Source organism: Schistocerca americana, chromosome 2 (assembly GCF_021461395.2).
Source record: "Schistocerca americana isolate TAMUIC-IGC-003095 chromosome 2, iqSchAmer2.1, whole genome shotgun sequence".
In the NCBI taxonomy this organism is placed as follows: Eukaryota; Metazoa; Arthropoda; class Insecta; order Orthoptera; family Acrididae; genus Schistocerca; species Schistocerca americana.
The window spans coordinates 774,090,471-774,234,649 of NC_060120.1; the positions used below are offsets into that span (position 1 = coordinate 774,090,471).

At 40.7% G+C, this 144,179-nt stretch overlaps 1 protein-coding gene across 1 annotated transcript; it reads left to right on the plus strand.

Annotated features, from left to right (window-relative positions):
* The first annotated feature begins 46,935 nt into the window (after window positions 1-46,935).
* Window positions 46,936-120,257, plus strand: LOC124595170 (dolichyl-diphosphooligosaccharide--protein glycosyltransferase subunit 2). Its single transcript, XM_047133783.1, has 13 exons — window positions 46,936-47,062; window positions 47,444-47,640; window positions 47,907-48,038; window positions 99,277-99,431; window positions 99,540-99,679; window positions 108,459-108,631; window positions 110,158-110,360; window positions 110,536-110,745; window positions 111,116-111,320; window positions 117,212-117,406; window positions 117,500-117,595; window positions 119,871-119,946; window positions 120,029-120,257. The coding sequence occupies exons 1-13, from the start codon at window positions 47,038-47,040 to the stop codon at window positions 120,169-120,171; spliced, it is 1,950 nt and encodes a 649-aa protein (XP_046989739.1). The 5' UTR covers window positions 46,936-47,037; the 3' UTR covers window positions 120,172-120,257.
* The last annotated feature ends 23,922 nt before the right edge of the window (window positions 120,258-144,179 follow it).

A 144,179-nucleotide genomic window follows, 5' to 3' on the forward strand; every position in this document is an offset into this window, starting at 1 on the left:
GATTTTGAAAGTGTTTCAGCTAAGGAACGTGGTATGAAACCGCTATCTGCAACTCCCTCAGGCCGCTAGTTATTTCTCCAGTATGTGTAACATATTCTGTCTTGATACCATGTCATAGGTTCTGCGATATATCCATGTAATGACTGATTGGGAAGGATCACAAACAGCAGTAGATGGTGTGCTGATTGAGATCATAAGAAATGTATGCTAGCTTTTCAGATCTCTAGTGTTACGCTATCTGCTAGAAATGATGTCTATGATTTGGAATCATGTCCTTCCATTCAACCACATACCTGTGTTGGATAATAGCCTGGCAGTCTCATGTCTCGAAACGAGTCACCTTTCTCGAACTCATCTGCTAGAGTAAAATTGCAACGTGGTTTTAGCCAGTCCCTACGCATCGTGCAACAGCTCCCATTTCTGCTGATTTGTGCATGTGATCGTTCCAATTTAAGTCAGAACTGAGCAGAAGTGAGAGAAAGCCATATCCACCACATTGTGCAACCCGTGTAGAAACAGAGCGACCTGAGTTAGTGCGACAGGACCATGTTTTGACCATTCTGTGTAGATGGGCACATTGTGGTGCGCCCCCAAAACTACATACAGATCCTACAGTCCCAAGCAGATCCACATCCATTCGCATCTATCAGCCCGACATGCTATCATCGTTATTCTGTACCATCCAACAGAGAAAATTAACAACTATAAAAGCTCCACTAACTTCATCCAATACAGAACTCACCTAGGCGCCGTTGCTGGCGCGATGACGCTGACGCACAGCTGTGTTGCAGGCCCGGCACAGAGAGAGTTTCTGCAATGCTTCCCAGAATAGCACAGGGTGCTTTCCTCCTAGCAATCCTAATGGGACAGGCCCGTCTGTCACTGAATTCACCTGTCAAACTGCTGCTGCTGCTGGCGGTGTGGGATGATCCTATTAAATATACAGCTTCTGATCCACTGCAGAGGCCAGTTCAAGGTTTCATCACCTGTACTGTAGGAGGATGATCGTATCCCACAGACTATAGTGTAATTCGCAAGAGACGCTCCCTGTGACCCTGTCCAATTGTTCGAAACATTATTTTTTTTCTGCTGTAGCATACTTTGTACACTGCTATACATTTTGTTTTTCTGCCACGACTTCGAGGTCTGTGTCAGGTTGTAAACTGACATTAAGACATTCTGATCCATAGCCTCTTGCAGAAAACTAGAAGTCAGACAGTGTAAACCATATTGCTACTGCAGTTACCATAACATGCCACACACACTGGATGATTTTAAGTAAAAGACAGTTACAACACAAGGAAACTGGAAGAGTTTGGTCGTGTCGTGGAAAGTTTCAAACTTCAGTCCGAAGGTGGTCCACGAGCTCTACATTTAAACTCATCTGTCATAGTGACGGCATAGCTGATCACTCTATGTTCCATTTCGACTGATTCATCATATTGCAGTCATGGACGCAATCACTGTTTCGGTGCTATCCACCCCAGAAGCTGTTATCCATCCATCAAAACTCTTTCTCCAACTCAAACAAGCGATGTCAGTCAATCATTATCTGCTAACCAACAGCGTGCTAGTGGACAGATGGGATGGAAAAGACACCATCGATGTATTTCAACACTGACCAATGATGTGACAGCATGTCTCCCAATTAAAGTATCACAGCTAAATCATCCCTTCTCCACTTTGTGAGTATCATTGCCAATGTGGATAGATAACTGTACAGTACGTCCATTCAATGTTAATTCTCGAACACATACACCATCAAAGTATATCAGACAGCACTCTACAAATTTCTAACACCTCGAGCATTGTGCATAATTTACGATCTGTCTCTCTGTGTATGGGAGTCACAGAGCATTCTCGCTGTCTTAGGGTGAACTTAGGGCGTGAAAGACCCCTATCGCACTGTCATTGACCAACCCACCCTGCAGCACCATTATCGATTTAATCTGCAATTGACCAAAAGTACCGAGCGAGGTGGCGCAGTGGTTCGACACTGGACTCGCATTCGGGAGGACGACGGTTCAATCCCGCGTCCGGCCATCCTGATTTAGGTTTTCCGTGATTTCCCTAAATCGCTTCAGGCAAATGCCGGGATGGTTCCTTTCAAAGGGCACGGCCGACTTCCTTCCCCATCCTTCCCTAATCCGATGAGACCGATGACCTCGATGTCTGGTCTCCTTCCCCAAAACAACCAACCAACCAACCAAAAGTAGAACACTACTTTCCACGTCTCGTGAACGAATGGAGCTTGCCGAGTCCTCACCCATCCAAATGCACAAGATTTCTCGAGTGCGCCCATGTCGAGGGGGTTAGCACTCCTTATCGATGTGGAGTAACAGGTTTGAAAGTATCGTGATGTAATGGCAGACGGTTAACAAGAACAAGAAACGAATGATATTTATGCGCAATGGATCTCCAGATAGATGAAGTTCGAATCCTTTTTACGTAAATCAACCAAGCTATCAATTTTAAAGTATTATTCCAGAGTCTAGGATCAGTACCTGGAAGGCACTGGTAAGATGGAACATAAACACACGCACTCCTAAGGCTACTACGTTCTGCACTTTGAACTGGCTATAATGTTAGATCGCTTGCATTTCCGACCTATCAGTTGTATCGAATGCAGCGCTGTTAATATTCCAATATAAGAAATATAATTCCAGCACATGATGTACATCCTTCTTCCCGGTTTCTCTACGATAAACTATGTTATCGAACCGTAAAACCAAAAAACTACTTCTGTAAAACATTTGCTCTGCGTGATATGAGCACAATATAGCTTTCCGGAGATGTATAGCGTCCACTGTTCACATCCGATCACAGTTAAGAAATTATTCTATGCCTGCTTTAGCCCCATATAAAATGATCGTTAGTAATGGAGAATACCTCTTACAAGGAAGCAGATAAACGCATAGCAACAGCGTCCGACATGTGAAAATTACAAGTCATTCCGCCACTACCTCTGTAAACACCACATCTGTCAGGCAAATGTATACACAAGCACCTATCGCTAATTTAGTTATGAAGCTGAAGTCTCGATTTTACATCCAAGATGCGACAGGGGGGTGGAGTACATCGCATAAATCAAAGTTCGTTTAGAGGAATTTGTCACGTTTCATCACACTTGAGAGGGAAGTCCCCTGATGACTGACAGGTTTACCGTTAATGATCGCAAGCAGACAGTGCTTTAAATCACCTACAGAACATATGGCTGTATATGAGTCAAATGCAGGCTATGTCACTTGACTGATGCATCCTGACAGAACAGTGAAAAAATTGACTTGCAATAATTTCTCCCTCTGTAGAAAGCATCATCAGTCTAGCATTAAATTGTACCTCGTTACAGCTCCATCTCATTCGATCACCCCACCCACTCTCTGTTATCCTTTAACGCAGATGCAAGTAAGTTTAGAGGCGGATGGTTCTGTGTCTTCCAGAAAAGCGTCAAATACAGTAGTCAACTCGCATATATCACTGGTACCTCAATAGATATACAGTATAATGTTACCTCAGCAGAGAAAAAAAAATTGACTGCTTCCCTGATTCCCACCACTTCCATGTCGACGTTTTCTCGGATTCCTCTTGCTGCCGCGTACTTGCCCCCATGTACAAATTGTTCTGTGTGAACCAGAATATGCGCAAGTACTTCCTCAATTTCCCCACATTTTGGTGTATATTCGGTCAATTTATACCTATTCCTATTCATTCTTCGCAATTCTATATTTTTTTTATATCAGTTCTATCCATGCGAACATGAGACAACCTCTCATTCTGTGTTCTAAAACCGTTTGTAAATGTAGCACAGCTGCCAACACCTAGGCCAGATGCACTGATCAGGAGGGGTAGTATAGCACTGTACTCGATTGTATCCAGTCACCCCCACGTTTGGAGAGTGTTTGCTCTGTTTTCTGTACGTTGTAATGGTACTTTGACTTCCGCGCCTCCGCCAATACAAAGATATAATTTACGATCGCGCACGCAGAAGAGCGCTGCGCCAGCGACCGATTTTTGTAAATAATTTTGTTCGTCTTTTTACTTTTGCGTAGGTTTTTGTTTTTAACAACTAATTGATTACACTCTCTCTCTCGTCTTCATATGAAAGACGTGTATCTTTCGGCGATGTGTTGAATGTGCTTTTGGGTGGAAATTAAAATTATATTACAAAGCGAGATTGTTTCAATAGTGATTTGAGGTGGTTATCGCCAAATTTGTAAATTGATCATCACAGTGAAAACTTGAAGAAGTTTTCAACAGACGGAGAAAAGTGAAAGACGGGTCGCCCTACAAGAGAAATTAGAAGGACAGCCATGAAGACTATATTGTAATTAATACTGCGTATCTAACAAGATTATAAGGTAAATTTCAATTAGTTTCTGATGCTATGTCCGTACAGTCGCTTTTTGTAGTGTTGCCGACCCGGTCTGCCATGCACGGTCAAATTACAGCACGATCTCAATCAATAATACGAAGTCCGCCTTATCCGTAACTGAAACCACCAAAATTCAAAACCCAATCAGTTTTTCTATTTTATATTTTTCACGGCAGAACCCCGAGGAGAAGGAAACACTACAATTGGCGTTCTGGTGACAGGACTTACAATCTTCGGATTTGATACCAGTGCAATTATTATAAATTTTGGACATTTTATCTAATTTTAATCACTTAATAGCATCAGAAAATGAATTTGGACTAAGTCTCATTCATTTGAATTGTAACGTTACGTGCATGAAATTTACAACAATATTGTTTTCCCTGTTATTAATTCATGTTAATTTTCATTTTCAGGCTGAAGAAATTAATTTGTTAAAAATAAAAGGAAAAGGATAATGTTCCATAAAATAATTTGCACAGACATGAAAGAAAAATTTTGGATTCAAAACTGTATATCTGACGCTACATTTGCAACATAAGACTGAAAATAAAAATTGGTGAGTACAGAAATTTACATTTTTTCCAGTTTCAAGCAGCCATCTGTACTTCCTTTATTCCGATCCATTTATTTCGAAATTATTTTTTCAAATTGTAGTTAAAATTGATTTACTATTATTGCAAATGATAAGTGAAGAGCATATTCAGTCATTTATTTGTGAGAGGGAAATTTCAGTACCAGTTTAATAATTCAATTTCTAATTAAAAATCATATAGAAATATCCATTTCCATAAGAGAAATTTCAGATTTCGACATATCATATTTTAAAATTTTTTTTGCCATTGAAAAACTCTATTTGCAATTAATAACGAAAACCGCAAGATGGACGCTAGACGCGTAGAAATTGTTTCCGCGGACGAGCTTAGTGAAAGTGACACATTGCAAAACATGTCCGACAGTCAAATGAATATTGAGCTTAATTGTGAGGATGTTCAAGACATAATTTTACCGGATCGATTAAGACAACAACCCGTACATTTAAACAGATATACAGGCGAATGGAGAGTGAGTACTACACGACAAAACGCGACATTGACAACGTCAACTTCAGAACCAGACATCAATCAGACACGAAAAAATGACGAAACTAAGACACAGGACTCTGACATGCTCAACCAGATCCTGAAGTTACTTGGTGACCAAAACAGAAAATTTGACACAAGATTTGACACAAGATTTGACGCTTTAGACGAGAAAAATGACAATTTAAAACGTGACATTGGGAAATTTGACACTAAATTCGATGAACTGACATGGGACATAAAACAGAATTTTGAAAAACAATCGAGACAAATTGCTGATTTGACAGAAACCACCAGTAGTCTTGGAAGGAAATTTACTGACTTATCACACAAGGTTACGAGACAAGAAAAGGTATTTGTGGAATTCAGTGATGAGACAAAAACTGACTTACAACGATGTAATGAGAAATTGTTAACAGTAGTTTTTGAACAACAGAAAACCAGTACCCAAGTTGACGAATTACGACAGTCACACAATTCCGTAAAAACAAACCAAGAACACTTAGACCTCACGATTACAGACCTTTCAGACAGATTAAATGATGTAACATTGGAGCAGAAATCCTTACAGGAAAAGTAAGAAAAACTTGAAGACAGAGCAGATGTAGCATCTTTAAAGAATGACACAACTCTAACAGAGAAACTTGTACATGAATGCAAATTATGTGATGATTATTTGGATGAGAAGTTTGAGACAATGACAAGGATCATTTTAGATAAGACAAAGGAACAAGTAAAGGGAGAAACAGATAATATTCAGAAACAGGTACGTAAACTTAAAGAAAATGTAATACCACGTTTGTCAGTGATACCAAAACCCATAACAGGCAATCAAAACACAAATGAGAATCATAATAATGCTAGACCCAGCACACAGCCGAAAATAGAATTACCAATGAGTGATACAAATCCCAATGAACTATTTTCAATGCTACCACAAGATCAAAATTACTATCAGACATCAGCACATACTATGCACAGTTTGACACAAAATGCAGGACCCATAATACCATCGGGAGTAACTGGTGAAACATTAGAACGACATGGATACTTTCAGAAATTTTCATGTGATGAGAAAGACAAAGTGCATCTGACTGTTTTCATCCGCTCTTTTGATGGTATTTTCCCGAGACGTTGGTTAGAAGCCGATAAAATTCGATATGTTACAAATTTGTTACGTGGAAGAGCAGCTAAGTGGGGAGCAGCAATGAAAAGACGATGTTTAACATTTAAACAGTTTGAACAAGCATTTCTTGAGGAATTCTGGTCGATCACAGAACAGCAAAGTTTAAAACGAGAAATATACAATCCAGAAATTTACAACCTGAAGAAAGAGACTTTACGTCAATACTTTGAACGCTACCTAGACAAAACATTATATTGGACAAAACCAGCAGATTTACCAGACGTAATTAGAACACTTAAAAGCTACTTACCATTTCCCTACTGTGATAAATTAATAGGAGTGTCCGAGGACAACATAAAGAATTTTTTCAGATATGTTGATGAGATAGATGTTGTTTACAGAGATGAGATCAGGAATTTCAATCAATTGTATCCGATCCATCCAAGCAATTTGCGTACGCACAACAGCAATGACAGAGGCTATTGGAATCCGCCTCCGACACCACAACAAAACATTCAAAGAAACAATTCGCACTACACTGGGACAAATCCATTCAATATTAGGAGAAACAACTCGCAGCATTGACAAAGAAACAGTAATTATTACTATAATGGTTATCCAAACAGTAATTACAATCAGAACAATAACAGTTATATTCAAAATAACAACAACAGAAGAAGGAACCGAAATAATAGAGATCAAAGAAGAGAGGATAACAGGTACCATCCAGAATATTTTCAGAAAAACAACATCCAACAACATCCAAACATGTATTGCCGGAATAACAGTAATGACAATACTAGTTACAGTCATGGGTGAAATAATGTATGGGGAAATCACAATGGACCACCACCACGACACATGCAATACAGCAACCCTCAATTCCTACCTAACGGAACTTCCAATGCGACGCGAGTTAATGTCAACAACCAAACAGCTGATACTTGGATGACACGCGACAGAAATGTAAATATTATTGAGTTGGGCAATGAACCCAACCCGCAGCAACAACCGAATTTGCCGGAAAACGAATGACGACCGAGCTAAGCGCTCGAGTTACGGTCGATAGGGAGCAGAGCGCAACGGAACCGACGATTTGTTTTCTCCGATATGATGACGGTAAGAAAATAGAAAAAGAATTATATCAGGATGTAGATTTTAATAGTACCAGTAAAACAAAGAAGATTATTCAGGCTATAACACGAGTTATGATTGGTAGTTGTGAAGTGGAAGTAATGTTAGATACAGGAGCAGCAGCAAGTGTCATTTCAATGTCCTTATATAATGAACTCAAACAAATAATGAACATACAAACATTGCCAGTACAGAATTGTCACATTATAAGTGCCACCGGTAACTAATCAAAGAATGTGAAATTTCAAGCTCTAATTAACTTCACATTTTCAAATATACCACTCAATTACAGTTTTCTGGTAGTAGACAAATTAGTTATGCATTGCATATTAGGAATTGACTTTTTGAATGAATATCAAGCAATCATAGATTTAGGAAAAGGGAAATGTCATTTAACCGTAAATCAACAACAACTGACAATAGAGTTAACACAGGGTAAAAACTTAAACAGTAGACAAGGTAAGTTTGAACAGTTACATTTTGTGTATCCACCAGCAACAAACATATGTGATTTAACTTTTAATGAAGCTGTAGCTCAGGGAATTAAACCTAATGATTTATATGAGAAATGCACAGAATCTGAATATCTGACGAAGGAACAACAATTTGAATTACTTGAAGTTTTGCAGCAATTTGCTGAGGTATTTGTGGAGAAACCTGGATTTATTAGAGGCTATACTTATGAGATGGATGTTAAACCACACAAAACATACTGTAGAACATATTATAATATTCCTTGCTCAAAGAAACCCGCAGTTTTGAAAGAGATTGAAAAAATACAAGCTCGGGTTATTATTGAAAGGTCACATTCACCATATTGCAGTCCGATACTAGCAGTTAGTAAAGAGGATGGTAGTGTAAGGTTAGTGCTGGACGCACGAGAAATTAACAAAGTTATAATCCCAATCAACACACGACCTATAAATTTGGAAGAACAACTTTTAAAATTTCATAATGTACAGCATTTAACCAATATCGACCTCCACTCATCGTTTTGGCAGGTGAACCTCCATAAAAACAGTCGTAAATACACTGCATTTCTATGTGAGAGACGTAGTTATCAATTTTGTGTTCTACCCTTTGGTGTACGAGTGAGTGCTGGAGTATTTATTGAAGCCTGAGATGCTGTTCTTGGACCACAATTGTTATCGCAAATCACAGTTTATGTTGACGACATCGTCACTGCAACCACTACTTGGGAAGAACATGTTCATCTTTTGTTGCAACTTCTGACTAAATTTTCTGATGCAGGTGTCACTATCAATTTATCAAAGACGAAATTAGGGAGGAGAGAAATCAAATTCCTTGGTCACATCATATCAACTGAAGGCATTTATCCAGACTCAAGAAAAATTGATGCAATAAAGAATTTTACATCCCTACAGAATCGTAAACAACTCAAAGCTTTTCTTGGTCTATCTTCATTCTTCAGGAAATTTGTACCCTACCACCTTCTTAACAGTCCACATCTTCTATCTTTACTCAAAAGAAATAATATTTGGAAATGGACAGAGTTCTATCAGACAGATTTTGAAGCGATTAAGAATGCTTTAGTAAATGCACTGTTGTTATGTCATCCTGACATGACGTCAGACTTTTGCCTTGTAACAGATGCAAGTTCCTATGGGCTCGGAGCATTTTTATTCCAAATTCATGTATAAAATGAACAAACAGCCATCAAACCTATAAGTTTTGCTAGCCGCACGCTCACTGAATGCGAAAAGTCATATTCAGTGACCGAGCGTGAAACACTTGCCATAGTATGGGCATTTCGCAAGTTTCGCTACTTTCTATGGGGAAAACGTACTAAGCTTTATACTGATCATCAAGCTCTTTCTTTCCTGCTATCATGCAAGTTACTACATTCACGTCTTGCACGCTGGTGTGCATCACTACAAGAATATGATTTTGATATTATATACATAAAAGGAGAATCCAACATTATAGCCGATGCTCTATCTCGTTTGCCACAAGGCCTACAAGAATTTTCAGATGTGACAGAACAAACATCAGATTTCAAAATTTTACTCATGTATGATGGTACATTTGCACCTTACTACAAAAACATGTGCAGGAAGTTAGCCATATTGCAGGACAATGATCCCAGGTGGATCCAGATAAAGAACAAATTACGTGCAGGAACAGACCCACATCTTGAAAAATATTACACATTACACAAAGAAGTATTATTTCACCGACGAAACCCTGAATCACAGCATTGGTGTGTTTGCTTACCTGAAGCTCATGTTGTTGATTTTATTTTATTTACACACAGAACTTGGGGACACTATGGTGTAACCAAATGTACAGATAAGATTATACAATATTGCTATTTTCCAAATTTAAGGCGAAGAGTATTGAGTAATATTAGGAAATGCATCATATGTCAGAAAGCCAAATATTCTAATCGCACAAGCATGAATGAATTGCACCCAGTCATACCTAAGAGGCCATTACAGCTAATTTCTTTAGATATTGCAGGACGCTATCCACAAGCACGTGGAGGAATGAAATACATCCTTGCTGTGTTAGATGTTTTCACAAAGTATTTAATGTTATATGCTTTACATTCAGTTTCTACCACTGCTATTACCAGACGTCTATTAACAGATTATTTTGTAAGAATAGGAAAACCTGAAATTATGATCACGGATAATGCAGCATATTTTACCAGTTTAAAATGGAAGACTTTTATTGAAGAACAGAATGTTAAACACATCTTAATTTCAAGATTTCACGTGGCAGGAAACCCAGTAGAAAGAACATTTCGAGAATTTGGACAGAATTTGAACAAATAGTGAACAATTTAACTCACATTTCTACTGGATACACACCAACTGAATTTATCATGGATAAAACAGAAAGCAATGAATGGACAGACCCTCTACCTAAATTTACAGCAACAACAAATCATGTTAGTTTAGAAGAAAAGGTAAGACAAGCTTACACAACATTATGTGACAAAGCTAAGGAAAGAAAGCAGAAATATGACAGAGGTGTCAGGAAAGCACAAACATTTCAAGTTGATGAGTTAGTTTTACTAAGAACACATCCTAAACCCACAAAACTGAAACATTTAAACATGAAATGGCAGATCTTATACTCTGGACCATACCAAATTGCAAATATTCCACACCCTGGCTGTTTTTCATTAGAATATCCATTAACACATAAACCCAGAGGTCTACATCCACACAGACATTTGAAAAAATACGTACAGTAAAATGTTAGCTAATGAAAAGAAGATAATTAATATGATATACAGTTATGATGAGCATACATTTAAGTTATACAGATACTTACAATCTAATGAATGCAGGTAAGTCTAGAAAGCAATGTGAACCATCCAATAGCTAATAATATTTTTGGTTATAAGAGGAGTTGCTATTGAGGCATATACACATTAGAGGAGGCATATACACATTAGAGGAGGCAGAGAACTGAACAGAATTATTTTCTTTAGGAGGCATGTGATAATAGTAATGTTGATATGAGTGATGTGAGTGACTGAATGAGATGAGTGAATGTAATTTTAGTTTAATAAGAGGATAAATAGTAATATGGAGAGAGCTAAATGGAATATAAGATGAGAAAAGGGTATTGTTATTATTATTATTATTTTGTTTTTTTCTCAGACGTTAAGTCCGGTTAAAAATGGAGTGACGCGGACCGTGATCAAGCGTCACTTCCTTTTAACTGTACGGTATATGTTATATTGCATTTAGGAACTTTCGGGTAATTGAACATGTATCAATAATTACGGATTTCTGTAGTTGTATATATATGTTTGGATGTAGCTGTATTGCATTGATGTACTGGTGGATAATGTGTGGTATGACTCCTGTAGTTGATAGTATAATTGGTATGATGTCAACCTTATCCTGATGCCACATGTCTTTGACTTCCTCAGCCAGTTGGATGTATTTTTCAATTTTTTCTCCTGTTTTCTTTTGTATATTTGTTGTATTGGGTATGGATATTTCGATTAGTTGTGTTAATTTCCTCTTTTTACTGGTGAGTATGATGTCAGGTTTGTTATGTGGCGTTGTTTTATCTGTTATAATGGTTCTGTTCCAGTATAATTTGTATTCATCATTCTCCAGTACATTTTGTGGTGTATACTTGTATGTAGGAACGTGTTGTTTTAAAAGTTTATGTTGTAAGGCAAGCTGTTGATGTATTATTTTTGCGACATTGTCATGTCTTCTGGGGTATTCTGTATTTGCTATTATTATTATTATTATTGTTGAAGTAAAAAAGTAAATGATGATGAATAAGAGAAATATATATATATATATATATATATATATATATATATATATATATATATATATATATATATATATATATATGCTGAGGAATAAGTATATGATATTTTGTGAAGAATGAATAATGGATAGGTGAGAATGTTATGAGTAACTGAGAATATGTTGAGAGGAGAGAAACTATATTTGAACGCTGTATCACATGTACTCATGGAATACAGAATGAAAGTAGTGGAAAGAATATTATTTATTGAATGATTGGTATGCCTGAGATAATAACTTATGTGATGTCTTATATATTCTTATAACTAAAGGTGAAAATATAGATTTATGTGGAAAGAATTATTTACAGCAGCCACCGTTGGAAATATACCAGAAGATTTAAATCTATAACACCTTAAATCTAATCTAATGGGAACTTGTAATGAAATTTTTGAAGTTATGTAGGCTTGACACTTCAGATCGGTAGAATTATTTAAGAGAACATATTTAGCAGTCATCTGATGACATAATTAAAGCTCATCTACTGTACTGAACTAATGCACCATTAAATAGAAAGGAGAATAAGGAGAAAACAAAACGTCAGTCCTCTGTTGCGGCTCATACTCTCATCCATCCCTTAGAAAAATTTATACATGTTGATGAAATATTTGACATTATATAATTCGTGATTATCTGACAGTATGGAGAGACATACACACATATTTATTTATGGATAGAATTTTACTGGTACCACAAGGTAAATACAGAATGGATATACAGCATGGAATGCAGCAGCAATTATCTAAGAAGATTTATTTATTTATTAAGTAAAACATTTATTTATATTGCTTGATACTCATATATATATATATATATATATATATATATATATATATATATATATATATAGTTGCCACACTGATGTACATACTTGTAGGATCCTAAGATATTTAGAGGGGCACCGCTCTTAGAAACGGTAATAGAGGGGTACCACTCTTAGAAACAGCAATAGTGGGGACACCACACTTAGAAACAGTATTAGGTACAGGAACTTTTACATTATATTAAGTTAACATGTATTTTATTTATCATATTTTATTTTGTGTAGTCCACTGTATTATGTGAACTGAATTCAAACGCTGTGCTAAGCAACGATAATACGCTGCAATTCAAAGACATTAATGTTATGACTCCTAAAGAAGATACACACCGAAAAGACTGTATACAAAGACTGATATGCAAAGAGCATTGTGCTCAGAAATATTTTTTGTAATATGTAAATTTCTTAATTTCCCATATATATGTATCTATGTAAATTTTCTATACTGCCACGCTCGCTTGCGGAGCGTGTCAATAGAGGAGGCATTGTAATGGTACTTTGACTTCCGCGCCTCCGCCAATACAGAGATATAATTTACGATCGCGCACGCAGAAGACGCTGCGCCAGCGACCGATTTTTATAAATAATTTTGTTCGTCTTTTTACTTTTGCGTAGGTTTTTGTTTTTAACAACTAATTGATTACACTCTCTCTCTCGTCTTCATACGAAAGACGTGTATTTTTCGGCGATGTGTTGAATGTGCTTTTGGGTGGAGATTAAAATTATATTACAAAGCGAGGTTGTTTCAATAGCGATTCGAGGTGGTTATCGCCAAATTTGTAAATTGATGATCACAGTGAAAACTTGAAGAAGTTTCAACAATGGAGAAAAGTGAAAGACGGGTCGTCCTACAAGAGAAATTAGGAGGACAGCCATGAAGACTATATTGTAATTAATACTGCGTATCTAACAAGATTATAAGGTAAATTTCAATTAGTTTCTGATGCTATGTCCGTACAGTCGCTTTTTGTAGTGTTGCCGACCCGGTCTGCCATGCACGGTCAAATTACAGCACGATCTCAATCAATAATACGAAGTTCGCCTTATCCGTAACTGAACCCACCAAAATTCAAAACCCAATCAGTTTTTCTATTCTATATTTTTCACGGCAGAACCCCGAGGAGAAGGAAATACTACAATGTCTGTGTATATGCATGTGTTGCGGAAGGCTCCCAGGACCCAGTCCCCCTCTGGTGGACCTAACTTCGATTATAGAATACGTGTTCAGACGTAGCGCATGGTTGGTCCACCTGCAAACCTTATCCCAGATGTGACATGTGGTGGATTCACCTCCGAACATCGGTCCGGATATATAGTCCGTGGAAGATCCACACTCGAATGCTGACTCAGATCTGGTATATTGTGGATCTCATCCCAACACCGTTTTGTACATTGTGCATGGCGGATCCACCTTCAAACCCTATCCCATGCGCAGCATATTGTGGATCCGCATCCCAATATCACTCCGGATATAACACGAGGCAGATCCAAACTCTCGGTCTACTGCGGGTCCTGGGAGCCTTCCGCAACCCATGCATATACACAGACATACAGAAAACAGAGCAAACGCTCTCCAAATGTGAAGGTGACTGGATACAATAGAGTACAGTGCTATACTACACCTCCCAATCAGTGCATTTGGACTGAGCTATATTGGCTATACATACTATTACTGTCCCTTCAAGTGTCTGGTGTAGTTAGTATCATGGCAGGGTGGGTGAAACATCCTTATCACAAGGACTTTGTTGTCGGTGACTGGTCCTGTGAAGAAGGAAAAGAAGACCTGAAGAAGAAGAAGAAAGGAATTCTACTTCCTGATAATATATGAGCAATTATTGTAGGTCCATCCAATTGCAGGAAGACTAATGTCCTAAAGACGCTGCAAATGCATGTAGATGGAGTCTAATTTGAACATGTTTGTGTATTCTCAGAAACACTGTTTCAACCCAAGTATCAGCTATTACAGGAGATATTGCGAGGTGTAGATGGTGTCACATACATGACATTTGGTGAAAGGTGTGATATCCCTCCACCTGAAAAAGCAAAGCCAAACACTGTCTTCATATTTGATGATTTTGCTGTGGAAAACCAAGACCAAATTCGAAAATATTTCTGTTTTGTTCTTCATATGGGTGCTAATGTATTTTATCTAAGCCAAACATATTCCAGAATCCCTAAACAGTTGGTTAGGGATAATGCAAACCTCATTATAGCCTTCAAACAAGACAATCTGAATTTAAAACACATTTGCTAGGCACGTGTTGGAACTAACAAGTAGTTCAATGATTTTGTAAAAATATGTGTTGATTGCTGGAATCATTCACAGTATGGGTTTCTCGTTACTGATAAAACAAGGAAACTGATTGATGGTAGGTACAGGCGAAACTTTCAAGAGTTACTGCATATTGCTGGTGACAGGCCCAAATATCTCACGAAATAAGCGTCAAACGAAAAAAACTACAAAGAACGATACTCGTCTAGCTTGAAGGGAGAAACCAGATGGCGCTATGGTTGGCTCGCTAGATGGCGCTGCCTTAGGTCAAACGGATATCAACTGCGTTTTTTTAAAATTAGGAACCCCCATTTTTATTACATATTCGTGTAGTACGTACAGAAATATGAATGTTTTAGTTGGACCACTTTTTTCGCTTTGTAATAGTCGATAGGCACTTGGTGCAGGGAGTGGCAACTGACCCTTAACATAGACAAATGTAATGTATTGCGAATCCATAGAAAGAAGGATTCTTTATTGTATGATTATATGATAGTAGAACAAACACTGGTAGCAGTTACTTCTGTAAAACATCTGGGAGTATGCATACGGAACGATTTGAAGTGGAATGATCATATAAAATTAATTGTTGGTAAGGTGGGTGCCAGGTTGAGATTCATTGGGAGAGTCCTTAGAAAATTTAGTCCATCAACAAAGGAGGTGGATTACAAAACACTCATTCGACCTATACTTGAGTATTGCTCATCAGTGTGGGATCCGTACCAGATCGGGTTGATGGAGGAGATAGAGAAGATCCAAAGAAGAGCGGCGCGTTTCGTTACAGGGTTATGTGGTAACCGTGATAGCGTTACGGAGATGTTTAGTAAACTCAAGTGGCAGACTCTGCAAGTGAGGTGCTGTGCATCGCGGCGTAGCTTGCTCGCCAGGTTTCGAGAGGGTGCGTTTCTGGATGAGGTATCGAATATATTGTTTCCCCCTACTTATACCTCCCAAGGAGATCACGACTATAGAATTAGAGAGATTCAAGTGCGCATGGAGGCTTTCCGGTAGTCATTCTTCCCGCGAACCATACACGACTGGAACAGGAAAGGGGGGGTAATGACAGTGGCACATAAAGTGCCCTCCAGCACACACCGTTGGGTGGCTTGCGGAGTATAAATGTAGATGTAGATGTAGAATGGGTGTACACAGACAGAACAGTCACCTGTACATGGATGCGAAAATTCAGGCTATTGTGCATAAAGTTGGAGGTATGTGCAGGGAACTAGAGGTTTTACCAGACTCTTCTGAGAATGGTGAATGCGTTAAATGAGTTAGTTAATGAAGTCGGTAAGAAAGTAGTCGACTTAACTGAAAAGGTTGAGGCTAGTTAGGGGGATAATAGATGTAGAGTTCCTTGTTGTTGAGAAGCGGGAGCAGGTTCATAGTAAGAAGAAGAAGAAGAAAATGAGCAGATATATAAAGCCTAATGCTGCGGACATATCTGATTAGTAAACACCATTAACGGTGGTGTTGCCATTGACGAATTCATTATTCGTCACGCCCCTGGTCAGATAGATAGAACATTCGGCGTTAGCAGGGGAAGACCGTACATGTTGGGTATGCATCCTATAACCGTAACTGATGACACAATACAAATTGGTGATAGGCGGTTTGAGAGAACACGTGGCTTAAAGAAGCTTATTTCCCTAAGACCTACCAAAAAACCTATAAATTATTCAGTTAATGATAGAGAAACATACCGTGAAATACTGCACATGACTGATGTACATAAGATCGCGAAAAGCCTGAGCAACAAGAAATATAAAACCATTATAAAGCCAATACTTGAAGGCGAAAACGGCAACAACAACAGCAACACCAGCAGCAGCGGTGATGGCATTGACATTGAGCATAAAGCAGTGAACAATTGAATCCCGCAGTATATATATAATGACGACCCCAATGAGCTGATAGATCGACTACGGCTGCTCATGGCATCACCTGCTACAGGTAATACCTCATTGGAATGAGGTTGTTTCAGTAGTCTCAGAGCTTAGAGAGAGAGGTATCATCGAATAAGTATGGAGACGGTAGTTCGAGAACTGCACAAACCCGCACGCAAAACATACCCTCATAGGCATGTTATGATTAAAAGTTTGGATGACTTATGGCAAGCTGATCTTGTAGATATGAGGGAATGTTTACATGAGAATAATGAGTTCAAATATATTTTAATGGTTATTGAAACATACTCCAAATCTGCTTGGGCATTACCTGTTAAAACAAAAATCGGTAGAAATGTCACGTTTGTTTTTGAGCATTTGCTGCAGGCAGGGACGAATCGAATCTCAGATAACCTCCAAACCGATCACGGCGGAGAGTTTCATAACAGATATTTCAAGACTGTGGTGCAGCGGTATGGAATACATCACTACTCAACATTCACTCACCTTAAGGCAAGTATCGTGGAGCGTCTTAACAACACAACAAAAGGTCGAATGTTAATGCGTTTTAACCTTCATGGCTCATACAAATGGACAGACATCCTTCCATAAATAATTGCTCAGTATAATCGAACCAAACAAACCACAATAAAAATGAGACCAATCGATGCTTGTGATAATGGACTCAAGGAAACGGTGTAGTATCGCATTAAAACGCTGGATCCACGCAGACAGAAATTTAATGTAGGTCATTTGGTACATATCTCAAAACAGAAAACGGCATTTGAGTAATCATACCTACCGAACTGGTCAACTGAGATATTTACAGTTTCAAAGGTGCAAATAACGCTAATCCTAGAACTTATATGTTCACAGATAGTAATTGTGAAGAAATTGCAAGCTGCTTCTACACCGAGGAGTTACAGCAAAGCTCATAACCGGATGCTTTTCTCATGGAGAGAGTCATAAGACGTCGTGAAAATAAAGCACTAGTCAAATGGCTTGATTTTCCTGCTACAAAAAACAGTTGAATTTATGCCGATGATCTGCTATATAATGGGGTCGCATAGTTCACAACCACCGTAGCATAACATGTGTGCTAGGAGACGCATTAGGGTAGGTGGTGGTATTCTAGACAGACTGCCGGTGGAATTACACATCCCTGAGTAAAACTACTGTGGACCTGGGACAAAGCTGCAGAAACGCTTGGCACGAGATGATAAGGGAGTTAATCTGCTCAACGAAGCGTGTACGGAACATGACACTGCATACGCTGCAAATAAAGATCTATCAAATCGTCACATTGCAGATAGGATTTTAGCTGATAAGGCTAAGGCGATGCAGAGAAGAAAGGATATTGATATAGGTCAACGCATCGCAGCATCTGCAGTTGACAAAACCATGAGAGGAAAATTAAGTTGGTTTTAGGAGTGATGAATTTCAAGCGATTTATGAATGCTGCACGTTGTGCACTAAACAAGAGAAAGGACGAGGGCGGGAAGCAGAGCAGTTTGAAGGACTGTACCCTGACAGCGATGTATGCAGCTAAAAACGTACTGAAAAAGAAGGATGCGGGAAGAAGAAGGAGAAGAGGATCGGTTAAAGCACCTCCAGTTCTACCAATACCCAAGACATCTGGCGGTTTTCTTCCATTTCTCATCCCAGCCCTCTCCACACCCTCGGTGGTAGGGTCACTTGCTGGTGGTGCTACAGCTATCGCTCGAACGGTCAAGAACGCACAAAACTCGCAAGTGCAGTTAGAAAAGGCAAGAAGACATAACAGTATGATGGAAGCCACAGCCATCGAAAATGGACTATACTTGATCTATTCATAAATTAAAAAATAGCCCATTAGCGGTCCTACCAGATCGACCACTCACGAACACTGATCTTCTTAAGTTTGTTGGAAACAAATTCAACATACCAAGACTCTGTGGTGTGTTTATGTGAGATACATTACTGATGACTTTGTGGAAAACTGGTGAATGTAGCTTTGTTAATTTAGATGTTGCTGGAGGCCCCAGCACCCACTGGGTATCATATGTTATGAAAAATGGGGATACCGTCTACTATTTCGATTCATTTGGTGACCTGCAACAGTCAGAAGAATTACAATGACACTTCACTCACAGAAGACGTGTGTTCTACAATTATTGGCGCTATCAGGATTTTAATACACGACGTCCTCACTCAGTATAACCAGGCCGGTAGTGTATGATGGGAGAATTATACATCAGGAATACTTATCTCATAAACCTTACACTTCAACCACTTTTAACAAGAAAGATGAAATTAGGATTGTCATCCAGCACCAAGATGCACTCAAGCTTCCATGCAGGAGTTTCATATATCAAGAGGGGTCATTCAAGAAAACCGACGGCAGCAATACGGTGGGATCCAAGCTTACATGTAACGCTTTAGCATTCCTGTACCAAGAGATACACAATGAACTCAGTGGATCTGAGATCGACTATACATGCAATGTCGGCATAACTTCGACCCTTAAAACATACGTCTTTGCATCACCTGCAGACTTGCATAGTTTAGAAAATGCGGGATGGATCACAGACGATCAAGAGGATAGAACAGTTGCAGAGTACAAGCGATTTACAGCATGCATACCTCTAGAAATGCTTATGGTGTACTTTTAGGACATGAGACAGACTATTATGAACACTAAACAGCTCATTCTGGTGTGGAGTGCGATGGACAATAACTCGTACATTCACGGAAGCTCAAGAGGAGAATATGATCACAATCAGCAAGGTAATATGGAAAATGCCTCACATCAGTGTATCCGACGAGGAATATTTGAAGCTTTTAAAAGTCCTGAATTCAGGTGCATTTCTGTCACTGACATTTCACTCGTGGGAGGTTTTCGAGTTCCCAGTGTTACCGACTGCGAGCAGACAAACATAGGCTATTAAAACCTCTTCGCACCTAGAGACACCTAGATTCATCATACATGTGTTTCAGACTGATAGAAGAGGTAATATAGCAAATGATTCCACCATGTTCGAGAACTGCAAGTTAACTAATGCCAGAGTTTACCTCAATTCAGAATTCTACCCATATGACAATTTACATCTGCAGTGGAATCAAAATGTATATAGTCTAGCTTATGACATATATGCAAGATTTCGTGCTTCTTACTATGAAATTGCCGAAGGAGAGGGGAGAGGGTGTCTACTCAGTCCACATAAGTTCAAGGAGCTTTCACTGATCATCATAACAGACTGCTCGAAACATTACAAGATAATTAATTCTGGACCTATAGATATGCGAATTGAATTGTGTGTGTGTGTGTGTGTGTGAAATCTTATGGGACTTAACTGCTAAGGTCATCAGTCCCTAAGCTTACACACTAGCTAACTTAAATTATCCTAAGGACAAACACACACACCCATGCCCGAGGGAGGACTCGAACCTCCGCCAGGACCAGCCGCACTGTCCATGACTGCAGCGCCTGAGACCGCTCGGCTAATTCCGCGCGGCGCGAATTGAATTTGAATCTTTGAAAAATTTCCCAGACCACGCTGCCGTGTATGCTCTAGTTCTACTGTCCACTCACTGGTGGTGTGGAAAGAGCTGTATCAATGAATAGGTGCTGCACCATACCTAGAGCATTTCATAATGGCGTCTCAAGTTCGGAACATCATGGCGACACTCAGGGTTTCTATAATGATGAGCGTAGACACTTCATATTTAAAGATGTTGCGTTTGTAGCGTACACACAAGATGCTGGAATAATAGAGACATTCTCAGCAAACATTGCATCACTGAGGTCTTTCAAGCACGTGAAGCGTGCTAAGACACAGAAGAGTGCAAAGTGGTTAACACATTTCTACCATGGAATTCATTAGGATGATCCTGGCATACCCTATGAAGATATGGTGATGGAGCTTAAATTATTCGATCACATGGATACCATCGTCTACTTGAAGGGGAAGGAGAAAATCTCATGGATGCATCAAATCTTTACGTTTGCTGCTATTCAAGACCTGGAATTCTACGGGTGTCCTTCTCTCCATTGACTCAAGAACATGTATGAAAAAAGTGTTGCTGTGTCTGCTTATGAAAATGTAAAATTACTTTTAAGTTGGATCAGAAATTAATGAATTTTTACCTCCCAACCTCTGAGTTCTTTTTTCTCAGTCCTGCTCCAGCTGTGACAGTATACAGTTTTTTAACCACATGCTAAGTCTGTGGTTTTCTTCAAGTACAGGAGATATAATTTTAGATATGTCTGCTATATATCTTTGGAAGCAGACATGGTCACATGCCTTTTGCGCCCATAACCCAATTCATGCTGCATGATAGGCGTAATTCCATGCAACCATTATATATATTTTGTTATTTTCCATCTTAAACTTCACCTCCTTAATAGCACTCATCTTCAGCAAAAACTAATGTCATTTGTGATGGTGCTCCCACACTGGCAGTAGCAGCAGCAGTTCGATGGGTAAATTCAGTGACAATCGCTAGGAAGAATTTAACCCTGTGCTATTCTGGGAAGCATTGGGGCATCTGTCTTGGCGCTAGACCCACACCTCAGCTATGCATTATCGCGCCAGCAGCGGTACCTAGGTGAACATGTGTTTTGACAGGAATTTCTCGGGTCTCATGTATGAAAGAGATGTCGACGCCTTATGCTTGTGGGACCTGAACTGACACCTACACGTCACTTGGCAGCTGACAGCAGTGGCGGCGTTAGGCGTCAAGTGGGGGGATGTGCTATTATTAGCAGTCTATTGTTTACACTCAATTCCATCGATTTCACTGATCAACAGGATGCTGCAAATTAAAAAAAACTACCCCATAAACGTGAAAAATATCTATTTAATTAATTTGTTACATTTTTTATATGAGTGTGGTGTTAACTGCACAATAGTAAAGGGGGGGCGTGAGTGGGTGACATAGAGCAGAACAGCAGGTTATGCGCATAACACTAGGTTAATTTGCATAATTTTTATGTAAAATGCAGTACAATAGTTTAAGGGGATGGGTGAGAAAGAAGATTGCGCCAGAAATGGCGATCAGAAGCATGTGAAATTCGAAAAGTGTACCAGAAAATGGTGGGAGGATATAACTAATTACTTAATTTGGTGTCAAAGGCGGTACAATAGTTAAAGGAAATGGGGGTGACATGGAAAACCACTTAACAGAACAACAGGTTAAGTAAGACTTATGTCTGTCCTATCTAGCATAGGCTGAGTCCTATTCCAGCCAATTCCAAGGAAGAGGTGGTGCACAGATGACTTAGATTAGTGGAGGTAGCCCAAGTGCCCTTTCTCCAGCCATTTTCTTAGGTTAGTGGAGGGAGCCATGGTATGTTGCATTGTCCTGATGGAACTTGAACTTTCCACCATTTCCTGGGGGATGAGAGGGGAAGGGGTAACACTAGGTTAATTTGCATAATTTTTATGTAAAATGCAGTACAATAGTTTAAGGGGATGGGTGACAAAGAAGATTGCGCCAGAAATGGCGATCAAAAGCATGTGAAATTCGAAAAGTGTACCAGAAAATGGTGGGAGGATATAACTAATTACTTAATTTGGTGTCAAAGGTGGTACAATAGTTAAAGGAAATGGGGGTGACATGGAAAACCACTTAACAGAACAACAGGTTAAGTAAGACTTATGTCTGTCCTATCTAGCATAGGCTGAGTCCTATTCCAGCCAATTCCAAGGAAGAGGTGGTGCACAGATGACTTAGATTAGTGGAGGTAGCCCAAGTGCCCTTTCTCCAGCCATTTCCTTAGGTTAGTGGAGGGAGCCATGGTATGTTGCATTGTCCTGATGGAACTTGAACTTTCCGCCATTTCCTGGGGGATGAGAGGGGAAGGGGAAGGGGAAGGGAAGGGATTTACCAATGGGTGATAGGTTAATTAATTGATAAATTTAATTAAGAAGTCAATCAAATTGATAAGAGTGAGAGGGGCCCTATTCCAATAACTCAGACCTGAAAGTGTACCTGTAGCAGGGAGGGAGGGAGGGGGGTTTGAGAAGGGGGTGGGGGGGCAATAGGAAAACAATAGGTTAAGTACCTGTCAATCAAAAGAGAACAATAGGTTAAGTACCTGTCAATCAAAGGAGAACAATAGGTTTGCCCCTGAGTGCATACCTGCCCCTGATGTATACAACCCACACTAACAAAATGTGCTCGTATGAAAGGTAGTCCCACTACTTCCATTGACCCCAAAGGACCGCCATTTGCGACTTCAGTGGTGTCAAGTTAGAGTCTGTTGGAGGGCAGGGCTTAGGTCTATTGCGTTTTATGATGAAAGTTGGTTCTGCCTCGATGCCAGTGATGGTTGTGCATTAGTTAGAAAGAGGCCAGTTGAGGGCCTGCAACCAACCTGTCTGCTTGTTACACACAATTGACCTACAGCTGGAGTTATGGTATGGGGTGTGATTTCATATGACAGCAGGAGCGGTATTGTGGTTATCCTACACACCCTGACTGCAAATTTGGTTCTCAGTCTAGTGATTCAACATGTAGTGCTGCCATTTATGAACAGCATTCCAGGGGGTGTTTTCCAACGTAATAACACTCACCCACATGCCGCTAATGTAGCCCAATATGCTCTACAGAGAGTCGACATGTTGCCTTGACCTGCTCAATTACCAGATCTGTCTCTACTCGAGCACATTTGGGACATCATCGGATACCGAGCCCATGATTATCCACAAACACCATTAACTGTCCCTGTATTGACCGATGAAGTGCAACAGTCATGGAACTCCAGCCCACAAACTGACATCCAGCAGCTGTACAACACAATACATATACATTTACACGCTTGCACTCAACTTTATGGTGGTTACACAAGTTATGAATGTACCAGCATTTAACACAAACAATGGTTTATCTCGCACTCACATTAACATGTGGTTTTGCAGTGTTAATAATTTAAATGCCTAGAGAAACGTATACCTGAAATTTCGTTGCTCTACATTGATTATTTCTTGGTGTTCGGTTTTTTTTCGTCCAATCTAGGTTCCCACTAGAAACTTCCACATACAGGTATTCTTCGAATAAATCGAGTCATAGCATTTCCCCATAATTCAGATGCTATTAATTCAGTGATTCAGTGGTACTTGATTGAACTGTTTTTTTGCGTTAACGAAAATGCAACTTGACTAGCATAAGTAAACACAGAACTCAAATAAAAGCCACACCCCACTCCTCACAGTAGAGCAGAGCTCCAAGTCGAGGGTGTCACAAGGGTTTCATGCCAAGTCCAACTTCTGCTTTGACTGGAAGCCCCTGACGTGGAACAGAGCCATACATTCCGCCACATTTATCTGCCTGAGTTCATCTGCCAGTCCTATGTATACACTGCAGTGTAAGATACTGAAGTGATCAGATCGTAAGCAACATGCAAGTTTTTAATTTTCTTGTTAGAGCTTTTGAGTTATCGCGCATTAAAATCTTGAATTCACAGTAAGTGTTCCACAACAATATTGATTTAATAGTTCTTTATGAAGCTGCTTTCAACTTCTTAGTCCATCGTAACTTAATGCTAAGTAGATAGTCCACACAACTTCAACGAGAGTTCATAGCTGTACAAAGATATATGACATTTTATGACTATATCGATATGAAACATAAACATAATGCAATATAGAAAGAGACTCTGAACAAAAAAAATGTGTATTATAATATATTCAAATATTAAAATTATATAAATGTATACACCACTATATTGGTATGTAGGAAAAGCCAAGGATAACCGCTGTAAGCACCTGCAAAAGATGTATTTTTCTACGCCAGAAGGCGAGAACAAATGATAAAGACCTCATTCAATTTTTTGTCACCTTATGTCTTGAGTTCTCATGGAGAGAGGATGTGTACAGACATGGGATGCGTGTAGTAGCTTTCACGGTATCTGAATAATAATTTCTCTCAGTGCAAAAATATGAGGCCTTTTTATTTTCTTCCACACCCCACGAAGAGGTCATGTCACACCTGCTGCCTGTATATGAGGAAGAAGTTCGATAAATCAGAATTACATTACCTACACGCCCAAGAATGAAACGTTTTGCGGTGTCGGAAGAAGAAGCACCTAAGAGAAGTGTATAAATCTCGACAACATGTAAGTAAGTTCAATTTAATACAGACTCAAAGGAGAGAAGATATAAAGTTACAGAATTTGGCCATTAATTGTAAAACAAAATAATTGACTTCTGGTTACAAAAAACAATTACCTTCTTTATTTAGGTATTTTTATTATTACCAAAACATTTACACAACTGGCGACCTGGTGACATGACATTGAAAAGCCCATGAAACCAGTTGCGTAAATTATGCAACATTATTTACGACTTTGTATGAAAAATTTTTGCATGTACTATTTATTTTTTTTAATTTTCATGTGCAACATCACGACTGGCAGCAAAATAACCAGAATCAAAATTTCTTGTGAAGAAACCCAATCCAAAAAGGAATCAAAAGGAACCAGAATTTACAGAAAATTTTGGAAAATATGCTGTTTATTTCATCAGGTAGGACCACTACACAACCGCTTGCTTAGCTATGCTTGGTAGTGCCTCCTGCATAATAATTAGATATACCTTACCTTACTTTCCCTTCCTAAATGCATTGTAGTGAATTTTTTCAGAAATTTTTCATGATGTGTAAAGAGAGAAAAGTTTGAATTTTTTTGTGTTACAAGATTTCGTGTGTCATAAGAGCAGATAAATAACGCTTGACGACACGTAAATCGTATGTTTAAATTCACAAAATAATATATTTCACTTTTCTGTTTTCCAAAAATTTTAATTTTAATTTTCAATCAAGTATGGCACAAAAATTAGTTTCCATTAGTGTTAACAATGGCGAAAACTCAATGAGCCAAGATGGCGTACAATTCTAGAAAAGATCATCTGGAGTATCAGCGCCATGTTTTCCAAAATTAGGCGTATTAAATAGTTCAGAGATGAACATGACCGAAATGACAGGTGCTAGAGAGCTTTCACAGAATTCTAACTTTAAGGAAACGTTGATGACAATAGATGAGACTACATCACATATCTCCCCGAGCAACATTCTGTTCGCACAGGAAAACATAGAAAGTGCAGATAACATGATTTTTGGCGACACTTTACCATCACCTATCACACGAAGTTCAAATATTGATTTGCAGAGTACAGTTGTGAACAACCAAAGTACATTAAATAGCAACCAAAATGACGCACTTGCCGTAGTACTTCAAAAACTGGGTAGTATGAAAACCAATTACACCAATTTGCATGCAGACATACAAAATACAAACACCAATTTGCGTGCAGAAATAAAAAAAATATATAAACACCAATTTGTGAACGGACGTCAATACAAAATTTGACAGTTTGTCGCAAAACCTTGCCTTAGTAACACAAGACATGAACAAAATAAAGCAAGAGCAGAAACAAGTTTTAAAAGATTTTCAGGATACAGTCACACAGCACATCAGTGATTTGACTAAGAATTTTCACGAGGAAATGAATGTAAAATTTAAAGACATGGAAAAACAGCTAAAGCAAGATGTACTTTCCGAAGTAAACAATGACGTTACGGAAATAAAACAGAAATTGCTCACTCTTAACAAACATAACGATACAGTAGAGCAGCAAATAAAAGCGATAAAAGAGACACACACAAACTTGGAAACTACGCAAATACAATTAACTTACACAGTAAAGAACATCTCTGCCGTAGTAAACAAACTGCATAAGGAGTACGAAAATATACCAGCAGCAATAGATGAACTCACTTTAAAAGTAACATCACTTGAAATCCAATCAGGCTGTGCCAAAAAAAGAAAGAGACAAAATTAATGAAAATTTATCTGACGTAATTTCACAAGCTGAAGCATTATCTGACGTAATTTCACAAGCTGAAGCAGGTACTTTAGACAAAACCAGTACTGCAGCGGAAAAGGTAGTGAAGGAATGTAAATTAATCAATGATGTAATTGAGAGGGTTATTCAACAAAAGGAAAATGATATTATCGACAAAGTGAACACCAATTTGAGGGCTACAGAGCACAGGACACGCAACTACTTGGGTGAAACTGATACAGTTGTACACATGAACAAAGTGCCAGTCACAGCAAACCAAAGTAATGTATGCACACAGATCATTGCAAACCCTACAAACAATGCTAATAGTAACGACCCCAAAGTGTAAGTTTACATGCCATGACACCAGAACCAGTAACTACGAGAAATGTAAAAAATTATGACAGCCATGTAAACACAGCACAAAGTGCAAACAGTTTGTCCACTATATTTGCTAACGAAGGTCTATTAAGACACTGTCAATTTAGAACATTTACGAGTGAAGGTAAGAAGATGAATCCTGTTGTATTTATTAGTGCTTTTCGACATGTGTATCCTAGAAATTGGACAGAAGTGCAAAAGATAAGGTTTGTTGTTGGGTACACACAAGGCGATGTACTTTTGTGGGCGACCGAGGTAACTGAGCGTTGTGCCACGTATTTACAATTCGAAAGGGCATTTCTTGACAATTACTGGTCAGAAGCCATACAGGTGAGACTTAGGCGAGAGGTTTTTAACCCTGCCCCTTCTAATAGCAAATACGGTAGCTTGTGAGGGTATTTTGAGAAGTATCTCTATAAAACAAATTATTGGAAGAATCCTATTTCTCACGTTGATGTTTTAAAAATTTTAAAAAGTCGTTTGCCATCACACATTCGTGAAAAATTAATTACTGCACCTGAGCACCACACAGAATATTTTCTATCCATTTTAGATTCAATTGACTCACTATATGAAGAGAAAGTAGTAACAAATAGGGCGTCAGACAGCCAAACACCACAACAACATATCTTAAATAGTTAATACAAAAAGCCAGATACGAACACACAGCAAAGCTGGTTCGCACAACCGCAAGGATATTTTAACCATGGTAATGGGTATGGGAATGGAAATGGTAGGAACAAGAGATTTAAACAAAACTTTCCATGCAACAGGAATGATTACCATTCACAAGCTAATTTACATCCTTGGTCTCACAATTATGCACCGTGTGTAAATAAAATGAGTCAGCCATACCAGTGGCTTGTGCGGGGCAACAACAATAATCTACATCACGCTGTACCGCAGCCAACCTTTGCTCAGCAAAATCGCAATATTGCAACATTTAACAACAGCCATATGAACACATGAGAAAGAATATCGCGAACTGGAAATGATACACACTGGAGAAACAATCACACAGTACAACTAACAGAAGTTGTCCCGTGTACCGAAGTAGATCAGACTGCACCGCAGGAAAACCTGAATCAGCTGTAGTTGACCCCCATACTATAGACCTTTTAAGCGATGGGGGCAAATCAAATTTTCAAACATGTTTCGTACGATTCGATGAACAAGGAGACATGAAGGACGATCTACAAAAACATGAACTAAAATCGGCCAAAAATACACTGGAAGAACGAGTGCAACCAGTAATCAGAGTGAAAATTTGTGGTATAGACACGCAGTTAATGCTTCATACTGGGTCCACGACTAATTTAATGTCTGAAGCATTTTTCACAGCACAAAACTGCAAAGTGCAAACCGCTACTGGCGGCAAAACCAAGTTAGTAAAACGCAAAGCTCTTATCACCTTGCACACTGAACAACTTTCTGTGCAGTGTAATTTTTTAATAGTAGACAAACTTACAGTCAACTGCTTGATAGGTACGGATACATTTAGAACTTATAAAACTAAAATAGACATAGGTAATGGTAAGTGCCATTTTTTTGTGAAGGTCCAAAGATTTTCTATCAGCCTGTTTACCACATCAGAGAGGCATGACAAAGTAAACCCAGAAGCCCATGTCACTGTACAGTATTCATATCCCACAATGTGTTTGTTGAACAAGTGTGATAACGAACATGAGGCCGACACTGAAGTTAACCAGCAATTAGCAGAAAAAAAATTGAATGAATCAAATATTCTAGATGCTACACAACGACAAGAGCTTTCTGACTTACTTTTTAAATATGGAAATGTTTATAATAAGAATCCAGGAGTAATCAAAGATTATGAACATAGACTTAATGTCTATCCTCAAGAAACATTTTGTGTTATGTCTTACCCTATACCGTGGAAAAAATGTGAAGCAGTTAAGCAGGAAATCAATAGAATGTTCAAATGGGGGATCATACATCCATCATTTTCACCATATTGCAGCCTAATACTACCAGTTAGCAAATGGTTCAAATGGCTCTGAGCACTATGGGACTTGACATCTATGGTCATCAGTCCCCTAGAACTTAGAACTACTTAAACTTAACTAACCTAAGGACATCACACAACACCCAGTACCAGTTAGCAAACCTGATGGATCAGGGCGACTAGTTTTAGATGCTAGAGGCATAAACAAAATCCTAGTACCAGTAAGAACAAAACAAGATAATTTAGATGAACAATTGTTAGAATTCCATATCACCAAATATTTCAGCACCCTCGACCTTAAAAAATCATACTGGCAAATAAAGTTACATGAAGCGAGTAGAAAATACACAGCATTCGTCTGTAATGGCAGGAGGTATGAATTTCAAGTTCTACCCTTTGGCTTAAACATTAGTGCAGGTGTATTTATATCAGTTTTGGATAGGGTGTTAGGACCAGAATTGCGCAGTAAAGTTACCATTTAAGTTGACAATATGTTAATAGCCACATCAACTTGGGCAGAACAGATCAGTATAATGGAAAAGGTATTTCAGGGATTTACAGAGTACAAAGTAACAGCAAATCTAAAGACATCTAACTTTGGCAAAAAGCAAGTAAAATTTTTAGTACTTATCATATCTGAACAGGGTTTATTACCAGACCCAAAGAAACTAGATGCCATACGTAATTGTCCACCAAGGCACAGAAAACAATTGAAAGCATATCTAGGACTAACTTCTTTTTTCCGAAAATTTATACCACAGCAGCTTATGAATAGCGATGCCCTACTTAACCTGTTTAGAAAGAATAAACCTTGGTTATGGGATGAGAGATGCCAGGAGGACTTTACCAAAATTAAAAATGCATTAATATCAGCAAACATTCTGAGTCATCCTGACATGTCTAAGGACTTCTGTTTAAGCACAGACGTCTGAGGAACTGGGGGCATGTTTGTTCCAGATGCAAGAGGAAGATGGAAAAACAGTACCCAAAGTCATCAGCCTTCCCAGCAGAACTTTATCAGAGGCAGAAAGATCATATTCCGCATCAGAACTGGAAAGTTTAGCCATAATTTGGGCGTTTAAGAAATTCAAGTATTTTCTTTGGAGAAAAACACTAAAGTTTGTGATCACCAATCATTATCTTTTCTGTTAACATGTAACCTGCTACACTGAAGACTAGCGAGATGGTGTTTTTACTTGCAGGAGATTAATTTTGAAATCATATACATAAAGGCCAGTCAGAATATTATTGCAGATGCATTATCCAGGTTGCTGAAGGGACTAGACGAGTTCAGTGAACTGTCTGAACATGATTCAGAAATCTGAACAAAATTGATGCAAAATAATACACAAAAATCAGACAACAAAAAATTTTGTGAACAGATGGGAATGATACAACACCGAGACGATAGGTGGAAAAAGGTAATACAAAATATTACAACGGAAATGCAAACCACAAGATAAATAAATAGTATGAGCCGTTTTGTTTCACAGGGATCACGAACGTTCTAACCATTAGCGTGTATGCCTTCCAGAGGAATATATCGACGAAATTATTAAACATACACACGAAGTTTGGGGACACTACAGATTAACAAAATGTGCAGACAAGATTTCCAAACTTTGTTATTTTCCTAATTTATGACGAAGTGCTGCACTAATATTAAGAAAGTGTGCTGTTTGCCAAAGAACAAAATCATCCAATATGTCAAAGTTTACAAAACTACACCCCATACTAAGCAAAGCCCCACTGGAAATGGTTTCTCTAGAGATCGCAGGAACATATCCCAGAGCAAAAGGTGGTGTCAAATCCATAATAGCTCTTTATGATATTTTCACAAAATACATCAAACTTTATGCTATCAAAACCACTACAGCCAGTAGCATCATAAGAAGGCGAGAACAAATGATAAAGACCTCATTCAATTTTTTGTCACCTTATGTCTTGAGTTCTCATAGAGAGGTTGTGTTTAGACATGAGATGCAGGTAGTAGCTTTCATGGTATCTGAATAATAATTTCTCTCAGTGCCTTTTTATTTTCTTCCACACCCCACAATGAGGTCATGTCACACCTGCCGCCTGTATACGAGGAAGAAGTCCGATAAATGAGAATTACATTACCTACAAGCTCAAGAATGAAAAGTTTTGCGGTGTTGGAAGAAGAAGCACCTAAGAGAAGTGTGTAGATCTTGACAACATGTAAGTAAGTTCAACTTAATACGGACTCAAACGAGAGAGAAAATATAAATTTACAGAATTTGGCCATTAATTGTAAAACAAAATAATTGACTTCTGGTTATAAAAAAATTAACTTATTTAGGTATTTTTGTTATTACTACTAAAAATTTTCACACCACCCTATTTTCGCCCTGTTCGTCACATTCTCCAGTTTTTCCATATGGTGTAGGAGCCTGTGCCATTACTGTATTGTTCAACATATTTGGCTTATATGTTCATACAGTTTTAATATTTGAATATACTGTAATATAAGATTTATTTGTCAGAGTCTCTTGGATATTACATTGTGCTTGTATTTTGTATTGATGTAATGATAAAATTCACATATCTTTGCATAATAATCTTTGTTCAGCTATGAAATCCCGATGAAGTTGTCTGGACTATCTGTTTGGTATTAAGTTATCTCATGAAAAAGAAACCGAAAGCCAGGTCATTATGAACTATTAAACAAATATTATTGTGGGAAATTAATGTTAAATTTGCTTGTTTTGGGTTGAAAGATTTACCTACTGCAATGAACATTTCATTTATTTCACATTGCACAAGGACACACTTCTATAAACTCATTAGTTAAATTTCTTGTCTCTGTAGCAGAAGTTTTGCCAGTGTTGTTTGATACTTATTAAATACAGACATATATAACGGTAACACTTTCTCTAGTTTAATTGAGAGAAAAAGGAGGAAATGAGAAACACACCAACATGAAAGACCCAGTTTATGACACAGAACTAACAGTCTTGGTTTTGCCACAGGCTTCATCAATGTATCTGCTAACTGATCCTCAGTTGAAACATACTGAATTTCTAAGTCCACTTTCGATACTTTGTCTTTGTATGTTTTATGTGATGATGGAACTCACGATTTTGTGCAAGTTTCGCCGTTGCATGATTGTCAACCTTAATTACTGGAACTGCCATCAGCTTTCTCATTCCTCTAGAAAGTCTACACAGATAAATTATCTCTTTAACAGCTTCGGTTGCAACTACCAGCTTTGCTTGTGTTGTAAATGTGGCAGTCATTGCCTATCTTTGGCTGAGCCATGAGACAGCTCCACCTGCACGTGTAATAACTACACCACATGTCAACTGTCCAATTTAGTTGTATCCTCCAACGTCCACATCGTTTCAGCAATCAAATATGCCATTCTGTAAATTTGGATGATAGATTATGCCTAAGTCACATGTACCTGCTACATACTGGAGTACTTGCTCTAGTCTTACTACATCTTCTGTTGATGCGAGTTGAGAGCTCGAGAGACTTAAATCACACTGTAAGTGAAGTCAGGTCTCATTCCAAGCACCAGCTACGTTAGTTTTCCAGCTGGTTGTCGGTAGTGAAAGTTGCACATATCTGCATCCTTGCTTTCTACTTGTAATGTATCTTGCTCCTTTATAATTGGTGTCGAGACAGGTTCGCATTATTGAAAATTGAATCGCTCCAGAATCTTCTTTGCATAGGCTTGCTGACTTGATTGCACCAACATCAAAGTGTTTTATCTCAGGTCAAAGAAAATACGATGCTAGTTTCACAGTGTTCTTGAATTCATCAACAAACTTGCTGGCATCTTGCTGATCATTCGCCATAACTAACACATCATCTACATAAGGAGCCACTAAAGTTTTTTGTCACCTTCTCCTCTGATATGTAAACAAGCATCTGCATCACTTGGCTCAAAACCTGCTGACATATGAAATGCTCCAAAACGTCTACTCCAACATCTTCAGGCTTACGTAAGTCCATACAAACTTCGCCTTAATTTGCAAACTCTATCTGTGCCGTCATTGTACCCTTCTGATTACTGCATATGTATTATGTCTTATATTTCTCCATACACGAATGCTGTAGACACATCAAACTGTTATCAGAGGCATCTTTTCAGCTGCAGCAACACCTAACATTAAAAAAAGTTGTGCTCAGTATAGCTACTGGACTGAAAGTTTCAGTGTAGTCTACACCATTGAGTTGATTAAACCCTCTGACGACAATTCTTACCTTGTATTTCTCGGTACTCCCGTTGGGATTAGTCTTTACACGAAAAACTCTTGCTCCTTTTGGTATAGTAGTCAATTTCCATGTGTGATTCTCTTGTAGTGCCTTCATTTCATTTTTATAGCCTGCTTCCAGTGAACACTTTGTGTACTGTTTACAGCTTCTTCATATGACTTTGGTACTTCATTTGTTCGTCATCTCTTCAGATAGCATTACAAAGTCTTTTAGCCATGCGGGTTTGAGCGATTTTGCAGCTGTCGGTGAGTGAGGATAGTATGTTCCTATTCTCTGGTATCAGCAGTGTCTTCTTCAGTCTCTCACGGACGATTACATTTCTGCTAAGAATGACTTTATTTTTCTTCTTTCACCAAAATTCTGTAACACTCATTTCCATCGTACCCCATGAGAGAACCATTAAGAGCTGTCTCATACATTTTCTGTCTTCTTCGAACACAGATGTGGGCATACCATGTGTAACCTATTACACTTAAATGTTTTATTCTCGACCTCTTACCTAACCACAACTCGAAGGAACTGATTCCTTCAAAAGATGATTTTGCAGTTAGATTTAGAATGTCCACTGACGCACCAACCAATTCTGCACACATGTTGTTCGTGTCGGTCGTTCATCACCCCATTGCTGATGCAATCACCATTGATAAACTCAGTGATAAACGCAGCAATGGACACCTTGGTGGATAGTCCACTCTGCTGCAAACGACCCGAATGGTATGTGCAGACACTGCTTGTTGCGCAACAGACCGAATTTGTTGTGATAAAGTTCCTAATGTGGCACAGCGATCCATGACTGCCATGAATGCAATATGCCTGTCATCGCATGTAGTGGTGCAACGAGGTGAATGCAATCGGTGCCGTCGGTCCGTCATTCCCTCCTGCATCCAGCGATTACATCTGCATCACAATTGCTTGGTTCCGTCCGACACAAACACCGATTTCTCTGAAGGATAATCCGCAATCCCTATAAGCAACTATTCTTCCTCCATCGAACTCCGAAACGTGCTTGAAAGACGCCTGCTGTCTTCTACAAGACATACTGAAACTGCTTATGCAGAACAACCATACGAAAGAACAATTTCAGTATCTTCACACAGTCGTCTGTTCCGCCTTTATATAACACTTGCAGGTGGCGTTACTGGCACCCGTGCTGTGCGCCTGTGCTGAAATGCTAATCATGTGCACCTCTCGTCGCCACAAATGCTTGCTGCAAATGGCACCTGATTTGAATACTGCCTTCAGGGTGTTGCGTCTTCAGTGGCGAGCAGTGTATTTTTATTCTGAAATAATTTCTTTTAGTTCTTATTTTCTAATCCTAGTGTTGAGCTTTATGCTCTTTTTTTATCCGACACAGTTCTTCCTTCTTTCTCTGGTTCTTGCTACTTTTGAAGCAGCACAATCTGCAACTCTGTTAATTATTTCACTTTTGAGAATAGATATTTTTATTCTGAAAACAAAATGGAGAGTTTTAAGCTCAGATGTTTGTAGAAAAGAAGAAAGAATGCAGCAAAGATGTCACATCTCCAGTTACTTCCCCTCCTCTCCCAAATTACATGTAACTGCTAGAGGTGATTGCACAAGGTATATATGAAATACTTATCGTTCCTCGAACATTTTGGGTGAGATACAATAACAAGAGCCAACAGTTTCAATATGTGCCTTGGGTTCAACCCTCCTCCAGCAATATAAAAAAGATTATGGCTGTTCATTGTAAATGTTGGCATCTTGTTCTTCATATACACTGCAGACATAATTGTTAATAATCATCGTGTTATAGAAATAGGATTTGTGTATTACCAAAAACTGCAAAAGTGGATGCACAAATAGCGTTTAATGATTCAGCAAATGTACTTTTTGTAGAGTATCCATTGCTGCTGTAACGAACTAAACATTCAAAGATGTAAGTAAAACAGCCAGTTAGCCAGTAACACCTCTTAGATGTGTCTACTGGATCAATCTCAGTGATATCTGTGTTGTCACAGTTTGTTGGAGATTTTGAAAAGACCAGCTGTTTTACAGTTGCATTTTACAGTTCCTACTAGATTATGCACTTTTTTACAATTCATCTATAGCTGCATTTGATGGAATATTATCTTTTCTAGAGAGATGTACCCACTACCATGCATCTCACGGTGGTTTGCAGAGTATAGATGTAGATGCAGAAATGTTGCATCTGAGTAGAACTGACTTCTGTTGACAACTTTATCAAATTGTGTGTTTAGAGCTTACATCACCATTCTGTAGCCTCTGCTACCTTCTTTGGGCATAATATTTTCGCTTCCTTCTTAAACAAAAAATTCGTACATTGGTTGTAGCTGCTCTGCCGATCTATGTGAAGTTGTTTGTGAGCTGATAATTGCATATTTTTATCTCTTACTTTAATCAGAAACAGAGAAAGATGTCTTACTGACCAAACAACAAATACCTGATCCTTTAAATAATTTCAAGACAAATCGTTATGTTACACATACAAGTACCTTACAATTATAGTTACAAATTTTGCACTAATCTTTTCATTGTATAAGACAGCATTAGTTTTCATGTTTTTTACTACACTCTTGTACTCAATTATAGTATCAACCATCCTCAAATTATCCTCAAGCGAATAGTTTTGCGGCCATGAAAGCTTATAGCTCATATTAAACACGTTATTACTACAGCCAACAATTATATGAATAATAAGTGATACACCCGAAAATACCCAGATTGCTCTCCAGTTATTGCCAGCTCAACTGGATGGCAACGCTGTTCCAGGAATAACTAACCAGAGATTAAAGTGGCTTCACATAACAAGAATTCCAAGGTAAACTATGGTTACACAATTCGTCAGCTACCTATCCCTCAATTTACCCAGAGATTGTACAGCCACTCATCAAAAGAAAAAAAAAATACAAGTCGTCATGCAATATTTGCTATTAAAACAAGACCCAATAATAAAACAAACATAACAAAACACAAAAGCACAAAATCAATTACGATAACAAGAGTGAGCACAGCAAACGCAAGTTAATTTCGGATGTTAACAGACGACACCATTGCCTTAACGTTCTCCCCGAGAAACCTTGACGTAACTAGACGTGAACTGACGCGATGCGATTTTCCGTTGACGATCTGTGTGAATGCCGCCATTCGAAATACATTGTGGAATGTTTTGACGTGACGTGACCGAACAGCCAGTGTGAATTACTACTAAGAAGACGCAAAAGTATAAAATCCGTATTGTTTTGTACTGTGAGTGAGTGGAGAAAATTGGTTAAGCTCGGATGACAATGACAATGTTCGCCCCACTAAAGTCAAAGACGAAACTTGCTTGTGGGGAAAGACAAATTCACACTGGCTGTCACGTCACCTCGCGTCAAAACAACCCATCTGGTTCTGCAAGTGATGCAGTATGTTTGTCCACAGAATTCTATTGATTTAATGGTTACTGAAGTTATCAGTAACTTTATAAACAAGACTATTTCTGCATCAACGGTCACTTGATGATCACTTGGTATTTCAATCTAGTATGGCTCATGAAATGAGAATACTGAAAGCCTTTTTCTCACATTTTCTCCAGAAAAAAGTGAATGGAAGTACAGTAATCTAATTGTCTTTTAAGGACAATGAACTAGATTTGCGATAAAGTACACTAGTTAATCGACAGAAAGTTTCTTTTGTTTCTGAAAGTGAAATAAAGATCTGAACTCAGAAAGCACTGGAGTATATTTTCTTGAATAGAAACTAATTGTTGAAGTGTATAACCCACTAAATTTGTTTTAGAAATCCGTTTTTGCAGACACCATAACTGAATAGAAGTCTACTAAAGATTTTAATGGTAAGTTAAAATCTTGACTGAAATATATATTGCTGATTACGCAAAACTGTCAAACAAAACTGATAATGTGTAGAATGACTTAAGTCCTTAGAAGAGGGAAAATATGTGAAGAAACACAGACAGGCCTTACTTGACATTGTACACTCAAATATGAAAAATTACAGTTTAGTTAGTGGCGAGTGTGACAAGAAATTCTGCGAAACATTACTAAATGCCTTCCCTGAAAACTTCATAGAACAGATAGTTCAGAACCTCACTCATGACGGAAATGTATTAGATCTAATGCCAATGTACAGACCAGGCCTCTTTGAGGATGTCCACATCAAAATAGGGATCAGTGACCATGATGTGGTTGTGGCAACAATGATTGCCAAAGTACTAAGCACAACTAAAAAAATATGTATTTATATATATGTATATTTAGTAAATTAGATAAAAAATCAATATTGTAATATCTCAACAAGGAACTCGAAACGTATAAGACAGGAACACAGAGTAACTATGGATCAAGTTTAGAAGAACATTTGATCATGCACTGGATTGATATCTACCCAGTACAACAGTTCATAAATGAGGAGGACTCACTATGGTATACAGTCGCTGTAAAGAAACTTCTAAAGAAATACAGACAACTGCGTAATAGGCATTAAACAAAATATAGGACATTGGCTGTCAAGAGAGAAATGCATGGATCCTTCAATGACTACCATAACAGAATACTATCAAATGATCTTTCACAAAACCCTAAGAAGTTCTGGTCATATGTAAAGGATGTTGGTAGCACGGAAGTTAGAGTCCAGTCACTCATGAATGACACGAGAACCGAAATTGAGGGTAGTAAAGCAAAAGCTGAAGTGATTAAATCCGTTTTCAGATGTACCTTTACAAAGGAAAAACCAAGAGAATTGCCCCAATTTAATCAGTGTACCACTGAAAAAATGACTGAAGAAAGTGTTTATGCCTGTGGTGTTGAGGAACATCGCAAACTGTCAAAACTGAACGAAGCTTTGAAGCTTGATGAAATTCCTGTCAGGTTCTATATTGAATTTGTGGTTGTGTTAGCCCATCTTCTAACTACAATCCATCGCAGATCCCACGAATAGTGGGAAAGCTAAAGTCACACCCATTTACAGGAAGGGTAGTAGAAGTGACGCACCAAACTACACTTTTAATAACCATGACATCGATTAGTTGTAGAATCTTAGAACACACTCTGAGCTCAAATGCGATCAGGTATCTCAAACATAAACATGCCAACCAGCATGGATTCCGAGAACATCGACCATACGAAACCCAACTCACACTTTTTTCTCACATGACACATGAAAAGCTTAAGGACAAAGCAGTGAAGTAGAAGCAGTATTTCCTGAGTTCCAAACAGTGTTTGACTCATTATCACATCTATGCTTATTGTCAAAAATATGGTTACAGAGTGTAATATGTGAAATTTGTAACTGCATTAAAAATCTTTTGGTATGGAAGATGCAGTGTATTGTCTTTGATGTAAAGTCATTATCAGATGTAGAAATAACTTCATGTGTGCCCAAGGGAAGTGTGTTGGAACCCTTGCTGTTCATGTTGTATATTAATTATCTTGCAGACAATACTAATAGCAACCTCAGGCTTTTTGCAATTAACACAGTTATTTAAGAGACACATTGCCTTAAAAAAGCTGCACAAGTGTTCAGTCAGATCTTGATAAGATTTCAAAGGTGGTCTCATGATTGGCAAGTTTCTTTGTATGTTCAGAAATGTAAAACTGTGCACTTCGCAACACGAGGAAAACTTAGTATCCTGTGACTATAATTTCAGTTATAGTTCAGAAAGACCACAGTTCATAGTAACAGTCAGAAAGACATCGAGTGAAACGGAAGTAATGTCCGGTGTCCCCCAAGGAAGTAATATAGGCCTTATGCTGATCCTGATCTACTTAAACGACATAGAATACGATCTGAGCAGCCCTCTCAGATTGTTTGCGGATGCTGCTGCCATTTACTGTCTTGTTAACTCATCAGATGATCAAACCCAATTGCCATATGTATTAGACAAGATATCAGTACGGTGGAAAATGTGACTGTTGACTCTAAACAATGAAAAGTGTGAAATCACCCACATGAGTACTAAAAGAAATCCACTACATTTCGGTTACACAATAAATCACACAAATATAGAGGCTGTAAATTCAACTAAAAACTTAGGGATCACCATTATAAATAACTTAAACTGGAAAGGTCACATAGATAATGTTGTGGATAAAGCAAACCAAAGACTGCTATATATTGGTAGAAGAATTAAAGTACAACAGTACTATTAAAGAGAGTGCTTATACCACAGTTGTCTGCCGTCTTCTTGAGTATTACTGTGTGGTGTGGGATCTGTATCAGATGGGACTGATGGAGGACATCGAAAAAATTCATGGAAGAGTAGCTGGCTTCGTATTATCACGAACACCTCTGATTTGAAACTATTCTGTTGGCACCCACCTACATTTCTGATCAAGAGTGGAGTGGTAGAGATACCTTGATGGTCATTCAGTGATCTCTCTGCTAGGTGTTATAGCGTAAAGTCAGGGCCGGCACGCCAGTCGGGAACGACAGAGAAGAGAAGGCTATGAGAAGAGGTCAGCCAATTGCATGCTGACTGACCTCCCTCCAACACGGCAACACAGCAGCAGTGGCCCCTATATGAAGAGGACATAAGCGCCGCGCCCAACTAGTGGAGCCCACTTCGAGAGCAGCTTCAACATTAGCCACTTTGTTAGGACTTCCTTCGTAGCACAGACTTGTGTTTGCCTATTCTGAAGAAGACATTATTTTGCATGTCGCCCTTTGCTTGCGACACATATCAAAGTTGAGAAATAGTAATTGTCTTTTGTAATAAAACTCATTAATACGAGTTGTTTGATTGTTTGTCTAGCAGACCAAGTATGCAGGATTCCTAGATTCACCAACATTGGCGACAAGGTGAAAGAATAACATAGCAACAACCAGTTAATGCTGCGAACCAAGAGCAACCAGCTGCCACAGATTTTGTTTTCGTGTTTTGCTGCCGCCTTAATTCTACCTTGTCTTTTCTTTGCAGGCGTGTGCTTACATGTTTTAACAGTGCCTCTTACAGTGTTTTTCCCATTCAGTGTTTTCAGGTGGGCGTTGCAGAAATTTTCTTTGCTTGTGTGCTTATTTTACTGCTTGTATTGTCTGGTTATTGCATTTGCCGACTCCAAAATGAGCAACCCACCTCTCTCACCCCCTGCTCAGGCGCCTCAACTGCAGGTGATAGAATCAACGCAGCTGACACATATGTTCCAGTTTCAGACACAGCATTTCGCAATCCTTCTAAACATGGTGCAGCAGTTACTCGCCAACCAAGCAAAAAACGCAGTGCAAACGGCATCAACTGTAGCATCGAGTGGCATACCGCCTTTTCGCCAGTCAAATCCATCGTTTCATCATGCAGTGCAAATTCTAGATCAGTATGATTCAGGTACCATAGCGACCAATAAATTTGAGCAGCCACCAATTTGTTGGGTTGAGCCGTCCCTTGCTCACGACTGGCCCAGCAGGCAGCAACAGCACATGCGTGCCAAGTCGAGTAAACAGTTCTCTAAACAGGCGACTACATCAGTAAATAGAATTAAGTCATGCCCTCAGTACTATTCACAGTACAAACGCCAAGAGTGCCTGCGCAGACAAGCACAGTATTGCGCTTGTGGAAAGAAAGGTCGTGTACATTCTATATATATTTGCAGCAGAACATACGTACGAATCTGCCCATTCACAAAAATGTAGTCAGAAGGCCCATGTAATAAATGCAGTGTATTCAAAACCTGCAACAGGTGCTGGCAAAACGCAAGCGATCAGTTTCTCCAGTGCTACGCCACTCCAACAAAGTGTTTGTTCATTGGCATCTTAGTGGGAAACGTGTGTAATTTCAGTTGGACACAGAAGCCTCTGTTACATTGCTGAATCGAAACACGTATGAACCGTTAGATTCCCCACGCCTGTCTAACACTACCACGCACCTGACAGCTTATAATGGACAAGACATTCCCATTCTTGGAAGATGTACTTCGCCTGCCATGTGTCGCTCGCGTACATGAACAATGACTTTCATTGTGCTACAATCACGCGATTATGAGAACATAATTGGCCTTACTTCTTTTGGCTTTAAAAATCAGGACAATGTGTTGTCAGTGACTGCATTCAGTGCCAAAGACATCCGCAGCTCGTGGTCTAGTGGCTAGCATCGCTGCCTCTGGAGCTTGGGGGTGCCGGGTTCAATTCCCGGCTGGGTTGGAGATTTTTCTCTGCCTGGGAACTGGGTGTTTGTGTTGTTCTCATCATTTAATCATCATCATTCTTGACAGTGACTAGATTGGATTGTATACAAATTTGACGTGTAAAAATTGGTACTTTGTGTGGGTGCTAATGACAGCATGTTGAGTGTCCCACAAACCAAACATCATCTCAGTGCCAAAGACAGTGTAACTAACTTGCTGAAAGAATTCCCTCCACGCTTTTCTGCAGGTGTAGGCAAGGGTAAACAATTTTGTTGCACATATTACTATAAAAGACAATGCTCAGCCGAAATTTTACCTGGCCTTAATATTATGAGACAATGTGGGTGCTGAAACTTAAAGACTTGAAAGATAGCGGAGCTATTGTGATCATATAAACTAGTCGATGGGCAAGTCCATTGGTTTTGCTCCTCAAACCTTCAGGTCGCATTCGCCTCTGTCTTGACTTTAAGTCTACAGTCAACCCACAAACTGTGATTGATACTTATCCATTGTCACGCCCAGAGGATATCATGGACAGATTAGGTGCTGGTCGCTACTTTTCAAAACTTGATTTGCACGACGCATATCTTCAAATACCACTAGATGAAGAATCTCAAACTGTGTGTGTTGTGAACATCCATTTGGGCTTGTTTAAAGATTTGCATTTGCCTTTTAGCAATGCTTCTGCACCCACCATTTTCCAGTGGTATTTGGAACAGCTGACTGCTCAAGTACCAAACTGTTCAAACTATTTGGACGATATTGCCATAGCAGATCGCTCATCTGAATAACATGTTGATCAAACAAAGGAAAATCTAAAATGGAATGTACAATATTTTGTAGTTTCAATTGCCTGAGACTGCAGTTGTGTGTGTGTATGTGTGCGTATGTCCATCTATTGTTGACGAAGGCCTTAATGGCCGAAAGCTGTAATTGTGAGAGTCTTTTGTTGTGCCTATCTGTGACTCATTATCTCCGCTATATGGTGAATAACACATTGCAAATTTGCGTGCTTTGTCTCATGTGTTATCCGATGCAGGACTAAAGTGTAGACTGAACAAGTGTGATTTTTTAAACCTGAGTTGCAGTATCTTGGTTGTGTCATAAACAGTCAAGGTGTACATCCTCTTCAGTGACATTTGTTAGCCATACGGGACCTGCCAGTTCCTCACAATGTCACAGAATAGCAGTCAGTCTTAGGGTAAATGAACTATTACATTCGGTTCATACCAAATGCTGCACAAATCGCAGCTCCATTGTATCGTTTGCGTCGCAAGAACGTACCCTTTGTTTGGACAGATGAGAGCCAAGACGCTTTTCAAAAGCTTAAAGATCCATTGCTCAGTGATAGACGCTTGGTTCACTTTGATCCTGAAAAACCAGTTGTGTTGTAAGTTGACACTTCTTCTTATGGAATTGTTGCAGTGCTTCCACACAGATATGGTGATAAAGACAGGCCTATTGCTTTCTCATCAAAAGTGTTGTCCAAAGCTCAGTGCAACTATTCGCATATAGAGGAAGAGGCACTGGCTATTGTGTATGGTGTCACCAAATTCCACCACGATTTGTATGGCAGAAAATTCTACTTGGTAACGGATCACAGGCCATTACAGTCCTTGTTTCATCCAATGAGTCTGGTTCCTGTAAGAACTGACCACATATTGCAAAGATGGGCTCTGTTGTTGTCTCAATACTAGTACGAGATTGTGTATCGTCCGACAGCCCAACATGGTAATGTGAACGCACTTTCACGTGCCGGCCGGGGTGGCCGAGCGGTTCTAGGCGCTTCAGTCTGGAACCGCGCGACCGCTACGGTCGCAGGTTGGAATCCTGCCTCGGGCATGGATGTGTGTGATGTCCTTAGGTTAGTCAGGTTTAAGTAGTTCTAAGTTCTAGGGGACTGATGACCTTAGAAGTTAAGTCCCATAGTGCACAGAGCCGTTTGAACCACTTTCACGTCTTCCAATTGGCCCTGATACAGATTTCAACACTTCTACTGCATCTTGTTGTCACATCGATGTTTAGGATTCTGAATTGCCTCAGTCTTTTCAGCTGAACCAGAAGAAAATTGCACAGGCCACGGACGCTGACCCAGATCTGAACATTTTCTAAAATACATTCCCACATCTTGGCTTCGTTCCTTGCATAGCATAAAGAACTCTGTAGTGTGCCGATACTTTGCCCGTCAGCATAGCCTCGCTGTACAGCAAGGTGTGATTCTTGTTCAAAATGACAGTGAACAGTCACGTGTGTTGATCCCCAAACCTTTGCAAAAATAAGTGTTGCAGTTACTGCACCAAGGACACTGGGGGCCTGTTTGTACAAAAAAGTTAGCATGTTGACACTGTACTTGGCAGAGTATGGACACCCAAATAGAACAGATGACGTCAGACTGACGCGCATGCGCGGTAAATCAGTCTGCTCCACCACAAAAATTCTCTGCTTGGGCTAAGTCGCAATCACCGTGGCATTGTGAGCACATAGACTTTGTGGGAACTTTTTCGAACATTCATTGTTGATTGTGGTAAACTCTTACAGCAAGTTTCCTTTTGCTGTGCCAATGAACTCGACAATGTCACATATCACAGTTCAGTCATTGCCCTCTATTCTTTCCCTGGAAGGTTTGACTGAAGTCATAGTGTCGGACAATGGTCCTTAGTTCATGTCAAATGAATTTGAAACATTCTGTGAACGCAATGGCATACAGCATCTAGCTAGTGCACCGTTCCATCCACAGTCAAATGGCGAAGCGGCACGTTTTGTCAGAACCTTCAAGCAGTAGATGGCAATACTTTGCATCGCATACACCTTGGATCCAGCATTGCAACTGTTTCTCGTCTCATATCGTTCGCATCCACGAAATGGGCCATCACCAGCCGGATTGCTTCACGGCCACCGCTATCGGACGCTGCCACCTGCTCCCCCCTCTGCCCCCCCCCCCCGGCATATGGCGCCAAAGGAAGGTCGCAAGTATCGCTTCGCGCTGCATGATATTGTGTTTTTCAGGGTTTTTAGCGAGAGCACACGGTGGGCACGAGGCTAGATCTTTTGTCGACTTGACACATGCATGTATCTCATTTCAGGGCCTGACGGACTGCAGCGCCGATATCACAATCAAATTCGCCACTGTCATGTGCACTGTGATCCTCCTGTAACTCTTCTCACAGATTGACAGATCCCGAGGACAGTGTGGCCATAGCAGCTGGCAGAGGGTGTCCTCACGACGCTGCGCGACCACCCTATGGAGACGGAGCCTTCGACTTCTCCGCCTCCTACCGATGGAGCTGGAACCTCCCACATTGCAGCGGCCGACGCCTTCGACGGCGTGGTATGGACCTCAGGATGTGGATGCGTTCACTTCTGGGCATTTTCTGGGGGACGATTCCACCAGAGTGAAGTCAGAATGGTGGGGTACGACCGGAAGTCTGACATCCCCTGCAGCTGCAGCTTCCGGTCCATCAGAGTGTCCACGCTCCTACTGCCTCCCCCCCTCCCCCCCGTTGTCGTGCTCCATATACGATGATGATCCATCGCTTTGGGGAGGAGGAATGTTACAGTGCAAAGTCAGCACCAGCAGCCAGTTGGGAATGACAGGGAAGAGAAGGCTATGAGAAGAGATCAGCCATTAGCACGCTGACCGACCTCCCTCCAGGATGACAACGCGACAGCAGTGACCCCTACATGAAGAGGACATAAGCGCTGCGCCTGACTGGTGGAGCCCACTTCAATAGCAGCTTCAACGTTAGCCACTTCGTTAGGACTTTCTTCATAGTACAGACTTGTGTTTGCCTATTCTGGAGAAGACTGATTATTTTGCACGTTGCCCTTTGCTTGCGACACATATCAAAGTTGAGAAATTGTAATTGTCTTTTGCAATAAAACTCATTAATACGAGTTGTTTGATTGTTTGTCTGCCGAACTGAGTATGCAGGATTCCTAGACACAACACCAGGAACTTAATTGTGACTTACAGTGTAGTCATGTAGATGTAGTTGAATGATCACAACTGGAATCAGTCAACTCCTACAAATACCTATGTTATCACTTTGTAGGGGTATGAAATAGAATGATCAGACAGACTCATTTATGGGTACAGCAGGTGGCAGCCTACGTTTTATTTGTAGAATACTGGGAAAATGAAATCAGTCTACAAAGGAGATTGCCTTAAAATTACTTGTGTGACCCATTCTGGAATATTGTTAAAGTGTGTGGGACCCATACAAATAGGACTAACAGGGGATATTCAATGTATACAGGTAAGAGCAGCATGAGTGGTCACAGGTTTTTTGACCCATGGGAGATGTCACAGAGGTACTAAAGAAACTGAATTGGCAGTCTCTTGAAGACAAGACATCAACTATTCTGAGAAAGCCGGCCTACAAAATTTCAAGAACTGGCTTTAAATGAAGATTCTAGGAATATACTACAACCCTCTACATTCCGGTCACATAGGGATCGTGAGGGCAAGATTAAAATAATTATAGCGCACAAAGAGGCATTTAGATCATCATTCTTGCCACGCTCAGTATATGAACGGAATAGGAAGAAACCTAATAATTCGTGCAATGGGACGTACCCTCTACCAAGTACTTTACAGTGGTTTGCAGAGTATAAATGTCGACGTAGGCTTAGATAAAGTGGGAGCTTTTGATTTTAGCGGTAAAGCTTAATTGCACTTGAGTGCAATAAATTTTGATACATTATTGTTGTGTGCCTCTTGATCAAAAAGTGTCATTTCAGTCTATGTGTTTTGAAAGTTGTACATTTAAGTAACAAAATGATCAGAAGGATCTTGTGCCGCTTGTACTGATAATCTGTAGAGCTAATAGTTCGACTTAAAGGTTCGGCTGTTTTGCAATGATGTAGTCAATGCTTAACGAAGGAAATTTCACATCAATGAATTTCACATCAATGAATTAAGTTGTCAATTATCTGATTATGAGTATGCCCCCAAGAAAGTACCTCACTCCTAAATACATACTAAGATGCGACTGTCAATTCTGTGACTTTAAGTAGAGAGGGGAGGCTACACACAGTATTTCAAGGGAGAAACTTCTGTGTTTGTTTCAGCTAGATGGCAGTCTGCCCCACCTCTTGGCTTCAGCCAATACCTGCTCTCAGCATTGGTAACACCATTTCCCTTTTACTCGCCTCTATGAATATGAGACTAAGCGAATTGACTTGATGTGATTGACAATGTGAATACATCCTGACATGGCGGTGTCGTGAAGTGAGGGCAGTGTGAATTGACTTGAAACCTTGATCTTGACGCCAAATTCTGTGCCGTTCAGTTAACGGGTAGTATGAATCCTACCATTTGAAATGCATTGTGGAAGTTTTGATTTTCAGTTCTGTCAAGTGTGTGTGTGTGTGAGAGAGAGAGAGAGAGTTAGAGAGGCTCGCACAAGATCTTTGATCGTTTGATATCAAAGATTTTCCTTCAAGAGCTTTGAAGTCGGCGTGTAATCTGTTGGATGTTTGTAAAACGGGTAGTGATTGACGTGGCCGGTAGAGACGTATAGGACGAGTATGCATACTTATAGGATAAGATTGTGTATGTGCTCATTACCAACAGATGTAGTATCAATATTTCTTTGTCTTCTGTATATGGTTCACTTTTCAAGGGAAGATATTGTTCCTTACTTGACTACTTCAGAGGTTATGCATGCAGCACGCTTGTTGACGTAGAGTTCACGCAACCGGTTTGTGACATACCGGTAACGACACAGTTCATTAACAAACACAAAATGTTTCCAGTATTTGTCATATATGCCTTCTGCTTTTTAGTGACAAAGTTTGAAATTTGTTTTGTCGTATGCGAAATGAGCGTGTGTTTTTAAGACACACTGCGTTTCAACACGGCTATTCGTTTGTGACGCATTTTCAGTGCTCTGCAGTGATCGTTAATGTACACTATCCTATTTTTCTTCCTTAGATCTCCTTGCTCTCGTTTTCGTTGTGACGGTGAACGTAAACAATGCAGCTACAACAACAGGTTCATATTTATCAGAAGCGGATAGAGCTCGTCTGAAGCAAGTGTTTCTAAATTCTTTGGAACTATCTGATGTGGCTGGTGTAAACTACGCCGTTCAGGGATTGAAACTTCTCGGTGAATCGGTGTCAAAGTTACAGGTGGGTATGTACACTGCTTTACGTCTCATCAGGAACTGGTCAAAATTATGGAAATATTGTTGTGCTTACAGATGTGTTTAAAAATACCGTAGTACTTAGCGAGGTTATGCTCGTGAGATAAAAAAATAGATATTAAATAAAACATTTTGGCTTTGAAGAAAAAACTAAGTCTCACATGCATAGTTGTACTGTAACTGCACAGCAAAAAGATGTTCACTGTTATTCCACTTGTAACCTAATTTTACAGTATCTGAAAATTGTTACAGGATGTGTGCAAGTTTCTTGCCACAAAATCTTCAGCACCTGATGCTACACCAGAAGCATTGTACCATATTACCAGTGCATGGCGTTCATTGGGATCATGTAGTGGCTCAGTACCGAGTGCTACAATTACCAAGGTACGTCTAGTGTATTAAAAGTGATATTGGGATTGTAAGCTTAATATTGTCCGCATGCTGTCTTTAAATAAAAGATGTTATTGTTGTAGTCTTTAGTCTGAAACTGGTCTGACACAGCTCTGCATACTGATCCAGCCTGTGCAAGTCTCTTCATATCTGAACAAGTACTGCAACCTACATTCACATGAACCTGCTTGCTGTATTCATTTTTAGGTCTCCCTGTACAACTTTTACCACTCACTTTCCTCCATTGCCAGATTGACTATTGTGGTGCCTCTGGATGTATCCCATCACCCAATCCCTTTCCTTAGTAGCATTGTGGTGCAAATTCTTTTTCACCCCCAGTTATGGTTTGTGCCTCATCAGATACACTATCTACCCTCCTAATCTTCAGCATTCATTTCTCTTTAGTACCACATTGCAAAAGCCTATGTTCTCTCTTCATCAGAACTTCTTACCGTCCACATTTCACGTCCATACAAGGCTAATCTACAAATTCCTTCAGAGGAGACTTGCAAACACTTGAATTGATAATGGGTGCTGACAGATACATTGTTTACAGAAATATTTTCGTTCTGCTGCCAGTCTGAATTTAATGTACTGTCTATTTCATCCATCATCAGTTATTTTGTCACATTTCCTGATCTGATTCCATCTGTGTCACCGGATTTAAGTTATTTTATTGAAGATCATCTTATAACCTCTTTTCAATACATTACCCATTCCATTAAACTGCTCTTTGCTATGCCTGGCAGAATTACAGAGTAGTCTGTAAGCTAGAATTTCCCTTTATTCTCCAGATTGTTCTTTGATTTTCTTTATTACTTGCTTAATGTACAGATTGAATAACACCAGGCATAGTCTACAAACCTGTCTAATTCCTTTCTCAACTACTGCTTCCTATTCATGGCCTTGGACTCCTCTAACTGCAGTCTGGATCTGTAAAAATTGTAAATAATCCTTCACCCATTGTTTATCCTCACTACCTTCAAAAATTCAAAGAATGTAGTTTTCTCAACATTGTTGAAAGTGTGCTTGCTATGCCCTCAAATGCTATATATGTAGGTTTGCCTTTCTTCAACCTTTTTTGTAAGGTAGAATGCAGGTGCAGTATTGCCTCACACATTCCTATGTATCTCCAGCATCCAAACCAACCTTCCCCAAATTGGCTTCTACCAGTTGCTCCATTCTTCTGTAAATAATGTCAATATTTTTCAATAATTACTGTTTAAACTGGTGGTTGGATAGTATTTGCATTGTATGTCAGCACCTGCCTGCTTTGGAATTAGAATTATTACAAATCATCTTGAAGTCTGAAGGCATTTCCACTGTATCATACATCTTGCACACCAGGTGGAATAATTGTCATGGCTGACTCTCCCAAGGATCTCAGTAATTGTGAAGGAATGTTATCTACTCAAACTGCTTTCTTTCAGCTTAGGTCTTTCAGTCCTCTGTTGAATTATTCTTGCAGTATCATATCTCTCACATCTTCACTACTTCCTCTTCTCTTTCTATAAAACTGAATGTCCACCAGTTTGTTCACCCTGTATAGATCCTGTACGTTTTTCCTCCACCTTTCAGGTTTCCATTCTTTGTGTAGCACTGACATACCATCTGTGTTCTTGATACTTTTGCAGCTGCTCCTTGTATCTTCAAACGTGTCTTTCAGCTTCTATCTTTCCCTTAGACATGTACATTTCTACTGCTTTGCATTTGACCTCTAGCTATTCCTGCTTACCCATTTTGTGCTTCCTATTTTTTTTAGCCTTCTGTATTCCCTTTCACCTGTTTCAATTACCACATTTTATGTTTTCTTGTATCATCAATTAAATTCAGTACTTCCTTTGTTATTCAAGAATTTTTACTTGGTCTTGCGTTTTTACCTATGTGGTCCTCTGCTGGCTTCACTATTTCGTCTGTCAAAGCTACAAATTAGTCTGCTATTGTATTTCTTTCCCCCATTTTAGTCCAACATCGCCTAATGCTCTCTCTGAAGCTATCAACAATCTCTCCCCCTTTTTTCAGGTTCTTGCTCCTATTTTCCCACTGTTTTGCATTTTTTTTTTTTTTTTTTTTTTTTTTTTTTTTTTTTTTTTTTTTTCCCCCCGTTTTAAGCAACACTTCATGATCAGTAAATTACATTGACTGTCTATATCTGCCCCTGGAAACAGTTTAAAATGTGGATTTGAAGTGTAACTTCCTGACAGATTTAAACTGTGTGCTGTACTGGGACTCTAACTGGGTATCGTTGCCTTTCGCAGGCAAGTGCTTTACCATCTGAGCTACCCAAGCACGACTCATGACCAGTCCTCAGAGCTTCAGTTCTGCTAGTACCTAGTCTCCTACCTTCCAAACTGGCTTACCATTACATTGTCATGTCATAACAACAATAAAGTTCAAATCCAAAAGTAGGGTTGTTAGTGTAATATAGCACACTGCACTGAATGCACACCAGAATCGAATTGAACTCGTGCTGCTACTTATACAAACAGTGACTATAGCAGGATATGCCGACCTTACAAACATAAAGAATTTTGAGAATCTTGTAGAAAAGATGATGTGACTTACCAAATGAAAGTGCTGGCAGGTCGACAGACACACAAACATACACACAAAATTCAAGCTTTCGCAACAAACTGTTGCCTGATCAGGAAAGAGGGAAAGACGAAAGGATGTGGGTTTTAAGGGAGAGGGTAAGGAGTCATTCCAATCCCGGGAGCGGAAAGACTTACCTTAGGGGGAAAAAAGGACGGGTATACACTCGCGTGCGCGCCCACACACACACACACACACACACACACACACACACACACACACAGACACAAGCAGACATATTTTTCCCCCTAAGGTAAGTCTTTCCGCTCCCGGGATTGGAATGACTCCTTACCCTCTCCCTTAAAACCCACATCCTTTCGTCGTTCCCTCTCCTTCCCTCTTTCCTGATGAGGCAACAGTTTGTTGCGAAAGCTTGAATTTTGTGTGTATGTTTGTGTTTGTTTGTGTGTCTGTCGACCTGCCAGCACTTTCATTTGGTAAGTCACATCATCTTTGTTTTTAGATATATATTTCCTACGTGGAATGTTTCCCTCTATTATAACTATATATATATATATATAGGAGGGAAACATTGCACGCGGGAAAAATACATTTAAAAACAAAGATGATGTGACTTACCATACGAAAGCGCTGGCAGGTCGATAGAAACACAAACAAACACATACATACACACAAAATTCTAGCTTTCGCAACCAATGGTTGCTTCGTCAGGAAAGAGGGAAGGAGAGGGAAAGACGAAAGGATGTGGGATGTTGCTTCGTCAGGAAAGAGCGAAGGAGAGGGAAAGACGAAAGGACAAGATTCAGTGACACTAACTGCTGTGCCACACTGCATGCAGCACAACCATGATCTTGCCCCCCCCTCTCCTTAAGAAACTGCAATCTACTGTTTCAGGCCTTCTCATTGGAATCGACTACAGCTCCCTGGATCTAGATGTTGTCAATGTCCTATGTATGGCAGTGCTGGCAGATCCTCATGTTCTGGTCATGTCGTCACACCCTCTTCACTATAATTTAATCGTAGGACTGTACTAGGGCGTCATATGGAGGATATACATAACGTCTCTAGGCTTTTGTCTTTTTGATGAAGGGTAACAACCCTCGACGTGTGTAACATCTGACAAACAATGAAGGCATACAGTGCTGCTTAGAGTAACGCTTCAATAACTTTCCTGGTAGTCCCACTTTTCACACAGGCATATAAAGTCTCGTGGGTGTATCTCACTGTCTGGAACTTATTGTTAAAGTGCTCTTGGTCTGTCTCTAGGGTGTCCAGGGTCCATGTCTGGTTTCTTTGGTCCTGGTGGTGGTATGTTTCACATAGTCATCCTAAGTATCATCGTGTTGAAATGGGAATGATGTATCCATTGTTGTTTCAGCCATGTGACCAAGGATCAGAAAGAATGTCACAGTGGGTTGTATTGAACCCCAAGGCTCTGGTAGGTATCAGCATACATAGAGAGCGTTTCGGCCAACACATTAGTTAAGCGTTATGTGAGGCTATTTATCTTTGGCTTGTAGGCAGTTACCATCCCGTGGGTTATGTTGAGTGAATTTGCCTGCGATACTAGTCTTGAATGGAAAATTTTCCACAATCAGGTATCATTACATAGTGTGTCCCATGCTTCGAAATATCATCATCTTATCCACTTCCTCCCAGATCAGCCATCATTCAGGCATTTTGGAGAGTGATGTCATCAAGAGTATGGCAATGGGCTGTGTCCAACAGGTCCACTATAATGCTCTGCAGTTGATTGATGTGAATAGAACTGTTGATCATGGTGCATTTGACTGGTGGTGGAAATTGGTGCTAGAGATCTATAGACCTCTTCTTCAATCTTCTCTATTACCTTTTGACATGGGATGGACATTCATGGCTGCCATATCTTGCGTACTATGTCTGACAGTTCTAGTTGCTGCAAAATGCTGTATCTCCTGTCTTATTGCCTGACATATGAGAGGTGAAGTCATGGTGGTTCTCCACAGCACCCATTGGGAATAGGGACCACATCAGGCAGTCATACCTGTTTGATCCAGCTCTTTCCTGTTGCATTTCCTTGAGATGCCGGTGCCACTTGAATTCCTCGATTGTTGTGCTTCTTTCACTGGAAGAACTAGGTACATGTCTTCTATGACTCCATTTCATAAAGTGTGAGATTTTGCTAACATGTCATATTCAGGTTCACATTGTGACATAGTGCCAAAACATTTTGCTTGTAAGACTGTGCCATTTCTGCATGATTGAGACATGTTCTTCATTTGTCTTTCACCAAGTGGACTTGCAGCTGATTGGTGCCAAATATTTTCTTCAGTTCGGCCTGAAATTTACCCTATCTATTGAGCTTCCCTGTGTAGTTCTTGAACCACTACTGCTCTGTGGTGCCCAAGTAAAATTATGCAAAAAAAAAGGCATCTCAGCTATTGTATTTGGCAAGAAGTAGCTGAATACTTTCAACCATTTCATAGCATCCTAACCAGTAGCTTTGGTGAACACAGGTTGATGCCTAATACACAGCTGATTAGCTGTTACTTTGGAATCCATTGTTTTCTGTAATATACGGATCGTGGAATGATGTACTGCTCATATTCAGGTTCCTGCCTGTGAAGGTGATGGATCATATGCTGCCTAATTTGAGCTGCAATGATTTAGGTACTTTTGAAGTATTTGGCTTTTCCACCAAACAGTGTCATGTCGTATCCGTAATAAAGTGCAAACTCAAAAGCTGGATCATCAGTGAAGTAAAACACTTGGCACTAGAAGCACATTTATTATGAACACCAATGTACACCCAGAACAGAACTGAACACTTGGGTAGTGCTTGTTGCTGGTTATACAAACATAAAATTTTCCAGAATATACAAACATAAGACATTCCAAGAATTTTCCAGAATATACAAACATAAGACATTGCAAGAATCTTCCAGAAATGACGAATACTAAATAATTGCTGGTGATCAGGTTTGAGCTGATGACCCACAGCATGACAGCCAACAATGCTAACTGATGTGATACACAGCTTGCAGCACAACTTGTGAGAATATAATTAATCTGAAAGCTTTCTAGGGTCCCTAGGACTTTCAAAGTTTACAGCCTTTGTTCATGAATCTGAAACCAAGTGTTAGTGATGATTAAATTATGCTTTGTGCAGGAATCTACTAAGCAGCTTCTTCTTGCAAATACACTTCTTGGGTATTCCTCCAGATCATATCGTGTAAATCCCATAATATTTCTTGTAAGCAAATGCTTGGCATCTTCAGGTGGTGGTAGTTGCTGCTCTCACTGCTGCGAAACTCTACTGATGATAATCACGTGGCAGCATTGAAATTTATCAGGCCAGGAGCAGGCAATACACATGAGTGGAAAGACACTTGCAGTTGGAGGAAAGCAGCACTCGTAGTGCCCCCTGCTGCAAGTCACAGAAAGACCTCGGTGCATGCACTGTGGACAATGACTATGCTGCCAGACACCCCTGTGGTTAAAAGCAGAATTAAAAGGCATTACCTGTGTTCTCTTAGTATTTATTCCTTCTCTTCCAGTTTGAATAATTTATCTCATTATACATTTTTATTTAAATCTTGTCCTCATCCATAGAGCTAGTTGACACACAAACTTGTAGTGTAGTGATGGGTGTTGGCTTTGTGACTGTCCTAGCTGTGATGATGTGTTTACTGTTGATAGCTTACCTGCACCCTATTTTCTCAATTGTTATTAGGCCTACTACTGTATACTGCTATTTCATTTGATGTTGTATTGTGAACCCTGTATTGACATGACCAGATGGCCTGTTCTTGCCATTGCACTTGATTGCCTCTCCTATGTCTTAAGTGTGTCCATTTTTCTTTTTAAATGCTCTAGCCTATCCACTCAGTTAAAGGTCTAACATTCCACATTCCGACCCATAGAATGTCAGTTTTGTTTTTCCTGATCACTGCCTGAAGATTCACGTAAGGTACCATTTTACCCTTAGAATATTTTCCCCATGTACATCTGCATACATATCCTGCAAACCACTGTAGGCCTATGTTACACAGTGGAGGGTTCCCTCTCTGTATCACTACTAGTCATTTCCTTTCCTGTTCCACTATCAAAAAGAGCAAGTGAAAAATGACTGTCTATGATGCCTCCATACAGTCTCTAATTTCTTATCTTTATGGCCCCTGCGTGAAATGTATGTTGCTGGCAGGAGAATAGTTGTGCTGTCAGCTCCAAATGCTGGCTCTCTAAATTTTTGTCTGCAGTGTCCCTCAAACATAATATTGCTTCCCTCCAGGAATTGCTATTTGAGTTTCCGAAGCTTCTCCATAGTACTTGCATGTTGTTCAAACCTACCTGTAATGAATCTAGTAGCCCGCCTCTGAATTGCTTCAGTGTCTTCATTCAATCCATCCTGTATGGATCCCAAACACTCGAGCAGTACTCATGAATATAAGAGATTGGGCTGAAATTTTGTGGGTCCATTCTTTTACCCTTCTTTTTATACCGGAGTCACCTATGCTCTTTTTTGCTAGTCTTTTGGGACTTTGTGCTGATTGAGAGACTTGCAATGCCAAAGACTATTCTTTGTAAAACTGTATTGGTACTCCATCTGCACCTGGTGACTTATTTGCTTTCAACACTTTCTGTTGTCTCTCTATGTGGGAATGCTTATTGCTATGTCCTCCATAAGGAAGTCAGTTAATGATCAAACAGTGATGAATGATTTGTTAAATGCTGAAATTTAAAACTTCAGCTTTCCTTTTCTTATCTTCCACTGCTACACCAGGGAGGTTAATGCGTGATTGGATAGAAGTCCGAAATCCACTTAGTGATTTTACGAAGGCACAGTGATCTTTTTACAGGCATATGAATTTGTACTAACTTTTGTCTGTCATCACAAGCATTTTGTCTTTTGAACCAAGATTTCTACAGCCTTTACTTTCTCGGCAATTTCCGAATTTCATTATTAAACCGCAATGGGTCTTTTCCGTACTTAATCTCTTTACTCGACAAATACTTCTCCGTGGTACGATTTACTGTCTGTTTAAGCTCTACTCAGTTCCTCTATGTCCATCGTACTGAAACTAAATTATATCAATTGCTTGTGTAACAGGGATGTTAAAACTGCTTATCACTGTGTGTAGCAGAAATACTCTCCTAGCCTTTCTGGTCAGTTTGTTAACTGTAGTAACCAGTCACTAGTACCTGTTTATATTGATGCTGTCAGTAAGGTTGAGCCTTTTTGCAACTACAAGGTCCAGAATATTTCCATTTCCTGTGGACTGTCTAGCTAGCTGATAAAGACAGTCTTTTGGAAAATGTGTTCAAAATTACTTAGCAAGATTGTCTGTACCTCCCTGCATTGTATCCATAGATGTCCCATACCACACTAGATAGGTTGAAGTTTCCTCCAACTAATATCGCATGATCTTAGTAACCACGCTACCAACCCTGGACTTCCTGTGAATGATTATAAAACTGTCAAAGCAGAATCAGGTGGCTGGTAAAAACATCCAATAATTAACTTTATTTCACCCAGACCTGTTATACATGAATAAGTAACTTCATAATCATGCCCAAATTTGATCCCAATAGAGACAATATTTTTGTCAACCACAATGAATGTGCCTTCTCCCATGGTGTCTAACATGTCTTTCTCCCCTTGCGGGTCCGGGGTAAGAATAGGCCCGAGGTATTCCTGCCTGTCGTAAGAGGCGACTAAAAGGAGTTTCAACCATTTCGGCCTTCCACGTGATGGTCCCCCTTGGGGTTTGACCTCCATTTTTCAAAATTCTACAGAAGTACGAGCCTTTTGGGGAAGGACACCTTACGTGGTGTACCACTGGTCCTAAGTGCACTAAGACCTTGGCACTCAGCATTGTACCGGCGTTGTAACCATACCCACTATTCCTCAAATTGGGCCTAAACGCCTGAGGGGTTGTCCAAGTTACGTCCATAGTGCGTCCCCATCTGCACCAGCGATCATGATGGACTTTCCATGGCACCAGAAATCCAGCACGGTAGCCAGCCCGTTGTGGTGGGGTCGTCATGTACCCTCTAGGTTGTAGCCCCCTGACAACACAGGGATCGTACTGCCGATACCTGAGCTGCACCCTCCCCACGTCGGCCAAGGAGTAGATGCCCGTCTCCTTGGGGCATCAGGACTCCCGGCAACCCCCCCAGGGGGTCCACAACTCTTTCGTGGATACGTGCGTGGCGAGCACGGGGCCCCGAGCCATTGCAGCCTTCTTTCTCTCCCGGGCTGCATTTCCTTTCCCTTCCCCTCCTTTCCCCTCCATACCCCTTTTCCCTCACCCTCTCCTGTCCATCTATTGGTGTCCTTGCTTATGTTGGCCCCCGCTATCCTCCTGGTTCTGTTGGTTTTACACTCCGGCTTTGTTGCATAATCATCTCCTCCTTTTGGCATTCCTTGGTCCCCCTCTGGGGTTTGACCTCCATTCCAAAATTTCTCTTCCGTAGTGTGAGCCATTTGGGGAAGAGCACCTTACCTAGTGTCTCCGACGTGTGCCCTCCTAGTACATTCCACCTTTTCTTTTACGTCGTTGTCTGATGCTAGGGTGCCTTGGAGTGGTTGCTCGTCATCCTGGAGCATCGGAACTCCCGGCAATGGCCGCCGTGCCAGACGGCCCTTGCTGTGGCTGGGTGGCGCCCGTGAGGAGAGCCCCTGATCGGAGTGGGTGGTATCAGGGCGGACGCTATGCAGATGAAACGCATACGGGTCCAAAACTCTGGCCGCTCTTCTGCGGCCGTCTCTCTGCGTGGTACTGATTCCTCAAGTGCTGCTTCTCTTGCCCCTTCGGCCTTCCCTTCCGTGGCTACCCCCTGGGAGGAGGGTCAGGCCCGTCGTCTAGGGGCAAAACCTTTCCCCGTTATCTAGTTTGCACCAGGACTGATGGAGATACTTTCACCAGTGTCAAACCTTTATTCTTTGTGGAACACATTGAAGACAAGTTCGGCGAGTGGACTCCCTGAGCAAGATGCGGTCGGGTTCGTTACTGATAAAAACTGCTTCGGCTGCCCAATCTGCGGCCCTTCGTGCCTGTACCCATCTTGGCATAATTCCCGTGTCCATTACCCCTCACCAGTCTCTAAATATGGTACAAGGTGTGATTTTTCACAGAGACCTCATCCTTCAAACTGATGAGGAACTTCGGGACAATCTCGGACGGCGGGGTGTTCACTTTGTTCGGCGTGTTCAGAAGGGTCCTAAAGATAATCGTATTGATACTGGTGCCTTTATCCTGGCCTTTGAAGGGGATACCCTTCCTGAGAAAGTTAAGATTATGGTCTATCGCTGTGATGTGAAGCCGTACATCCCACCTCCTATGCGGTGTTTTAAGTGCTTGCGTTTTGGCCACATGTCTTCTCGCTGTACCCAGGACCCTCTCTGTGGTGACTGTGGACGTCCACTCCATGAGGGGAGTCCCTGTGTTCCCCCTCCTGTATGTGTAAATTGTCATGGTAGTCATTCTCCACGTTCAGCAGATTGCCCAGTCTATAAGAAAGAAAAAAAGATACAGGAGTATAAGTCTCTTGATCGTTTAAGCTACACAGAGGCCCGTAAGAAATATGCACAATTGCACCCTGTGTCCATGACATCTAGTTACGCCTTGGTTACATCTTCATCCCTTCCTCCCCCTTCCTTACCCCCATCCCGGACCCCTCTCCTTCCCCCCTCCCCTGCGGCTCCCACACCTTCTCCTCTGGGCGCTGCTCCCCCTCCCCAGCCGGAGAAGTGTCCCACTCCTTCGGCGTCTGCCGGTCAAGGGCGCCTCTCCCGGGATGCCCCTTACCGGCACCTTCCAGGTCAAAGGTCTGCTGCAGCGCGGCGACCGCGAGAGCCGCGGTCTATCGGCCCCAAGGTCGCCCGGTCTCTTTCTGTTCCTGATCTTGCTGCAGCTGGCCCCATTATGCCACACAGCCCTCCTCGATCTCAGCCTGAAAAGAAGAAGAAACATAAGTCCCGGGACAAAGAGCCTCTGGTGTCACCGGAGGTCCCTTCCCCGGCTTCACAACCGGATTCTGACCTGTCGTTTATGGATGTCGCCCCCTCCTTGTCGGTGACGGGTGGGGACCCGGTGGTATGACTGGATTTAGCGTGTTCAGCCCTCATTTAAACCATCGTTCTGTGGTTCTCCAATGGAATTGTAATGGCTACTATCGTCACCTTCCGGAATTGAAATCCCTTCTTTCGTCCTACTCAGCAGCTTGTGTGGTTCTCCAGGAATCTCATTTTACTGATGCTCACTCACCGACCCTCCGTGGGTTCCGTGTTTTCTGTCGAAATCGGGTCGGACCCTTGCGGGCTTCTGGTGGCGTTTGTACGTTGGTCCATACAGACATTGCTAGCACGTGGATTCCTCTCCAAACTACATTGGAAGCGGTTGCTGTTAGGGTCCACTTAGACTCTGCAGTCACAGTATGCAATCTTTATCTCCCTCCTGACAGGACTCTTACACCTGCTGCCTTAACCACCCTTCTTCAGCAACTTCCTCCTCCCTTCCTCCTCCTTGGGGATTTTAATGCTCATCATCCTTTGTGGGGCAGTGCCTTTCCATCTAGACGAGGTCTTCTTATCGACCAATTTATTGCAGACCACGACCTGTGCCTTCTTAATGATGGCTCCCCTACTCATTTCAGTGCTGGTCATGGTACCTTTTCTGCCATTGATCTTTCTCTTTCTTCTCCCTCTCTCCTCCCTTCATTACACTGGTCGCCACACGACGACCTTTGTGATAGTGACCATTTCCCGTTGATTATCACGCTCCCTTCCCGCTCCCCGATGGACAGGTTACCTCGTTGGTCTTTCCACCGCGCCGATTGGCCTCTATATACTGCACAGGTCGAGTTTTCTCCCTCTTTGTCGGGTTGTATTGATGACGTCCTACGTGACGTGTCTGACGCGATTGTTCGCGCTGCTAACCTTGCTGTCCCGCGCTCATCTGGACAATTTCGTCGTCGGCAAGTCCCGTGGTGGACTATGGCCATTGCCATCCGTGATCGCCGTCGAGCTTTGCAACACTTTAAGAGGCACCCATCTGTAGCCAGCCTTTCTACCTTTAAGCGCCTTCGCGCTAAAGCCCGTTATTTAATCAAACAGAGCAAGCGGATATGTTGGGAACGATTCGTTTCTTCCCTTGGTTCCACTGTCCCTCTGTCACGGGTATGGGCTACACTTCGCTCTCTCCAAGGTTGCCATCGGCAGTCCACCCTCCCAGGCCTTCACCTCCCAGATGGCATTTGTGCGGACCCATTAGTTCTCGCAGAACATCTTGCGACCCATTTTGCGGTGGCATCAGCGTCGGCCTCCTACCCAGCTGCTTTCCTTCATCAAAAACAGCAGGCTGAAGCTGTCACCTTATGTTTCACCACTTGTGAGTCAGAATCTTACAACGAACCTTTCACTGAATGGGAATTTCTTTCTGCTCTATCTTCTTCTCATGATACGGCCCCTGGCCCAGATTCCATTCATAACCAGCTGCTTCAACATCTCAGTGCTCCACAACGGCACCATCTTCTTCGGGTGTTTAACCGTATCTGGCTCCAGGGTGACTTCCCTTCTCAGTGGAGAGATAGCATTGTGGTTCCTGTCCTTAAGCCTGGTCAGAACCCCCTATCTGTTGACAGCTATCGGCCAATTAGTTTGACCAATGTTGTTTGTAAGTTACTTGAACAGATGGTAGCCCGTCGGCTCACTTGGGTCCTCGAATCTCGGGATCTATTGTCCCCTTACCAGTGTGGCTTTCGAGAGGGACGATCTCCAATCGATCATTTGCTTCGCTTGGAATCCGCAGTTCGGCAGGCTTTTTCCCAGCGCCGCCATTTGGTTGCAGTGTTTTTTGACCTTCGCAAGGCCTATGACACGGCCTGGCGCCATCACATCTTACTAACCCTTCATCAGTGGGGTCTTCGGGGCCCACTCCCGATTTTTATCCGCCAGTTCCTGATCCATCGGTCATTCAGAGTTCGAGTTGGTACTGCTTTTAGTTCTCCACGGACCCAGGAGACGGGCATCCCACAGGGTTCTGTCTTGAGTGTCCTTCTTTTCCTCATTGCTATCGATGGACTTGTGGCCTCTGTCGGTCCCTTGGTCGCCCCTGCCCTGTATGTGGATGATTTCTGCATTTGGGTTAGTTCCTCCTCGATGCCATCTGCAGAACGGCAGCTCCAGGTGGCTATACGGCGTGCCTCTGCATGGACCCTCTCACACGGGTTTCAATTCTCTCCTTTAAAATCGCGGGTGGTCCACTTCTGTCGCCGTACTACGGTCCACCGTGATCCAGAGCTCTATCTCGCTGCACAAAGATTGCCTGTGGTTCCACAGTTTCATTTCCTAGGTCTTCTTTTCGACAACAAGCTCACTTGGCTGCCCCATATCAGACTCCTGAAGGTAGGATGTTTCCGTAAACTCAATGTCCTTCGCTTCCTTGCCCACTCCTCTTGGGGTGCGGACCGTTCCCTCCTCCTCCATCTTTATCGTGCTCTAGTTCTGTCACGTTTGGACTATGGTTGTCAAGTTTATGGTTCAGCTGCTCCTTCCACGCTGCACGTGCTGGATCCAGTCCACCATCGTGGTATCCGTTTGGCCACCGGTGCCTTCCCTACTAGACCTGTTGATAGTCTCCTGGTTGAAGCTGGGATCCCCCCCCCTTTCTGTTCGGCGGTCCCAGCTTCTGGTGTCTTATGCCCTTACTATCCGTTCTTCTCCCGCTCATCCTTCCTATTCTATCCTATTCCCAGACCATGGACATCGCCCGCCTGACTCCCGCCCTCGGGCGGGTTTACCGGTTGGGCTGCGCCTTGCGTCTCTTAACCGTGATTTTCGGCTTCCTTCTTTGTCCTGTCTTCCTCGCTCCCTCCCCTCCACCCCTCCTTGGTTAGTTCCTCGGCCTCGAATTCGGATGGATCTCCGCCGCGGTCCGAAAGATTCCATCCCCCCTGGTGGTGTTCCGTTCCTTTTTCCGCCAAATTTTATGGGAGTTTCGGGATGCTGTTGTTTTTTACACTGATGGCTCTAAATCTGCTGATCATGTTGGGTATGCCTTCACGTCCTTTGTTGGAACGGAAAATCATCTACTGCCACCCTCATGTGGGGTGTTTACTGCGGAATTGATGGCAATTTCCCGGGCCCTTACCTTTATTAAACAATCCCAACACAACCGCGTTTTGTTATGTACGGACTCGATGAGTGGCCTTCTTGCTATTGACCGGTGTTTTTCGCGCCATCCCTTGGTCTCTGCCATCCATGACCATCTCGCTGATCTTCACCGTGCTGCTTGTTCCATTGACTTCCTATGGGTCCCGGGCCATGTGGGTATCCCGGGTAATGAGCTCGCTGATCGTTTGGCTGGGGGAGCAGTTACTTACCCCCCGTTTTCTGTAACCCCTCCTGCAGCGGATTTACGGCTTCACATCAAATCCCACTTTGCACAGTCATGGGCCAATTCTTGGGAGGCTACTCCACTGTCTAATAAACTTCGTTCCATTAAGGTGAATCCAGGCCCATGGCGTTCTTCCTTTAGCCTCTCCCGCAAGGACTCGACCACACTGTGTCGTCTCCGCATTGGCCATACCAGGCTGACCCATGGTTTCCTTTTGCGTGATGAGCCACCCCCGCTATGTGGCTGTGGAGCCTTCCAGTCAGTGGCCCACATTTTGGTTGAATGCCCCCTTCTTTTGGCTCTGCGTGCTAAGTACAGACTCCCCCACACTTTACCTTTGATGTTGGCTGACGATTCCCGGATGGTCTCTCTGGTTCTAGGTTTCCTCCGGGAGAGTGGTTTTTATTCTCAGTTTTAAAGTTTTTAATCTCCCTCTGGTGTTGGGGCAGGGCGGTGAGTGTTTGGGTGTCTCCCACTGTAGGCAGTGTTCAGATTCCCGATTCACCTCCCTGACCGGAATCCTCTTTTCTTTCCCTTTTACTCTGTTTTTACCCCTTCTTTTTAAGGCTTGGTTAGTTTTTCTATTCCCATACGTACTTTCTGCATTATAGCAGTTGTACCTTTTAAGTCACAGGTGGTCTTGCCTATGCTGCTTCAGCATAGTGTTGGGTTCGTTCTCTTGCCAACTTCCCTCATTTGTTTTTTACTATTGACAACGTGACTGCCCTTTTACGTTTCCCCTTTTTCTGTTTTATTTTTCTGACTATACTGAGATGTCCCGTTAGCAGAATGGAGTCTATTTGAAACAAGGGATTGATGACCTTGCTGTTTGGTCCCTTTAACCTCAAACAACCAACCAACCAACTCCCGGCAACGGTCATCCTGCCAGGTGGCCCTTGCTGAGGCTGGGTGGCGCCCGTGGGGAGAGCCCCTGGTCGGAGTGAGTGGTATCGGGGCAGACGTTTCGCAGATGAAACGTCAACACGTATCAGGTCGCTCTGTGGCCGAGTCTTTCAAAAGAAAAGGTACCGTTTCTAGTTCTGGTTCTCCTGCCCTTTCCCCCTTGGCCACTCCCTGGGAGGAGGGACAGGCCCGCCGGCTTGGGGCGAAGTACTTCCCCCGGTATTTGGTCTGTTCTCGAACCGATGGGGGGACGTTCGCCACCTCCAAGCCCATGTTCTTTGTTCAGCACATTGAGGACATCTTCGGGGAAATCGAGGCTCTCAGCAAGATGCATTCAGGGTCCGTTCTTATCAAGACCACCTCCGCCACACAGTCGGTGGCGCTCCAGGCGTGCGACCGCCTAGGGGACATCCCAGTGTCCATTGTCCTGCATCTGGCACTGGACGCAGGGGGTTATTTTTCATCGTGACCTCCTGCTACAATCTGATGAGGAGCTCAGGGCCAACCTGGAGCACCGAGGCGTGCATTTCGTCCGGCGAGTCCAGCGCGGCCCCAAAGACCGTCGCATCGACACCGGGGCCTTTATCCTCGCCTTCGAGGGGGACGTTCTCTCGGGAAGGTAAAGGTGATGTGCTACCGGTGCGACGCGTGACCTTACGTCCCGCCTCCTATGCGCTGTTTTCGGTGTTTGCGCTTTGGGCACATGTCGTCACGGTGTGAGGCTGAGCCCCTTTGTGGCGATTGTGGACGTCCTCTTCGTGAGGAACATACATGCACCCCACCACCTCGGTGCATTAATTGTCCTGGCATCCACTCGCCTAGATCCTCAGACTGCCCCGCATATCAGAAGGAGAAGAAGATACAAGAACTCAAAACTTTGGATCGGGTCTCTTATTCTGAGGCCAGGAAGAAGTATGACCGCCTCCATCCCGTGCCGCTGACCACTTCGTTTGCCTCAGTTGTGTCCACTCCTTCCGCGGTATCCTCACCCCTATCCTGTCCCCCCTCCGCCTCCTCCGCCCATCAGGGGGCTCTGCCTCCGCCTCCCAAATCCCTCCCTTCCAAATCCTCCTCCCCCCGTGGCCCCCACCCCCTCTGCCCCAGGGGCCACCCTTCCTCCTCCTCCTCCTCCTCTCCCCCCACCACCTGAGAAGCGATCCTCTTCTCAGGCGTCCATCGGGGAAACGTTCCGGACCCCAGCTTCCGAGGTCCGGCGTTCCAAAACGGACCCCGCGCGTGAGGACCTTCTTCCAAGAAGGCCTCCAAGAAGAAGTCTCTATCCCCCTCTCCACCCCGGCGCGTTTTGTCTGATGCTCCATCCCTGAGTCGCTGCTCCCGGCCCTACTCAGTTTCGCCGGGATGCTCTGCTGCCAGGCGCTCAGCTGGCCTCTCGTCGGCAAATGATGATGCCCCTCCTACACAACCAGGGACAGCGGCTGCAGCTGGCGACGACTCGATGGAACCGGATCCGCCTCCTGCCGGTTGTAGCGTTGTTCCCTCGCAACCTGGCCCTCCGCAGCCGTCGAGGTGACCAGCTCTTCCCCCATCTCGTTCCCCCAACTTTTTGACTAGCGATGGCCTTGTTACATTGGAACATAAGAGGTACTCGATCTAATCGGGAGGAATTACGACTGCTCCTCCGCCTGCACTATCCGCTCGTCCTTGGTGTCCAGAAAACCAAGTTGCGGCCGACTGACCGGACTGTATTGCCTTTACCCACTATACCTCGGAGCGGTATGACCTCACCCCTGTGGACGGTATCCAAGCTCATGGTGGGGTCATGTTGCTCGTTCAGGACGATGTCTATTACCATCCCATCCCATTGACCACCCCACTCCAAGCAATAGCTGTCCGTATTACTCTTTCTGCTTTTACTTTTTCAGTTTGTACCATCTACACTCCACCGTCATCTGCTGTTAGTCGGGCTGACATGATGCACCTGATCGTTCAGGTTCCCCCACCGTTTTTATTGTTTGGCGACTTCAATGCCCATCATCCCCTTTGGGGCTCTCCTGCATCCTGTCAAAGAGGCACACTCTTGGCGGATGTCTTCAACCATCTCAATCTTGTCTGCCTCAATACCGGCGCCCCGACTTTCCTCTCGTACTCTACTCATACCTACTCCCACTTGGACCTCTCGATCTGTTCTACCACTCTTGCCCGTCGGTTCGAGTGGTATGTCCTTTCTGACACCTATTCGAGCGACCATGTCCCCTGTGTCGTTCATCTCCTGCACCACACCCCATCCCCACGTCCTTCGCACTGGAACATACTGAAGGCTGACTGGGGACTTTACTCCTCCCTGGCGACCTTTCCGGACCACGATTTTCTCAGTTGCGACAGTCAGGTCGAATACCTCACAGCTGTTATCATCAATGCTGCCGAACGTTCCATTCCTCGTACTACCTCTTCTTCACGTCGCGTTTCCGTCCCCTGGTGGAACGAGGCTTGTAGGGATGCTATCCGTGCTCGACGACGTGCTTTACGCACCTTTCGCCGCCATCCTACGTTGCCGAATTGTATTGAATACAAACGACTCAGAGCGCAATGCCGTAGAGTCATCAGAGACAGCAAAAAAGCTTGTTGGGCCTCTTTCACCAGCTCCTTTAATAGTTTTACTCCCTCTTCCGTCGTTTGGGGTGGCCTGCACCGGCTGTCGGGCATTAAGGCCCACTCCTCGGTACCTGGCCTGACCTCAGGTAATGAGGTCCTTGTTGATCCTGTGGCTGTCTCCAACGCCTTTGGCCGCTTTTTCGCAGAGGTTTCAAGCTCCGCCCATTACCACCCTGCCTTCCTTCCCAGGAAAGAGGCAGAAGAGGCTCGGCGACCTTCCTTCCACTCGCTGAATCTGGAAACTTATAATGCCCCCTTTACTATGCGGGAACTCGAACGTGCGCTTGCACTGTCCCGGTCCTCTGCTCCGGGGCCATATGCCATTCACGTTCAGATGCTGGCACACCTTTCTCCGGCGGGCAAAAGCTTCCTTCTTCGTACCTACAATCGCGTCTGGACCGAAGGTCAGGTCCCCATGCGTTGGCGTGACGCCGTCGTTGTTCCTATACCCAAACCCGGGAAGGATAGATACCTTCCTTCTAGTTACCGCCCCATTTCTCTTACAAGCTGTGTCTGTAAGGTGATGGAGCGCATGGTTAATGCTCGGTTAGTCTGGATTCTTGAATCTCGACGACTACTTACTAATGTCCAATGCGGCTTTCGTCGCCGCCGCTCCGCTGTTGACCACCTTGTGATCTTGTCGACATTCATCATGAACAACTTTTTGCGAAGGCGCCAAACGGTAGCCGTGTTCTTGGACTTGGAGAAGGCTTACGATACCTGTTGGCGAGGAGGTATCCTCCGCACTATGCACAGGTGGGGCCTACGCGGTCGCCTGCCCCTTTTTATTGATTCCTTTTTAACGGATCGAAAGTTTAGGGTATGTGTGGGTTCCGTATTGTCCTACGTCTTCCTCCAGGAGAACGGAGTGCCTCAGGGCTCCGTCTTGAGCATAGCCCTTTTTGCCATCGCGATCAATCCAATTATGGATTGTATTCCACCTAATGTCTCAGGCTCTCTCTTTGTCGACGACTTCGCGATCTACTGCAGTGCCCAGAGAACATGCCTCCTGGAGCGCTGCCTTCAGCGTTGTCTAGACAGCCTCTACTCATGGAGCGTGGCAAATGGCTTCCGGTTCTCTGAAGAGAAGACGGTTTGTATCAACTTTTGGCGATATAAAGCGTTCCTTCCGCCATCCTTACATCTCGGTCCCGTTGTTCTCCCATTCGTGGAAACAACTAAGTTTCTAGGGCTCACGTTGGACAGGAAACTGTGTTGGTCTCCACATGTCTCTTATTTGGCGGCCCGTTGTACATGTTCCCTTAATGTCCTCAGAGTTCTTAGCGGTTCATCTTGGGGAGCGGATCGCACTGTCCTGCTTCGCTTGTATCGGTCCATTGTCCGATCAAAGCTGGATTATGGGAGCTTCGTCTACTCGTCCGCTCGGCCATCCCTCTTACGCCAGCTCAACTCCATCCACCATCGGGGGATACATCTTGCGACCGGAGCCTTCTACACTAGTCCTGTCGAGAGTCTTTATGCTGAAGCTGCCGAATTACCATTGACCTACCGGCGCGACGTACTGCTGTGTCGGTATGCCTGCTGGCTGTTGTCTATGCCCGACCACCCCTCTTACCAGTCCTTCTTCGCCGATTCTCTCGACCATCAGTACGGGTCGTATGTGTCTGCCCTGCTGCCCCCTGGAGTCCGCTTCTGTCACCTGCTTCGACAATTGGATTTTGCCCTCCCTACCACCTTCAGAGAGGGTAAGAGCCCGACACCACCTTGGCTCCAGGCTCCGGTTCATATTTATCTCGACCTCAGCTCACTCCTGAAGGAGGGTACTCTGGCTGCAGTGTATTGCTCACAGTTTGTCGAACTTCGTGCTCGACTTGCCGGTCACACCTTTATTTACACCGATGGCTCCAAAACTGATGATGGTGTCGCCTGTGCCTTTGTCGTCGGGGCCGCCACCTTTAAATACCGGCTCCTCGACCAATGTTCGAGCTTTACGGCCGAGCTTATTGCTCTCCATCAGGCCGTTCAGTATGCCCGCCGCCACCACCATTCATCGTATGTACTCTGCTCTGACTCACTCAGTGCTCTTCAGAGCCTTGGAGCTCCCTATCTGGTCCATCCCTTGATTCAACGGATACAGCAGTCCCTCCATTCTTTCGCTGGTGATGGTTCTCCTGTCAGCTTTCTGTGGGTTCCCGGACATGTAGGAGTGCCTGGGAATGAGGCTGCGGATGCTGCAGCCAAGGCTGCAGTCCTCCTGCCTCTGCCAGCCTCCCATTGTGTCCCGTCATCTGACGTTCGTGGGGATGTATGTAAGAGGCTTGTGTCGTTGTGGTGGGATGCTTGGTCATCCCTCCAAGGAAACAAGCTCCGGGCAGTAAAACCGCTCCCAACTGCTTGGACAACCTCCTCCCGACCATCTCGGCGAGAGGAGGTCCTTCTGACCAGGTTGCGGATTGGGCATTGCCGGTTTAGCCACCGCTACCTGCTCTCCGGTGACCCAGCCCTGCAGTGCCCTTGTGGTCAGGCATTAACAGTGCGCCATGTTTTATTGTCGTGTCCCCGTTTTAGTCAATTTCGTGTTGTCCTGTCCCTGCCATCTACTTTACCAGATGTTCTAGCTGATGATGCTCGAGCAGCTGCTCGTATTCTGCGTTTTATAACTTTGACTGGCTTGTCCAAAGACATCTAACCTTTTTACTTATTTTATCTGCATCTTTGTCAGGTCCTTATGGTGTCCCCCCCCCCCCCCCCCCCCAATCCCCTTGAGTTTTACTAGATTCCATGTGCTCTAACAACAGTGACTGGGCGCTAATGACCTCAGCAGTTGAGCGCCCTTAAACCCCACCAAAAAAAAAAAAAAAAAAAGTTTGGGTTTCAGCCAACTCTTGGCCCCGACAATAATTTGAGAGCAAGAAATATCATGGAGTTTAGTAAATTTGGGACCTTTGTTGTGAATACTTAGACAGTTTATTGATAAAATTTTGACAGTTGAAGTGTGTGTATTCTTGACACTGTCTGGTGTCACTTTCTGCATATTGTCTGGTGAGTGTTCGTTAGAGTACCTAAACTACTGCCCAACCTGAAAAACCTCCATGTGCACTCCACAAGTACTCGATTACCCAAGTAGCTGTTTCCTTTGTCTTGTGCTGCCCTGATCTATCAAGGGAAGTCCTCAAATTCCCCACCCGACAATGCAGGTCCAGAGTTCTACAGGAAAGACCATCACAGTTTCGATGAAGTGTTTGGTTGAGACCTTCCACTTGGTTCCAAACCAAAGGACCCAAATCAACTCTGGCAACAATGCTGCAATTTGCAAGCTCTGCTTGCACCTTGTGCACAAGGCCAGCAGCTTTCACCACTTCCACCAGCACCCTGTATGGACTGAGGATGGCCTCAAATCCCAAGTGAAGTTGTTGGTAGTGATGCGAGCCACAACTTGCAAACGGCTGCATGCTATATGGTCACAGGCAAGGCCTCCTCCACATCTCGGATGAGGCCCAAACCCATCTCCCAGCAGACATACTGAGCATACATTGGCTTTCTTTCTGTTCCTGAACACTATTTCCCTAAGGGGCTCTATGATGCACTGATAACTAGCAAACCACTGCCCCCATGTGGCTGCTTGGACCCTGCTGAAGAAACAGCCAGCTGTCCGTTCACAGGGCAAATAGGTGAAGCCAGATAGCCATTCTCCATATTGGGCACCTGCCGCAGTCAACTCGAACATGTTACCACTCACCGCTCATCCTGCTGTGGGGGCAGATCCGCCACATGGGATACACAAGAAGGTGCCTTAGCAGCAGAGCCTGTGAGTGAAACAAGTGACACCTGAGGTGCCCTATGCTCCGTGCCCCATGCCCCATGTGATGCATGCCACTGCTACACCGAGGGGCAGCAGCCGGAGGATGACTGACAACAAGATAGAAACCTAGAGAAGCAACTTGCTACCCTCCTGGCAAGTCATCAGTGGAGGCTGATGCCTTATGAGCTGTGTCGCTAGCTGTGCAGAAGAAATTACAACCATGCTACACTTTACATTTTAGTTACGAAAATGCGAGATTGCAGCTCTTAAATAGAAAAACCCGCACGGAATTTAAGAAGTAAACTAGTTATAAAACACTTTTACTCTTACACAAGATTGTGCTATGCTCATTTAACCAGACAGTTGTGCTGCAGGCCCTCAGGACAAAAAATGCCTATAGTTTCTCCTTGCTTTCATCTGTCTGCCATACCAGCACAGAAAGGCCATGTTTGCTAATGTTACTAGGCCAAATCAGTCAGTCACTTCAATTGCCCTTGCAACTACTGAAAAGACTGCTGCCCCTCTTCAGAAATCATTGTTTAGTCTGGCCTCTCCACTGATAGCCCTCCATTGTGTTTGCACCTACGGCACTGCTATCTGTATTTTTGAGATGCATAAGCCACCATCCTGAGGTCTGTGGTATGTGGGTAGTTGTCGGATCTAAAATGTTAAGTTTTCTTTTCCATCTCTTCTACCCAATATGGCTGGATAAATATGACGCTAAGTGGACGTTTATCAAATTGATTGATCTATTGAACACCTGTTTTGACTCTTATTGAACACAATTAAAATTTTTTATGTGGTCTTAATGTATATAAGGTGTTTGCTTGAGGATGCAACAGTTATCATCCAAAGTAGTATCACTTTGACAATGCTATAAATTAGTTTCAGTAAGTAACTGCAAGAAAAGTGTTTGCTTAAATTAGATAGATACATGTCACTTTCATGATATGATTGTCTAGTTGAGAGGGCTGAAATAAAACTGCAAACCAAGCATTGTTTTGTACGTTACTGAATGGCTGCTCAATATAGTGTTGATTTTCTGATGCATAATGATGTATGTTCTGAGATTTCACATATCCAAACAGGCTGAACCAGTCCCCCAGGTTAGTCTTCCGGTATTGCCTGCTGAACTGAAAACTTACAGGTTTGTCTGGAAGCTTTATTTCGTGCAAATAGAAGATTTGTAAAGTTGAAACTACAGGTATTTTAGAACTGTGGGATGGCGATTTGATAATTCTCTTTGCCACAGCTAAAGTGCATTGCAGTTTTGCTGCCCCTTCTTCAGGCTTTCTTTCCCACGAGTAGTTTTACTGGTTCTCCACACATTTAAGATATTTTGTTAATGATCTCTTTGTTATGTTGTCATGAAAAGCTGAAAACAATTGTTGGACGAGTTTTGATTTTACTTAGTGAATTTACATTATTGATATGTTCATTGTCATAAATAGCACCCATAATTGTCCTGCAGTTGTGTAAATTGATCTTAGGGGTCCAGCATTTGTTTGCTGGGTACAGGCTTGGCGACCCTGTGGCCTGTGGTTCCTGAGCTGGAGCTGGTAAGTGCCACCCGTCCCAGCGTGATGGGCATACCGCCTGGGAGTATTCGCATCCATTCATCCAAATGAATGTGGGAGGCTAACCCACCTAATAATAAGGATCAGTTGGACTTTAGTAACAGGGCTCAAGGAGGTGTAAAACAAAATGTTTCTAGTGATCAAGAGGAAGGAGAGGCCGTTTGAAAAAGTGCCCCCGTTTATCCATAGAGGTTTGGAAGGACTTGCTGGCACCTTAGTGTCTATTAAACACTTGCATAATGGTTCGTTGTGGGTTGGAACTAATCAGTTGAAGCAATTTGAACTTCCTAAGAAATCACAAAAATTGGGTGAATATGATAATGTTGAAATGCAAACACCTTTCAGCTCAAGCAAGGCCACTACAAGCACCGGTCCTTGCACATGTACATGCCAAAGCAAACTGAGCAGTTACAACAAAAGAGACCAGCAACAGTTCTGCAATGAGCATCCAGAAGGCACAAAAAGCATTGTGTCTCAACACCCCCTTTCCCCATCATCCTCGAATGGACAGGGCTCAGGGAAAGGATCAGGACGTTTGGGTCAAAAGCTATCCTGGGCCCCGTCAGACAACATTCTGGCATGTCTCGCTAATGAAGAGGACATCATGCTGTTGGATGCCTGATCATTGCACCCAGGCAGGTCCTCCACTCCTACTTGCTCTTTAAGTGCCTCACCTTCCTGATGCAAAGGCGGTGGTAAATTAAAACAACGCCATTGAAATGACTCCCATACTACAATGGAACATGAATGGATTCAGGACTCATGTGGAGGAAATGAAACTACTAGCACAGGCACACACCCCTTGTACTTGTGTTTACAAGAAACACATTTTAAAGATCTTGACAGCCCTGTTCTACAGGGCTATATCCTACACTAAAAGGATGACCTGACTGGGAAAAGAGCCAAGGGAGGGGTCACTGTGCCTGTCAATAACACACTCCACTCCGTTGCTCTCTCCCTGGCAAGTAGCTGCATTTGAAATTCATGTGTACCAGAGGATCACTGCTTGCTCACAGCATTTATGTTTGCAAGATGCAGCCTCATGACATCTCCTGAGCTGTGGATCCTCAACACAGGTACTCCCACTCATTTCTGTGCTACTAGTGGGTCATTCTCAGCCATCGACCTCTCTTTCTGCTCTCCAGCCCTTGTGAACTCTGTTTAGAGGAATTTATTGACCTTCACTCCAGTGACCAGTTCCCACTACGCGTTCGTCTACCGAATGGAGTGTTACCTGATCAGAAGCCACTAAAATGAATGGTAAGCGGGGCTAATTGGACACTGTTCAGCCAGCTGACAGTGTTTGAACACCACAACAGTGTCTAGAAATAGGTGAATCACAACGCACAAGTGATCCATCGTGCAGCTGACTTATCCAACTCAAAGTCGTCAGGTCATCTTAGGAGGCAGCCTGTATCTTGGTGAACTGGTGATTGCTGTTCAGCAATCTTTGACAGGTATGTGGATCTTCGACGATTTAAATGCCGCCCAACAGCAGCCAACCTCACAGTCCAATCATTCCACTTGTTCTACAGAAGTACGGGAAGCCATCCGAAGGATTTCCGGCAAACACATTTGTTTACCAATAGCAGCAGTGCTGAAATGGGTGTCTCCAGACAATGCCTGGAGACATCGCTCAGGCATTTTGCTATGACTACTGCCAATGCCAGCCAGGATCTGGCATTTCGCTGCTACTGTGTGACTGTAGAGAAGGGGAGATTGGAATAAAAACTACCCTTTCTTCATGTGGGAACTGGAATCGTCACAGAGTCTCGTGATACTGCACCCTGTTATGACCAAATCCAGTACTGCATGCTTAGACATTTGCCAGCAGTGTCAAAGGAAATCATCCTTGAATATTTTAATTTGATATGGCTACAGGTCACTTCCCCAAATTGTAGAGAGGCAATTTTGATACTGCTCCTCAGACAAGGAAGGGACTGCATGTGTCCCAGTAGTTCCTGGTGTACCACCATAATGAGCTGTGTAAGAAAGTCCCTGGAGTAAATAGTTAAGCATCTTTCTGGTCTGGTTGTTAGAGATCAGGCAACTCCTTAGCTACTCTCAGCGTGGATTCCGGAGATTTCTGTTCACTGTCGACAACCTGACACAGCTAGAGGCGGCTGTTCAGCGAGCTTTCCTATGTAAACATCACTGTATTAGCATATTCTTTGATATCAATAAGGCATATGATACTACCTGGAGACAGTTTTCTTGTGCAGCTGCATCAATGGGGCTTGCGTGGTCACCTCGCCATCTTCGTAAAGTCTTTCCTGTTTTATCAGCCTTTTAGGTCCCGAATTGGTGACATGCTGTCAGTTGTTTTTTAACAGTAGAATGGTGTGTCTCAGGGATGTTTCTTTACCCTCTTCACCATAGCAATAAACAGTATCAAATCTTCGGTAAGCAGTCCTAAACAGTTCTTCTTATTTTGGATGATTTTGCTGTTTTCTATTCCTCCTCCATTGTTGCAGCAGTGACCTGTCAGTTGCATCTTACAGTGCGAAGGTTAGAGGAGTATGGTGCAAAAAAGTTTTCATTCTTCTGCAGAAAAGGCTGTCAGTGTGTGTTCGTTTTAATTGTCATATTTTTAATTTGCCTGACTTGCATATGAGGGACACCAGTCTACATTTTAAAGACTCAATGATATTTCTGGGTCTCATTTTTTTACTCCAAACTGTTGCGGTTACATCATCTGAGGGACCTGAAAGCCAGAACTTAAAAGGCACTGAATATCATAAAGGGCCTTAGCCACAGGTCGCGAGCGAGCTGACGGGGCTTTTGTGCATTCATGGCTAGACTATGGTTGCACAGTATATGGATCAGCAAGGTCTTCTTACCGGAAGATTAACGCTATCCACTATGAGGGAATTAGGCTGACCATGGGTGCTTACAGGATCAGTCCCATACCCAGTCCACATGCTGAGGCTGGGGAACTGCCCTCGCCATCTGGCAACAGCTCCCTATGGTGCGTCACTTGCTTGTAAGTTTTTTGCAGCTCCAGATTCACTTTCATACCATACAATTGCTCGTTCCCAGCTGGAATGCCTTTCCTCCAGTCGTTCACAAGCAACAATGCCATTTTGGATCCGTGTGCAGCCTGTGCTGGAGTCATCTGATGTGGAAAACTTACAACCCCAAGCCAAGGGTTTTAACTGCCTGCCACCATGATTTTTGCATGGACCCAGAGTAATTTAGAATTAGTGCAGTACAGTAGAGATTGCACTCTTGCATATGTTTTAATATCCTTTTTTCTGCCATTTCAACTGAGCATCACAACTGTGCAGCTGTGTTTTGCAGATGAGTTGGTTGCTCTGTTGTTTTCCCTAATTGTGTCATTAAGGTCCGATTGCCCTGAGATTTAACTGTCTTCAATGCAGAATTATATGCAATGTTGCAGGCACTGGAGCAGATGAGGCATGCTTAAAGTGCTAAATTCCTTATTTATTCTGATTCTCTGAGCACTCTTCACTCTCTAAGACGCCTGTACCCAGCAGATAAAGTAGTCCAGAATATCTGGAATGCCCTCCTTCAATTAAAATGGCTGGGGAAGATGGTACCTTCTGCAGGGTACCAGGACACATGGATATTGCCACATAAACTTGCTGTTGGGGTACAGTCATGCATCAATGGGAAGGTGAGTGGCTGGAAGTGGCTGATAATAAGCTGCATGTAGTAAATCCCACTGCACGGCCGTGGCGTACCTCTTTTCGATCACAAAGACGAGATGAGGTCCTGCTTACTCTTCTTCACACATGCCACAGTCCCCTGATGCATGGCTTCTTGCTGTGGCGAGAGAATCCTCCAGTGTGTGGTGCTTGTAACACGCAGTTAACTGTAAGCCACATTTTATTGGACTGTGTTTTAGTTTTGGACCAGAGATCAGTGGCAGATTTGCCCTATAGAATAAGTGATATTGAAATGAATGTGGTTAGAGTTTTAAGATCTTGTGATGTGTGCAACTTGTTTCCAAAAAATTTAGGGTGATGTGCTTAATGTGTTAACAAGGAGACTGGCTCATCCATGTTTTTTGTAAGTGGTCAGCCACTCACATTTCCCTGTGCCTTTCTTTTAGCTCCTCTGTAGTCGTACTTCAGTTTTAAACCCCAGGACAGTTATCTTTCACCCTACTCTGTTATATGAAGGCCTGTGAGATGGAGTGATTGAGGGGGTCAACACGAGTGGGGTGAAAGTGAGTGAATGAGTGTCATTTCATAGGTTTCCTCCTCACTGTGTGACACTGATTTTAGATGTTTTATCATTTGTTTCTTCTAATGTGTGTAAGGGTGCTGATAACCTGTGTTGAGCACTTGTAAACTCCACGCACGCCCCCCCCCCCCCCCCCCCCCCCCCACACACACACACATATTATGTAATGGCTACTAAAGTGGTATACATAGTGGTGGTCGATAATCTGTAAGGTTTGTAGTGTCCAGGCAGAAAGCTCTAGTGACCCAAAGCCCTCTGACTTTTACCTGTTCAGAAATCTGAAGTCCAACAGTTAAGTTCATTACATTGTAGATTCTAAAACACTGGACTTACATTTGAGAAAAGCAAAGGTTTTGAATCTCATCTGGTTAATTTTTTCTTCTTATTTTTTTGTGTTTTGTTTAAAGCCAATGTGTCAATACAGGTGTTTTCACACAATCAAGAAGTCAAACAATGAAAAATCCAGGATCCTTCCCCCCACCCCCACAGTGGTGTTCCACTGCCCACTGGACCCACACAATATACTTGTCCATTCCTACACCCCCCCTGCTCCCAACCCTTTGCTTCATGCCTCATATCCATGTAATAGATGCAAGACCTGTCCCATACATCCTCCCACCACCACCTACTCGAGTCCAGTCACAAACATCACCTATCCCATCAGAGGGAGGGCCACCTATGAAACCAATCAAATAACCTGCAAGCTAAGCTGCAATCACTGTGCTACATTCTGTGACAGGCTGTCTGTCCACATGAATAGCCACCATCAAGCTGTGGCCCAAATACAACTGGACCGCCCTATTGCTGAGAACACCACCCAAGACATAAGTCTTCATTTCAATGACTACTTCACAGTCTGTACCATCTGGATCCTTCCCACCAACACACCAGCTTTTCTGAACTATGCAGTATAGCCTACGTTCCCATAACCCTCCTGACTTCAGCCTTTGTTAGTAATTGTCCTTACCCATCTAGCCCCTTCCCTGTTCCCATTCCAGCACTACACAACCATCTGTCCTGCCAACCCACCCAGTCTTTTCACTTCTCTCATTTTCTGCAACCCCCCCCCCCCCCTCTGCCGTCGCCCTCTGTCTAATTAATCTTCAGACTGCACCTAGCTGCCCCCCCCCCCCCCATTTTCCACCTTTTCCCTGCACACTTCCCCAGCAGTGCTTTAAGCTCCACTCCCTCCCCCACCCCACCCCTCCATAACCTGCTATCCCTCCTGTCCCCTCCCTCCCCACCCCACCTGGTTGCCTCTCCCATCATCTGCTGCTGTTTGTGGTCTGGCTTCAGCTGCCTGTGTGTGTGTGTGTGTGTGTGTGTGTGTGTGTGTTTGTGTGTGTGTGTGTTTGTGTGTGTGTGTGTTTGTGCGTGTGTGCGTGCGTGCGTGCGCGCGCGGGTGTGTGTGTGTGACAGACAAAAACCTTGTTGGCTGAAAGCTTATTTTGTGACAGTCTTTTTGTTGTGCCTATTCTGCGACTCAGCATCTCCTCTGGATGGTGAAAATCAAGAAGTCAATAATTTAACAAAAATAATATAAATTTTATTGTTTTCTTCAATGTAAGGTCTGACACCAGACATATATGTGGTTATAAAAATGCTTCCGAACCACCTGTTTTTATGTGGATCAGAGAGGGATGAGGGTTGTGCATAAAGCAGCAACTGGTCACTTGGTTGCTGCCATTGAAGAGTGTATGGAGGTAAGAGGTGCAATGTGAAAATTTCTGCAGGTCAACAGGTTGGTGAACTTGCATTGAGAAGTAGGATTGACGGTGGATCCCCCTCCCCCTCACACACACACACACACACACACTGTAAAATCACTGCTGACTGTCAAATGTTTGTAACTCTGAAATTCTCTGTCAAAATAAGATAAGAAATAAAAAGAAATGGGAGTAGATAATATATAGAGACAATGAATTGAAGGAAAATTCTCTGCAAGCCATGTGTAATGTAATTATTGGAAACTAGTAAACGACTAATACCCAAGATTGATTCCAGAGTGCCTTCTTTAGTCAGTTGTCTTGTCTACATAAGCAAACTGCACAGAGAAAGACAAGGATATTCAAAGGGATAGGCAAACTAATCTGAACAGTGGTAGTAATGGGATGGTTGTGTTTGACGGTCAACAATGCTAGTAAGGCATGTGTTGCACTGGTCTGTGGGAGTTCAGTATGGACTAGGTATCAGTGCAGGTTGCCTACAAGTAGTGCACACTTCATATTTGCATTCAGAGCCCAAGGTCAACATGCAGTGAAAGACCTAGCAGAAGAGGGCAGTTTATGGGGACCCGATTAGCTGGAGCATTAGTAACCAAGACCAATTGTTTCAACAGTCTTGACAGTCTACAAAAAAGTGGAAAGACATCATCATGTAAACATAATAGTGGGTGAAAATCAAAACTAAATGACAGATGGTTATACGCTAACATGAATTGTGTCAAAAAAACCCAAAACTATGGCAGCTAAATGACTGCAGAGCTCAGTAGCCATCTTTGAGATGGTATCTATCGACACTGTCCGCTGAGAACTCCATAAAGCAAATATTCATGGACAAGCTGCTCTACCAAAGCTATTAGTGACAACAACCAATGCAAAGAACTGTAAAACATGTTGTCAGAATAATAAATCCTGGATATCCGATCACTGGAGACAGGCCGTATGGTCCAATGAGCCAACGTTTTCATTATTTCCAACATCGCACAAAGTTTACGTCTGGAGAACGCCAAAAGAAGTCTACAATCCTGATTGCTTGAGTCCAATGGTTTAGCATGGAGGTGGAAGTTTGATGGTGTGGACAGCCATATCGTGGTATTCTGCTGGTCCCGTCATTACTCTCAAAGGCCATTTTACAGCCAACAATTATGTGAACATTTTAGGTGATCAGGTGCACCCACGATTCAAATGATGCTCCCCAACAATGATGGCTTATTTGAGGACGATAATGCACCCTTTCACACAGCCAGGATAGTACAGTCATGATATGAGCAGCATGCAACTGAACTACAACATCTTCCCTGGTCAGCACAGTCCCCGGACTTGAACGTTATCGAACCCTTGTGGGCGGTATTGGAGCGCAGACTCCGGAGCAGATTTCTGCCTCCCTCGTCATTGTAGGATTTAGAAGATGTTCTGATCGAAGAGTGGCGTAACATTCCACTGGAGACTATACAATCATTATATGCCAGTATTCAAAGTAGAATCACAGCTGTGTTATGGGCAAACGGGAGTCCAGCCCCTTATTAACTCACCGTCCCCAAGTAAGTACCGGTACAGGTGTTCACATTATTTTGCCTATCCCCTGCAACTACAGCATTGCTAGTTTCTACCAGACACTACTGGGGTTCCTGAGACATGACATCATATATGGTGTATTGTGTATTTAATAAGATGGGTGGTGGGGTGACAGGCAATGGCAAGGAGCAGTCTACGTCATGACACTTCACCCAGCAGCATCATTCTGTGACATACGCTTGTGCCACACACATCAGGATGCATGTAAAACATTTAGCATTGATTTTCATGTTAGTTTAGTTACGATGGGGTTACTTGACCACTACATACTCATTATGTGTGGCATAAAGCAAACATGACAAGTATAACATTAAGAACTAGCAGCATTAGTTTTCTCAGCATTTAAATTCTACTAGGGACAGTCAAAAGCAAGACTAGTAGCCCGGTGGGTGCTCACCCTGGTTTTGCCAGTTAGCAGGGGAGGCGAGACAATGGCTGGAGCATGATTTTGTGTGTGTGTGTGTGTGTGTGTGTGTGTGTGTGTGTGTGTGTGTGGGGGGGGGGGGGGGGGGGAGGAGAGAGAGAGAGACTGGCACCACCACAAAGTGTTCTGTCTGTCACTGTGCAGCAAGTATCATACAGCCGCCTTCTTGAAAGTGCACCACTAAAGATGGACTGTTTTCCTACTTTGCGCCTCAACTAAGTGTGTGGTCCCCAGATTTTATCTTTTGCTTATTTACGAGGTGGAGTCCAAAATTTTCGGGACAGGTGCTGCCATCTGGATAGTAGGAGTAGTAGATATTAGCATGGCCAGGTGGTGAGATCTGCATATCTGATGAATCAGTGTGTGGAGTGGCATTCAGCTGGGAGGATGTGTTGCGTGTCCACAGTGATTTCCATAATACTCTGTGTTTGGTGTTTGGCAATTTTACGATGGATCTGTGAACAGAACAGTGTGTGTGTGTATCAAATTCTGTACAAATCACGGGAAAAGTGCTATGGAGGCCCTTGCAATGATTCAACTGGATTTATGGTTATGACCCAGAGACAAAGCAACAATCGTCCCAGTGGAAGAGCCTGGGCTCTCTAAGACCCAAAAAAGTGAGACAGGTGAAGAGCAAAGTGAAGAGCATGATCATCATTTTATTTGATACCAAGGGAATTGTGCATAAAGAATTTGTCCCGCCCAACCAAACAGTGAATTCCGCATGCTGCTGTGACGTTTTGTGACGGCTCCGTGAAAACGTGCAGTGACAACAGCTCGAACTTTGGTGTCGAGGGAACTGGCTGCTGCTTCACAACACGCCCTGTCACGCATCCTGGCTCAGCAGGACCTTTTTGGCAAAAAACAACATGGTGGTTGTACACCACCCACCGTTCTTGGCAGATTTGGCACCTTGCGACGTCACGCTATTCCCAAAACTGAAACTCAAGTTGAAAGGTCATCGGTTCAACACTCTATAGAGGATTCAAGAAGCATCGCTGGCAGTGATAAACATCCTCAAAGAACAGGACTTCCAGAAAACGTTAGACCAGTGGCAGGAGCCTTGGGGCCGGTGTGTACGTGCGGATTGGAACTACCTCGAGGGTAATGGTGACCATTAGTCCAAAGATAAGGTTTTCAACAGATGGCAGCACCAGTCCCAAAAATTTTGGCTAGCACCTTGTATGGTTTGTGTTGTACAGCTCCCAAATTTATGAGTATTGGTTACAATGTAACAGTTTTAAAGATAATAGTTCAGAACAAACTTAACGTAATTACATTTAAAATTCAAATTGATTATCTTAATTGCAGTACTCGGGAAACAACTGATTGCTCATTGAAAGTTACAGACTACGAATCGTGCAAGAAGTGCAGAATGATCTTGAATCTTGTCCACCTTCTTTAAACAATAGTTACTAGTTAAAATCTGAACAAGAAGGAAATGGCAACATGTAAAATTAAACCTAAAAGCAATGAAAATAATTGGTGAAACATGCAAAACTTAGACAAATTTTATACAAAATAATTATTTGGGTTTTAAATAGACCAATTGTCGAACAGCAGAAGCATTGTCATTGACTGACACACAAAAAAGAATGAAAACTTGCTAGCTTTGAGCTAGCAAATATGCTCTCTCATACACCCTACCTCATGTGCACATGTACAGCCAAGTGTGCCACCTGAACACATGTCAGGATTGCAGTTTTTCTTGTAGAATGGGATGAGTGGTTGTATCAGTTGGGTGAGTAGGAGAGGCAGGAAGGGGATTGCGAAAGAGTAGCTGGTGGCTTGTAGTGAGGCAGCAGATGTGCTTTGTAAGAATGCGGGAGTGAGAGACAGCAGGTGAATAAGATAGGAAAATTACACATGGGACTGAAGCCATGAGTTTGTACGGCACGCGATGATGTGAAGGCATAGGTTAGGATTGGGTGACAGGACATAGGAAGGAGAGACTGTTGGGTAGAGGGTGTGGGTGCATTGGCTTAGTGGAGATTGAGCTCAGGAGTGAAGGCTGTGTGCAGGGATAACTCCCATTTGCGTAGTTGAGAAAACCTTGTGCTAGAGGGAAATATCCAGATGATATCGGTTGCTAACCAGTCATTGTGCTCAGCAGTGTGTTCCTCCAGTTCATTCTTGGAGACTGCTAGTTGTCATGCCCACGTAAAATTTTGTGCAGAAATGGTAGCAATGCTGGTATATGATACAGCCTACCTCAGATGGGATAAGACAAGCTGGTGAAAAGGTTAAGTAGGGTGTGCTGGGTGGGTGGATTGAGCAGGTCTTTCACAGTGATTTGACCCCTGAGACAAGGATGTGGAGTGAGGGATAGACGAGGTAACTGTGTTGACTGGATAGGAGGTGGCAGAATATCACTTTAGGAGGTGTGAGAAGGGTCTTGGATAGGATGTCCCAGATTTCCGTGCATGGTGATAGTCGAAGTCCTGGCAAAGGATATGGTTCATTTGCTGCAGTCTCTGGTGTTATTGGGCGATGGGGGGGGGGGGGGGGGGAAGGGGGGGGATGCTCCATTGCAGCTAGTTCTAGGAGGTGGTGGGAGGATTTTAGGTGTGTGGGGAAATGATGTAGGAAATCTGTGTGTGGACTTGGTTTTGGGGGTATTGTCTGTTTGTGAAGATCTTTGTGAGACCTTCAGCATATTGAGCTAGGAACTTCTGGTCACATCCACAGGTAGCCGGGCTAAATGTGAGCAGTTTTTTGGTGTGGATGGGGTGACACTTGGTGGGGAACAGGCTTTGTGATGGTCAGAGCTGTGGATGAAACCATCAGAGGTGAAGAAAACGTCCAGGAAGGAGGCATTTTTTGCTGAGGAGGACCAGGTGAAGCAGATGGGGAGAGGTGTTTGGGAAAAGGGTTTTGGCCATAAACAGTTTGGCATAAGGGGGTGCCCTGCATGTCCCACAGATATGCAAGGGATTTGTTTGTTTATTTTCCTGTCAAAGGAGTAGTAGTTGTATGCGAGGATATGATTGGTAAAGTGCATAGGAAATTAAGTAGTATGTGTGGACTCTAAAGGACACTGGGGAGGTACTGTTCAATAGCAATAATGTAAGCAACATGAGGGGTGTTGGTATACGATAGGCAGCATCCACAGTGACAATTTGTAGTATAGGTGGTAGGAGGTTAGTGATGGTTAAAAGTATTTAAAAATTTGACACAAGAGGCTAGTACCGAATGGTCATTTGGAGATGTTGATTGACAAGAGTAGAGAGTGTTTCTATGGGAGCAGAGTAACCAGGTACAATGGGGTGTCCAGGATTGTTCAGTTCATGGATTTGGGAAAGCATATAGAAGATGCTTGTGTGTGACAGTCATTGGGGTAAGGGGAAAATGGATTCAGAGGAGCTATTTGAGTGGGGATTGGAGGTTATGTTGGACTTCTGGGATGGGATCACAATGGCAGAGCTTCTAGGTGGAGTAGTCGGGCAGTTAGTGGAAGCCTTCTATTCAGTAGTTGTTGTGATTCATCACAACTGCGGTGAGCTTTCATCTGCAGGGGAATGTTGTAAATGGCTGTTCTTTCCTGTGTTAAGAGGTTTGTGTTCTTGAGACTGCCTTGTGGGGCTGTTTAACAACCCTTGCCACCTGGATCCTTCCTCTAACCCCATTGTGTCTGATCTGTGCAGGTGAGTTATTCTTGCAATACATTCTGTGCCCTTGTGATCCTCCTGACCTTCGCTCTAACTCACTGGCTCAGGTGCATATGTGTCACATTCCTATCCTGAGCACCCGCTGTCTCTCTCCCTCCCGTATTTCTAACTCGCACACCTGCTGCCTCCTTCAGATCTGCCAGCTATACTCCTCCTTCCAGTTCCTGCCCCCTTACTCCATCTCCACCTCATCTGACACAGCACACAGCCCATTCCATCTGCGAAATTTCAATCCCAGCATTGTGTGTTCATCTGGCACAAGGCACCTAGACAGGTGCGTGCATGTGAACTTAGGGGTGGTGTGTGTGTGTGTGTGTGTGTGTGTGTGTGTGTGTGTGTGTGTGTCCTCCAGCTCATTAAAGGATTTGTTCAAAAGCAACCAAGTTTCCATTCTTTTTTGTATGTCCATAGCCTTTGCTATTTAGTAAGTGGTCTCCTTTACTCCTAAATTATTTTTCTACCAAAACTTTCCTTACTGTGGTTATGATAGTAAATATGATATGTAACAATAAGAACATATTTTTAAAAAAGAACCCATACAGTGAAGGTCTGATATCGCAGGAAGGAAATACAAAAAACCTAAGGAGAAAGACTGCGAAGAGAATGATAGTAAGTTAAGACCAGATTGATGATATGGCCACAGTACGTGTTGGAGAGCTGGTTGCAGCACTTAAAGTTAGGTCATGCAAGTAAGTTTCCACAGACAATAATGGAGACCATAAATTTGCGGAGGTCCTCAATGTGAGGGGACTTCCAAGGACTTGGCTGACACGTCATCTCCTTCATCACGAGGATCTGCTGTACTGCGATTGTGATGCCCATTTGACGGTGGTTCCCATTTTGCTGGACTTTCATAACCCAGCCACCCTGCGGTGGACTTTTATTAATCTTCCTGACTCGTTATCTCGTGTTAATTGACAATGGCTCAGTGGCTGACCTGGTTTAATGGTTTATTTATGAAGGGGTTTTTTAAACACCCTCTCTAAGGGAGGGCGCCTCAGCCTTGTCGGACCATTGAGTGTTTGGCAGGATGCACTGTTGCCTCCTCTGCCCCAAATGGCCTGCGACTTTTGGGATTGGTGGTCCACCTCGGCCCTCACCCTACCCTCTCTTTTTGTTCTTCTTCCTTCTCAGGTGTTCTGTTTGACTTTGTGTTCTGCCTTTGTTTTCCTCTGATTCTCTCTCCCTGTCCAAGTTGCTAGACTTTTGTGGGTATTGAGTAGGGTGCTTTCTGCATTTGGGGCCTCCAGCTGCTCACTGGATGAGGCACCTTGCCCACCTTTCTTCCTTTTTGCCCCTGTTTCTTCTTCCTTGTCCCTTTCTCTAGGCCTTGTTGATGTTTGGTAGACCTTGGAGTCTTTTCTTGGGTTTTGCACTCTAGAGCCTTCTTCGATGTGTAGTTATGTTGACTTGCCTGCTCCATGCAGGAGGGTCTAATGATGTCCCAGTTTTTGGTCCCTTTAATCATTAAACCAACCAGATTTTCCCTGTATTGCCAAATTAATGATCAAATAATGTTAATAATCAGTATGGCACTTTAAAAACTTCAGTACATGAAAGATTGAAGCAGTTGTTTCAAAGCATAAATACACATGTAGTTGCTGCACTGGACATGAGAGGCTGAGGCATATCTCTCACTTGCCAGTCAAAAACGTTTACAGTTAGTGATTCTGATAAAAGTTTGTGACACCAGTGTAACTGGGTAAGGTTCAGAAGTCTGGTTGATACCAGAGGGAACAAAAGTGAATGAGCACCGGCAAACAAGGATTCTCTCTGGTATAAATGGTAGCAGTGTGTGAGCAGATGTCATTCATTCCTGTTGAGCTCATATTCACTGATGGTTGCTTGTGTTCCACTGGTTGTTGGGCTTTCAGTGAACCATCAAATTAACTTCATGTCTTTTCTGCTTCTGTGCTAGCAGCACAGAGAGCATTTGTCTGCTGTTTTGAGAGTGAACTTTTGTCGGTGACTTGAGTTGCATGAGCAGTGGAATGGTTTGAAGAGAATGTAATGTTTCTTATAGAAGAATATGCATACTTGTGAGAACCATAGTGCAAATGCTGAACCAAATGACTATGATGCCAAGAAAATTTCCAAAGCACTCGGAGGTCCATCTGGATATATGAAAGACACAAAAAATTAATGTTTCAACCAGATGGGAACAGAGTGAATAAGCACAAGCTTTGTGTTTATTTTTATTAAAAAGTAACAGCACTGTAAATTTCCTTGAAAGTTAAAAAGAACAGCTATGTATCTATTATGCTGTTTAAAATTAAAAATATGCAAAATCCCTAATCATTCTTGTTGCTTTACTTCACTAGCTGTAGTTACATGGCCTGTATATCACTGTTACTTTAGTGATGTAATAACAGAATAAATAGAAATAATTTTCCTGTTACCACACTAGTTGCCCTCTAGCAAAATGTGTAGGAGATTTTATCAAGTAGCTTATGTGACAGGTTGTTCGTATAGTCACATTTCATTAATCATACTTTGACATTACCTTCTTTAGATACACTTCAGTAAAATCCTAGATGTGCTTACAATATGTATTTGTAGACACTGGGAACTATCTGGGATATACGAGCTACATACAATTTTAACCAAAATGTCTTCAGTTCCTAATAGTTAGAATGTAAATGGTAGCTTTTCTTCATTATGTTGTTCACATGCTTTTAAATCTCATCCTCTTTTGTAATACAGAACCAGTGGAAAGTGTCAACCGAGATATGAAAAAAGTTTTGGAATTAATAGTGTTTTTGAGTTCATAGCCTGGCTGAAGTTACCTACTGTGGCTAATGACACAGCCACATGCTTCAAACATATGACCATGTAGCACTTGGTCTCTTGTGTCCACTTTGGATGTAGGTTTGAAAAAAGGGTATGAGGTGCTTCCTTAATTTATCGCTACACCTCAAGCTTTTATTCTTATTCCATACATTACAGTTATAATCTTTGATTGTAACAAGTATCATTATTTTATTTTATTAAGACTTAGATGTGACATTCTGATGAAATGATCTATCTGCAGGAAGTCAGTAAGGGCCATCATTCTGTGGGGGATTCACTCACCTACCACATTCATTTATTGTATCATACTCCTGGAATTCTGAGGAGGAGGAAGATAATACAATGTACTAACATGCCTTTGTATAGCAATGGCCTAGGTAACCTTATATTACAGTTTGCTTACCACACTACATGACTTAGTTCAATGTTCATGTCTCAGTTTTTATACCTAATGTGGTAACGTGTATAAAATAACTTTCAAAATGGATAGTCACTTGAAAGAAGTGTAAAATTACTAAGAGACAGAATGACTGGCCAGTATTTTTATTAGCGGTTGGAATTCTCATACAATCAATAGGCTCATTTAAAATAACAGTAATCCTAACTTTTGGAACTATTGGTTCCTTCCTCAAGGTGGAAATAGGAATAGGTTGGGGGGAGGTTAGAAAGGAGAGGCAAATTACTCAGATCCCAGAATGCGAAAAAGTAGACCCACTAGTTATGAGAAAGAGGATAGAGGGGAAGGCTTCAAAGATAGTATATTGGCAAGCACTCTTCAATCCATAAGTTAGAGGGAGAATGATAGTTGAAATTTCAAAGGAATGATGCAATTAAAAACTAAAAAGGAGGTGGGGATATAGAGTGAGAGGAGGAAAGGGAAGGGGTAATGTTGATAGAAAAGGAACAAAGAAAATAGAGCAGGGCTATTGAAAATGGAAATTACATCCAGAAGGATGGCAGCAAGCAACAATATTTGAAAGCAGTTTCTGATTTTGCAGTTCAGAGAAACTAGTATCTGATATGAGGATCCCAATTGCATGTGTGGTGTAGCAGGTATTCAGGTAGTCTTTGCGTCAAGCTGCAAGGCATGCTGATCTACTGGCTGCTATATGTCCCCAAAATGGGCTGTTTTTCAATGACCATATGTGAACTTGGCTAGTCTTGTGAATCATTACTATACAAAGCACCGTGAGTTGCTTTTCCTTTTATATTGTAGGATTCACCAGTGATGAGACTAGAGTAAATTTTAGTGGGTGGGCACATGGAGTAGGTTTTGCAGGGGAATTATTATTGCAAAGATAGGAATCTCGCAGTAGCGATAATGGTCAGGAAAGTCCACATATTTTTCCTCTAGTGCTGCTTAATCTACACTATTGCTCTTAAATACATCACATGACACATTCCTATAGTTGGAGTCACAGTGGTGGTAGAGTTAAGACTTGTCCTGCGCATCTGTCACTTATTGTCCATCACCCAATGAGTATGCAGCAGTGTAATCACTGCTCTACTGTAATTGTCGTAGCGAATGCGAGAATGAATTGTGATCGTTGAGTTATTTAGTGAATTTGTATTCTATTTGTTGCGAGTCACCACGGCTGATAGTGGTGAGCGACAAGTTCTGCACAAGCGAGTGAAAGATATAATTTGCAGTATACATGATTTCTTAAAGTGCAAAGCACTTGTGTGCACTTACCAGAACCATCGCTTGGAGCCGGCAACGGTGCAGTCCTGTGTCTGTGTCTCGATCTGCATGGACCACGATCATTCATAGATCAGACTGTACCTCTGACTGTAACCTATATTTCTCCATTAAATTCAATTGATCAGTCCAAGCCCTTATCCACATTGGCCTTGAACAATACATTTCTCCCTCCAACCGCCACTCCCAACAGGTACTGTTTATTTAAAATAGTCCGCTTGCACCTGGACATGTTGCCATATTGTGCATATTGTCCTTGAATCCACACTTCTTGCCACTTGAAGAAAATCTCTGGCTGGTTGGTCAGATAACTCTGAAATGGTGTCCCTCTCTCACACCACGACCACGATGACCACCAACACCACCACCACCATGACCACGATGACCACCACCACAACAACAACAACAACAACAACAACCTCCTATCCAACAGTTCTAGCCTTGTCTCCTTATTTATCCTCCCAATTTCAGATATCACTAACACAAACCTGGCCATAACTGAAATCACTCTCCAGCATCTCCCAATTGTGGCACCTGTTCAGTCCTATACCTCTCATCTGGACCCTCTTAAATGCTGTGAGGCATTCAGCCTTCTCAAATGCCTAACCATATGTGTCTCAGCCACATTCATTCACACAGGCCTAGTCAAAGATCTCTTGTCATTCAGACTTAAGCTTAATTGAAAATATCACTTCATCTTTGAATCTCAATCCACAACCAAAAGATTAAGCATCAAACCCTCCCAACACAAACCCTGAAGTGGCCCTCATCCTGTTGCATCCAGTGTTGTCTTCAAGTCTTACCTGAAAAGGTCACCAAAATTCTAACCTCACCCAAGCTTAACTCGGAGTTGTCTGCACTGAAGGCAGACAAAGTTCCACTACTGTGGTAGAGCAGCTCACTTGTTCTGAGGCCAGGAGCAGCATGATGACTGGTGGGATATATTTCTTTATGAATTAATTTCAAGTTAACTTTGCTGATTCTTTTCTAATTTCAGTGTTTGTTAATCTACTACAATTAAAAATTTGCTCTAAGAAATGAAACTAAAGCACCCATGACTTGTTTTTTCAGTAACGAGAGAAATCTGGGTAAAAATTAATGACTTCGGTAAGCTGTTTGGAAGTAGCGGGTGCACTGAGTTAGGGAACACTTATCTGTCTTGGGTAAAATTTTAAAGAACCTTTTATCTTTGAACAGCCAGAATATTGCAATTTTCATCAAAGAGAGAATAAAGGAAATGGTGGCAACAATAATAAAAGCATACACTATGAGAAGTTTAAGGTTTTTGTAAAAAAACAAACAAATAAAAAAAGTTAAATAACAGCATTTTAGCTCCAAAATTCAAGAAGGAACCATTTCTGTCTCGTTATTTGCATGATGAATATACTCCCGTTAAAGAAAAGTTCCAATACAAATTACACTTACCAAGTAATGAGCCTAGCTCCTACTGAAGTAATCCCCTTGGCTATCTATACACAATTGCCAATGTTTCTGAAGGTCTAGGAAGCAAGCAGGAAATTTTAAGCTGTGATGCTTGTAAGTTCATTTGTCACAGCCTGTTGGATGTCTGTGATATCTCGATGACACTTTCCTTTCAGTCACTTTCTTCTCGCAGAAACTAGGAAAAATCGCAGGAGAGAGGTCGGGTGAACATGGCAATAGCAGAATGTCTAGCCAGATATGCAGTAACAGATTAAGCAGAATGGGGTCTTGCATTATCATGTTGTAAGAACAACTCGTGAGAATGCTACTAATCAGGGCAGTGACGTCGAATTGCTTGTCGCAATCAAGACTTCAGTGTAAAGAGTTTGGTTCACTGTTTGAGCTGGAGGAACAAACTCACAGTGTACTAATCCTTTACTGTCAAAGAATGTGGTCAACATTGTCTTTGTTCTCAAATTGGAGAGAAAAGTTCAACCCAAATGTTTACAAAGAACCTAGAGATGTTCAGAAGGGATAGATTAAGTACATTTGGTGGCAGCGTATTTTTTGCTGTATGTAGTAGTTTGATTGGCAAAACTGAAGTATAAGGAGCAATCAAATGAAGACTGAACACCTGCCACAACAGGACATTCAAAAGTAATCCCCCACACATGTTAAGACATTCAAGACTGTGAGTCCTGTTTCGTAGAATGTGGTCGGCCACTGATGGATCTACAACCACACTCACTCTTGCACGTCCTGTCTGATGTGAGTCACACGGTTAAGAATCTGGACTGCATGGATGGTGTTGCAGTGTATCCCAAACAAATCGCTGATGTGTAGCCTTCATCCGATTGGCAGCATGATAGTGGATGTCACATGTCAACAGGATGCTTCAGTCTGACAGCATTCCTGGTTGTTTGAATTTAATGGTGTGTAACAGTTTCTGCAAAGTGTCTTCATAGTGTTGCGCGTTGATTGTGGTTCTATGCTCAAGGAACTCCGTGAGCAGAGGCACACCGCACTCGAAACAGGTGGTTGTCGTGACTTTACTGGAACCTCTGTGAACAGCTTTAGATTTCTTTGGTGGGGAGATGTGGTTTGTTTCTGCTGTTGGCTTTGCCATTTACCCTCAGGTTGTCGAATCATCCTATTGCATGTTTATGCCCACCCCCACACTGCCAATCATACGTAGGCTATGCTTCAGCAGTTTGGTTGGGAAACACTGCAACATCCTCCATGCAGCTTGGGTCCTTCAATATGTGATGTTTCACATCTTTAGCAACCTGAAGAAAGACTTGTGGACATCAGCTTCAGTTGGACAAGGAAGTGCAGGTGTTGGTGCAGTTGTGGATCTGTCAGCAGCTGATCGCATTATGTGAAATATTAACTGGTCATCTCATCTCGCCGTGGGATACATGTCTTAATGCATATGGTTATTACCTGTGAATGAAGCCATTCCATGGTCTTGTTGGGGCAGGTGTTCGGTTTTCATTTGACTGCTCCTCATACATTGTTCCTGTGAATTAGAATGGGTAAAGGTTATAGTTGACAATTGGAATAAATTAATAATTGGTTCCTTTTACGAACCCTCAACTCAGACAATGCAGTTGCTGAATAGTTCTAAGAAAACTTGTCTCATATCCAATGGGTAACCCACTCATACAGTTGACTTCAATCTGTCCTTGATATGTTGGCAAAAATACATGTTCATAGCCAGCAGTAGCTATATAACATTGTCAGAAATTGTACTAATGCTTTTTCTGGTGATTATTTGAGCAATTCGTTCAGTAGACTACTCAAATTGTAAATGGTTGCGAAAACATACTTGACCTCTTAACAACAAATAATTCTGAGCGAACAGGGAGTATAATGATTAGTGGCCACAAGGTCTTTGTAACGAAACTGACCACTGCAACATGCAAATAAAAAAAAATAGATAAAAATTCTCTTGATGCCTTCCTAAGAGACGGTCTCCACTCCTTCCCAACTATCTGTGTAAATGTTAACCAGTTGTAGCTTGAGCTCAAAGAAATAGTATTGACTGTTATTGCGAAATTTGTATCGAATAAATCAGTGAAAGGTAGTACTGAGGCTCCCTTGGTACACAAAGCAGGTAGTTACCGAAGCAACGAAAAATCATTCCAGATTTGAAACAACACAAAATGTATAAGATAGTTTTACTGAGACTCGAAACTTAGCATGGACTTAAATGCGAGATGCTTTCAGCAGCTTCCACCACAAATCTTTGTCAAGAAATGTGGCAGAAAATCCAAAGAGGCTCTGCTCATGTGTAAAGTAAACCAGTGGCTAGACACAATCACAATCAACTTCGTGATACAAATGATATTACCGATGACATCGGCACCAAAGTGAAGTCTTGAAAAACATTTTCCGAAATTCCTTCACCAAAGACGAAGTAAATATTCAAGAATTTGAATCGAGAACAGCTGCCAGCATGAGTAACTTGGAAGTAAATATCCTCAGTGTAGCAAAGCAGCTTAAATCATTTAATAAGGGAGAGTTTTCCAGTCCAGATAGTATTCCAGGTTGGTTCTTTTCAGAGTATTCTCATGCAGTAGTCCCCATACTTTGAATCACAAACAACCGCTCGCTCAATGAAAGATCCGTACCAAAAGACTGGAGAGTTGCACAGGTCACGCTGGCACTCACGAAAGGAAATGGAAGGAACCTAATGAATTACAGACACATATCACTGACATCGATTTGCAGTAGGCTTTTGAAACCCACGCTGCGTTCAAACAAATTTATTACCTCGAACGTAACTGTCTATTGATACAGTCAGCGCGGATTTAGAAAATATCGTACTTACTAACCCTTTATTCGCACGAGGTAATGTTATTAACAGGTGATATCAAACTGATTCCTTATTTCTAGGTGACCTGAAGGCTTTCGAGCTGCTACTCACAAGAAGGAACTTCTAATCAATTGCTTGCCTATGGAGTATAGCTTTAGTTGTGCGAGTGGATTCATGATTTCCCCTCAGAAGGATTACAGGACTTGGTAATCTGCGGAAAATCAAATGAAACAGAAGAGATACATGATGTGCCCGAAGGGAGTGTTCTAGCCATATTCTGTCCTTATCTGTATTAACGATTTAGTAGACTAGACAATCTGAGCAGCCCTCTGGTGCTACTGTCATTTACTGTTAGCAAATTCATCAGAAGAACAAAACCAATTACAGAATGACTTAAGACAAGATATCTATATGGTGTGAAAAGAGGCAGATGTCCCTGAATAAAGAAAAATGTGATGTCATAAACTTGAGTACTAAAAGAAATCCGTTAATTTCAGTTACTACACGGTAAATCACAAAAATCTGGAGGCTGCCAATTCAACTGAATGCATAGGAATTACTGCTATGAACACCCTAAACTGGAACGAACACTCAGGTAATGTAGTGGGGAAGAAAAACCAGACTGCTTTCAATTGGCAGAATACTTAGAAAATGCAACAGGTCTACTAAAGAGACTGCCTACAGCCGTACACTGTGCTTGCCCGTCCTTTACTAAGAATAATGCCATGCGATATGGGAATGTTACCAGATATTTCTGACGGAGGACATAAAGTCCAAAGAAGGGCAACTTATATTATCGCGAAGTAGGTGGGAGTGCCACGAATATGATAAGCAAGTGGGGGTAGCAGTCATAAAAACAGGCATTTTTTGTTGTGGTAAGACCTTGTCATGAAATTTCAGTCACCAACTTCTCCTTCTGAACGCGAAATATTTTCTCACCAGCCTACTTAAGGAGATATGCTCATCATAATAAAATTAGATAAGTGAGAGCTCGTACGGAAAGATTTAAGTACAATCACCGATTGGGAAACCACGAAGCTCAGGTTGGTTTACGGAACTAAATTTTAATCTGCCCGAAGATAGGACACAATTGAATACCTTTCTCGCCCCAAATCGTTTTGATGCCAACCCGAGTTGTCCCTCCACTAGTTAACCATATACAACCCATACCTGATATTACGCGTAGATTAGAAATATCTTGGCCGAGCGGTTCTGGCGGTAGTCTGGAATCGCGCGACCGCTACGGTCGCAGGTTCGAATCCTGCCTCGGGCATGGATGTGTGTGATGTCCTTAGGTTAGTTAGGTTTAAGGGGAGCCGGAGGTGCCTATGCTGCCCATGTTAAAATCACTAAGTTTGAGGAACATTTGTGAATAAACTACCAAATAGCAAAATTTGTTTTTTTACATATGGAGTGGTTTAGTATTGCAGTTATGACAGAGGGATTTTGGAGTATCTTTTCTAGTTTCCTTCCAATTATATTTATAATCAAACTGAAATGAAACTACTGAACATATTGCCAAGTGGCTGTGTTACAAAGTAAATTTGACCGCTAGGAGTGCTGTATAAAAATTTCATCTCTCTAGCTTGAGTGGATTTTGAGAAAATGTTCCTTATATTTGAAAAATTCTAATTTACGGGAAATGGCTATCAAAGTTTCTCAATACATTCCTGCACTATAGGATGGAGTATCAGGGTCTTCTTCTTCATCCTCCAAAAGCTTCCTCTTCTGTCTTCTTTTCTGGTCTGTTGTTCCATCATACTTCATATGCCTTTCTCTTCTTTCTACTCCTCTTATCCTTTCTCTGTCAATATTTCTTAGTGCTCGTACAGTGTTCACCCCAGCTGTAAATCCTAATGCCTTCAGAACTTCACACTGTTCCCTTGGTTGTAGGTTGCTATTGAATCATAAATGCCAAAGTGCAGTGTTTTTATGCTTACAAACACTCTTTTAGGAATCACTTTCCAAATCAAATTGTTTACGCTCTCATTAGGATTCTGCATCTTTCAGTGCAGACATTTGTGTAACAATTCTGGCTGTGCTAAGTCATGAAAAATTGGTTTTATTGTATTTATCACAGCTGCTGGCAAACCATGTTTGTGATCATAGTCCTTTTTTGCATTATATTTGCACCAGGAATCTTTTGGGCACAGGCTGTGTTGAGGGTATTCATTGGAAGAGGCAGTATGAAGGAACAATGCCCACACTGCTTTTCGCATGTCACTAACATTACTAGTATTTTGCCTTATAGCATGCCCATAGTATCTCTGTAGACGTTCAATCACCTCATCAGTAAGCCTGCCTCTCCCTCCTATTGTCTTTCCATCACTGAGTTTGTTTGAGCCTTCGAAGCTGTACACCCATACGCTTTTGCACATGCCCAATGCATTCCAACTTTTCAACTACAAATTCATTTCCATATGGTTTCAGATTCTCTATAGTCTTGAAACCTTTGGCGTCACCATCCCCAAGGTAGTATTTGTACCTAACGTTGTATCTGGGAACTGAACGTTCAAAAATTTGTTTCACTCCATCCACTTCCATTGATCCACTAAAATTTGCCTCACAGGTTCCACTGTGCTCTCCTTTGATTTTATTTTTGCAGCTACAATGTTTTGATAATATTGCAACATCTGTCACTTTTGCACTATCACCACAAGTAGCAGTTACAACCCCATTCAGGGATTTATGACCCCTCTTTTGCCAGGAACCATCTAATGCCACTACCAAATCCCTAGAACCACCATTCATTTCTACAGATTCCTCCACTGCTTCCTTCATGGTTTTCAAAGCCACATCTTCAACAGAGGATCCTACCAGTTCACAGTAGTACCCAAATTTGCTTGGAGGCGATGGCAAGTTCATAATACCACAAAACAGTTTACCAGCAGCAGACCCTTTTCCAATGGATCGAAGACCATACACAAGTCGAACATTCACATCGAACACTCTAGATCGTCCATTTTCACCAAAGAGACTGGCATGTGGATTGTAGAAAGTCACTTGATACTTGCAACATGCACAGATTACCTTCATCTCACAAGGTAAACCAAAGTGCTTTGTTATCTCTAGTCCCACTCCTACACTTGAACACATTTTCACAGAACACTTTCTTTCAGCTCAGAAGATAATAATCCAATATTCAGTACTTCGTTAATATCATCACTGTCACTAACATATTCACGAAATCTGTCACTTCCACCAGTCGGCGTCTTGCTAGAAGATGTCACAGGGCTATGGCCGGCCATGTGTTGCCTAGCAGAAGAACGCACTGTTTCAGCAATTGTAGTATCGCAACTTGGTATTAGTGTTATACTACCAACAACAGGCGCAACAGTGAACTAATTCGAAACGGTAAACAGCAAAGAGACGATGTTCTGCGCTCTTAGCGCTTCATTTGTCACAGAAAACAATGTAGCCAACCCTTGCACACTCGCTGTATGCTTAGGCCGGTATTACACTATCAAATTTCTTTGTCCAATATCTTTGTCAAAGATATTTGATAGTGTAATAGGGATCTTTGACAAATGTCGTCCAATATTTGATCAAATCTAGGCCGAGGCCGTATATTTGATCAAAGAAATCGCTTGTCTCCTGTTCACTGCAATGCGACATGTTACCACGCGGAGCGCTAGCATCGCTGCAGCGTTCTGTCGTCTGTAGTGTTTTATAACCATTGCCGGTAAATACAATTGGTGTGTGCCGACAACTACAGAATTAATAGAGATGTCTGAAGCTTATGAGGCGCTTTACAACGTGAGGCACCCTGAATAAAAAATAGATTAAGAAGATTGGAGACCTAACCTGACCTGACCTAACCTAACATAACATAACCCTCTCCTGTAGCAAGGAATGGGAGTGTTATAGTGAGCCTGTCTTCTGAAGATGTAGCAGTTCTTAAGTGAAAATTGTGCTTTGTGATATGAGGATACACTTCATTGAGCACATACAGAAATGTATGCTCATCCATTCTTAAGTAATTGATGTACGACTTGACATCTTCCACTGTAAGCTCACGTAACAAGTTTTGTTGAATGCTTTTATCGTGTCGTCGTAAAACCCACGGCTTCACCCAGATTAGATTAGTTTTTCGTTCCATAGATCCGTGCTGAGGAGATCCTCGTGGATGTGGAACATGTCGATTTTTTTTAAGCTGAAATAAAAACACTAATAGTATGAATAAATACATCATTTGTTTCTATTAAAAATTTCGCCAATGGAGTAGAAGGAGTTGGCCAGTAGTAAGTCTTTCAGGCTCCTTTAAAACTGATCTTTATTTCTAACTAAATTTTTTATGTTTCCTGGCAAATTATTGAAGATGAGTGTTCCTGAGTAGTGGACCCCTTTTAGAACTAAAGTAAGTGTTTTTAAGTCCTTGTGCAGATCATTTTTGTTCCTGGTATTGTATGTATGAACTGAGTTGTTTGTTGGAAAAAGAGATATATTATTTACGACAAATTTTCTTAAGAAGTAAATATACTGAGAGGCAGTAGTTAACCTGCGAGCCGGAAGTATAGTGAGACTCTGTCATTTGGGCCTACGAGAGTTATAGTTTTTTTTTTGTTTGTTTCTCATGCCTAGATAACTGTACAAACATATCGTTGCATGTATTGTAATAATCATTACATATAATGATCCACATGCAACAATATCTCTACGGAAGTATCTAGGCATGAAATACAAAACAAAAAAAGCTAACCTGCAAATCTCGTACGTCCAAACGACAGTCTCACTGTACTTCTGGCCCGCCAACAGTTTCATTTTCTTTCTTATTTTCCCCCAGTACCAATGCAAGAATCTGAAGTACCCAGTTCTTTGAAGAGGTTTCTGCAGGAGGTCCGTGAATTTACTCCACAAATAATACGTATTACACGCTTTTGGACCTTGTTTGACTTCAAGATTTACCCCAAAATATTATCCCATATGACATTATGGAATGAAAGTATGCAAGCTTTCTCATTTATATGTTGCCTATGTCTGCTAACACTCGAATTGCAAATACAGATTGTTAAGGCGTTTCTGCAGTTCTGTGGTGTGCTCCTCCCAACTGAATTTATTAGCAAGTTGTAATCCCAGGACTTTTAAGACTGTCAACCTCGTATGTATGGTTCCATTTTCTCCCCCCACTTCTTTTCCGCATGTGCACACAATGTAATTGGAGTACGTAGAACTGCTGCGGTTAATAACAAGTTGTTGTCAGCCATCTTGAACTTTGACGAAAAATTTGATGACAGTGTAATACCCCTTGTAGCGCTACGTCAAAGATCTTTGTCAAATATATTGGACGGAATATTGGATCACATCTTTGATCAAATCTTTGACAAAGAAATTTGATAGTGTAATACCGGCCTTAACATAAGGCGCTGTATGCGTAACAGGCCGAGAAAATCCCAAGCAGTTCGCCAGGAAGTCACGAGAGGGTGTTAGATGCATTCAGCGGCCGCCCATTTCCTCTGCAGGCGTGGGGGAAAATGGTAATAACTCCACTTCTAGGGCGAGTAGAACAATAATTCAAAGTTTACATTAAAGAGGAATGTTCCAATTAATTTTCGGTAGCAAAAAAAAAAAAATCGTAATTTTTTGGATTTGACCACCTCCGGCTCCCCTTAAGTAGTTCTAAGTTCTAGGGGACTGATGACCTCAGAAGTTAAGTCCCATAGTGCTCAGTCATTTGAACAATTTTTTAATTTTTTTTAGAAATATCTCGGGAGTGAGCACTGAGTTCTGCGCCATGATGTCAACAGTAAACTGCGAGTGTCACGGTATCTCGGGACGACACTGTCTGTGCTTGCTAGTGTGTTCATTCGAAGCTTCTGATATTTCACGTATTTCTTGCGTTTTCAACACCTGTTTATTCGTAACAGCAGTGGAGAATAATCTTAGTTGCTACAGGTGCAAAGAGAAACACATGAAAGTAAAAAAAGTTGGAGTTGTATGAATACTTTGACGTACCAGTACCATTCTGTACTGTTTTGGTTTTTTTAATGTATGTTTTAAATCTATTATTATGTGTGCAGTATGTGTAGGATTGTTGAGCAAAGTCGTTGGCCATCTGCAGCAATCATTTCTTGGTATTTGTACACACAATAAACCCAAAGCTCGAAAACTCGCGATTTCTTTTGACAGTGTTGAATCTCAAAAAAGACTGGTAGAAATTAGGCATTTTTACTTTTTATACATTTCTGATAGCACAGGTCTGCGTAATTAATGGTCAGTTCGTTTTAAACTGAAATATACTTTCCGTAGGGTATTATATATCATGAAGAAACAGTTTCGTGTTTTATTCTAAATAAAAATAATGAAATATTCTACATGTGGTTGGATAGGATGATTGGAGGAATAGAGAAGTAAAACATACATCTGAAGTGTATAAAGACTGTAAAGTATGGTATGCTGTGCCGAGGGAAATTTCAGCATCTGCTTCAGAACACTTCAGTCATTTATTTTTATCACAAAATTGGCATCCTCACTCCTCGATTGTGTGTTCTGCTTTGCAACTAAGTCAATATGAAATCAACAGACTGAACGTGAACCAGAGTAATGAGGAACAAAAATCACACTCCCTCCAAGTCGCGGTGACTGTGGGACTCCACTGCTGTAATATCCTCGTCTGAACAGCCCCACCTAATTACACATGCGGCTCAGTCGCTTGGAGGCCTAAGTATACCTATTGGAATAGGGCCATAGAATCGCACGTCCCATATATACTACTAGGGCCCCTCGCGTTCGATAGGCAGTCATTCTGTAGAGATATCGTTGGTCATCCCTCTACCACTGCACCTCTCTGATTCCAGAGATATTTAAATATTTGGCAACACTGCCTGGAGGCTGGAACTTCCGTTGGAGTGAGCACATGGGTGGTAGATCACCGAAGTTTAGCTGTCTTCCGGCTTGTGTGCGACATATATGTTTAGTACTACACAGTGTTTGAAGACATCCATGAGGTAGACTACTTCAACTAGCCACATCATTTTTGAATGAATAATTTATTTCTCCGCATATACTTCTGGGTGTATGTTCTGCATCAGAGTGTAGCCACTGTTACTCCAAAAAAAATTAACGTTTGTTCTATATCACACAATATAAAACGTGAAACCATTGATTCATATAATATGTGGCTAGTTGCAATACCCTTGATAAATGATGTGGAAATATGTTTCTTTGCTGGCGGATGCATATGATTATATAGTTCCACGGTAAAATGGCAGTTTATGACTATTGTTCGAAGACTGAAGAAGATTGGCCTCCTGCTGTGAATAGGGGACAAACCATCCACGTCTCTGCGAAAGTGTTCACCGAGAAAACTTACATACGTATTAATCAGAAAAGATCCCACCTGGAAGAAGGTATCTATTCCACGTTGGACATGCAGAGCATATCGAAAATTACAAGAATTAAAAAACATTGCAGACCATTATTTGGGTTAATTTTGCGTGATGTGTATCATATAGAAGAAAGATTGCATGAATTTTTTTGTGGGGATGGATATATTTGACCCACCTGAAGGAAATGCTACGGAATGGCGCATCTGTGTAACGATGATGCAAGTCCTACCTTCATAATTCTGTCCGTGCGTCAGCGAATTGTTAGCTCGTTACATTAACGTTTACCAGGTATGTGACATGAGATGTAGTCGTAGTTTGCTGTTTTTATGCAGATTTTGTTATTAACATTTCAGTAGTTTCCTTATTAAGACAGTACTAAGCCGAGCCGCTTACCACAAATGGCACTAACAGTGATGCGTTTATTAATAGATAGCTTATGTAATGTGTCAGTAGTTTTCGATGAAAGCACGTTAAAACATATTTAATTAAGGCTCGAAAAACTATGAAATTGAACCTCTACAGAACTCTGAAATACTTCAGCAAAATTCACAAAGTAGACATCTGAAAACATTTTTTGTAGTTCATGTACGGTATACGTAAATAATATGGACGAAAATACTCATCTAAGCTATGCCCATTATTGAAATATATTTTCTGAGTTTACCTGAAGTTTTAGCAAATGTAATAGGGCAGTCACAGAAAGTGTTTGTAATGGCTAAATTTTATTAAAGGTTAGATGATATTTCAATTAGATGTGTTAAAATGTCTGAATATGAAAGTTGCCTGGTTCTTAGTCTCTTACAGATGTACTGAACAATGATGCTTCTACAGTTCCTGACCTGTTCTATGCTGTGCATGCTCTGAACAGTGTAGGTCAGCGCAAATGGGATACACAGAAGCTAATAAAAGGTCTGCAGTCGGCCTTGAAGAAAGATGACAGCCTTCTTAAGTATGTTATATCTTGTGGTGTTATTGTTGTTGCTCTGTTGACATTTTGATTGAAATCCAAATCTTTTGTTACTTGTATTATATTTCTAATTTAAATATTTTCATGCAGCTTGGGGTATTCATTCCATATTGCTGTTTTGCTGGGAGCTGATGGGACATTTGCATTTGATCGAATTGAAGATGCTATAGTGCAAGCCGATGAAGTAGATAGCCGTTTCCTGCAGTTTGAAGGTGGCCTAAGCATCACAGGTATGTTCAGGAAAACTGGGCCTAAGTCCTTTGAGTCACTCAGTGTTAATTCAGCCACGAGCTCCAGCTCATATTCTCAGATTTGGCTGAAAATTAATACACCAATGTTACCTTGTGTGGATCATTCATGTAAAAAAGTACTAGATTCCCCTGCTTAGTTCCAGCATTATAGCTTGCGAAAGAAGGTGTGTGACCCAGAAAATATAACACACAGTTAAACTTCAGTGCTTAAAAACTTGACTTTTCCTTACTGTTCAGTGAAATTTTACCATCTAGTAAGATCCACTTAGGGAACATACTCAATGTATCAAAACACCAACATGTTTGATGGGAATACGAATTTCAAATTGTGCTAAAAAGGTAACTTGTTAAAAGATACGTATTGTAGGTGCTTGCTAAATATAATTCACCCAGGTGTGTGGGTGTGTGTGTGTGTGATGTAGGCTAGAACACACACACCACATCCACATCTTTGACTCATACTGAGATACATTCATAGGAAAGAAGAAAAATTTGAAAAAATCATTGGAAAAACTTGAATTCTCAAATAGTGGTAGCAAAAAAGGGACAAGTGATGAAGCCAAATTTCAAACACTGCCTAAGGATACCATAATGTAATGTCTCAGTTTCAACATGTTGTTGCAAGGCATTTGTGTACTATAAAAGTTGACTTGTATTTGGTGATATGACCATTGTTGCAGAACAAAAAATAATCTTTAGCTCTTATCATCCCCATGCCTCTTGATCACTTAGCAGCAACATATGAGTAGATTAACACAATCTACCTTAACTTCAACAAAACAGGGTGTTTAGAGCAGAAGTTTTCCTATCCTCTACCTACTGTACACTGTACATCAAATGGCAAATTGTAATGTCATCCTGACTCAGTATAGGAACTATAATGGTCATTAGAATATGTTGAAAAGGAATCAAACTCGTGTCTGTCAAACATGCCCATTGAAATGACTTGCTGGTGCCATCACCTTCTGCTTCACAGCATGCTGGCACATCCTTAGTACCATTTGCCATAAATAGCAGCAACATAGTAACCTGGTAGTACATTGCCACTTTTGATTCTGAATCCAGGGTCAGGTGCACTGTGAAGACACATGCCATGTGTGAACCAATAATTATAACCCAAAGGTCTGCTAATTTACACATTATCAGAGTAAACCAGAGAAAAGTAATGATGGCTCGTTGTGCCTGCAAGAGTTTTAACATGTTCAAACTCTTCAACAGATTTCGCTTCATCTTTTGAAACATCAAATGAATTTATGCTGGGGACATTTTTTTGTACAAAGTTAAATAATTTAAGGTGTTAGAATGTAGCCTTCCACAAGGTGCTGAAGATTAGGTAATGATCCCATGTGCTTAATGGTAGCACCAATACAGTCACATAGCCTACTTATATACCAGCAGATGTTGCTGCCAAAAAATTCCAGTCTGTATGATTCTGAAGATCATGGTAATTCATGCACAAGTTTTGAAGATTTTTATGATTTTTGTACTGGGTAGCTGTCCCATTACGGAAGTATTTTGCAGAATGTGAGAGAGGCTGCTTGTAAATAACATATGCCATGACAGTGTGTATGTGGGCATGAACTGCAATGGCATCAAGAATTGCGCAGTTCACACAAAAGTTCATGGTAGGCACACCACCTGGTTCATCTCTTTAGTAAATTGTAAATGGTTGGACAATTTCTTGGCTGTTGTCCCAGTGATATCCTAGAATAACATGTTGCACCATAAATGCATAATTTTTAGAAAAGTCCAGTATTACTATAATTTCATCATGTTTCAATTGATCCTCACTGCTGGAGATCTGCAGATTTTGCTATTGTAAAGCTGTGTGCAGTTAGGTTTTTCCCACACAACACAGTTCACAAATCTCCCACTGTACTTTGCTTTCTTTCAAGAGTTGTCCAGTCTGTGTGTGTCCATTGCTTGGAAGAAATAAGTTAATCATCGATAAGGAACTCACCATACAGTTTATTATTCATATGTTCTGCAAGTTTTACGTTGCCCATACACTTCACCTGTGTGTGGACTTGTAGGCACTGATATCCACACACTAGCATTTTCATTGCATTCTTATAATCCAGACTAGGATCTTTTATAGCAGCAAACATTGACTTAGCATTCCGACAAGTCTCACATATACATGGTGTGTGCCGCTTACACTTGCAGGCACAACACGTATTGGCTGAAGACTGAAAAGGCAGTAAACCCACTTTGTCATTGGGAAACATTTCCTTGAGTTCTACAGATAGTTCAGAAATATAATTTTTTTTTGTCTACACATGTACATTTTCCATTTTTACCATAACCTATTCTTTCTTGCCAGGCATTATTCAGCTGTAGTCATCATTTTCATTAAACTCCGACACTAGCACCTTTTTCTGAACTCAGTTGTTTACTTTGAGTGTACCCTAAGTTCTGTAAGCAGTCCTTAGGTTGCTTCATTTCACCTGGTTTGCTTTACCATGTCTATAGAAACATTTAATTTCTTGCAGTATGCTCAATAGACCAAATGGAAGATGCAATGTTAAGAACAGTACTTTTTCTGGCATGTGGTTACGATACATTTTTCTTTCAAATTGTGCAAATTTCTGATTTTTGTTCCCTTGGAGTGTACAGTTCTTACTCAACCACCATTAGTGTCTGCCATTTGGTGTTTCATTTCCATTTCAGCTTCTTATAGTTATCTTCCACCATAACTGGGTCTGTCTGTTTTCCCAAAATTCTGTATCTTCATGGGAGACAAACCAAGAGGAGTCACTGAAATGTGCAGCTGCTGTGTCTAGTGGCTGGCACCCTTTTGTCACCATCATGTACTTCATCAGAATATTCTTCACATTTAAGTTGTGTGACACCTGGATCATAATTTTTGTTCATTTTAAGTCCTGTATACTGATTCACCTTCAACACTGATTTTATACCAACTTTTCTAAGGCTGCATCTTACTCTCTCCTTATGTATCCGAAATGCGTCAAAACAACATATTCGTAGGAAAGAGTACTTAACCAGCAACACTTCATGTGGTAATAACACACATGTTTCCTGGAACTGTACTTCTCGTATGCTTGTGGTACGTCCCAGATCTGTATAGCAACAAATCTTGGTGTGATTAATCCAGATCGTGTACAAAGCGAATGCCACATTTAATTACATGTGTTTTATGACATTCAGATTCTTGTGCTCTACCAACACTGCAACTTGTTTGAACAAAAACACCAGTAACACACACTTCTGCCTCCATACTGCTTCACCACAACAGCATGGACCAATTTGATCTAGAACCTTGAAAGCATGAGTAACCTGTGATGCTTGATTGTTTCCTTTTTCCTTACTGCCCCACAATGACTTATGTTTTGAACGCTTCCATTGTTTAACTTTCAATTGCTAAGTGGTTCCCAACACTTGCTGCAGCTTTATGTGAAACAAGAAATGAATCTCAAACAATGGAAACTTCAGTAGAAATATCAACCATTTAGGAAAAGTCAGATAGCTACTTATCGTAAAGAAGGTACATGAATTTACATACGAGCACAATTAAGGCACTATGTAAAGCTTCCGGCCACTGCCTTCATCAGTAAAAGAGAGACACACAAGCAAGCACACCTCATGCATACAGCAGTATGAAATGAATCTCGTCAAGACTACAGCTGTCGACATCACCACTATAAATTGCTAATCTATTAACTTCTGTTCCACACAAATGCCTTGCAGTAATACGTTGAAACTTTTGAGACATATTACATCATGGGTTACTTATGCAGTGTATTAAATTTGGCTTATATGTCACTGGTCCCTTTTGTGCTTAAACACTTTGAAAATCCACATTTTCCTGGTGCTTTCTAAATCTTTTTGTTTACCTGTGCACGTAACTCAGTCTGTATGAAAGATGTGGACACGCATGTTGTTTAGCTCACGAAAGGCCTACTACAAAAAATATTCCTGTCCTCATGGTAGCATTCGTATGCTAAATTTCAGCCAAATCTGAGACTGAGCGGGAATGCTTTCTCAAACTGTTTGAACTGATGTGGAATGACTCTTCTTTCTTTATCTGCCCAATCCCCATTCTTACTCCATCTTCCTATTATCCCATCCACATTTTTTACTTTCCAATTGTCATATTTGTATTGAGTGTTTCCATTAGTAGTCAGTCATTTCCTTCACATACAACTCTTCTTATTGTTTACCAGTCCTACCTTTATCAAGGCTTTATATGATTGTAGCAGTAGCATCCTCATTTAAAAAAATCATCTCATTTGTGTGTATCTTAGTGAATAACCAAGTTTTTGAGAATTTGTGGAAGTTAGAAGTGTCATGTGTAACATTCACCATAAGTCGTCATAACTTCAACCATGCCCTAGAGAACATTGTTATGATCCTTGCTCTTGTTGTACATTAATGACATTGCAGACAATACTAATAGTAAAGTTTCGCAAATGATGCAGTAGGACCATTTCATGTCAGGTAGTCTTATTTCAGGAAAGTTCCCGCATGACCATCATGATTTTGATGAAATTTTGTGTGAAAATTTCCACATGTTCTCAGTAAACATTGGTAAATGACACACTTAAAGTAGTAAAGGAGTTTTGCTATTTGGGAAGCAAAATAACTGATGATGGTCAAAGTAGAGAAGATGTAAAATGTAGACTGGCAATGGCAAGGAAAGTGTTTCTGAAGAAGAGAAAATTGCTAACATTGAGTATAGATTTAAGTGTCAGGAAGTCGCTTCTGAAAGTATTTGTATGGAGTGTAGCCATGTATGGAAGTGAAACATGGACGATAAATAGTTTAGACAAGAAGAGAATAGAAGCTTTCGAAATGTGGTGCTACAGAATGCTGAAGATTCGATGGGTAGATCACATAACTAATGAAGAGGTATTGAATAGAGTTGGGGAGAAGAAGAGTTTGTGGCACAATTTGACTAGAAGAAGGGATCGGTTGGTAAGACATGTTCTGAGGCCTCAAGGGATCACCAATTTAGTACTGGAGGGCAGCGTGGAGGGTAAAAATTGTGGAGGGAGACCAAGAGATGAATACACTAAGCAGATTCAGAAGGATGTAGGCTGCAGTAGGTACTGGGAGATGATGAAGCTTGCACAGGATAGAGTAGCATGGAGAGCTGCATCAAACCAATCTCAGGACTGAAGACAACAACAACAACAATGCTTGAGTATCCGTGGTACAAGCTTCTATGACAGTTGTTTGTGCAGCAGCTGCAGTTCAGTAGTGGATTTTTAATCATGGTTTTGTTGGTGTGTCAGTTCTGTGTCAAATGGTATCAGTGAACATTGAATTCTGCAAGTTTTGATGTTTGATCCATTTGTCAATGAGTTTGTAATACTGTAGTTTATAGGTAAGTTCTGCACGAGCAACTGACCATAAATTGATTTGTTAAAAAAATTGATTTAGCATCAAAATTCCTTGGTTAAGTATGTTGTTGCAAATTTTCAGAATGATTTGAACTAGTCTATATTTTATTCCTGTGTTCAAGTTTGGCGTGCTTACAGTATTTGTGATATTGAATTAACCCTTTGACTGCTGAAGGTACACCACCAGCTTGGCGCGCTGAGGCGCCGCAGCCTGCGGCATAGTCTGTCTACCTGTGCTGCGTGCCCCTCTCTCTCTCTCTCTCTCTCTCTCTCTCTCTCTGCCGCCGGGACCGGATCGGCCCGCACTGCTCAACCAGCCCTGTCCTGAATATTTCTCGACTGAATATGACTCGCGCAGAGCCAGCGTGAATTTTTGGGAACTTTGAGCTGCAATATCTAGGGCAATAGTTTTTGTTAAGAAATAAAATTTGGCCATCTTGTACAACTTTATGCGTTCTCTTAAGAATAATAATGAAAAGAATTTTACGAGCCATATTGAGCCAGAACATTGTGGGTAAATTGGCCAAAAAAATAGGCGCCCAAAAAAATTTCGGGCTTCTTGCATCTCCTGAACTAATGCTGTGATGAATGTGAAACTTGGCATGTAGTAACCTAACAACAAAAGGTTCTGAAATACACAGTTTCATTTCCATAGCACTTTTCAGTACTGAATGAATTAAGCACAAAATTGAAGATTTTGCAAAAACGTCAATGTGGTATTTTCGTTCCGATTTTGCTAAAAAACTATGCTCTGTAAAACATATCAAGCTGTGCAACTGGAATGAAAGTTGGGTGCGAAAATCGGGTCCAAAAACAATGTAAACTTGGGGTCACCATGTCTAGTAGTGTGAACGCATGATGAAAATGAAATTTAGAGTGCAATAGATGGACTGCACAATGATGAGGAATAAAAATTTTTATTCCCTTACTATTTTCCAGTAATCTACAAATTAGTTGAAAAGATTTTGATTTTTATGAAAAGATGAAAGCAGGGTGTATTCGATACTTCTTTTTCAAATGCCGTTTTCTATTAATGCTTCAAAGCCAGTCTCATTTGAACAACAAATTTTAAGCCCCCCACCCTCTCCAGAGCAATGAGTTTAATTTTCAACATTGGCTAACAACAGAGGCAAAGTAGCAAGAAAAATCACACTGAGAAAAGAGTTTTAACTTTGGCATGTTGTTTCTTGTTGATCAAAGGCATTTGAATGAGTTCTGGGAAACATGTTTCGTACAAGTAGACAGTGCGTGATCTACATTTGTACTAGTAAGGATAGAAGAATATAACTGTCCATGTTATGTGTTAATAATTTAAATGTATCTTATGCACATTAATGCATGGGTTTTATTATAATGGTGCAATGTACTCGGCGTAATTACATTTGCCACGGTACAGATATTGCGCCATTTCAATCACCAGGTTCGTTCATTTGAAGAAGATCTTTTCGATCTGGTCTTTGGACTGGCACTGGCGAAGTTAAAAATAGATTTATATTTTCTTTACATTTTTGCCTTTTTTTAGTAATTCATTCAGAAGCATCGATTAATTTTCTTGGATTTAGTTCCCAATGATTAGTAATGCTTCTTTGTATGATAAGTCTCAAAGCAGGGTGCAATGCATAATGTAACGTTGCAAGTTTTGCATTGGTATCTAGTTTCCCGGTGCACTTTCTGTTTTGTTCAAACCACACATCTGTGCATTAGCGTACTTTTCTGCGAATGTTCACTCGCCTTCCCCTACCAGCTTTTCTCCATTCTGTAGCATATTTTTCTGCAATCTCCCTTATGAGAGAAAGGTGAAACTCCGCGAGTGCCATGATTTGCCCTGTTTCCGGCCAGTGGAGAGCATGAGCATTTAGAATGCACAAATGCAGAATGTGAAAAGATTATTTCTTATACCATTTCACAGTTTTAAGCACTAATCCCACTGAGCTGAGTAACAAGTCACAACGGTCAGCTGCACCCGTACTTGAATTGTAATCTACAATACATTGCGGTTTCTTTATTTTTTTTGCCAGTAGTTCTGTCAGTCTTCTCTGTTTCAACCATTTGTGTTTACAATAAAATCTAAAATATACCCACTCTGACTGTGTCTTTATTACGAATCTACTTCGCTTGGTTCGAACAAATTGCGTAAAAGATAATCGTCGTTTGAACAGTAAGACACTTTCATCTATACAAAGATTGTGATGTGGGCGAAATGAATCACAAAACTTCTTATAAACTTTGTCAACAATCGACCTAATTTTAAATAGACTGTCACCTCCGGTACTCGCAGAGTTATCACTGAAGTGTAACATTCTCAGAAGTAGTAAAAAATGGTCTCGGGACATAATTTCGCTGAAAACAGGTGTGTTCAAAAGTGTGTCTCTGGACCAATAATCACTTAGTTTTAACTTTTTAACTTGCGCCATTAGAAGGCAAACAGCAAGGAAACAATACATTTCCTCAGATCAAGTCTCTTTCCACTTTGACAGTCGAGAATTCGCAGATTCTGTAGTATTTTCTCTGGTGTAAACGTAAAAACGATTTGTTTCGTCAGCAATAAGTTGCAACAGTTCTTCAGACATAAATATCACAAAAAATGAAAGAATGCTTGAGTCAGTATCTAACTGACATTTGTGTTCTGAACTTGAGTCATCGAAGTAGTGGTTTAACGGCTGGAAATTGGTTTCTTTCCAGTCAAATGTGTCACTTAAGCACGCTCTTTTCTGATCCGTCTTGCTGTCGCTTTCAGATTCCTCGGATTCAGAGAAACTGCTGACAGTGATTCTTGCTCTCCCCTCTGATGTAAAGTGCTGAGGACTACAGCTTCGAGATTCTGTTGAAGACTCATCACTGTTAGCAACGTTAGCTAATTCACACTCACTGTCACTCTTAGTGAGCATAACCAGGATTTCTTTATCTGAGCAACCACAGTGACGTGACATTTCTCACGTAGAAAACAAGAAAACTGACGAAAATACAGGAATCTAAGTCGAATTCTGCAAAGAGTGAACATAGCAACAAAGATATATGCACTCTCGAACTACACAATCAGACCACTGAACTGCTACTAGAAGAGTGGGGCGGAAAGACAGCTGTGTGTGTATACACGTCCGTAGCGCTCAGGTAGCTGTGACTCGAGCTCCTAAACTTGTACCTAGTGGTGGGAAGGCCGGTGGCGCGGGACACGTAAACACGTCCTTAGTGCTGTAGGGAAGACCCAAGGCTGTATACATGTCAGGCGCGCCAGGGGAATGGCGAGGCATGACGAGTTAATATGTCCGCAGCAATCAAAGGGTTAAATCTGTAACTAAACAGTATTTTCTTTTCTGCTTGCGTGTATTTATTTACCTGCATTACATTGTAAATCATACATGTAGCTTTGGTTATTCATTACAACTTTGTTTCAGCTTTGCTGGTTAATGGAGCTTACAAACTTGCTGGTACCATCAATAAGCCACCACCAATTACAGGAGATCAAGCTGTGAAGTTTGCCAATTATTTCCTAAGTCGACGCTCAGTCCAAACTCCAAAAGGGGCATACAGCTTATTAGAAGTTCTTAATACTCTTACAAATAACAAGGTGTGTTTGTCAGAGTTAGTCTTAGAACTGATTTTTAAGTATAAAGCTAAGATAAGGTATGAGGGGCAAGAAGTAACACAGTGTATGTGAAGGGTTAATATGAAAAATCTGTTGTTCATGAGGATACATAATCTTATTTAACTATGGCTTAGTTGTTTGAATCAACAAAATTTATCTAATTGGTTTCCATGATTGAAGATGTAAGATAAATACTGTTTGAAGTGAACTCATGGCTGTTCTCCAGATTTCTTCCATAGAAAGGGTGCTCAGGCTTAAAATGGTCATAATTGAATTTTGTAGGTCTGAAAGTAGTGGACCAATGGAAGTAACTGTGTTGTACTTTTTGTTTCTCCTTGTTTACAAATGTTCAAAGAAGTTACAGGAATGTGGCAGGGTGATTTATTCAACGATTCAGAATGATATTTTGACATGTGAACACCCTGTCATTTCCAAGCTGAAAATGTAATGAGTTAGTGCTGTGAAAGGAAATTTTAAAACTTCAGTTTGGAGGTTGTATGCTGAAAGAAAACACATGCACACACAGTGTAAACAGTAATGCCACCATGCAACCAAAGATGACCCATGCAGAAGTTATCAGTAGTAAATATTAATTACCAGTGAGTGAGGTCCCTTTATTATTTGACGAGATAGAGAATAGCTTGAAGTGCACATCAGAACCTCCTTATTGTCGTTGGTCCTTTGTGGTCGCAATAGCCTGACCAATGTATGGTAAGACACAACTGCAAGGTATTCGGTAGACACCCATCATATGCACACAAAGATCATCCTTTTGCAGACCCCTAAGGGCCCTGATCTTAGATGGCATAAAGAAATACATTTTACATTGTGTTTCTGCAGAATTTGACTAATTATTTTGGAAATGCTTCCTACATAAGACAAAAATGCCGTAGAGTTTGGTGCCACCTTATCACTCACCCAGTGCACGGTTGGCACGTTGGCTTCCTATAAACTGCAGGGCCCAACATTGTCTTTTGTTCCTCCCACCCTGCAAGCTCCAGGACACTTTTTGAAATCATCAATAAACAGATTGGCAATAATAGGTGACAAGGGCACCCCTTCACATGTCCATATGTCTGTTTATAGAGCTGGTCATGTGCCTATAAATTGTGCAATGATTTTGCTGTACAGGCAGTGGTTGTATTTAATGATGTCTCTGTATGTGGGCTGCATATGTAGGATCCTTTCCAGAAAGAAAACTTGAACAGCATGTTTCAGGTCCCCCCCTTCTCCAGAATACATGATTTAATAACCTATATTGATGACTGCATCTGAGGAATGTATTGTTGTTGATTTAATTGCTTTGTTCAGTTTTATTGACTTTTAATTCCTATGAACTACAGTAATTGTGTTATTCATTTGTTGTTACATTTCAATATGATGTACTTTGAAAACTTTCGTTCTTCTGAATATCGTTGACAGAAATGAACGTGGACTGATAAAATTTTATTTCTATAAATAGTACTTCATAATCACTTACAAAAACTAACTTCCAATTTTATTTGTAGTTCCATTTACCAGTGGCAATTACTTTGGCAAGCCCACCAGCTGTTTCTTCGGATCAGCCAAAGGTTTCTGTTAAAGTGAGCAATCTTCTGGGGAAGCCTTTAAGTTCAGATCCACTTTCAGTGACTGCCGAGAGTGCCACAAGAGTTGGTGATGAAGTAGTTGTACTCTCCAAAAAAAAATTTGAACAATCAGCAAGTGACAGGTAGTTTTTACATTTTTGTTCATAGTTTCACCTCATGATATTAAATTTCACATACACACCATTGACTTTGACATTTTGTTTAAGTAATCTAATTCTGTTTCTAAGATGCTTAATGTATGTTGGACAATAATCAATATAAATTAATAAGGAAAGTTCATTTTAATTTTTTGTACAGGACTATGTATTCATTAAATTTGATGGAAGTTAAACCAGAGCGAGGACTGTACAAACTTACAGTTAGTGCAGCATTAGCAAAACCTGATCCACGTCTGGTTGGAAATGTTGGAGCCTCTCTCACAATAAAAGTCATGTGTGCAGTAGCTGTTGAAAATGTTGAAATAGGCACTGCTGATGCAGATCAAACCACACAACCAAAGTTAACAAAGTGAGTACCATTCATAGTGTTCCGTATTGTCCCAATAATTTTACTGCCTTGTTTGGTAACACTGCAGCTATACGGTTGGGACAGAGAAACTTGATAAGCAGTGCACATTCTTTGCAAAGAAGGTTGTTGCACAGCATGATCAGACAGAACTTAAATGCTATTTTAGATGGGCCTAGAATATTTTTGCTGTCTATATTTGATTTCTTTATCTTAAAATTTTTCTTCTTGGTGTGCTAAAACAACAGTATTTACGTGCCATTTGTTGTATTCGCTTAATAAATTGTGCTGCAGATCACAGGTTCTTTATTTTCCTGTTCTTAAGTACTGATAATTTATTATGGTGAACTGAATGTAAATTTTATACTTTCAGAGTATTGTTCCCAAACCAGTTAGCAACAACAATTGAAGCAGATTCTCTTCAGAAGCTTATTATGAAATTTACTCTGAAGGACAAAACTACTAATAAACTAATGACAGTACACCAAGCATTTGTCAGATTATATAAAAAGGATACCAACCAAGAAATAATATTTGTAGCTGAACCTGATACTTCAAAAACCTATAAATTTGATATGGTGAGTTATTGTTTCACTTTAAAAATCCAGAGTGTGAATAGAAATAAAAAAATTAAAAAAAAAACGTGTTTAATAGATGAGATGTAGGTAATAGAGATGTAAGTCGGAGCTTCCAGGTAAAAATTTTTATTTGGATAACAGGAAAAAAATTGGTTGTAAAAGTTGCAGTGTTTGGGGTTGGAGTTTGTAGGCTCAGATTGATTTTATTCAGTTAAAAACACCTGTCTGTACATAAGGAATATATTTTTTTTTTTTTTAGAGTTGTCTTCTCCCTTAAAATAAGAGATTCTTTCTTAATAAAATCTGAAGAAATACAGTTATTTTTTTGTCCTCGAGGGTGCTTGTAATGAACATGGTACTCGTTTGGAATGATAATAGCACATTCCCAGTGTATCATTGTATTTCCTTTGTGGTTCATCTCCCTTTCATAAAGATGCTGCAACCTTCCCATAGCATTAGCAGGGTAGTTCTGAAGCTGATAACTTTTAAGGTGGTGTAGCATGTTCACATGGCAGCCAAAAGTGTATCTTACATCTTGGGACAGAGTAAATGACGTATTTATAACCTCAAAATATCTAATATTAGTCTCACCAGATTTCCTCAATAAGTGCTCTTTTATGAAGTTAAGGTTGTGCATACTATATGCTAAATAATACTTGTACTACTTCTAGTTTTTTTCATGTAACTCATTGCGTGTTAAAACTGTTGATGTCACCGCAGAAAAATCTAATCACGATTGATGGATGAGATATAGATCACCATAGATAACAGCATTCACGAGGATGGTGTTAGTAATTTTCGAAAGTTTATTAATAGTCTGCATCATCAAATCGACAAAGAATTGATAGGTTCAACAATCTGTGCATTTGTGTAATGGAACACAGTTGAGTTCTAATAGCTAGATAGAATGTTAATTTGTGGTAGCTAATGTCTTTTACTTAAAGGCAAATATCTAAAGCTGAGGGGCAGAGGCCACCAGATAATCCCAAAAATCTATTGGCTGAATTGAATTTGTCCCAAGACATGGATGTACATGGTTCTTTCTAGGACCCTCCAGCTGTAATATTGGATCTGATATCAAGATATCCTCATCCTAGAATATTTCTAAAGTGTGTGGGACTCACGACAAATAGCATGGACAGGGGGTATTGAATGTACAAAGGGGTACCGAAAAGAAACTGGAGTAACATTGCCAAAGGCAGAGCCTGTGTTCTAAGTATTTCTCCCACTAGGCTTCTATAGCATAACTCGTTGGCATTTGTGCTGCTAGGTGTTCGTTGTGCAACTCGTTGCCAGTTCAGTGCCACCTGTGTTGTTGTTGACCTGGCTTGTTCTTTTCCTCTGCTGCGATTGTTTTTGCCAGTTCTGTTTTGTTTTTGTTTCGTTCTTTATGATAGCAAGTTTTAGTGAACAGTGTGCAGCTGTGAAATTTTGTTTTCTACTTGGTAAAAAATTCTTCTGAACCTGTTTGAATGTTGAAAACAGCTTACCAAGATGACACCAAGGGAAAACTCAAGTGTAGGAGTGGTTTGTTCAGTTTTGAAAATGGTGGCATGTTGATTGATGACGCGACTCATTCTGGACATCCATCAACTGCCCGAATTGATAAAAATATTGAAAAATTTCAAGAGCTTGTGCTCCCAGACTGTTGACGTACAATTGATCAACTGTCAGTGAATAGGGATTGCAATATTCTTCAAGAAAGATCCGATTTATAGCAGACAAGAGACTGGTTCTTCCACAACAACACATCTGCACTCACAGCCATCACCTTACTCCCCTGACCTTGCTCTGTGCAACTTCTTATTCCACGCATGAAAAGGGGTATGAAAGGACACCGATTTGACAATATTGAAAAGTCGAGGAAAGAATGAGGGAGGAACTAGCAGTCATTTCTAAAGATGACGGAAAACTAGTTGTAATAGAGAGTATTTTGAAGGGGCTGAGGTTTTTTCGTAAACAATTAAGAAATATATAGCTTTTAAAAAATAATTCCATTTTTTTGGCACCTCCTCTTGTATAAAGAAGGGCAGCCTAAATGGTCACAGGTTTGACTTCTAGGAAATTCCTTGAAATTATGGAAAACGTAAACTATCAGACTCTTCAAGAAAGACTAATTATCCTGCAAAAGCCTAATTACAAAGTTTTAAGAATCAGTATTCACCAAGGAATCTAGAAGTATATTTAAGTTCCCATACATATCACTTCCGTTCGGACCACAAGACAACTCGAATAAATTACAGCGTCCATAGAAGTGTTGGGCTGTCATTCTTCCAGCACTCAATTATTATGGGAAGAAATCATAACATGGTAAAGTGCTAAATCAAACACTGAAAACTCCAGATGGGAATATCAACAATGTAAGGAAGAGAGAGATTGCTACACTTAAAAAATGACACCCTGAATTGCAGGCAGCACCATTAAAAGAAACAGCTTTTGGCCAAAGCCGCCTTCTGTAAAGGAAATACTCTCTCTCTCTCTCTCTCTCTCTCTCTCTCTCTCTCTCTCTGTGTGTGTGTGTGTGTGTGTGTGTGTGTGTGTGTGTGTGTGTGTTTTCTTTACCGAAGCAGGCTTTGGCCAATAATCTATGTGTAAGTGTCTCCATTGGGGCTGTTTGCACTCAACTTCTCATCTTTACAGTGATTAGCAGTGTGTTTTCCTTGTATTGAGGGTAAAATTCTAGAAATACTCTGTCATGCACTCTATTGCAGTATGTCCAGTTCTTAAGATACATTATCCATTTATGTCAGCATAGATTCCAGACAACGGTTGGGTCACCAGAAAACGAATGTGGAAACTTATTTTCAATTTGTGTTATTTATACTGCAAATAACCAAAATAATGCTAAAGACATAGTATTTGTTACAGGGTGTATGTGAGCTCGGAAATCCTGGGAAAATGCGGGAATTTTTTCATCCGTTAAAAACTTGGGATTTTTTATGACTGGAAATTTTTCATTGTTTTAGTTTTCAGTTACATTTTTTGCAACTTTGACTGGTAAGACCTGATATTCTAACAAAGAATTTTACTTTAACCTGCTCCTGCTGAAAACTGCAGCAGTAAAACATAAATGAGAGAAAAACACTAAGATAAAATTCTACTTGCAAAGAAAAAATGCCATTTACAATAACAAAACACAGTGCACACACACACACACACACACACACACACACACACACACACAGGTGTCTACCAACAGAAAAATGCGTCAAAGGCTTTAGGACGAAGACTAGGCAATACTTCGTAACAATAGACTACTTTGATGAGCATGTCATCACAGCTGTGCACATTTCTGATAAGTTGCAGGAAAATATTGCAAATGGTGGTTTTATAAGTGTTACTTCCAAAGCAAATTTACTTTCACACAAAGTGAATTATGCTACGTGTGAGGGCGTGCAATGAATTTCTTAAATCCAGAGCATTCGACCTTTTTAAAACTTAATACTTGGAGGACCAATCACTTTTTTGGGCCCATAAGACCAGCCAGTTAGGCCATTATGAAAATTTTACTGTCACATTTCTGTGTGATATATCTTGTAAAGTGTAACACACACTAAAAATTTCCAAGCTTCAAGGTTAGTTGTTCATCTTTATTTTAGTTCTTTCACAATACAAATTACGTGGTAGCAATGGAAAAAATGGAGTTCCCGAGCAGTTTCACATGTAACATTCCTGTGGAAAAGTCAAAAGTGCTGGAAGAAACATGTATTCATCCAGGTAATCTACAAAATGTTTAGTGCACAGCAGTGAAATTTATAATATTGCTTGTCAGACTTATTCAGCTGGTGCCTAACCACACCCTCTGGGAAAACAGCAAATACATTTTGACAACCAATGTTCTGTGTGGAAGCTTAGCTTTTCTTGTAGCTGTACTGTAGGTATACTAATTCAAACCATTAACTTTTCCTGTTTGTGAATTCACACTCGCTTACTACTTAATGGTGATGTTGCTTTTGGCTGACTGCATCACATATACTAAGCTACGAATATCTACTGCCATTGATGGGTGAGATTGCTTGACATGAGCTGTAATTGGCTGACACAAAACACATTGCAAACTCGATTCCAGTGCTTCAGGAGCTACCGTGCTATATTTGGTGAAATTTGTATTTGTTAATCACTGGGTTTTGTTTCCTAAAGTGCTGGGAAGTTCTGTGCTGATGTATAAAACCTCACCATTCAAAGGATTGACAAGTTTTAACCTGAGGAAAAGAATGTAGTCACGTAACATGGAAAAACTTACTTTCACATGGGATAGTGTGTTTTCACGCAGGAAAGTGTATTTGTAACCGGAAACTGTGGGAAAAATGCAGGTTCCCCTCCCTCGTGTATATACTCTATACTAACATGTTTATTAAAGGCATGAAAGGCAAAGGAAAATTTGGGATTGCGAATAAATTTCCAGGAAGGGTCTGTAACACATACGTAAGAAATTAGTTTATGACAGTACTTCTGTTGTTTTACAGTTGGTGATGTACACATGCTGGGTAATATTTATTGTAAAAACAGGGAAACATACGAGGGTTGGAACTTACATAGTTGCAACTATTTATTCACAACTGATACAAAAGTTACATGTTTGCGCCTGTTACTGGCCTTCAAAGTAGTCACCAACATTGTGTACAATCCATTGCCAGCGATGTGGATGGTGTAGTATACCGTTAGCAGGGCCTGTTCCGTTGATGGTGCGAATGGAGTGGTCTACTGCCTGTCGAATCTCTGGAACAGTTCTGAAGCGAATGCCACAAAGTGGTTCCTTCATCTTCGGAATCAAATCAGTCACAAGGACTAAAGTCTGGGGAGTATGGTGGGTGGTATAGTACTTCCCAGTCCCACCGACTCAACAGAGCAGCCACAGCTTATACTGTATGCGTCCACGCATTGTCGTGCAAAATGATGGGTGGGTTGCACAGAAAGTGTCATGGCTTTCGCAAAGCTGGTCGCAGATGATGCTCCAAAAGCGAACAGTAATATGTCTTAAGTCCTTGTGACTGATTTGATTCCGAAGATGAAGGAACCACTTCGTGGCACTCGCTTCAGAACTGTTCCAGAGATTCGACAGATATTAGACTGCTCCATTCGCACCATCAACAGAACAGGCTCTGCTGACTGTATACTACACCTTCCACAACGCTGGTGACTACTTTGAAGGGTAGTAACAGGTGCAAACAAGTAACTCTTTTGCATTGGTTGTGAATAACTAGTTGCTACTATTTAAGTTCCAACCCTCGTATTATTCGCGTGCAGCTACTTATAGCTGCTTGAAGGTCAAAATGAAAGTAACTGAATGTGAAGTTTTGTATGCATTAATAATATACCTTCTTGGATAGGTATTTGCAGTTATTGTAGATGCTGAAAGTACAATCATTGCTTGGGAAATTTTTGCCTTCCCTTTTCATGCCTCTTGTGGAGATATACATTCAGCATTATTACAGTTTATTTGCAGTATAAAGAAAGTAAGAGTTGAAAACTAATATAAAAAAGTACCCTCATATGGTTGCATTCCTGGGATTACTCGTCTAAAGTCTTTATACCGTTCCAACCATTATCTGGAAACTACACTGAGATAAATGGCTGGTGACTCTATCGACCCATGCCAAAAATCCTAATTTCTCTAAATGCTTGGGAATCTGGAGCTGCCATTTCTGTTGGTTTCATTTTTTACCCAAGCCCTGCATATAACATAAATTTGAACAAAAGCAGTGTGATGAGTAGGTGTGGTCCCCTTGTGTGGTGTTGGAAGTGAAATTTAGTTCAGTTTGTTTATTCTGAGACTTTGAAATAGCCATCAAAAAATTCAATAGTATCATTCAGTGCAGGCCTAGTAAATAGTCTTCCGAGTAATAGTGTTTTGTCATATGAGGAATTGTAATGTTACCTCTTATTTACAGGATGTTGGAGGTAAAGCTGCAGAATTTGGGCACAAGTCTGGAGTATACAGTATTGAACTTATAATTGGTGATGCAGTTTTATCAAATTCATTTGCATGGACCCTTGGTTCTGTGAATTTGAAGTTTGCTGAACAAAGTGCAGCTTTTGCGGGTGCTAAAGACCCATATTTGTATGCCATTAAACCAGAAATCAAGGTATTACTTCAAATGTATTTTATGTTTTGTTTATGAAATTTACATTCAGAACTGTTGTAAGTAACAAACTTTTTTCTTTGTTCCATCATTTAGCATCTATTCAGAGAACCTGAGCGGAGACCACCTGTTCTTGTTTCCAATCTATTCACAGGACTACTTTGTATACCAATATTGATATTATTAGGACTGGTGAGTAATAAATTTCCTTTATTTGAAAACTGAAGAATACTCTTCATTCTAGAGCGGTGTGCACATCTGGAGGCAGCTGTAAGATTTATTTATTTATTTATTTATATATTTTTTTTTGGGGGGGGGGGGGGGTTGGAGGACTTGGTGTTGTTGCAAAGTGTGCTCTGTCCCATACAACTCTCTCTCTCTCTCTCTCTCTCTCTCTCTCTCTCTCTCTCTCTCTCTCTCGTGTGCGTGCGTGCATGCGCCTAGTACAAAGATAGCTCTCATAATGTGTGTAGTAACACTGATCCAGCAAGTGCTACTGACAGGTGCAGCATATTGGCCCTGTTATGTGCCAAATAATGCAGTACACTGCGTTTGGTTGCCATGTACTGCCTTATCACCTCCCTACTTATGTGTGCACTATATTATAAGGTATATAAATTTATAAGTCGCATAATAGGTCATCTATTCTGGTTAGTCAGCTCAGGTGGTTTCCTAAGTGTTAACGGATACTTACCCATTGAAATTTATATAGTGGCAATTGTTTTGAACTTACTTATCATGCTGCAATTTTGCAAGTGATGTTTTTGTTAGGTCTTCAGGTTTTTGCAGGCACACATCCAAATTGAGAATTAGATTGCTGGGGCAAAGTAGAACTACAGTATAACCCCCATTTCTATGTTCCCAGAATTAACGTTTTCCTGTCATTTACGCCATTTTTTTGTCATTACTGTCAAACTTCGCCACAGTGGATACACCGGTTCCCATGAGATCACCGAAGTTAAGTGCTTCGGGCGTGGTTGGCACTTTGATGGGTGACCATCCTGGCTACCATGCGCAGTTGCCATTTTTCGGGGTGCACTCAGCCTCGTGATGCCAATTGAGGAGCTACTCGACCTTTTAGTAGCAGCTTCGGTCAAGAATGCCATCATAATGACTGGGAGAGCGATGTGCTGACCCCACGCCCCTCCTATCCGCATCCTCCATGAGGATGACACGACAGTCGGATGGTACCGGTAGGCCACTCGTGGCCTGAAGGAGGAGTGTTTTTTTTTTATGATTTACGCTTTGTGAAAAAATGTTAATGGGGAAACCGACTGACATAACTGATGTTACACTAGGCTGGCTTGGCACTGGCCATCAAGTAGACATTGTTAAGGTTTTTGACACCAAGGGGCTCTACTAAGCAGATCTGAACCGGGAACTAGGTAAAAGTTGGAACAGTTTGTGCCTTACCTCCTGCTGCTACCAAACACTACCTGGCATGTTGGCTGATAGGAGTGACAAGGTTTTGTTTGAATAAAGGTATTGTGACCAATTCCAAACCATCTCTACTGTGCATGAACAGCTTCACGATTGTTGTGATAGTCTTTGTGTTATTCGAACTATATTTAGTATGTTTTGTTGTTCGGCCACTTGTAGCTCTAGTTGACATATTTTCTGACTTTGCAGCTAGTGCAAATATGTACAAGTATTTTTTGCGATGTTTCACAAACAACGTGAGTGATTGTTTGTGTGTGGTTTTTATGTAATTGAGGAGGCACAATACCTGATAATCTGAAAAAGATGATTACAGTGAAAGAGACGCTGAACACCATATATGCAGACACCACACAATATACTTACCTAAATATTCGCATTTGACAGAAAGAATAAATTCTCAAAACAGAATGTAACTGGTGCAGTGTTTCATTATTTACGTTATAAATGACAGTTGCAGTCTTTCAAAAAACATCGATTATGATGTATGAAATTAAGTCAAACATTTCTACATCCCCGTAGTTACCAGTTACATCGGCAGTTTTTATTAGATAATAAATAAGTCCCTGACAAGTAATTTGATGCCTGTTATGAAAAATGCAAGGTGGGATTCTGTATGTAACTTTTAATGCTTAAAACATTTCCCACATTTTATATTTTCCCTGCATTTTACAGTTTTTTTTATTCCCTAGTCCCTTTAAAAGTGTAAAAGTGAGGTTTCATTGTATTTTTGCCTGTTTCTTCTCCCATTTTACTTATTCAGAAACATGAGTTTTGGAAAAGGGAAAGTGTTGTTATTTAAGAAAGTCATAATTAACTAACGAATTTTTTATGTGAAGAATTGTTTTAAAGCCCCAGAACAATAGTGTCATATCCCGATTGGATCATTTTATTGTGATGTTACAAAAAAAAAACTTTCGTTCTTCTGATGAGAGTGATGTGAATACATATACACTGAATAAACAGATTATATTTTTACATGTCTTTGATTTTTCTTATGTGCCAGCATTGATTGATTTACTTGTTTCAGTGGGTGAAAATAGGTGTCAACATATCAAACTTTCCGTTTTCTCTTAGTGCAATTGGTTTCCACTTGGGATTAGGTGGTAGGTATTTTCATTTCTGTGGCGCAATATACAGTTTTTAACAGTGTAAAGAAAGAATTAATTGCCATTGTGTTTATTCCAGGAATTTTTGCATTATTTGGAATATTCTGGCTCCAGCTCAACATGTTCCAGACTGTTAAATACCTTCTTGGAATTGGTGTTGTGACATTTTTGTGTGGCAATAAATTATTATCAAAGATTGCAAGTGAACGTAAACATCGGTAGAATAGTTATTGAGCTTTCTGTGCAATTGCATTTTGTTGTGACAGTGTATGAGAAGACTTTTGTGTTAAATAAATTTGTTTTCTAAACATTGGACTTAAATTTATTATTTACACTTTCTCTCTCTCTCTCTCTCTCTCTCTCTCTCTCTCTCTCTCTCTCTCTCTTGCAAAATACTGTCCATCCATTCTATATGGCACAAAATACATTGAAGATAAAAAGCAGTGAATCATCATAAAATAGATAAAATGCATCTATTGAAAAAAATGCACAATTTTCATGCTACATGTTATGTGATTTTATTTTTTTCCAATTTATTGAGAGTTTTAATAGCTAGAAACCTAGTATGTAGCAGGACTTTTTTGTGAAATCTTAATTGGGGTACAAAATTGAGGTTGCATCCCTATTGTTCATAATTCAGCTTGTAAAGTTCTTCTAACTTTATGTATTAATCTATCCATGTTGTTCACTGTATTAATCTATCCATGTTGTTCACTTTATTTCCCATATTGATTACATAATTTACTTTAAATGAATTATTTTATTGTTAGAGCTTTATCTTTTGGCACACATTGTCTTGGAATAGAGCTAAAGTGTAGATACAAGGTGGGTGAATCAACTTCTGAGTCACTAACATGGAACAGGTACTACGTATTACGGATCCTTCTTATACTAAACTTCAGTGTATTTTGCAAAACATGACCGGAAAGTTTAGTTGTAGCAAACTTTCATTACATGAGCATGAAACTAGTTTTTATTTATATTATTTAGCTACACTCACTACTTTAAAATGCGGGGGGACCAGGGGCCCCAAAAGATTGTTCATGTCGAAAATGAACATGTAGAATTTTACCAATGCAGTGCTTCAGATTGATCCTTGCTGAGTGTTTTCTATTTTCTTTTGTCCAGATGATTTCAAAGTGTATAGTACATGTCGTCAGAGATGTTTCAATGGTCCGTAACAGGCAACATTCAGTGGGTGCAGAAAGTGAGTTATTTTTGCTGGCAGAAATATGAATGTAATAATATTTTCTTGTGCTTTTACCCTCTCTCAAAACACTTTTATTGAAATGGCTTTTGAGATTGTCACCTATTAATACTGTCCTTCCTGTAATATTTCTGACATGAGAAACAAAAATTTTTGAACCAGTTTCTGAACGTAATTGCGTTTAGCCAGCCACTCTTAACTCGGATTATATTGTGTATGAGGTAACCACCTTCTGTCCATGTAGACCAGATGTAAGCTGGTGACATAACACCAGAGGCTGACTCATATAACATGATTGAAATGGAGCTATTGACACTGTTCTGGATTGTGTGTGGGGTATTTGACTCCCCTGTTAAATATGCAATGTCTCTGGTCAGGGTCATCTGACATATTGGTCTTGTCATAATTAAATATATTATCAGTTGGGACATCAGAGCCATCGCCATTTTTTCAGAGTTAAACTAGAGTTGTTAAAGTAACCTTTAACATTTCCTGCAGATAATGAAGCTATGTTTGTTGTAATGTGGTGTCTCAAGCACTGTGAAATTCTGTCCCTGTATCTTTTCAGAAAAACCAGAGCCCAATCTGCAATCTGGCACATTATTTTTAACTGCAGGAAATTACGTCCTTATGCTCTCAAATAGGCATTTGCCATTATTCGCAAGTCTAGCAGGTCAAATGGAAATCCCCAGTCAGATACAATTAAGGGATGGTCAAAGGTACTTTCTCCTCATCAGAAAATGCTAATGGCTATCCTATATTGGTGTGTGTGTGTGTGTGTGTGTGTGTGTGTGTGTGTGTGTGTGTGTGTGTGTGTGTGTGTTTCACAATTGATTGACGAGAGTTCCTATGAGAATGGAAAGATGCCTGCTAGCTGTTCTCATAGTCATTCTACCATTCTCTACTGCATTCACACCTTCCTCAAAGATCCACAAGAGTAGCTCTTGTAAAGATGGGAATCAGCTTTATTTATGTATATCCTTGGCATTTTAAAACTGAAACATAAAAAATCCACCATATAACACCTACAAATGCTAATTTTAGTATAAAGTAATGATTAATTTCATACAAAATTGGAGGAATTATGAGTGGTAGATAATTTAAATTGTGGAGTAGCTCTGAACAATGTTCTGGCATAACCTTAAGAGAGGTTCAATGCAGAACTCATATATGTGACATTTATTGAACTTATTAAAGACTACTATACAAATATTTTCAGAAGGTTAGTCAAATACTAACCTATATGAATATAAAAATGGTCACATGTGAAGAATTAGACAATTGGTGGTGCCATTTCAAATTTCAACCAAAGAATGTACAAATGCTATCAGACACAAACATTGGTACCAATATGTTTGACATAAATATCCCAAACAGAAATTTACCTTTCAATATTGTTTCAGTTGTATTTATAATAGTGTATGTAACTTTCTGGAAAACTATTCAGTGTTACACTGTTGTTTAAAGTAACTTCATTTTACAGTAATCATTTTAGTGGGGTTACCTGAACTAAACATAACAAAAATGTTATTAAATAATTTAGAGAATGTCTTAATTCTTTTGTGGGTGTTGTGAAAGTATGTGGAGAAAGTCTCAAGTCTTGTAGTAGTACGCAGCCATAAGATATCACTTGTCCCAAGGGGAAATGGAGTACTTAAATTTAGTTCATTTTGCTTTTCAGCATGGTATGTCACTCATATTTTATTTTACCTTACAGTTGAAAAGGTTAAAATTTCAACCATGTTTTGGAACATGAGCGAAGTTGCTGATAGAATCAGGTTGCATTTCCTGAATTGTTTTCTTTTGAAGACTTTTTATATGTTTGAGAGTCAATATTGTTCGTCAGATTGAGATTTCATAATTCCTTTGTGGAAGACATTAGAGAGAAAGTGTAAAATACTGAAAGCGACCAATCTGTGTAACATTAAGAAGCAAAATATGGTTAGAGCGTACGTGAAAGACATTACTTCCTTTTCCATCAAAATTGTAACATTGTCTAAGAAAAGTTTTATAGTTGGCAGTATATATACTGCATTGTGTTATTCTGATGTTAACAGCTTCCTTCCATGACATCTTTGGTGTATTATTTATGGCCAATGGTCCTCTTTCACACTTCAGTTGAGTTGATGTTTGAAATCAATTACAGATTCACAACTTTTCTATTACATTTCAGATAAAAACTTCTCCAATGTTTTTATTGATGTAAAAATAACATTTGCAATAGATTCCGAGCTAATACAGGTCATCTGGTACCTTTACCAGGTTATATCAAGACTTATACTCGAGGGTCAATCCATACAAAGTGGTCCAGCTCTGTTTGCAGTACCATCGCAGAAAAATTGATATTCGCTAGGTGAAGCCCCTCAAGGTGGGCTCAAAAATACATTATCAGTTATCATTTAGAAACAGTGGCCATTTTGTTTCAGGTCACAAGCATTCTTTCACATTTAGCATCTGTGGTTTTTAAAATTATTCAGTAATGGGTTGCCGTAGACCTTGCAAATGAGAAGCATTTAGTTCAGCACACACAAGACTATAAATTAAAACCATGGTTAACTATCTGAATGTATTCTTTATTTAATTAGACAGACAAAATCTACCCACCAAGTGGTGGCAGAACACATACCTAAAAGACTGTTGTGATTGGTAAGCTTTTGGAACCAGTGGCTTCTTCTTCAGGCAGAAAGGGAAGAAAGAAAGGTGAAGGAAAAGGACTGGAGAGGCCTAGGGAAAGGGGTAGATTTTGGGAGTTGCCCAGAACTGTGATTCAGGGGAGACTTACTGTACAGGATGAGAAGGTACCATACGGTAAGACTCACCTGACTTGCAGTTCTGGGCGACTCCCAAAATCTGTACATCTAGAGTCCTTTTCTTTCACCCTTTTTCCTTCCCATTCAACCATTCTGCCGGAAGGAGCCACTGACTCCGAAAGCTTGCCAATCACAAAAGTCTTTTATGTATGTGTTCTGCCTATGCTTAGTGAGTAGATTTGAGCTATCTAATTAAATAATTTTATCAATATTTTTTGTGCCATTACACCACACAGTATAGTTACTTTCTATAGAGTATCTATAGTGAAAATCTTACACTTAAAAAATACACTATTTTAAAAAAACAGATTTTTTTTGAATTTTTCATTCTTTGGCCTGCAATATCTTTATTAGGGGACCAGATAAATTCTGAAAATTACACACTTAATAAGACCTTCAAATTTAAGTATAAATCTGCAATATCTGGACTAATAGATAAAGTGTATCAGTTACATGTTTAAACATACCAGTGATCACTTTTTTTAAAAAGAGCCCGTTAGCTACATTATCTTGCTCACCCCCCCCCCCCCCCCTTTTTCACATTTCCATTGACCAACAGAAACTTCCTCACCCAGTTTGGGTGTTAGGTTAAAAGTTCCCCTAGTTGCAGTTGTAAATTCCATGGTTGACAGCTTCTCCAGTACATTTTTAACAGGCATCCAGACTTGACCCTTTTAAACGTTTTTAAAATGAGGTCCAAGTTGATGGTAAAAAAATATCATAAACTTCTTGGTTTTGACAATCAGTATTACCAACTTTGGCAGTCCACGACTGTTAACCGTAAACACAAGCCAATAACTCCTTATTTTGAAGTGTCAGTGGTACAAGTTTTCCACATTGATAAAGTTCACTACCAGAGGATGTTGATGTGAACTTTACGCTTGAGCAAGTTGTGTGACCGAGGTATAAAACAATGCAAAGATTAGATGCCTTTAATCTTCTGACAAGTGCTGAATTTCCCTTCCTACAAACCACTGGAGTAGAGGTCTTGTATTTCTTCACATTTTACAAAAACTTAGGTAATCCGTTTTACTTGTTCTTCACAGAATTTAAACATTTCTTGAGGTGTCAAGATCTAGTACTCAATAGTCCACTGCAGACTAGCTTTAGTGACAGCTCACTTTGTTGTACCCATGGTGGCATCACATGTATTCTTCCCATGGCATGATGCAAAAAAGTGCCATTCTGCATCAAGTTCAGTCTCCTTTGTGAAAGGAGATGGTAATAACATTCTTTTAAATATTGGCTTGCAGCACCATCAGAGAAGTAGATCAGTTTGTTTATGGAAGGGTGCTGCTGTTTTATGTAATTGAATTGAAGTTGAGAAGCATGCATTGCTGTAGCATTGTGTTCAAGGTAGTCACTTACGATACAAAAATTGTGAAACTTCAGTTTATCTTGATCTTAATAATAGAACACAAGATATTAATAATAGAATGCAAATGGCATCAACTGTCAAGGTTTGCTTTATGTCTTTCACAAATTAACCCTGAGCTCTGGCAATAAAATGCATGTTAAGGTTTTACCTACCAGCACTTCATGAAACTCCTTGTGGCTTTGTAATTTTCACCGTTTCCATTTTGTCTTGCCCATTGTTTGTATTTTGTATGGTCAGGTATCAAATCGTCATCTTCAGATTCTTCAAACATGCCAAGTAAAGCTTGTTTACCTGGACAGCCTTGACATTTTGCCATGATCATATAATTGCAAAAAAAAAAAAAGAAAAAGAAAAAAAGGTCTCTATAGTCAACTCTTAAAATTGGCCCTATACATCAAAAACTACACATTCTGATGATACAAATGCAAATATTGAGAGTCCTAGATGCCCCTGCAACACTTGTCTCAACTCTCAAAATTTCTATGTTTCAATAATAAAAAGTTGGGATTTTCTTTTTTGAATTTAGTGAATAGTTCATTTAAATTACATAATTTTAACCTTTTTTGTCTCTGAACCTTAGTACCATTTTCTTTCACAGGAACACAATCTTTTGTACCAGGCATTGAATGGCTGTTATTGTCATCTTCATAAAACCTAATAACTTTTTCAATCATGTTTTCATCTATGAAATTGTTGACATTTTTATTATGTAATGCAGGTAAAATTCCCTGCTCTTTTTTGAAATGCCTAGATAATTTAACCAAGTGTTGTAACACATTAAATTCATCACTGACTTTTACTCGACTCTACGAATTGGAAGGAAACTGATAAGATTAACTTTATCCTCTTTGTTGGAAATATGACATTTAGTTTTTAGCTTTTCTATCGAATCATATTCGGCCGAAGAAGTTTTAGAACTTCCATCTGGTTTGGTGCAACATTTATTTTGAAATGAAACTTCCAAATTCTTTTTGACAGTAGGTGTCACTTTTCAATTTTTGCATCAATGCAAAAGTCTCTCTTTCTTCATTTAGTTTTCTAATTTTACTAGCAGGCAATACACCTACTATTTCACAATCTAAATAAACTTTTTATAGTTTCTGAAGAGTCAGAAAAACTTCATCTGAATTATCATGATCCCTTTCGTTGTTAATGACGAAGATCTTAGAATAACAATGATCAAACGTTATTTCTCTCAGACCTTTTGTTTTAGGCTTCATATGTTTCTTAAGATTCTAAGCAAGACTAGCCAAAAGGGGGATGAAATTTCTTTAAGTATTTAATTTCATACTACGTGTAAGTTGAGTTAACCTCTGAGAAAACTCGCAAGTAAAATGACACTTCACTGTAATCCTCAATTAACATCTTTAGGAAACACTCCATACACAATTTTACTGCAAGCTTCATTAATAAGAACACCAATAGAACTCTGAGACTCCATTGTAAAACTGCACACTGAAAGAGCTCATTGGTAACTGAATGTAAGAGAACAAATAATGATGGAAGGGGGAAGACAACATGCAGGCTTGTGTATGAGCCTGTACAGGCTTGCAGATGCTGTCTGCTAGCCTGCTGAAGCTTTCAGCAGAGGATTGTTTCAGCAAATAATGATGCTTTACTTTAATTTCATGTGTTGTTTTGTGTGTTAAATAATATAATTGATCTACTTTACTCCATTAGTTTTGATATTAAGAAATGTGTTGTTGACTTGTATATTTGTAATTTTTTTAACTTCCCATTGAACCCCAAAGTTGAAATTTATACTGAAGTTTGATGATATAAAGGTTTATTAAGTGTGTAATTTTCAAATTTTTATTTATTTTCCCAATAAAGATTTGCAGGCCAAAGAATGGAAAAAAATCTGTGTCTTAAAATAATGTAATTTTTAAGTGTAAGCTTCTCACCATTTTCTCTGTAATACTACAAAAGATGTTACGGCTGAGAAATTACTTCGTCTTTGGAAAAATGATGTTCAGAATTTGAGTTTCTTAATTTTCAACCAGTAACTTTGAGCCATTAGAAATATATTAAGGAATAATTCATCTAAGTGATCATGGTTTTAGTTTGTAGTCCAGTGTGTTGAACTAAATGCTTCTTGTTTGAAAAGTCTCGGCAACCCGTTACTGAATAATTTAGGGCAAAATATAAAATTTTTCTGAGATGGTCTAGCAAAAAATTATTTTTTTCCTGGACCACTTAGTGTGGAATGACTATTAATTTAATCATGCAAGGGTGTGTGGCCCTTACTACTGTTCAGGTAAAAGAAGACTGTCATCTCACTGTGTGTCTAAAGCTCTTTTTCTTTGGATTCCTGTCAGAGAATATTCTTAATTTGTCCGTACGTACTGTCAGATAGCAAAGCACAAGCACTTGGCTTTGCTTATAAATCAGTCTGCGAGCTGTGACACCAGCAAGTGCCACGAGTATCTTGACTGTATTAATCAAAACAGGCATTGGGTTCACCAATCTGGATGGTGCATCCCTGCTCATCTACAGTAAATATGCCAATCACACCCATCTGTTAATGCTTTTGCTCGAATAAGCTTGGAGTTTCTCGATGTGCCGAAGCGCTCGACACAGTATTGACCTTCCTCAAAAACTAGCGGCGTCAGTGCTAGTAATATGTGGGAAACTGTGAACTAGACACTACAATAACATAATGCTCTGTTTAAAAATTGACATATTTGGGAAAAACAGGAGGAAATAGCATTAAAATACAAACTTTTGTTATATTTGATCAAGTTAGCAATAAACGTTATGCATACATTCATGCTGCTTTTTAAGAAATAATCAAAGGCGAAAATCTTGCCCTTCAAAGACCTGACTCTGAACCCAAATCAGTATTATATTTGGTTATTAGAAACTTTAATGATTTACCAAGTGGGCTACTAATGAGAAGTTTAACTGCTGTTCATGTATGAAAATACTGGGATAAAATGTCACCAGCTTTTAATCAGCTTTAGAACAAGATTGGTAACATTAAAGTGAATCGGGAATTAAAATTAATCCAGAATTATATGTCCAAAAAACGAAATAATCACATTGGACTGCACGCAAGAATAAATCACAGCGGAAAAGCCCGTTGTGGATATAGTACCAACAGAAGTCACTAGATTGCAGGACAAGTGAAAATACACGAATTGGAGTGAATAGTGATCGCAATCCTTTATTTGTGTATAAGTTGCTGCTGTTACGTATCACGTGCACCATAGAAGATATTGCTGTCGTGTTTCACTATTTCTCAAGCAAAGCAGTACGGAATGGTTGGAAGGGGGCGGCACTAGCTTTGCTGAGAACTAGGATGATTGCCGGAAGGGGATTGGTAAGCTTGCAGCAAATTTCGTTGTGCTGCCAACCGTGGGAATCTGTACTGTGTACTATGGCTTTTTATAAAAATATACTATGTGTAAACTGCAGTTTGCCTGAATCCATTTGTGCTCAGAACCAAATTGACTCTTCAATTGGAAAATACTTAACAATAGCATACACTTCTGCAGGAGATGCTATAAGTCTAGATTGCAGCCAGTGGCCTACTTCTGTGTTTCTTGCAACAATGTCAGCATACACCATTGGGTATGATGGGAACAATAGGGTGTGTGTCAGCTACTGAGTAGGCAGCCAGTGAGAGAATGGCGTGCAGGCGATATGTTTAGGAAGCAGGAGATGTACCACTCTCATGTCAGTATAGAAGCAAAATACGCTGTGTGTTTAGAGGAAAAAAAAGGGCTGTGCCCTCAGGTCCCGCCTAACTACAACAATCACAACACATTTGGGAGAAATAGCCAATTATTTGTGACAATGAAGATATAAGTTTCACAGCTTTCCTGGTAGGTTAATGATGATTATTAAAAATAGTGATACCACAGGCGACAGTAAAATAAAAAAGGCAGTGAAGATAAAAAAAAATGGTTTACATTTTATTTTATTTCTCCTTGTATTATCAAAATGTAGACAATGAATAAATGACCAAAGTTTAGAATAGCATTTTTAACTTTTTAGGCAAATACCTTACATCAATAAAAGTTGATTAAACGAAGGGAACTCCAGATAGTGATATCATCAATGTAGGAAAACATGAATTGCTACTTACTGTGAACAAAAAACATTAAGTTAGAGACAAGCACAATTAAGACACACACGTTACAGACACATCGTTCATCAGTAAAAGAGAAACACACTTCACTCATACACACAAGCAAGCACATTAATTTGTGCATAAGGTGTCTTTGTTTGAGTGTATCAGAGGTGTGTCTTTCTCTTTTGTTGAGGAAGGCTGTGGCTGAAAACTTTATGTAAATGTCTTGGAACTGTGCCTGTCTGCAACTTAACATTTCTTCTTTATGGTAAGCACCAATATAGCTTTCCTTACAGTGCTGTAATTTTGATTAGTTAGAATATGTTGAAAAATAAATTTTCCTCAAGGATCCTCTTGGAAAAAGGGGGTACATTATATTCATGGTCGACTTGTACTCTGGTAATAATGGCATCACAATTACTGTGGGCAATGTTTTCAGGTGTTGCAATAATACACACCTTGAGTAGAACAGTATTTTCTAATATTCATCAGTGGTTGAATTGTTTTTGTCTGCATCTAATCCCAATTAACCCTTTTGCTGCTGTGGGTATATATGTATATCAGGCCCTGGTCATTCTCCACATGCTGTGGATGTGTATATGTGCGCCACTTAGGTTTTCCTACAGTACTATTGATCTCTGTATGTCACACGAGCTGCTGACATCTCATTGCTGCAGATGAGTTACTTAGATATCTTGGTGCAAAAAAAGTTTAAGAATATTTATCATAGAACATATTAGTCTCTTTGCGTGCTATCATGTGCAAAATATCTTGTTTTAATCTCTTGAACTGTTCAAGAAATATGACGATTGTTATAACCACATAAAATATGATGCGCTGGGACGGAATTGGGTGAGTCATGTACAACTGACTGTCAGATATAAAAATCAATAACTAAAGAAAAAAATGAGAGTTTGTGCTGATGTCAGTTTTAAATAAATTTCCAATGTCTTACCTACATTTCATGTACTGCAATGTATGAGCTAGTATCAACTGCACACAAAGTTTATACAACGAGTTTTTACCTCTTGCAAACTCTTTACATTTTCATGCAATGTTTTACTTAATTTCATGCAGCACAGCAACTCTGACAAATAACAAAAAGAACTTCTGTCCTTTATTGAGCAAAGATGTTGGACTCTACGATGTGCAAAACTGAAATCTTTTCTGCAGATAGTTTTCTTAAAATCAGATAAGTACTTCATAGTGGCCAAAAAGTAGTCTCTCAGCACAGATAGTAGGGTTTCGGGAGCAGTACAGTCACATCATATCCCTAACAGCAAAAAGTTTAATCTATTAGCTCGAATAATCTTTTTCCAAAAGTATCCCAGCTTTGCTTCTAATAATGTAGTGCACAGAAACAATACACTAGCATAAAAATGTTAGCAAAAATTATTATTCTGTGGCAGTGCCTTGAAACACACCTCTATTTCTTTCTATTTATGAAACTTTTTGGCAGATAAAACTGTGTGCCAGAGTGGGACTCTTTAATTGGGACCTTTGCCGTTCATAGGCAAGTGCTGTGTCAACTGAGCTATCGAAGCACAACACACGACTTGTCCTCACAACTATACTTAAGTTAGTAACTCATCTCCTATCTCCCAAAATTCACCAAGCGTGGTGGTGCAGTGGTTAGCACACTGGACTCGCATTCGGGAGGAGGACGGTTCAATCCCACGTCCGGCCATCCTGATTTAGGTTTTCCGTGATTTCCCTAAATCACTGCAGGCAAATGCCGCGATGGTTCCTTTCAAAGGGCACGGCCGACTTCCTTCCCCATCCTCCTCTAATTCGATGAGACCGATGACCTCGCTGTCTGGTCTCCTCCCCCCCAAAAACAACCCAACCCCAAAATTCACAGAAGTTCTCATGCAAACTTGCGGGACTATCACTCCTGGCAGAAATGACATTGCAGACACTTGGCTTAGCAACAGCCTGAGGGGGTGTTTCTAGAATGAACTTTTCACTCTGTAACAAGTGGGTGCATTGATATGAATGAAATTTCCTGGCGGATTAGAACAGTCCCCAGGCTTGGTTAAGCCAGTCTCCACAATATCCTTTCTTTGAGGAATGCAAGTCCCACAAGTTTCACAGTAGAGCTTCTATGACGTTTAGAATGTAACAGATATACTGCCAAAAGTAAAGTTGCAAGGTTGTTTCGTGAGTCATGCTTGGGTACCTCAGTTGGTACCGCACTTGCAAGCAAAACACGAAGTCCCAAGTTCGAGTCTTGGTCTGACACACAGTTTTAATCTGTCCGGAAGTTTCAGGTCGGTGTACACACTGCACTAGAATAAAACAATCCATTCTTTCTTTTTATGCTTCCACCTAAAACCAAACGAAAGTATCTCCTTTTTGTTGTAGTATGTCATCTTACTGCAATCACTACAATCCACATTAGTAGTTCATAATCTCTGTAGCTTTCCTCCACCATAATTTCTAGAACATAATTGATGAAATGTATGATGAGATAAAAGAAATTATTCAGATAGTGAAGGGAGACGAAAATTTAATAGTCATGGGTGACTGGAATTCAATAGTATGGAAAGGAAGAGAAGGAAACGTAGTAGGTGAACATCGATTGGGGGTAAGAAATGAAAGAGGAAGCTGCCTGGTAGAATTTTGCACAGAGCATAACTTAATCGTAGCTAACACTTGGTTCAAGAATCATGAAAGAAGGTTGTATACGTGGAAGAAGCCTGTTGGTACTAGAAGGTATTAGATAGATTATATAATGGTAAGACAGATTTAGGAGCCAGGTTTTAAATTGTAAGACATTTCCTGGGGCAGATGTGGACTCAGACCACAATCTATTGGTTATGAACTGTAGATTAAAACTGAAGAAACTGCAAAAAGGTAGGAATTTAAGGAGATGGCACCTGGATAAACTGACTAAACCAGAGGTTGTACAGTGTTTCAGGGAGAGCATAAGGGAACAGTTGACAGGAATGGGGGAAAGAAATACAGTAGGAGAAGAATGGGTAGCTTTGAGGAATGAAATAGTAAAGGCGGCAGAGGATCAAGTAGGTAAAAATACGAGGGCTAGTAGAAATCCTTGAGTAACAGAAGAAATATTGAATTTAATTGATGAAAGGAGAAAATATAAAAACGCAGTAAATGAAGCAGGCAAAAAGGAATACAAACGTCTCAAAAATGAGATCGACAGGAAGCGCAAAATGGCTAAGCAGGGATGGCTAGAGGACAAATGTAAGGATGTAGAGGCGTATATCACCAGGAGTAAGATCGATGCTGCCTACAGGAAACTTAAAGAGACCTTTGGAGAAAAGAGAACCACTTGTATGAATATCAAAAACTCAGATGGAAAACCAGTTCTAAGCAAAGAAGGGAAAGCAGAAAGGTGGAAGGAGTAAATAGAGGGTCTGTACAAGGTGATGCACTTGACAATATTATGGAAATGGGAGATATGATACTGCGTGAAGAGTTTGACAGAGCACTGAAAGACCAGAGTCGAAACAAGGCCCCAGGAGTAGACAACATTCCATTAGAACTACTGACAACCTTGGGAGAGCCACTCCTGACAAAACTCTACCATCTGGTGAGCAAGATGTATGAGACAGGCGAAATACCCTCAGACTTCAAGAAGAATATAATAATTCCAAACCAAAAGAAAGCAGGTGTTGACAGATGTGTAAATTACCGAACTATCAGTTTAATAAGTCATGGGTGCAAAATACTAACGCGAATTCTTTACAGACGAATGGAAAAACTAGTAGAAGCAGACCTCGGGGAAGATCAGTTTGGATTCTGTAGAAATATTGGAACATGTGAGGCAATACTAACCTTAAGACTTATCTTAGAAAATAGATTAAGGAAAGGCAAACCTATGTTTATAGCATTTGTAGACTTAGAGAAAGCTTTTGACAATGTTGACTGGAATACTATCTTTCAAATTCTGAAGGTGGCAGGGGTAAAATATAGGGAGCGAAAGGCTATTTACAATTTATATAGAAACCAAATGGCAGTTATAAGAGTTGAGGGACATGAAAGGGAAGCAGTGGTTGGCAAGGGAGTGAGACAGGGTTGTAGCCTCTCCCTGATGTTATTCAATTTGTATATTAAGCAAGCAGTAAAGAAAACAAAAGAAAAATTCGGAGTGGGTATTCAAATCCATGGAGAAGAAATAAAAACTTTAAGGTTCGCCGATGACATCGTAATTCTGTAAGAGACAGCAAAGGACTTGGAAGAGCAGTTGAACGGAATGGACAGTGTCTTGATAGGAGGATGTAAGATGAACATCAACAAAAGCAAAATGAGGATAATGGAATGTAGTCAATTTAAGTCGGGTGATGCTGAGGGAATTAAATTAGGAAATGAGAGACTTAAAGTAGTAAAGGATTTTTGCTATTTGGGGAGCAAAATAACTGATGATGATCGAAGTAGAGGAGATATAAAATGTAGACTGGCAATGGCAAGGAAAGTGTTTCTGAAGAAGAGAAATTTGTTAACACTGAGTATGGATTTAAGTGTCAGGAAGTCGTTTCTGAAAGTATTTGTGTGGAAATGAAACATGGATGATAAATAGTTTGGACATGAAGAGAATAGAAGCTTTCGAAATGTGGTGCTACAGAAGAATGCTGAAGATTAGATGGATAGATCACATAACTAATGAGGAGGTATTGAATAGAATTGGGGAGAAGAGGAGTTTGTGGCACAACTTGACTAGAAGAAGGGATTGATTGGTAGGACCTGTTCTGAGGCATCAAGGGATCACCAATTTAGCATTGGAGGGTAAAAATCGTAGAGGGAGACCAAGAGATGAATACACTAAGCAGATTCAGAAGGATGTAGATTGCAGTAGATACTGGGAGATGAAGAAGCTTGCACAGGATAGAGTAGCATGGAGAGCTGCATCAAACCAGCCTCAGGACTGAAGACAACAACAACAACACCAACAACAATTGAATGTCACTCTCTGTGTGGTGGTAAACGTGTATTTTTCTACATGATAGTCCTAAAGCAAAAATTCTACGGGTTTTGTTAGATCTCCCAAACAAATCTTAAGACCGAAATCACTATACACTTGGAAGTATATTGCCTGCCAATAGAGCTTGTTATAGTCCTGTATCAGGCCTGACATTAATGAACATTTTTTAAATTCTTTTTATTTGTGGTTTTTCAATTCAATTCTTTAATACAAAGTAATATAAAATAAGTAATGTTATTCAAATAGATACAAAATACTTCTCGAGTGTAACTGATTACTTCTTTTTTAGTTTCCCTTCTTTTAGCTCATTATGCCGGAGACACACACATTTGAAATTATAGTGGACTCACTAATGTTGACACACACACACACACACACACACACACACACACACACACACCTGGAAACAGCATTTTAAAACACTCCGATTCAGCAGTGCTGTAATAATAAAACAGGAGGCAGGAAGGTCTCCAGTGTTGAACAAAATGAAATGGAATTGTATCTTGAGTAACATGGTAAAGATGCAGGCAATCTTTCTGATTAATTTGGAATTTCATGTGAGTAGTTTGAGGAGTGTATAACAGAAGCATGTGAATTAAGGAAAACAGTGTTATTAATTGTAACAAAATACAGGGTGTTTGAAAAAGAACTCCCTAGTTTTAAGTATAAATATAATGGGGAAATTATGAAAAATTATATCAATGAGTACATATCGTGGATGAGAATTACTTTGAGTTTTGTTAAATGTTAGTAGACTTCAATGTGGGATCCATTTGTTGCCCTGCACACGTGGAGACAATGTTTCACTTCTCGCCACATATACACCTACATTTCAGGTGTAACTGTCCCAACCACCATGACGATTCTTTTCCGTAAATGATTGATGTGTCTGATCTTTTCACTGTATACAATTTTTATGTGGTTCCAAAAGAAAAAGTCTGGTGGAACTAAGTCTGGGCTTCGTGGTGGCAAGGTATTGGGCCAGACTTCCTGTCCACCTTCTTGGAAAGCGAGTGTCAACAGCCAACATGCACATGGTTACTCTAATGAGGTGGGGTGCTATCTTGTTGGAAAAACACAAGCCTCTTTTTCCACCTCAATATTGTCCATTTGGGGAAAGATGTACTCTTTCAACATGCCACAGTAAACATACCTGTTTGTTTTTTTCTACAGAAACAAAAATGAAAGAACCAATCACACAATCTTCCATCAAACCATACCAGACATTAACTTGGGGAGTCACGTTGATGCTGAATAACTTCTTGTGGATGCTCTGCTCCCCCCTCCTCCCCTCCCCTCTCCAAATGCTGCAGTTATGACAATTAACTGTTCATAATGACATGAAATGTAGCCTCTTGAGAAAAGAAAATCTTTTTTAAAAAACTGACATCATCTTCGTCATCATTAATTCTGTGTAGAAAGTCAACAGCAACCCTATACCTTTCGATTTTATCAGTAGGTTTTATTTCATGTAACAGTTGCAATTGGTAGGCGTGCAACATCATACACAATACCTTTAGGCACTCCTAATTGTAGACTATGTGTGGCCAGTGACTTCTTTGGGTTCCAAACACACGAAATACGGATCTGTTCAACATCATCTTCAGACGTTCTCGGTCTACCTGGTAATTTTGATTTTAAAACACTAGCAGTTTCCTTGAAAGGCTTAAGTCATTGACAGATAGTTTTTGCTGTAGGTGGTTCACCACCACATTGACATACAAAATTATGTCGCACTGTTATAACTGACTCAGATTTCACACCAAATAACACATTGTGCTTTCTTTTGCGGAGTATGCATTGTTGCTGAGTTGCTCTGCACCGCATGCACACGTGGACTGAACTGTGGGAACAGAGGAAAAAAACAGCACTGGTGCCGTCTCAAGATCAAGCAGACTTGCCAACTTCAGGGGAGCCAAACTTGGAGAGTTAATGAATCAAGTGCCACAAACTAAAATAGTTAGAATGATGTATATCACTTTGTACAGATTCTAGGACATGTTAAGACTAAGGAGTTCTTTTTCACACACACCGTACAGTGCATGCAGTTTCTGGCACAAATACTGTAATGGTGACGCTTCCTTGTGGTTCATTTTATGTGCCCAGGACTTACATAAGGCAAAATAATAAAAATAACAATATTTTGTCAGGCACTGTTGATTTTCAGTTAGATGGACAGAATTCTGCTGTCTTGATGGCCTTATCATGCTACATGTAGATCTTCTGTGGTGCAGGGTCCGGGCAGGTATCTGCAGGCCAGAATGTGATGTCAGTCCTGCAGATCACCAGACTCGGGTGACTCATCTTCAATCATGGAGCCCCACTTTCTGAGGTGCGCTTTGCATTGTGACACGCCTGTCCTCAATTTCTGTAGTGTCTTCTAGGCCACATAAGGCAGACGAAAGCCTGCGGCAAGTTCTTGTTTGATGTTCTCCCCAACCCTTTCGGTTAATTAATTTTGCCATAGCTCTGTTTTGTGAATTCCAGGTGTTGATGGGGTTGCTGATGATGTGTGCATGATGCTGCTCCTTGACCTTAACCTAGACTTCTGTAGTTCTTATGCAAACAGGGGATGTCAGGGTTTGATCTCCTGTTTTTTTTTTTCCTCCTGTGACTGCTGTTCTGCAGATGTCAGGTGGTGCTATATCCACAATTTGATAAATTTTGGCAATCAGGTAAAATAGTTGAACATTTGACTGTTGATGGATGAAAGCAAAACGCACTGCTGTTTTTTTCTGTAAGAATATTATCTGACATTGCAGTACAAAGGCTTGGTGACTTCGCTGCCTTCCACTCTATTAACTCCCAAGGCATCATATTTTTGCATTCACAAAAAACAATCATTGGTGAGAAAAGGTTGGTTTGAATAATCTGTGCAAATATTTACATAGGTATTTTATGTATTTCAGAAATCAGACGAAAAAAATCTTTGACTTCGCAGCAAACGATACATACAATGCAAGAGGGGCAGAGCAACAGACATATATCATCACATAAAGTATCTATGTAAATATTTGTTCTTGTTAATGAGAATAAATACTGACAACATTGTCATGTTAAGCATGAAAAAATGTGCAACTAGTGCAGTGTATCATTATTTAAATCATGAGTGACACAGATGTTCCACAAACATAACAATGAATGAAATGAGCATATTCTTTGCAAATATGAGGAGCTGCTTCAACAAGGACAGATTGAAATGTTTGTCCAGCCATTCTGAAATAATTTTCATGGTTTGTCTGTACACTGTAGTTCATGAACCAAATTCTGGTGAACACTTGAGCTTTTCTTCTCACTATCCATGGTTTCACCCATAATCATTTCCATTTCTCTTCCTTTTCAAGCAATGTGCTTATCACCTACATCACTAGAATGCTGCTGAAGGGTCAGAGTTACAGGAAGAACCTGTTAATACACCAACCGAGGAAGATACTCTATGCTGGAATTTAGTTGGTCCTTATGTTTTAGAGCTTTCCTTATCTTATAACTACATCCACATCTATACTCTGCACACCACGATGACGTGCATGGCAGGGGGTATGTTCCATTGTACCAATTATTAGGGCTTCTTCCGGTTCCATTCACATGTGGAGTGCAGGAAGAATGATTGTTTGAATGCCTCTGTGCTTGCAGTAATTATTCTAATCTTATCCTCACAATCCCTATGTGAACAATGCACAGGGGGGGTTTTGCATATTCCCAGAGTAAAGCTGGTTCTTGAAACTTTGTTAATAGACTTTTCAGGATAGTTTAATTAATCTTCAAGAGTCTTAATGTCCAGTTCCTTCAGTATTTCTGTGACACTCTCCCATGGATTAAACAGACCTGTGACAATTCGTACTGCCCTTCTCTGTACACATTCAATATCCCGTGTTAGTCCTATCTGGTATGGGTCCCACACACATGAGCAATATTCTAGAACTGGTCGCACGAGTGATTTGTAAGCCATGTCCTTTGTGGACTGATTGCCCTTCCCCATTTTTCTAACAATAAATCAAAGTCTATCACCTGCTTTACCCATGACTGAGCCTATGTGATCGTTCCATTTCATATCCCTACAAAGTGTTACAGTTATTCTTTGATTTCCTCATTGTGGACACCCTCCTGCCATTGTTCCCATTTACTAGTACCTGCAATCATCCTAGCTACTTTCATATCCGTAACCTCAACCTTGTTGATAAGGTAACCTGAATCCACCCAGCTTTCGCTCCCATACAACAAAGTTGGTCGAAAGATTGAACGGTGCACAGATAACTTAGTCTTGGTACTGACTTCCTTCTTGCAGAAGAGAGTATCGTAGCTGAGCGCTCACTGCATTAGCTTTGCTACACCTCGCTTCCACTTCCTTCACTATGTTGCCATCCTGTGAGAATATGCATCCTAAGTACTTGAAACCGTCCACCTGTTCTAACTTTGTTCCTCCTATTTGGCACTCAATCCGTTTATATTTCTTTCCCACTGACATTACTTTCGTTTTGAAGATGCTAATCTTCATACCATAGTCCTTACATTTCTGATCTAGCTCTGAAATATTACTTTGCAAACTTTCAATCGAATCTGCCATCACAACTAAGTCATCTGCATATGCAAGACTGCTTATTTTGTATAAGGGGGCTATGCTCCAGACTGAACGCTGAAAGGCATAATCAGTCTTAAATGATGATGATGATGATGATGATGATGATGACAAAGTGTTACACCCAGGTATTTGTATAAGTTGGCCGATTACAACAGTGACTCATTCACGTTATAGGTTTTTAGTTTTGTGAAGTGCAAAATTTTACATTGCTAAATATTTAAAGCAAGTCCCTAATCTTTGCACTACTTTGAAATCTTATCAAGATCTGACTGAATATTTGTGCAGCTTCTCTCAGGTAGTACTTCATTTATAAATAACTGCAAAAAGCCTGATTTTACTATCAATATTGTCTACAAGGTCATTAGTATACAGCATGAACAGCAAGGGTCTCAACACACTTTGCTGGGGCACACCTGAAGTTACTTCTACATCTGACAATGACTCTCCATTCAGGATAACATGCTGTGTCCTCTCTACCAAAAAGTCCTCAATCCAGTCACAAATTTCACTTGATACCACATATGATCATACATTTGACAATAAGTGTACGTGTGGTACTGAGTTAAAAGCTTTTCAGAAATCAAGAAATACTGCACCTACTTAGTTGCCTTGATCCAAAGCTTTCAGAATGTCGTGTAGGAGAAGTGCGAGTTGGGTTTCACATGGTCAGTGTTTTTAAAATCCATGCTGGTTGTCATTGAGGTGGTCATTCGATGCAAGATATCTAATTATATTTGAGCTCATAATATGTGCTAAGGTTCTGTAACAAATCGGTGACAAGTAAATGGGGACAATAATTTTGCGAATCAGTTCTACTACCCTTCTTGTAGATGGGTGTGACCCATGCCTTTTTCCAAGACCTGGGTGTGGTTTTTTGTTTTAGAGATCTATGATAGATTATAGTTAGAAGAGGGGCTAACTCAGCCACAAATTCACTATAGAATCTGACAGAGATTCCATCAGGTCCTGGAGCTTTGTTCAGTTTTAATGATTTCAGCTGTTTCTCACCACCACTAACATTAATACTCATTTCATCCATCTTTTCAGTGGTGCATGGATTAATTAGGGCAATTCTCGTGGTTTTCCTTTGTAAAGGAACATTTGAAAATTGAGTTACGCTTTTCTGCTTTTGTTTTGCTATCCTCAGTTTCAGTTCCTGTCTCATTCGCTAGGGACTGGACACTAACTTTGGTGCCACTAACACCCTTTACACACAAGCAGAATTTCTTTGGGTTCTGTAAAAGATCAGTTGCTAATGTTCTGCTACAGCAGTCACTGAAGGCATCATGCATTGCTCTCTTGACACTCAAACATGTTTCATTCAGCATACCCCCATCAATCCTGGATTTTTTTTAGTAAATGAGGATAAAAGAAAGAACTTTTTGGCAAAATTTTATTGTGCTCAAAATTTTTTATCATGCTTGAAAAGAAAGATGAAATGTTATGCCTGTACATTAGCCACTTGGTTGCAAACTGAACACTGGAGCCACAGGGGTCAAACTACCTAATAACAACCTTGTAACAACCAAATCTCAGCACTACAATAGTTTCTTACTGTGTTCCCTGATAAGTTTTAGAGGTGCTAACATGGTACAATCATGTTTAATATTCACAAATAGTGATAAGTATATTAAAAATGCTACTACAGTAGAAATGTACTTATGGGAGTAAAGTACATTCTAAAAACTTGCACTACCTATCAAAAGGTCAAAGTTAGTGTGTCATGGCAATCTGCTGTCTGTAAATTCATATGGTCCTTTGCCCAGAGGAAATACGTAACCACACCTCCCGTTGTTATAAGTTGTTGGTCCCTATAAGAAGGCAACAGTTAGTAAATTGTAAATAACAATAAGCATACTATACCTAACACAATGTGTCCCACATAAATCCGGTATGCCTCACATGCATGCATTGTCTGACATGTGCATTATTGGCCCCATACATTTCTATTGCACCGTAAATAGTGCCAGATATCAGTGATCTTTGTTCCCATGCACAATTAACATCCAAAGAAGATATATGCAGTACTCCAACAAGATGGAGCAAACCAAAGTATGGCCCACATCACCAACATGTTCCTGAAGGCATACCGATTTTGTGTGGGGCACCCAGTATAACAGCAGAACGTCGGTCTAAGTTGTACCCCCTAAAGAAGGCAAGTTGTGGGCCATTGTTAACCATTTAGTGAACAGTATTTTAAAAATACTGTGAAACCTGAAAGGTGGTTGTCAGACAATTGAGACTCTTAGAGCAGATTTAATTGAGTGCGGTGTGCTTTGTAATATATATGTCTAGGAAGGTAGGCTGAGCATTAGTAAAGTGTAATAAAATTAGCTAAGGGTTGGAAGTAATCTTTGGGGCCCTAAACTAGACGACTGTCAGTCAGGCTCAAAGTGTTGCACATTATACACCTGCAGAACAGCAAGTTTATTATTTGAATTTTTCCTGATTTCACTTATAGTATATTTCTTAAATTTCGTGCATACTTTTCTATTTAAGAGGAGTGATATCACAGCTTTGCAACTGCAAAGTGTAGACTCAGGCAGACTGTAGCACAATTGTTATTTCCTCTGAACAGCCAGCTACATAGCTCATAGGTGTCGGCCTTCACAGTGATACATCAGAAGGGTAACAAGTTGCACATCTGGCTTTCTGTCTGTGCTTTTAAGGTTAGTACAGATTCATGCAGTTGTACAAAGATCGATGTGTGAAGCATACAGCTACCACTGACATACCTTAGCAAAACATCATAAGAACAAACTGAGAAAATTCTAGTCCTACGTAAAATCGCAAAGTAGATCTAAGGGTTCTATCCAGACACTCATTGACTAGTTGGCTGTGGCAGTAGCAAATAGCAAAAGGAAAGCTGAAGTTTTAAATTTCGCGTTTAAGATACAGGACATACTAATAGGCATCACTGGTATAGAGAAATAACTGAAATAGTTGAAAACAAGTCACTCCTCGGGTCCGGTTTTACACATAGAACAGCCATGGTTTTAGAAAACATCACTTCTGTGAATCTCGGCATGCTCTTTTTTTTTTTTCTATTGATGAAGGGCAACAGGCAGATTCCACATTCCTAGATTTCCGAAACATGATGCCTCACTGCAGACTGTTAACAAAGGTACAAGCATATGGAATAGGTTCCCAGATAAGTGAATGGCTTGAAGACTTCTTAAGTAACAGAACCTAGTATGTTGTCCTCAACAGCAAGTGTTAATCAGAGACCATGGTATCCCAGGGAAGTGTGATAGGGCTGCTATTATTTTCTGTATACATAAAAGTTCTGGCAGACAGGGTGAGCAGCTATCTGCAGCTGTTTGCTGATGATGCTGTAGTGTATGGCAAGTGTCATTGTTGAGTGACTGTAGGAGGATACAAGATTACTTGGACAAAATTTCTAGCTGGTGTGATGAATAGCAGCTATCTCTAAATGTAGAAAATAGTTGTTAAAGTAGACGAGTATGAAAAACAAACCTTTAATGTTCGAAAACAGCATTAGTAATGTGCTGCTTGACACAGTCGTACCCATTAAATATCTAGGTGCAATGTTGCAAAGTGATATGAAATAGAATGAACAAGTAAGGAATGTATAGGTTGATGCACAAAAAACCAGAGTACAGATTGCTCGCCAATTATGTATGAATTGTTGCCCGCCGTGAGCAGATGCAACAACAAATAGATTAATGTGTAATAATTAGATAATAAAGAAATAACAAATAATCTAATGCTATTGTTGTTATCTGCTCATGGCAGGCAACAATTCATGTGTAATTCGCAAGCAGTCTGCGCTTTGGGCCAGTCTTTTATATGCCTCCCTGTAGCAGGGAAGACGAATGGTCAACTTTGGTTTATTGGGAGAATTTTAGGAAAGTGTGATTCATCTGTAAAGGATACTTCATATAGGACACTAGTGCGACCAATTGTTGAGTACTGCTCAAGTATTTGGAATTCGCAATAGGCCCGACTACAGGAAGACTTCGAAGCAAATCAGAAGTGAGTTGCTAAATTTGCTACTGATAAGTTTGAACAACACACAAATATTACGAAGATGCTGTGGGAGCTCAAATAGGAATCCGTGGAGGGAAGGTGACATTCTTTTAGAGGAACAATATTGGGAAAATTTAGAGAACTGGCATTTGAAGCTGACTGCAGAACAGTTCTACTGCTGCCAATGTACATTTCAGGTGAAGAACATGAAGATAAGAGAAACTGGGACTTACAGAGGCATATAAACAATTGCTTTTCCCTTGAGTTATGTGCGAGTGAAAAAGGAAGGAAAATGACCAGTAGTGGTACATCGTACACTCCACCACGCTAGAGTATATATGTAGATGTAGACTGATGGTATCCATTTTATAGGATTGACAAACACCATGACACCAAGTAGGTAGTGTAATCCTTTCCACAGATGTAATCCTGAAGTAGATGAGGCAGGGAGTGGGTTATGGGTGCCTGTTCATGGAGGTACCATCTTTCTCTGTTTACAATGTCATATTTTATATTTTTCATATCTTCTTTTTCCTCTCAAGTGGAGGAAATCAATCTTTCTTGTTACTTCTTTCCATACATTTATTTTACTTGTGTCACCTCTTCTCATCGCACATCCCTGACAGTAGTCCAGCTGACAGGTAATCATGACGTGTAATACTGTTCCCGAGCCCTTCCCGATGAGATCTCATATGGCAGAATTCATTTGTGTTTGCATAATAATAATAATAATAATAATAATAATAATAATAATAACAACAGTAGCAGTGGTAGTAGTAGAAGTAGAAGAAGAGGAGTTAAGATTATAGTAGCAACTGTTGTTAACTTAATCAGTTAAGGCATCTCTTTCCTCCTTAGTTATTAATTACTGATTGCAAAAAAAGGTGTTTTTACACCATTTGTGTGTGAAATGTGTTAAAGCTAGTAAACACAACTACTGTAGTGTAATGGATACACTGTCATGTAGGTGGAAGACTGCTCGAAACTTGCACTGTGTTACAGACAGGCCAGTGGGAACACAGTTACACTATGCGAGACATTCACCTGGGCTTCTAAGGACTAATGGTAATAACTGAAGGCACCATGATAACTGTGGACTATGCAAACGTTATTGTGGACCACCTGTGTTCCTTATCTCCCAGAAGGATAACTGTCCATGTCAAGGGCAAGAATTGTGTTATATCGGTTTAAAGAGTGATGGATGCCTTTGCCACCAAAGTTGCCTGATATGAACCTGATGGCATAC

Coding starts and splice junctions, on each gene's coding strand:
- LOC124595170 (XM_047133783.1), top strand. CDS start 47,038: ATGCATACTTATAGGATAAGATTGT. Junction 47,063..47,443: donor TACTTATAGGATAAGATTGT/GTATGTGCTCAT, acceptor TTTCTTCCTTAG/ATCTCCTTGCTCTCGTTTTC. Junction 110,361..110,535: donor GAACAATCAGCAAGTGACAG/GTAGTTTTTACA, acceptor TTTTTTGTACAG/GACTATGTATTCATTAAATT.